General features: G+C 45.1%; 1 protein-coding gene and 1 long non-coding RNA gene across 3 annotated transcripts; one reads left to right on the top strand and one right to left on the bottom strand.

Annotated features, from left to right (window-relative positions):
• Nucleotides 1-42,881: 42,881 nt before the first annotated feature.
• Nucleotides 42,882-106,504, bottom strand: slc25a48 (solute carrier family 25 member 48). Of its 2 annotated transcripts, XM_070878234.1 has the most exons (9): nt 106,371-106,499; nt 103,549-103,833; nt 93,522-93,914; nt 93,132-93,175; nt 92,846-92,917; nt 92,498-92,753; nt 74,972-75,241; nt 48,412-48,545; nt 42,882-47,325 (listed from the first exon to the last, which is right to left on the bottom strand). In XM_070878234.1, exons 3-9 carry the CDS (start codon nt 93,565-93,567, stop codon nt 47,221-47,223), a joined length of 927 nt encoding a protein of 308 aa, XP_070734335.1. In that variant the 5' UTR covers nt 93,568-93,914; nt 103,549-103,833; nt 106,371-106,499; the 3' UTR covers nt 42,882-47,220. The 2 variants fall into 2 exon arrangements, with proteins under 2 accessions (XP_070734335.1, XP_070734336.1); XM_070878235.1 differs by lacking the exon at nt 74,972-75,241 and having other exon boundaries at nt 106,371-106,504.
• An 18,368-nt stretch (nt 106,505-124,872) lies between these two features.
• Nucleotides 124,873-143,166, top strand: LOC139262063 (uncharacterized). The gene is made up of 3 exons (XR_011592875.1): nt 124,873-124,936; nt 139,425-139,544; nt 141,422-143,166. It is a non-coding gene; the product is annotated as an uncharacterized lncRNA (long non-coding RNA).
• Nucleotides 143,167-144,179: the final 1,013 nt, after the last annotated feature.

The following is a 144,179-nucleotide window of genomic DNA, read 5'->3' as shown; positions in this document are numbered from 1 at the left end:
TGGTATTGGGGGTGGATAGAGAACTGGTTGGTAGACAGGAAGCAGTGAGTCGGGATAAACGGGTCCTTTTCAGTATGGCAGACAGTGACAAGTGGAGTGCCGCAGGGCTAAGTGCTGGGACCATAGCTATTTACAATATGCATCAATGAAGGAATTGAGTGTAATATCTCCATGTTTGCAGATGACACTAAACTGGGTGACGGTGTGAGCTGTGAGGCGGATGCTAAGAGGCTGCAGGGTGACTTGGACAGGTTAGGTGAGTGGACAAATGCATGGCAGATGCAGTATAATGTGGATAAATGTTAGGTTATCCACTTTGGGGGCAAAAACAGGAAGGCAGAATATTATCTGAATGGTGGCAGATTAGGAAAAAGGGAGGTGCAATGAAACCTGGGTGTCATGGTACATCAGTCATTGAAAGTTGGCATGCAGGTACAGCAGGCGTTGAAGAAGGCAAATGGTATGTTGGCCTTCATAGCCAGGGGATTTGAGTATAGGAGCAGGGAGGTCTTATTGCAGTTGTACAGGGCCTTGGTGAGGCCTCACCTGGAATATTGTGTTCAGTTTTGGTCTAATCTGAGGAAGGACATTCTTGCTATTGAGGGAGTGCAGCGAAGGTTCACCAGACTGATTCCCGGGATGGCAGGACTGACATATGAGGAGAGACTGGATCGACTGGGCCTCTATTCAATGGAGTTTAGAAGGATGAGAGGGGATCTCATAGAAACATATAAAATTCTGATGGGACTGGACAAGTTAGATGCAGGAAGAATGTTCCCGATGTTGGGGAAGTCCAGAACCAGAGGACACAGTCTAAGGATAAGGGGTAAGCCATTTAGGACTGAGATAAGGAGAAACTTCTTCACTCAGAGTTGTTACCCTGTGGAATTCTCTACCGCAGAGAATTGTTGATGCCAGTTCATTGGATATATTCAAGAGGGAGTTACAGCTAAAGGGATCAAGGGGTATGGAGAGAAAGCAGGAAAGGGGTACTGAGGTGAATGATCAGCCATGATCTTATTGAATAGTGGTGCAGGCGCGACTTTGAAGATGGGTCCTTAGCACCTCCATCTTCTCCAGAACCCCCAAACATAGCGCTGCCATTCTCATCCCCCCCCTCAGCAGTCACGCTCGAGGTGCTCTGCTGGTGCACAGCGTAATGGTCCCAACGTGTGCTGGGTCAGGGGTATTGATAGCGAAAGGAGGTGGTCAGGGGGGGATTGGGGAAGAAAAGCATTGGAAAAGGTGGCCGCAGGTAGAGTTATGAGAGGGTGCAGGGTCTTTTCAGTGTTGTTTATACTGTTGTTGATGTTGTTGTTGTTGCTGTTTGTTGTTCATGTTTGTTGTTGTCAAATTTGTATTCATAAATGTTTTAATTTTATTACATTGTTAATGTTTAATACAAGCTTTATGTAAAATTTTATTCAACTGAACCCTTAGGGAAGAGTGATCATAATATGGTGGAATTCTGCATTCGGATGGAGAATGAAACAGTTAATTCAGAAACCATGGTCCAGAACTTAAAGAAGGGTAACTTTGAAGGTATGAGGCGTGAATTGGCTAGGATAGATTGGCGAATGATACTTAAGGGGTTGACTGTGGATGGGCAATGGCAGACATTTAGTGACCGCATGGATGAACTACAACAATTGTACATTCCTGTCTGGCGTAAAAATAAAAAAGGGAAGGTGGCTCAACCGTGGCTATCAAGGAAAATCAGGGATAGTATTAAAGCCAAGGAAGTGGCATACAAATTGGCCAGAAATAGCAGCGAAGCCGGGGACTGAGAGAAATTTAGAACTCAGCAGAGGAGGACAAAGGGTTTGAATAGGGCAGGGAAAATGAAGTACGAGAAGAAGCTTGCAGGGAACATTAAGACGGATGGCAAAAGCTTCTATAGATATGTAAAGAGAAAAAGGTTAGTACAGACAACCGTAGGTTCCCTGCAGTCAGAATCAGGGGAAGTCATAACGGGGAACAAAGAAATGGCAGACCAATTGAACAAGTACTTTGGTTCGGTATTCACTAAGAAGGACACAAAATACCTTCCGGATATAAAAGAGGTCGGAGGGTCTAGTAAGGAGGAGGAACTGAGGGAAATCCTTATTAGTCGGAAAATTGTGTTGGGGAAATTGATGGGGTTGAAGGCCGATAAATCCCCAGGGCCTGATGGACTGCATCCCAGAGTACTTGAGGAGGTGGTCTTAGAAATAGTGGATGCATTGACAGTCATTTTCCAACATTTCATTGACTCTGGATCAGTTCCTATCGAGTGGAGGGTAGCCAATGTAACCCCACTTTTTAAAAAAGGAGAGAGAGAGAAAACAGGGAATTATAGACTGGTCAGCCTGACATCAGTAGTGGGTAAAATGATGGAATCAATTATTAAGGATGTCATAGCAGCGCATTTGGAAAGAGGTGACATGATAGGTCCAAGTCAGCATGGATTTGTGAAAGGGAAATCATGCTTAACAAATCTTCTGGAATTTTTTGAGGATGTTTCCAGTAGAGTGGACAAGGGAGAACCAGTTGATGTGGTATATTTGGACTTTCAGAAGGCTTTCGACAAGGTCCCACACAAGAGATTAATGTGCAAAGTTAAAGCACATGGGATTGGGGGTAGTGTGCTGACATGGATTGAGAACTAGTTGTCAGACAGGAAGCAAAGAGTAGGAGTAAATGGGGACTTTTCAGAATGGCAGGCAGTGACTAGTGGGGTACCGCAAGGTTCTGTGCTGGGGCCCCAGCTGTTTACACTGTACATTAATGATTTAGACGAGGGGATTAAATGTAGTATCTCCAAATTTGCGGATGACACTAAGTTGGGTGGCAGTGTGAGCTGCGAGGAGGATGCTATGAGGCTGCAGAGTGACTTGGATAGGTTAGGTGAGTGGGCAAATGCATGGCAGATGAAGTATAATGTGGATAAATGTGAGGTTATCCACTTTGGTGGTAAAAACAGAGAGACAGACTATTATCTGAATGGTGACAGATTCGGAAAAGGGAAGGTGCAACGAGACCTGGGTGTCATGGTACATCAATCATTGAAGATTGGCATGCAGATACAGCAGGCGGTTAAGAAAGAAAATGGCATGTTGGCCTTCATAGCGAGGGGATTTGAGTACAGGGGCAGGGAGGTGTTGCTACAGTTGTAGAGGGCCTTAGTGAGGCCACACCTGGAGTATTGTGTACAGCTTTGGTCTCCTAACTTGAGGAAGGACATTCTTGCTATTGAGGGAGTGCAGTGAAGGTTCACCAGACTGATTCCCGGGATGGTGGGACTGACCTATCAAGAAAGACTGGATCAACTGGGCTTGTATTCACTGGAGTTCAGAAGAATGAGAGGGGACCTCATAGAAACGTTTAAAATTCTGACGGGTTTAGACAGGTTAGATGCAGGAAGAATATTCCCAATGTTGGGTAAGTCCAGAACTAGGGGTCACAGTCTAAGGATAAGGGGTAAGCCATTTAGGACCGAGATAAGGAGAATCTTCTTCACCCAGAGAGTGGTGAACCTGTGGAATTCTCTACCACAGAAAGTAGTTGAGGCCAATTCACTAAATATATTCAAAAGGGAGTTAGATTAAGTCCTTACTACTAGGGGGATCAAGGGATATGGCGAGAAAGCAGGAATGGGGTACTGAAGTTGCATGTTCAGCCATGAACTCATTGAATGGCGGTGCAGGCTAGAAGGGCCGAATGGCCTACTCCTGCACCTATTTTCTATGTTTCTATGTTTCTACGTTTCTATGTTTTATTCTTGTACTGTGTCTCCTGGGAAGTGGAAAATATATTCTATTTGACAACTTTTTGGAAAGACAAATTTAAATGTGTGATTGACGGTGTCCCTGGTAAACTCATACCTCATCTTGGATTACCTAGACCCAACTGACTGGGTTTTTTTTTGAGTCTTATAAACATCACATAACTGGGTAAGCCACTCACAATGCAACAGCTCTACCACCTTTGAACATTCTCACAGGTACATACATTACAGTTGTCATGCTTGCTACTGTTGAATAGCCCCATGACCACACTGTCATGCCACGTGAAGAATGGTTACTTGGATGTACACCTATTGACTGACATCCTTCCCCGCCCCACCCCCCGCCCTCCCATATCTCCTTGTACACCCAGTGACTGACTCCCTTCTCCCTCCTCCCCCCCACCCCCCGCCCACCTCACGTCATTATGTACACAGTGACTTGGATGAGGCCCCATTGCATGGACACAACCCCTCCCCCCTCCGTGTGAGCCAGTGAGCCCCTTTCCCTCTCTAATCCTGTACTGGGAGTTAATCCAGTGTTTGGTCTGTGTGTGAGACAGTGAGCCCCTTTCTCTCTCTAATCCTGTACTGGGAGTTAATTCAGTGCTTGGTCTGTGTGTGAGACAGTGAGCCTCTTTGAATACCCTTTTGAATATGAGAACTTTTTAAATACACAATCCAATAATTTGCAATGCTTTTAGAGGTCACAATCCTTCATAGACTTCCTGATACAATGTTTGCACATTGGTGAAGTGATGTTCTAGTCCACCACAGAATCGAAGTGTCAATTAGCTAACACATAAACCAAATTATAGCAGAAACTCAGCATATATGTCAACCCAAAGCCTACTGAACAAAAGGTTCTCCCAATCACATTCAAAGATACAAAAGTTCATTTTCTGCAGAGAATCACTTAACTACAGTAGTGGTGGTCATCTTGTCGAAACCTCACATATGTTAATATGTACACCACATATAATTGTAGGAAAAAGATGGTAGTCAGGTGCAATGTTGGCCTGAAGTTTTTGATTTTGGCATTTAACGTCAATCATTTATGCATGAAAAACGACGCGCGTCATTAGCCTCACTATTATTTTGACAGCAAAATTTAGCTCAATAAAAAGCGGCAACGGAAAAATCTAAATAGCAGCTTTCAAAGTTAATAAATATTAAATAAATAAAAGCTGACAACAACAATAAAATAATTGGATTTATATAGTGCCTTTCATGACCACCGGATGTCTCAAAGCGCTTTACAGCTCTTTGGCCAGGGCTGGATTTTCGGTTGCCTAACGCTTCTGTTGTGTATGTATAACAAGTATACTCCCTGTACAATAAATGTACAGTTACATAAGACTACTGGATGTACCTTCACACTGTATACACTATGCTTGTACCACCAGAGGGTGCAACTGGTGGAGACCTCCAACCTCCAGCGATCGACGTTCTCAGCGGCCCCGAAGTTGGATCCAGCACAGCACCTGAAGAACCAGACCGCACAACCCAACTGCGAGATGATCCAGCCGTAAAGACCTGACCTCACCTTCCAGGCTCCAGTGGCAGGAAGAAAATCGGCGCAAAAGGCAACTTCCCTGCTTCCACGGAAGAACTTGGGGAGAAAAGGAACACTGCAGCCTACCTTGTGGAGAGAAAGAAGATGGCGCCCGAACCACGAGGTGAAGCGCCTGAAGTAAAGATGGCAGTGGCCAGACCACGAGGGGCAGCTTTGATGGAGCAACACGTGATGCCGAGCAGCGAACCGGATTGGGGTAAAGATTGCAAGGCCCTCTTAAAGGAGACCGGCAATCCATCACAATTAAAGGGACAATTCCACTCTTTATACAGCGATGCCGGTGATACATATGTAAAAGATGTAACTGACAATTTCAAGTTTGTAAGTGTAACTAACCATGATAAGTCAGGCGATTGCGGTCGGAACCAATGCATTGTGAGAGTAAACGAAGTGATGATGTGCGATGCCGGGATTTGCATGCATGCCGACAAAACCAAGGGCAAACTCCCGTCGGAAGCACCCAGGTCCAGCGGGCTACCCGACCATGTAGCCTGCACCTCCGGGACGAATGTGATGCCCCAGTGAACATGGCCACACACAGAGGGAGCATACGAGCTGCAGGGCCAGCGATCAGCGGACAGCAAAGACACCACTAACAGTACCCTGCCCCTGATCGGCTCTACCTCTCTGGCCAGTAGGGCCAGTACCGGGAGCAAAGAGGCTAGCACCCTCCAGCTTTCCCAACGGGACCTGGGTTGACCCGGCTCCCACTATCGCTGAAGGGCAGCAAAAAGACACCGCAGCCCTCAAAAGAGTACAGGGAGGCCACACACTCCTGTGGCTCTGCCCACCACGAGGCAACGGCAAAGGCCCTGGGACTCAGCCAGGTAAGCGATCCGAGCCCACCCAGCTGGCAAGGGGAGCAGCGCCGCCATCAGACAACCCGGACATAGTCCAGTTACTCTGGAACTAGCGTCCTCACCCACCTGCATCTACACAACCCAGGGGCAAGACTGTGATACCACGTATGTACCTTACTTGTAAAATATACTTGTTCCACTATTGCAAAACCCAAACAGTGATGTCATTAATCCTATGTTTTCTTTTTGTTCTTTCTTTCTCTACATGTATGCACATGCAGGTGTTGAGCTACACACATGATCTATGTATCGGGGGGGGGGGGTGGAAATGGATGTATGTAGCCATGGACACACATGATCACACCCAGAAACCACTCAACCCCCACTGCAACCTCAATCCGTCCACTGTTGACCATTTCCCAATGTTGTGACAATAAGGACATGGGGATCTACAGGGAGAGAGCCTAGCCAAAGCATAGATAAGGTGCAAGAGCTTTGGGCACTCAAGTCGAGGGCCAGAGCACACAATGCAAAGACCAGTGGCACAAGACTTAGGGGAGAGTGATGTTGTATATGTATAACATAAGTATACTCTCATTACACTCAATGTACAGTTACATAAAACTACTGGATGTATCTTCACACTGTATACACTGTGCTTGTACCACCAGAGGGTGCAACTGGTGGAGACCTAGGGGTTACCTGTACACGACAGGTAACCAGGTGTAAAAGGGAGCTCATCATACTGTACCCGCATTCAGGAGCTGTAATAAATGGACTAAGGTCACCACAGTTCAAATATAATACCTTGCCTCATGGAGTGCTTATAGACATAATAGCTTCAATTAGCGGTTAATGGAAGCGTAAGAGGTTACTGACCGAGAGTGCAGCATTTAACACCCTGACCAAAAATTCATTAGAGGCTCACCAGGGATGCAAACCAGTAATGCCAGGCTGCTGACGATCACTCCAATCATGATGTATTCCTGGTGCAATGCCCAGGCTTGCACCCCGGTCGGAAAATTAGGTGTGGCTGCCTCATTTAACAGCTGCCAAGAAGAATGTCTGGAAAAACAGTTGGTATAAGCTTTGCAGAGTCGTTAATTGGTGGCTACTTAAAGAGATGAGGAAGTGCTTTGCTCAGAGGTCACAGTCAGTGCAACGTTTACATACAGCAGAGTGGTGAGCCTCCGAGTTTGCAGCGGCAGATAGACATAGCAGTTGAGTTTGAGAGAAACTTATTTCTAAACCTTTAATGGGGCATTATTTGTTTGACAGTGTCGCATTCTACATGCTCTAGCAAGGCGGCGTCATGAAGAGAGAAGGGCTGTTGGCCATGTCAGCGGCCAAAGGAGAAGAGCCCCTAATTGTCGGTGCAGGAAGCTTTACCCCCCCATCCACAGCTTTACTGCCGGCACTGCACATACCTGGCTTTTGACAAGGTCCCACACAAGAGATTAGTGTGCAAAATTAAAGCACATAGTATTGGGGGTAATGTATTGACATGGATAGAGAACTGCTTGGCAGACAGGAAGCAGAGAGTCGGAATAAACAGATCCTTTTCAGAATGGCAGGCAGTGACTAGTGGGGTGCCGCAGGGATCAGTGCTGGGACCCCAGCTCCTTACAATATACATCAATGATTTAGATGAAGGAATTGAGAGTAATATCTCCAAGTTTGCAGATGATACTAAGCTGGGTGGTGGTGTGAGTTGTGAGGAGGATGCTAAGAGGCTGCAGGTTGACTTGGACAGGTTAGGTGAGTGGGCAAATGCATGGCAGATGCAATATAATGTGGATAAATGTTAGGTTATCCACTTTGGGGGCAAAAACATGAAGGCAGAATATTATCTGAATGGCGGCAGATTAGGAAAAGGGGAGGTGCAAATAGACCTGGGTGTCATGGTACATCAGTCATTGAAGGTTGGCATGCAGGTGCAGCAGGCGGTGAAGAAGGCAAATGGCATGTTGGCCTTCATAGCTAGGGGATTTGAGTATAGGAGCAGAGCGGTCTTACTGCAGTTGTACAGGGCCTTGGTGAGGCCGGACCTGGATTACTGTGTTCAGTTTTTGCTCTCATAATCTGAGGAAGGACGTTCTTGCTAATGAGGGAGTGCAGCGACGGTTCACCAGACTGATTGCCGGGATGGCAGTACTGACATATGAGGAGAGACTGTATCGACTGGGCCTGTATTCACTGGAGTTTAGAAGGATGAGAGGAGATCTCACAGAAACATATAAAATTCTGACGAGACTGGACAGTTTAGATGCAGGAATAAGGTTCCCGATGTTGGGGAAGTCCAGAACCAGCGGACACAGTCTAAGGATAAGGGGTAAGCCATTTACGACCGAGATGAGGAGAAACTTCTTCACTCAGAGAGTTGTTAACCTGTGGAATTCTCTGCCGCAGAGAGTTGCTGATGCCAGTTCATTGGATATATTCAAGAGGGAGTTAGATATGGCCCTTACGGCTAAAGGGATCAAGGGGTATGGAGAGAAAGCAAGAAAGGGGTACTGAGGTGAGTGATCAGCCATGATCTTATTGAATGGTGGTGCAGGCTTAAAGAGCCGAATGGCCTACTCCTGCACCTATTTTCTATGTTTCTGTGGTCCTGACCAAGGAGCAGTGTGTCAGAAGGCTATGCCATCTCCCACAGGAAGACCTGGAGCATCACATCAGCACCAGGACTGCTCTGCCCATCGCAGTGAAGGTCACAGTGGAACTCACCTTCTATGCCTTCGGCTCCTTTCAGGATGCATCAGGGGACATATGCAGCGTCTCACAATTCGCTGCATATTGCTGCATCTGCGACGTCACACTGGATCTCTAAACCCGTCAAATGGACTACATTACCTTCTCGATGAGCAGGGAGAAACAGGATGAGCACGCATTTGGGTTTGCCAGGATAACGGCCTTCCCGAGGGTGCAAGGAGCAATTGACTGCACGCACTTGACCTTGCGAGCACCATTCCAGAAAGCAGAGGCATTCAGAAACAAAGGGATACAACTCCTTAAATGTGCAACTGGTGCGCGACCACACGCAGCACATTGTCGCAGTCAATGCTCACTATCCTGGAAGCGCACATGATGCCTTTATCCTGCGGGAAAGCACCGTGCCTCACTGTTTCAGCCACCATGGGAAGGCCGAGGCTGGCTGCTCGGCAACAGGGGCTATGGCCTGGCCACTTGGCTAATGATCCCCCTCCACAACCCCACCACAGAGCTGGAGGAACACTACAATGAGAGCCATGTCGCCACCCACAACATCATAGAGCAGACAATAAGGCTGCTGAAGCAGCAATTCCGATGCCTGGACTGCTCTGGAAGCAGTCTTCAATACTCTCCTCAACATGTCTCACTATTCATTTTGGTGAGCTACATGCTGCACAACTTGGCCATCATGAGGGCCCAGGCCTTGCCAGTAGGGATTGCAGGCCCACCTCAAGAGGACGAGGAGGAACAGGAACTTGCCGATGCCCCGAATGTCCAGCAGCACAACGATGACCAGCAGCAGCCACAGTGGACGCAGCATCCCAATATTGTCGGCAGCATGGTTATTCGGCGTCGGCTCATAATGGAGCGCTTCACTTAAATGGAGCGTGCTAAGGGATGAAGCTAATAATGAGACACGATAATGCCACCTCTCCGTTACAAGTCAACAGTCAAATACCAGAGGCTGAAGGAAATGTTCAACGTTAAATTGTATTGCAAACACAGCCCTTAAAAAAAAACATCCCCCCAAAGAAAACAAAATGGGGCACCCGCCCCTTCAAATAATACAACATATGAATAACCTTTGCAACATATGTACACAGACACCACCCCAGCAAACAAATCAAAATGGGGCTCCCACCCCTTCAAATAATACAACTTATGAATAAGATTTATACCTTTTCAACATCGGCTCCCTTGCCACACCTTTGATAATTCTCACCTCTATGCCTCACCCTTCTCCCTTGCCAATGCACCTCCTCAAGGGTCCTCAGTGCCTGCAGCAAAATCACTTGAGGCCTGCTGTGTGTGTGAGGGAAACAGAACAGATGGCGTAGCATGATGCCCTGGACGAGCTCTGGGCCTGGAAGGCTCGGCTGCTGACAGCACCACCTGAGAATGGGCGGCCGCAGTCTGGGTTGGCTATGGTGCAAAGGCAGAATGGCAGTGTTGGGAGGCTGAATTATGTCCTCCTGAGAGATGGCTAGCCGACTTCAGCACGATTCCCTTCCACTTGGACTGATGGCCCCCAGACACAATGGCAGCAGTAAGTGCTTATGTGTCATCAATTTGAACCAACATCAGAGAAGACAGCGCATTGATGCTAGCACGCGCTGACGACATGACAGAATGCAGGTGTTGCGTGGTCTCGGCCTGCTGCTCAATGGCTACTGCCACATCAGCCATTGCCCGCGCCATCATGGACCCCATGGTCACTTGGGCATCGAGCATCCATTGCAATCAACCAAGGATGGGTTCGATGAGCTCCCGACCCGCAAATGCCAAGATTGAGGCGGCCTCCGCCGCATTCTTCATAAGTGATTTTAACCTCCATATTGATTGGACAAATCAAATCGATCAGGGTAGCCTTGAGGAAGAGTTCATAGCGTGCATAAGGGATGGAGTCCTTGAGCAGTGTTTAAAGGAACCAACCAGGGTGCAGGCTATCTTAGCTCTGGTCCTGTGTAATGAGACAGGATTAATAAACACTCTCCTAGTAAAGGATCCCCTTGGAATGAGTGATCATAGCATGATTGAATTTCAAACTCAGATGGAGGGTGAGAAAATTGGATCTCTAATCAGCGTACTAAGCTTAAATAAAGGAGACTATGAAGGTATGAAGGCAGAGTTGGCTAAAGTGGACTGGGAAAATAGATTAAAGTGTAGGACGGTTGATGAACAGTGGTGTACATTTAAGGAGATATTTCACAACTCTTAAGAAAAATAAATTCCAGTGAGGAGGAAAGGGTGTAAGAGAAAAGATAGCCATCCGTGGCTAACTAAAGAAATAAAGGACGGTATCTGATTCAAAACAAGGGCATACAAAGTGGCCACAACTAGTGGGAGGACAGAAGATTGGGAAGCTTTTAAAAGCCAGCAAAGAATGACTTAAAATAGGGAAGATAGACTATGAAAGTAAACTAGCATGAAATATAGCAAGAGTTTCTATAGGTATATAAAAAGAGAAAGAGTGGCTAAAGTAAATAAGTAAATGTTGGTCCCTTAGAGGACGAGAGCGGGAAATTAGTAATGGGGAACATGGAGATGCCAGAAACTCTGAACAAATATTTTGTATCAGTCTTTACAGTAGAGGACACTAACAATATTCCAACAGTGGATAGTCAAGGGGTTTTAGGGGTGGAGGAACTTAACACAATCACAATCACTAAGGAGGTAGTACTCAGTAAGATAATAGGACTAAAGGCAGATAAATCCCCTGGACCTAATGGCTTACATCCTTGGGTCTTAAGAGAAGTAGCGGCAGGGATTGTGGATGCATTGGTTGTAATTTACCAAAATTCCCTGGATTCTGGGGAGGTCCCAGCTTATGGGAAAACTGCAAATGTAACGCCCCTACTTAAAAAAGGAGGCAGACAAAAAACAGGAAACGAGAGACCAATTACCCTAACATCTGTGGTTGGGAAAATGTTGGAGTCCATTATTAAAGAAGCAATAGCAGAACATTTGCAAAAGCAAAATTCGGTCAGAGTCAGCATAGATTTATGAAGGGGAAGTCATGTTTGACAAATTTGCTGGAATTCTTTGAGGATGTAACGAACAAGATGGATAAAGGAGAACCAGTGGATGTGGTGTATTTGGACTTCCAGAAGGCATTTGACAAAATGCCACATAAAAGGTTACTGCACAAGATAAAAGTTCACTGGGTTGGGGGTAATATATTAGCATAGATAGAAGATTAGCTAACTAACAGAAAACAGAGAATCTGGATAAATAGTTCATTCTCTGATTGGCAATCAGTAACTAGTGGGGTGCCGCAGGGATCAGTGCTGGGACTCCAACTATTTACAATCTATATTAACGACTTGGAAGAAGGGACTGAGTGTAACGTAGCCAAGTTTGCTGATGATACATAGATGGGAGGAAAAGCAATGTGTGAGGAGCACACACAAAATCTGAAAAAGGACATAGACAAGCTAATTGAGTGGGCAAAAATTTGGCAGATGGAGTGAAATGTTGGAAAGTGTGAGGTCATGCACTTTGGTAGAAAAAATTAAAGAGCAAGTTATTATTTAAATGGAGAAATATTGCAAAGTGCTGCAGTACAGCGGGACCTGGGGGTACTTGTGCATGAAACACAAAAACTTACTATGCAGGTACAGCCAGTGATCAGGAGGCCAACGGAATCTTGGCCTTTATTGCAAAGGGGATGGAGTATAAAAGGAGGGAAGTCTTGCTACAGTTATACAGGGTATTGGTGAGGCCACACATGGAATACTGCGAGCAATTTTGGTTTCCATATTTATGAAAGAATATACTTGCTTTGGAGGCAGTTCAGAGAAGGTTCACTAGATTGATTCTGGAGATGAGGGGGTTGACTTATGAGGAAAGTTTGAGTAGGTTGGGCCTCTACTCATTGGAATTCAGAAGAATGAGAGGTGATCTTATCGAAACGTATAAGATTATGAGGGGGCTTGACAAGTTGGATACAGAGAGGATGTAGCCACTGATAGGGGTGACTAGAAGTAGAGGGCATAATCTTAGAATAAGGGGCCGCCCATTTAAAACTGAGTTGAGGAGAAATTTCTTCTCAGAGGGTTGTTAATCTGTGGAAATTTCTGCCTCAGAGAGCTGTGGAAGCTGGGACATTGAATAAATTTAAGACAGAAATAGACAGTTTCTTAAACGATAAGGGGATAAGGGGTTATGGGGAGCGGACAGGGAAGTGGAGCTGAATCCATGATCGGATCAGCCATGATCTTATTAAATGGCGGAGCAGGCTCGAAGGGCCGTATGGCCTACTCCTGCTCCTATTTCTTATGTTCTAATGTTCTTAAGTGCATCTATGCTCGGTGGTATCCTCGCCAATGCATCGATGAGCTCGTGGTACCTCTGCATTGACTTCCTGGATTAAGTCTCCAAATCCAGGTCCTCATCTGCCCGTACGTGAGCAGGACACATGGGCTGATTTTCCCTCCTGAGAGCTGGCCCCCGAGCTTCCCCTCGCGCTCGTCATTGCTGCAGGCCACTCGGGCCAGGAACCTCAGCTTCAGCCAACCCTGGGAAGACTGCCTCTTCGACCGATTTGCTCTCCCCACTCGATCCAAATGTGGACATCTCGCCCTGTCCCGGCACACTGCTCTCCACCTCATCCTCATCTGCTCCATCGTCTAAAGACGTAGGCTGACGGGCAGGCTGGCGCTCTTCTGGCTCATCATCTGTAAGCACAAAGCCACACAAGTGCAGTTATCAGCTAGGGGTGGGGGCGTTCAGGAACGTAAGAAGGAGGCGGGCATTATTATTTTGGTTGCTACATCTTGCAAGGCATGTGGCCTCAAGGTTAAGGGGACTCACACAAAATGCCCATCTTATTCAAATACCGTCATTGTCGAGCGGGGGCTCGGCCTCCCTGCCCTCCACTGCCATGACTGCAGCGCCCACTCGCTCCTCCTGGTCGGCCAGGTCCAGCAGGTAGGGCTCACCCTCTCCCCGATGATCCAACTCACGGAGATTGTGCGCAGTTTGTCCTGCAATGACAAAGCATAAAATTTGTGTATGCAGTCGGGTACTCACAAGTAGAATGGCGAAGTGTGCATATCGGCAGTTCCTGCTGCGTGGCATTGCACAGTGGATGTGTGAATGGTGGGTCTGAGGCACAAGCAACTAACGGTATGTATGAGGCTCAGGACTGGGACCGCATATCAAGAGGTGAAAGGTGCTTGTAGGTGCACTCAGGCTTAGTAAGGAGGTAGAAGTGAGAGACACTTGGATGGGCAGGGTATGTCTGGTGAGGAGATGGAGAGGTCTCAGGTTGGTCTGTTACACATAGAGAAGGGGTAGTCAGTGCAAAGTGTTTACATTGTGTGTGGCACTGAGATTCACATGAAACATTAGAAGGTGAATGGAAACAGTACTCACCCTGACAACCGTAGTAAGGCCGCTGAATCTATTACAACATTGGGTCGCTGTTGTTGTCACCGTGTTCCAGGCTGTAGCTTGCTCAGCGACCTCCCTCTGGAGCCTTCTGCAATCCCGAGGCACTGGCATTCGTCCCCCTCCAGGCTGGAGAGCACGCCAGCAACTCTCTATTGCATCCAGCAAAGCATCAAGGGTGGTGATGGAGAAGAGGGTAGAAAACTGGTGTACTCCTTGCTCCTCCATTTTCACACGCTGAGGATCCTGTGGATTTTCAATTGCACATGCACGGACTTCAGTTGCCGCGCGTCTTTAAGACTCCGGAGTCTGACTCGGAGTTCCACGCACGTGCAATGGGTCCGCAAATTTTACCAACCAAACTTTCGTCATGGCCCTCCGCTCCCCCCCCCCCCAAAAACGCTGGTGTGTAACAGCTGATTTAGCGTCCCTGTCAGCTCATCGCCCAATTTTGACGAATTTCTGGGCGGAGGGCGCAAATTTTTTCAAGACGATGAAAATCACCGCTCCGCCTGGGTTATCCCCGCAAATGAGACGCGACCGAATTTCAACCCCGTGGAGTTTAGTCACTGTTGTAATGTGGAAGCCAATTTGCGCACGAGCCAGCTCCCACAAACAGCAATGTGATAATGACCAGATAATCTGTTTTTTTGTTATGTTGATTGAGGGATAAATATTAGCCAGGACACAGGAGATAACTCCTCTGCTTTTCTTTGAAATAGTGCCATGGGATCTTTATGTCCACTTGAGAGCGCAGACGGGGCTAAATAAACAAAACTGAGCAATAAAATTAACTAAAATAAATCGACCTAATTCCATTTCATAATCACAATTAAGTATTAAAGGTTAATCGGTTATCAGTAGAAAAAGAGAAATAAGTAATTACTGTACAATAAATAAATGAATACTGAATAGATAATGGTAGCATAGAGTGTGTTGAGCCTGCAGAATTATGGGAATTTATGGACATTGTGACGAATGTTCTGCGTGGCCTGTTTCTTTTAATGTGCAGTCCCTTTAAAGTTCTGCGCATGCACAGTATTTACAATGTAAAAACCGGTGAGTGGCCCTTTGCAGAACCTTTCAGACTAATGCACAGCTGCGAACACACAACAAGCTTAGCGGGATCATTGATTGAGACTGTCCCAGATAACCAGTTGTCATGATCTCTGTTGGAATTGTGTACAGTTTTGGTCTCCGTACCTAAGAAAAGATGTTCTTGTCTTAGAGGGGTGCAACAAATGTTCATTGGATTGATTCCTGGGATAAGAGGGCTATCTTATGAGGAGAGATTTAGTAGAATGGGCCTATATTCACTGGAGTTTAGAAAAATGAGAGGTGATCTCAATGAAATGTATAAAATTCTTAGAAAGCTTGCTTGGCTGGAGAGTCTAGAACTAGAGTTCATAGTTTCAGGATAAGGGGGTCAGCCATTTAGGATTGAGATGAGGAGAAAGTTCTTCACTCAGATAGTTATGAATCTTTGGAATTCTCTACCCCAGAAGGCTGTTTTCATTGCATATATTCAAGACTAAGATTGATAGATTCTTTGGCACTAAGGGAAACGACGAACCTAGGGATCGGGCGGTTAAGTGGAATTTGAACTGGAAGTTCAACGATGAGCTTATTGAATAATGAAGCTGGTTTGAGAGGCCGTATGGCCTGCTCCTGCTCCTATTACTAATGTTCTTGTGTAACCAATGACATAAGAAAGGACATGAAGGAAGTCCTGCTACGGCAGCATCTGGAGCTTGGAGCTAAATTTAAAAAGTGGACCTTGAGATTTCTGGATTACTACCCAAGCCATATGTTAATTGGCATAAGAAGAAACAGATCAGGAAAGTAAATACATGGCTGAACGAGTAATGTGGGAAGGAGGGGTTTCACTTCATGGGATATTGGCACCAGTACTGCGACAGGAAGGAGCTGCATCACTGGGATGGGCTACACCTGGACTGGGCTGGGTTCAAGGTCCTAATGGAAAGAATCATATAGAAAGGACTTTAAACCAATAAAGGGGCAGAGAGTTCAGGTAGAAATAATAGTAGAAATAATAGTAACTGAAAGATAAGAAAAATAAGTGTTAAGAGAAAAGGTCAGAGTACAAAAATGATAAAGATAACAAATACTCAAGGAACAGAAAAGTGTTTAGCAAGTAATAAAATAACTCTTAAAAATAAAACAAGAGTGATGAAAAATAAAAAGATATTAATTAAATTGCTGAAAAGCAATTTGCAACAGCAACAAAAAGTAGTAAGTCAAAAAGTGTGAGGAAAAACAACCAGGAGGACATATGACAAGCTAGGTTATCTAAGTAAGCATTCTGTACACAAATACATAAAAGAAAGAACTTACATTTTATAGTGCTCTTCACAACCCCATGATGTCCCAAAATGAAGTCGTTTTTGAAGTGTAGTCGTTGTGCAATGTAGGAAATGCAGCAGCCAATTTATGCACAGCAAGGTCGACAATGAGTCATAGATTCATAGAAACGTACAGCACAGAAGGAGGCCATTCAGCCCATCGTGGCCGTGCTAGCTGTCAAAGAGCTATCCAGCCTAATCCCACTTACCAGCTCTTGGTCCGTAGCTTTGAAGGTTACAGCACTTCAAGTGCACATTCAAGTACTTTTTAAATGTGATGAGGGTTTCTGCCTCTACCACCCTTTCAGGCAGTGAGTTTCAGACCCCCATCATCATCATCATAGGCAGTCCCTCGGAATCGAGGAAGACTTACTTCCACTCCTGAAGTGAGTTCTTTGGTGGCTGAACAGTCTAATACGAGAGCCACAGACTCTGGCACAGGTGGGACAGATAGTCGTTGAGGGAAGGGGTGGGCGGGATTGGTCTGTCGCATGCTCTTTCCGCTGTCTGCACTTGATTTCTGCATGCTCTCAGTGTTGAGACTCGAGGTGCTTACCGCCCTCTCGGATGTACTTACTCCATTTAGGGCGGCCTTGGGCCAGGGACTCTCAGGTGTAAGTGGGGATGTCGTACTTTATCAGGGAGGCTTTGAGGGTGTCCTTTCTCGTGTTTCCGCTGCCCACCTTTGGCTCGTTTGCCTTGAGGGAGCTCCGAGTAGAGCGCTTGCTTTGGGAGTCTCGTGTATGGCATGCGGACTATGTAGCCTGCCCAGCCCCCCACCACCCTCTGGATGAAAACATTTCCCCTCAAATCCTCTCTAAACCTCCTACCAATTATTTTAAATCTATGACCCCTGGCTGTTGAACCCTCTGCTAAGGGAAATTAGTCCTTCCTATCCATTCTATTTAGGCCTCTCATAATTCTATACACCTCACTAAGGTCTCCCTTCAGCCTCCTCTGTTCCAAAGAAAACAACCACAGCCTATCCAATCTTTGCTCATAGCTAAAATTCTCCAGTCCAGGCAACATCCTCGTAAATCTCCTTTGTACCCTCTCTAGTGCAATCACATCTTTCCTGTAATGTGGTGACCAGAACTGCACACAGCACTCTAGCTGTGGCCTTACTAATGTTTAATACAGTTGAAGCATAACCTCCCTGCTCTTGTATTCTATGTCTCAGCTCATAAAGGCAAGTATTCCGTATGCCTTCTTAACCACGTTATCTACCTGTCCTGCTACTTTCAGGGATCTGTGGACATGCACTCCGAGGTCCCTTTTTTCCTCTACACTTTTCAATGTCCTACCAATCATTGTGTAGTCCCTTGCCTTGTTAGCCCTCCCCAAATGTATTCCTCACACTTCTTTGGATTGAATTCAATTTGCCACTGTTCTGTTCACCTGACCACTTCATTGATATCTTCCTGCAGTCTACAGCTTTCTTCTTCATTATCAACTGCACATCCAATTTTTGTATCATCTGCAAACTTCTTAATCATACCCGCTACATTCAAGTCTAAATCATTGATATATATCGCAAAAAGCAAGGGACCTAGTAATGAGACCTGCAGAACCCCACTGGAAGCAGCCTTCCAGACACAAAAACACCCATCGGCCATTACACTTTGCTTCCTGCCTCTGAGCCAATTTTGGATCCAACTTGCCATTTCGCCTTGGATCGCATGGGCTTTTACTTTTGTGACCAGTCTGCCATGTAGAACCTTATCAAAAGCCTTGCTAAAATCCATATACCCTACATCAAACGCACTACCCTCATCGACCCTCCTTGTTACCTCCTCAAAAAATTCAATCAAGTTAGTCAGGCACGACCTTCCCGTAACAAATCCATGCTGACTGTCTTTGTTTAATCCGTGCCTTTCTAAATGAAGAATTATCCTGTCCCTCAGAATTTGTTCCAATAATTTTCCCACCACCGAGGTTAGGCTGACTGATCTGTAATTACTCAGTCTATCCCTTTCTCCTTTTTTAAACAACGGTACAACGTTAGCAGTCCTCCAGTCCTCCAGCACCACACCTATAGCCAGAGAAGATTGGAAAATGATGGTAAGAGCCTCTTCTATTTCCTCGCTTGCTTCTCTTAACAGTCTGGGATACATTTCATCCGGGCCTGGGGATTTATCCACTTTCAAGATGCTAAACTCCTTTTTATGGATGAATAAAGAGTCTGACTGGATAGTGTGAGCTCAAAGTAAAGTGTGACCTTCATCTTTTATTGCAGGTCTCCAGAGTGCCTCTCCAGCCTGTGAGGCCTCCTTAAGTACAGGTGCTCCCAAAGGATTGTCGAGGAGGCGGGAGCTCGGAGCAGCGTGAGTCCGGGGTCGGCGAGAGGCCTATAAAGGCCAGCGGGAGTCGAGCAGTTCGAGCAGCCAGTCGAGGAGGCGGGAGCTCGGAGCAGCGCGAGTCCGGGGTCGGCGAGAGGCCTATAAAGGCCAGCGGGAGTCGAGCAGTTCGAGCAGCCAGTCGAGGAGGCGGGAGCTCAGAGCAGCGCGAGTCCGGGGTCGGCGAGAGGCCTATAAAGGCCAGCGGGAGTCGAGCAGTTCGAGCAGTCAGTCGAGGAGGCGGGAGCTCGGAGCAGCGCGAGTCCGGGGTCGGCGAGAGGCCTATAAAGGCCAGCGGGAGTCGAGCAGTCAGTCGAGGAGGCGGGAGCTCGGAGCAGCGCGAGTCCGGGGTCGGCGAGAGGCCTATAAAGGCCAGCGGGAGTCGAGCAGTCAGTCGAGGAGGCGGGAGCTCGGAGCAGCGCGAGTCCGGGGTCGGCGAGAGGCGTACCAGTGCAGCGACAGGGAGAAGGCAAAGAAAGAAACAAAGGTGACGTCACAGCCTAGGGGGTAAGTGATTGGCTGGTGATTGGTGAGTAGTTTTTCTTTTTCTTCTTATATCAGTCAGTAACTTTTAACATTGTTGTTGCCAATTTAAGTGTATCTAAGGGTTAAGTCATGGCAGGAGAGCTCGGTCAGGTGTTATGCTCCTCCTGTACCATGTGGGAACTCAGGGACACTTCCGGTGTCCCTGATGACTATATCTGCAGGAAGTGTATCCACCTCCAGCTCCTGACGGTCCGCGTTACGGAATTGGAGCTGAGGGTGGATTCACTCTGGAGCATCCACGATGCTGAGAATGATGTGAGTATCACGTGTAGTGAGTTGGTCTTACCGCAGGGAAAGGGTCCACAGCCAGCTAGGGAATGGAAGACCAGCAGGAAGAGCAGTGCAACGAAGGTAGTGCAGGAGTCCCCTGTGGTCATCCCCCTGCAAAACAGATACACTGTTTTGAGTACTGTTGAGGGGGATGACTCATCAGGGGAGGGCAGCAGCAGCCAAGTTCATGGCACCGTGGCTGGCTCTGCTGCACAGGAGGGCAAGAAAAAGAGTGGGACAGCAATAGTGATAGGGGATTCAATGGTGAGGGGAATAGATAGACGTTTCTGCGGACGCGACCGAGACTCCAGGATGGTATGTTGCCTCCCTGGTGCAAGGGTCAAGGATGTCTCGGAGCGGGTGCAGGACATTCTGAAATAGGAGGGAGAACAGCCAGTTGTCGTGGTGCACATTGGTACCAACGACATAGGTAAAAAAAGAGATGAGGTCCTACGAAACGAATTTAAGGAGCTAGGAGCTAAATTAAAAAGTAGGACCTCAAAAGAAGTAATCTCGGGATTGCTACCTGTGCCACGTGATAGTCAGAGTAGGAATCGCAGGATGGCGCAGATGAATACGTGGCTTGAGCAGTGGTGCAGCAGGGAGGGATTCAAATTCCTGGGGCATTGGGACCGGTTCTGGGGGAGGTGGGACCAGTACAAACCGGACGGTCTGCACCTGGGCAGGACCGGAACCAATGTCCTAGGGGGAGTGTTTGCTAGTGCTGTTGGGGAGGATTTAAACTAATATGGCAGGGGGATGGGAACCAATGCAGGGAGACAGAGGGAAACAAAAAGGAGGCAAAAGCAAAAGACAGAAAGGAGATGAGGAAAAGTGGAGGGCGGAGAAACCCAAGGCAAAGAACAAAAAGGGCCACTGAATAGCAAAATTCTAAAAGGACAAAGGGTGTTAAAAAAACAAGCCTGAAGGCTTTGTGTCTTAATGCAAGGAGTATCCGCAATAAGGTGGATGAATTAATTGTGCAAATAGATGTTAATAAATATGATGTGATTGGGATTACGGAGACGTGGCTCCAGGATGATCAGGGCTGGGAACTCAACATTCAGGGGTATTCAACATTCAGGAAGGATAGAATAAAAGGAAAAGGAGGTGGGGTAGCATTGTTGGTTAAAGAGGAGATCAATGCAATAGTTAGGAAAGACATTAGGTTGGATGATGTGGAATCTATATGGGTAGAGCTGCAGAACACCAAAGGGCAAAAAACGTTAGTAGGAGTTGTGTACAGACCTCCAAACAGTAATAGGGATGTTGGGGAGGGCATCAAACAGGAAATTAGGGGTGCATGCAATAAAGGTGTAGCAGTTATAATGGGTGACTTTAATATGCACATAGATTGGGCTAGCCAAACTGGAAGCAATACGGTGGAGGAGGATTTCCTGGAGTGCATAAGGGATGGTTTTCTAGACCAATATGTTGAGGAACCAACTAGGGGGGAGGCCATCTTAGACTGGGTGTTGTGTAATGAGAGAGGATTAATTAGCAATCTCATTGTGCGAGGCCCCTTGGGGAAGAGTGACCATAATATGGTGGAATTCTGCATTAGGATGGAGAATGAAACAGTAAATTCAGAGACCATGGTCCAGAACTTAAAGAAGGGTAACTTTGAAGGTATGAGGCGTGAATTGGCTAGGATAGATTGGCGAATGATACTTAGGGGGTTGACTGTGGATGGGCAATGGCAGACATTTAGAGACCGCATGGATGAATTACAACAATTGTACATTCCTGTCTGGCGTAAAAATAAAAAAGGGAAGGTGGCTCAACCGTGGCTATATAAGGAAATCAGGGATAGTATTAAAGCCAAGGAAGTGGCATACAAATTGGCCAGAAATAGCAGCGAACCTGGGGACTGGGAGAAATTTAGAACTCAGCAGAGGAGGACAAAGGGTTTGATTAAGGAGGTGGCCTTGGAAATAGCGGATGCATTGACAGTCATTTTCCAACATTCCATTGACTCTGGATCAGTTCCTATGGAGTGGAGGGTAGCCAATGTAACCCCACTTTTTAAAAAAGGAGGGAGAAAGAAAACAGGGAATTATAGACCGGTCAGCCTGACCTCAGTAGTGGGTAAAATGATGGAATCAATTATTAAGAATGTCATAGCAGTGCATCTGGAAAATGGTGACATGATAGGTCCAAGTCAGCATGGATTTGTGAAAGGGAAATCATGCTTGACAAATCTTCTGGAATTTTTTGAGGATGTTTCCAGTAAACTGGACAAAGGAGAACCAGTTGATGTGGTATATTTGGACTTTCAGAAGGCTTTCGACAAGGTCCCACACAAGAGATTAATGTGCAAAGTTAAAGCACATGGGATTGGGGGTAGTGTGCTGACGTGGATTGAGAACTGGTTGTCAGACAGGAAGCAAAGAGTAGGAGTAAATGGGGACTTTTCAGAATGGCAGGCAGTGACTAGTGGGGTACCGCAAGGTTCTGTGCTGGGGCCCCAGCTGTTTACATTGTACATTAATGATTTAGACGAGGGGATTAAATGCAGCATCTCCAAATTTGCGGATGACACTAAGTTGGGTGGCAGTGTGAGCTGCGAGGAGGATGCTATTAGGCTGCAGAGTGACTTGGATAGGTTAGGTGAGTGGGCAAATGCATGGCAGATGAAGTATAATGTGGATAAATGTGAGGTTATCCACTTTGGTGGTAAAAACAGAGAGACAGACTATTATCTGAATGGTGACAGATTAGGAAAAGGGAAGGTGCAACGAGACCTGGGTGTCATGGTACATCAGTCATTGAAGGTTGGCATGCAGGTACAGCAGGCGGTTAAGAAAGCAAATGGCATTTTCGCCTTCATAGCGAGGGGATTTGAGTACAGGGGCAGGGAGGTGTTGCTACAGTTGTACAGGGCCTTGGTGAGGCCACACCTGGAGTATTGTGTACAGTTTTGGTCTCCTAACTTGAGGAAGGACATTCTTGCTATTGAGGGAGTGCAGCGAAGATTCACCAGACTGATTCCCGGGATGGCGGGACTGACTTATCAAGAAAGACTGGATCAACTGGGCTTGTATTCAGTGGAGTTCAGAAGAATGAGAGGGGACCTCATAGAAACGTTTAAAATTCTGACGGGTTTAGACAGTTAGATGCAGGAAGAATGTTCCCAATGTTGGGGAAGTCCAGAACCAGGGGTCACAGTCTGAGGATAAGGGGTAAGCCATTTAGGACCGAGATGAGGAGAAACTTCTTCACCCAGAGAGTGGTGAACCTGTGGAATTCTCTACCACAGAAAGTAGTTGAGGCCAATTCACTAAATATATTCAAAAGGGAGTTAGATGAAGTCCTTACTACTCGGGGGATCAAGGGTTATGGCGAGAAAGCAGGAAGGGGGTACTGAAGTTTCATGTTCATCCATGAACTCATTGAATGGCGGTGCAGGCTAGAAGGGCTGAATGGCCTGCTCCTGCACCTATTTTCTATGTTTCTATGTTTCTATGTTTCTATGACTCCAGGGGATGAGCCCTCTGATTGCTGTACAAGGTATATACAAATTTACATATATAACACTCCCCCCCCCCCTAAAGTCAACAGTGTAACTATTTACAAAGTGAGTCGATCTGGGGCCCTCCTTTTCCTGGTTGATCGTCTCGGTGCAAGTGCTGGTATTCGTAAATCGTCTGTTGGGCCCTTGCTGGGCTGCTGTGCATCTGGCCTTTTTGGTCTGCCTGGTGTGGTGGGTCCTGCTGGGCCGCTGCAGATGATGGGTTCTGCTTTGTGGCCAACCGTGGTGTTGGTTGCCACAGGTGTGTGTGTTGGGGGGTCAAAGAAGGTAGGGTCCTCAGTGGGTTGCTCAGGATAGTCCATGAAACTGAGTTTGATTTGGTCCAAGTGTTTCCGGTGAATGAGTCAATTTGAAAGTTTGACCCGAAACACCCTGCTCCCCTCTTTGGCCATAACAGTGCTGGGAAGCCACTTGGGACCTTGTCCATAATTCAATACAAATACAGGATCATTGATTTCAATCTCGCGTGACACATTTGCGCTATCATGATATGTACTTTGTTGAAGCTGCCTGCTCTCTACCTGTTCATGTAGATCAGGGTGAACTAACAAGAGCCTTGTCTTAAGTGCCCTTTTCATGAGCAGTTCAGCAGGTGGAATCCCAGTGAGCGAGTGGGGTCTCATGCGGTAGCTAAGCAGGACTCGGGATAGGCGAGTCTGCAGTGAGCCTTCAGTTACCCTCTTCAAGCCCTGCTTGATAGTTTGCACTGCTCTCTCTGCCTGACCATTGGATGCTGGCTTGAACGGGGCAGATGTAACATGTTTGATCCCGTTCCGGGTCATGAATTCTTTGAACTCGGCACTGGTAAAACATGGCCCGCTGTCGCTCACAAGGACATCAGGTAGTCCGTGCGTGGCAAAAATGGCCCGCAGACTTTCAGTGATGGCAGCGGATGTGCTTGCCGACATTATCTCACATGCAGTCCATTTGGAGTACGCATCTACAACCACAAGGAACATTTTACCCAAGAATGGGCCTGCATAGTCGACATGGACCCTAGACCACCGTTTGGAGGGCCAAGACCATAAACTTAGTGGCGCCTCCCTGGGTGCATTGCTTAACTGTGAGCATGTGTTACATCTGTGCACGCAGGACTCTAAGTCCGCATCGATACCAGGCCACCACACATGGGATCTGGCTATCGCTTTCATCATTACGATGTCTGGGTGGGTACTGTGGATGTCACTGATGAAGGTGTCTCTGCCCTTCTTGGGGACCACTACCCGATTGCCCCACAGAAGGCAGTCTGCCTGTATAGACATTTCATCTTTGCACCGTTGGAACGGCTTTATCTCTTCATGCATTTCCACGGGACACTGGACCAGCTCCTGTGAAGCACACAGTTTTAAAATAGGGACAATATGGTTTCTGGCTCATCCAGGTTTTAATCTGTCAGGCTGTGACAGGTGATTGCTCACTCTCAAATGCTTCTATAACCATGACTAAATCTGCGGGCTGCGCCGTTTCCACCCCCGTGGTGGGCAATGGCAGCCTACTGAGAGCATCGGCACAGTTTTCTCTGCCTGGCATGTGGCGGATGGTGTAGTTGTATGCGGACAACGTGAGCACCCATCTCGGGATGTGGGCCGATGCATTAGTACTTATCCCTTTACTCTCGGAAAACAGGGATATTAGTGGCTTATGGTCAGTTTCCAATTCAAATTTTAGCCCAAATAGATATTGATGCATTTTCTTTACCCCATAGACACACGCTAACACTCCTTTTTCAATCATGCCGTAGGCTCTCTCAGCCTTAGACAGACTTCTGGATGCATAAGCAACCGGTTGCAATTTCCCCAAAACATTAGCTTGTTGCAATACACACCCGACGCCGTACGATGACGCATCACATACTAGTACCAAATGCTTACATGGATCATACAATACAAGCAATTTGTTTGAGCATAACAATTTTCTAGCTTTTACAAAGGCATTTTCTTGGCTTTTGCCCCATACCCATTCGTCTCCTTTACATAGTAAGGCGTGCAGTGGTTCTAACAAAGTATTTCAGGAGTCCTAGCAACAACCGCAGCTCCATCACGTTCTGTGGCCTCGGTGCATTCTCGATTGCCTCTGTTTTCGAATCGGTGGGCCTGATGCCGTCCGCCGCAATTCTCCACCCCAGGAATTCCACTTCAGGCATCAGGAAAACGCACTTCGAGCATTTTAATCTGAGCCCCACATGGTTGAGTCGATTAAGAACATCCTCCAGGTTCTGCAGATGCTCGACTGTGTCCCAACCTGTAACCAAAATGTTGTCCTGGAAGACCACCGTGCACGGGATCGACTTCAGTAAGCTTTCCATGTTTCTCTGGCATATCGCCGCCGCTGATCGAATTCCAAACGGGCATCTGTTATAAATGAAAAGACCTTTGTGCGTGTTGATGCAGGTGAGGCCCTTCAATGATTACTCCAGCTCCTGCATCATTTAGGCTGAGGTCAAGTCCAACTTCGTGAACGTCCTTCCTCCCGCCAGCGTAGCAAAAAGGTCGGCGGCCTTTCGTAGTGTGTATTGGTCCTGCAGGGAGAAACGATTGATAGTTACTTTGTAATCACACAGATTCTGACAGTGCCATCTCCCTTGAGGACTGGGATGATCAGACTGGCCCACTTGTTGAATTTGATCGGTGAAATGATGCCCTCTCTTTGCAGCTGGTCTAGCTCGATCTCTACCCTTTCTCTCATCATGTACAGTACTGCTCTCGCCTTGTGATGGATGGGTCGCACCCCCAGAATTAGGATCTGCACTTTTGCTCCTTAGAACTTCCCAATGCCTGGCTCGAACAATGAAGGGAACTTGTTTAGGACCTGGGCAAGTGTCGTCAGTGGGAAAGAGCGCTCAGACGTCGTCTCAGTTCCAGCGTATGTTTCCCAGCCAGCTCCTGCCGAGCAGTGTGGGACTATCGCCCGGTACCACCCAGAGTGGTAGCTTGTGCAACGCTCCATCGTAGGAGACTTTTACAGGAGCACTGCCGATTATGGGAATCAGTTCCTTTGTGTAAGTTCTCAGTTTCGTGTGAATTGGATTTAAGACTGGCCTTGAGGCCTTGCTGCACCACAATTTTTCGAAAGTCTTTTTGCTCATAATGGACTAGCTCGCGCCCGTGTCCAGCTCCATTGACACCGGGAGTCCATTTAGTTCAACTTTCAGCATTATTGGGGGACACTTTGTGGTAAATGTGTGCACCCCATATACCTCTGCCTCCTCGGTCTGAGGCTCTGGTTCATCATGATTCTCCGTGGTTCTGTTCTCCTCTGCAGCATGGTGGTTTGCAAGATTAACAGGATTTGTAGTTCGCCTGTACATGCATTGGAGGTGTCCCATTATTCCACAGCCCTTGCAAATGTACCCTTTGAAGCGGCATGAATGGAAACGATGATCACCCCAGCATCACCAACAAGGTGTTAATTGCCTTGCATTCATCACCATTGATGGTGAACTCTGAGACATCTGCGGATGTGCAGCTGCAGGCATGTGGGGCCTGCCCTGTATGTTGCGATTTGAAAACAACATCACTTTGTTCACAGTACTTGTAGCAGCACCCATGTGCTGAGAGATTTGCTTAGTATTGTCACTGGTGGCAATGAACGCCTGGGCTATCTCTATGGCCTTACTCAAGGTTGGGGACTCTACAGTCAAAAGTTTGCGAAGTATCATTTCATGGCCAATGCCAAGTACGAAAACGTCTCTGAGCATGTGCTCCAAATGTCCTTCAAATTCACAATGTCCTGCAAGGCATCTTAGCTCGGCGACATAACTCGCCACTTCCTGGACTTCAGACCTTTTGTAGGTGTAGAACCGGTACCTCGCCGTCAGAACGCTTTCCATTAGGTTCAGATGCTCTCGGACCAGTGTGCACAAATCATCGTATGATTTCTCTGTGGGTTTCGCTGGAGCAAGCAGATTTTTCATGAGGCCATACGTTGGTGCCTCACAGACGGTGAGGAGACTCGCTCTTCATTGTCAGTGTTCGCTTCTCCTTCTAGCTTGTTGGCCACGAAATATTGGTTAAGTTGCTCCACGAAGTTTTCCCAATCATCTCCCTCCGAGAATTTCTCCAGGATGCCCATTGTTCTCTGCATCGTTGGGTTTGTCATCTGTATCTCATCGCCAGTTGTTATGTATGAATAAAGAGTCTGACTGGATACTGTGAGCTCAAAGTAAAGTGTGACCTTAGTCCTTTATTGCAGGTCTCCAGAGTGCCACTCCAGCCTGTGAGGCCTCCTTAAGTACCTGTACTCCCAAGGGTTTGTGGGATCCCTTGGGACTCCAGGGGATGAGCCCTCTGGTAGCTGTACAAGGTATATATACAAGTTTACATATATAACACCCTTAATACTTCCTCTCTCACTATGTAATCAAATAAATGAACCGATTATCTGTTTTGGGTGTTGGTTGAGAGATAAATATCGGCCACAACATCGGAAGAAGTACCCTGCTCTTCTTTGAATTGTATCACCTGCGAGGGCCTCAGTTTAACGTTTCATCTGAAAGATGGAACATCCAACAGGGCAGCACTCCCTCAGTATGGCAATGAAATTTGAGTTTTGATTTTGTGTTAAAATCTCCAGAGTGGGTCTTGAACTGGTGACCTTCTGACTCAGAGGCAAGAGATTTACCGCTCTCAAATGAATAAGAAACACAAATTTAGCTTAAAATGTATGATGTAGTAGCCATTACGGAGACCTGGGTACAAGCTGGGCATAACTGGGAGCTAAATATTCCAGGCATTAGCATATTTAGAGAGGACAGGGAAATTGGGATAGAGAGATTCCCATTCATACTTATTGTGAGTACCTTTTCTACAGAGTTGCCATAAGTATGAACGGGAATACCCCAAAAAGCATGCAAACACATTAACTAAATTAAAAAACATATTACATATTTAAAATTAATTAAAATACAATTTAATTAAATATGTTACACATAAAATAATTTAAAAAACATTTTTAAAAATCTTTTAACAGGGATAAAAAAAACTTACCTTAATGGGCAGGGTTTTTAATATTTAAATATGTTATAACATTTTAATTTTCTATTTTTTAAAACTCTTATGCTGGTAAAAGTAGGCCCTACACATGTTTTTACCAGGCGTAAGAATTTCAAGGTCAAATATCCCAATATCCCAACCCTCTGCCCACAGAGACCCTTTACTTTCAGATGTGATGACTCGTCAAGTGGATTCTTGACAGATTGCAAGTTCCGGGTTTAGGCGCATGCGCTTCGCATACCTGAACCCGGAATTTGCGGGGCCCTCAAGGGTGCGTGCACACCTCATATGCGTCCGTAGGAGCCGTGAATTCTACCCCAATATGTTTCAGAACCAATAGGGAACAGACTATATCAGATTTAGTGATGGGTAACGAACCAGAATTTCATTGATCTACATCGAATTTACAGCACAGAAACAGGCCATTTGGCCCAACTGTCTATGATAATGTTTCTGCTCTACATGAGCCTTCTGTCATCTAACCTTATCAACAAAAGCAGCCTCAAACAGGCAATAGGCCCCTTATTTACACACTCAAAGAGCCTAACACCTATTTCAGGCGTACGCCAATGGAGAGCCTTTACCAATATGGTGGGCATGAAATGCGCAGACGCAAGCCGCTTGTCATATTCGACCCATTAGGTGCCCATTTTACACCTGTAAAATGGACACCACACAATTTAATTTCTAGACATTGGACTTTGATCAGGCAGACTCTGCACTGTGAAACTTATGTTGCATACAACACACTCCAATTTCCACATGGCAAGACTGAAATAATATGACAGGTCAAAGATGAAAAGAATTTCCCAACCTACAGACAATAGTAACATCAATAAACATTTCTTGAAAAGGTTAATGAACCCTTGACTCATTATACTATTGTGGTATATTATATATAAATAATTGCATTTGCATAGCTGCTATGACATCCCTCAAAAAAAGGTCAAAGCATTCACATACAAGGAATCATTTTTGAAATGTAATGAAATTAGCAGCAAAAATGAAACAACTGTCCACTTTGTTCATGACCTTAAATAGTTAACAATCTGATGATAAGGGACATAGAAACATAGAAACATAGAAAATAGGTACAGGAGTAGGCCATTCGGCCCTTCGAACCTGCACCACCATTCAATAAGCTCATGGATGATCAACATCTTGTGAATAGTAACCATTATATGAGTGAATTTGATTATTTGGTTTGAGCGGTAGTAGGGAGAATCACAAACGGACCTTTTAAATTTAAGTAGTATGAATTTCAAAGGATGAGAAATAAATTGACCTTTTAAACTAGCCTGAACTTTTAATGAATAAACTACAGACATACAGTGGAAAATATTCAAAAAAGTATTTGGTATGAGAGAAAACCCGTACACAATAAGTAAAAGCTCCATTGATGCAGTTAAGCAACCATGGTCATCAAATGAGGTAACAGACAGTATCACTGTGAAGTGGGGTCAGGTTGGTGGAGGATCTTTGTCTTACGGATGTTTAATGTAAGGCCCCATCATCTAAATCCATGGCGCGGCCTTGGACAACGTGGACTATTTTCCATACCTCGGGAGCCTACTATCAGCAAGGGCAGACATCGACACCGCCTCCAGTGCGCCAGCGCAGAGAATGTTTGAAGACGAGGACCTCAAATCTGGCACCAAGCTTACAGGGCAGTAGTGATACCCGCCCTCCTGAATGGCTCAGAGACATGGACCATATAGAGTAGACACCTCAAAACGCTGGAGAAGTACCACCAGCGCTGCTTCCGCAAGATTCTGCAAATCCACTGAGGGGATAGACGCACCAACATCAGTGTTCTCGATCTGGAAATCATCCCCAGCATCGAAGCATTGACCACACTCGACCAGCTCCGTTGGGTGGGCCACATCGTCCGTGTTATGTATTTAACCCCTTGTAACCTTGTAACCTGCATCACACTTGTCCACCAGAGGGCCTACCTGTTGGAGTCCCAAGGGATTCCGGCATCCCTTGGGAGCACAGTATACAAGCAGGCCATCCAAGAGGTACCTGCACTCTGTAACTACAATAAAGGAGCTAAGGTCACACTTGCTCATTACACGCAGCACTCAGTCTGACCATTTATTGTGAATATAACAATTGGCAACGAGGTAATGAACCACGTGAAAATGCAAAGAACAGTCGGCATCCTGGAGAAGTTCTCAGAGGGGACGATTGGGAGGCCTTCGTGGAGAGACTCGACCAATACTTCGTAGCCAACGAGAACGCAACCAAACGAAGGGCGATCCTCCTAACTGTCTGTGGAGCAACAACCTATGGCCTCATGAGGAATCTCCTGGCCCCGGCTAAACCAACAGAGAATTCTATTAAGAACTGTGTACGCTGGTCCGGGAGCACCTAAATCCTAAGGAAAGTGTTTTAATGACAAGATATCGGTTCTACACGTGTCAACGATCGGAGGGCCAGGAAGTGGCGAGCTACATTTCCAAACTAAGGCACCTTGCAGGACATTGTGAGTTTGAGGGATTCCTAGAACAAATGCTCAGAGACTTTTTTGTGCTGGGCATTGGACATGAGACAATCCTTCGCAAACTGTTGACTGTAAAAACTCCGAATCTGAGTAAAGCCATAACGATAGCCCAGGCATTTATGTCCAACAGTGACAACACCAAGCCGATTTTGCAGAAGTTTCGGCCAGTACTGTGCATAAAGTAACGTCGGTTTTGAGCAGAAATGTACAGAGCAGATTTACACGTCGGCTGCTGTTGCCCGACCTCAATTGACCCAGAGTCCGCCATCATCTGTTAATGCGAGGCAGTTAACACCTTGTTGGCACTGCAGCAGTGAACATCGGCCCCATCAATGCCGCTTTAAGCACTATGCGTGCAATGGCTGCAGAACAATGGGACACCTCCAACGAATGTGCAGGTGAGCTGCAAACCCTGCAAACCACCACGTTACAGAGGAAGATCGGTCCACAGTGGATCAGAAGGAATTAGAAACTCGTACGGAGGAGGTGAAGGTGTATGGGGTACACACATTCATGACGAAATGCCCACCAATAATGTTGAAAGTTGAACTGAACGGTATTCCAGTGTCTATGGAGCTGGACACGGGGGCAAGTCAGTCCATAATGAGTAAATCGGCCTTCGATAGGCTGTAGGGGAAGAATTCATACAGGTCCAAGCTCAGCCCCATTCACACTAAACTGAGGCCTTATACAAAGGAACTAATCCCTGTAATTGGCAGTGCTGAAGTCAAAGTCTCCTATGATGGAGCAGTACACGAACTCCCGCTGTGGATTGTGCCAGGGAATGGCCCCATGTTGTTTGGCAGAAGCTGGCTGGGGAAAATCCGTTGGAACTGGGATGACATCCGAGTGCTCTCGTCAGTTGACGATACCGCATGCACCCAGGTTCTAAGCAAATTCCCTTCGTTATTTGAGCCAGGCATTGGAAGTTTCTCGGGGGCGAAAGTGCAGATTCATTTGGTTCCCGGTACACGACCCATCCACCACAAGGCTCGGGTGGTACCGTACAGATGTGTGAAAAAGTGGAAATTGAGCTGGACAGGCTGCAACGTGAAGGCATCATCACGCCAGTGGAGTTCAACGACTGGGCCAGTCCGATTGTTCTGGTACTCAAAGAGGATGGTACAGTTAGAATCTGCGGTGACTATAAAGTAACGATTAACCATTTTTCGCTGCAGGACCAGTACCCGCTACCCAAGGCAGATGACTTATTTGTGACCCTGGCTGGAGGGAAACCATTCACCAAGCTGGACCTGACTGCGGCCTACATGACGCAGGAGCTGGAGGAGTCTTCGAAAGGCCTCACCTGCATCAACACGCACAAAGGTCTGTTTATTTACAACCAGTGCCCGTTCGGGATTCGGTCGACTGCAGCGAACTTCCAGCGGAACATGGAAAGCCTGCTAAAGTCGGTTCCTTGTACAGTGGTCTTCCAGGACGACATATTGCTTACAGGTCGGGACACCATGGAGCACTTGAAGAACCTGGAGGAGGTTCTTAGTCGGTTGGATCGCGTGGGGCTCAGGTTGAAATGCTCAAAGTGTGTTTTCCTGGCAGAGGACATCGAATTCTTAGGAAGGAGGATCACAGCAGACGGTATCAGATCCACCGCCGTCAAGACGGAGGCCATCAAGAACGCGCCGCGACCACGGAACGTGACAGAACTGCGGTCGTTCCTGGGACTCCTTAACTACTTCAGAATTTCCTACCTGGGTGAAGCACCCTGCTGGAACCCCTGCATGCGCTACTGTGCAAGGGAGATGACTGGGTATGGGGGAATTCACAAGAGACTGCCTTTAAGAAAGCCAGCAATTTACTGTGTTCTAACAAACTGCTTGATCTGTATAACCCATGTAAACGACTAGTGTTAGCTTGCAATGCGTCGTCATACGGGGTCGGGTGTGTGCAACAACAGGCTAATGAATCCATCCAGAAGTTTGTCCAAAGCCGAAAAGGCCTACAGCATGGTTGAAAAAGAGGCTCTGGCATGCGTTTACGGGGTAAAAAAATGCACCAGTACTTGTTTGGCCTCAAATTCGAGCTTGAAACTGACCACAAGCCGCTCATATCGCGATTATAAAGGGATCAATACCAATGCCTCTGCCCGCATTCAAAGATGGGCGCTCACGTTGTCAGCATACAACTATGTAATTCGCCACTGACCGGGCGCAGAGAACTGCGCAGATGCTCTCAGTCGGCTACCATTGCCCACCACTGGGGTGGAAATGGCACAGCCAGCGGACTTGCTTATGGTCATGGAGACATTTGAGAACGAGAAATCCCCCGTTACGCCCCGCCAGATCAGGACCAGGACCAGCCAGCCAGGATCCTTTACTGTTCCTGGTAAAAAAAAACTGTGTCCTCCATGGGAGCTGGTACAGTGTCCCAGTGGAGATGCAGGAAGCGATTAAGCCATTCCACAGACACAAAGATGAGCTGTCCCTGCAGGTGGACTGTCTCTTGTGGGGCAATCGTTCCCAAGAAAGGCAGAGACACATTTATTTGGGAACTGCACAGCACCCACCCAGGCATCGTGATGATGAAAGCCATAGCCAGATCCCACGTGTTGTGGCCAGGCATTGACTCAGATTTAGAGTCATGTGTACGCCAGTGCAACACCTGCTCTCAGTTGAGCAATACACCCAGAGAGACACCACTAAGTTTATGGTCCTGGCCATCCAAACCGTGGTCGAGGATCCATGTAGACTATGCAGGCCCATTCCTAGGCAAAATGGTTTTGGTTGTCGTGGATGCTTACTCAAAGTGGATTGAATGTGCAATAAGGTCTGTAAGCATGTCCACGGCGACCATTGAAAGTCTAAGAGCTATGTCTGCCACGCACGGCCTGCCCGATGTCCTAGTCAGTGACAATGGACCGTGCTTCACCAGTGCCGAATTCAAAGAGTTCATGATCCGCAACGGGATCAAACATGTCACATCTGCGCCGTTCAAACCCGCATCCAACGGCCAGGCAGAACGGGCAGTTCAGACCTTCAAGCAAAGCTTGAAACGTGTGTCGGAAGGCTCCCTGCAGACCCGGTTGTCCTGAGTACTGCTCAGCTACTGCACCAGACCCACTCACTCACAGGGATTCCCCCAGCCGAGCTGCTCATGAAAAGGGCGCTTAAAACAAAGCTCTCTCTGGTCCACCCTGATCTACATGATCATGTGGAGGACAAGCGGCATCAACAGAGTGCGCACCATGACCGCGCAAACTTGTCACGCGATATTGAGTCAATGATCCTGTGCTTGTGCTCAATTATGGACATGATCCCAAATGACTCACTGGTACGGTCACAGCCAAAGAGGGGAGTAGGGTGTTTCAGGTAAAACTGACCAATGGACAAACGCACAGAAAACACTTGGACCAAATTAAACTGCGGTTCACCAACAGCTACGTACAACCTGAAGAGGACACCACCAATTTTGACCTTCCAATACACACACAAGTGGCAACTGACATCACAGTTGACCCCAAAACACAACTCATCATCCCCAGTAGCCTGGCAAGGCCAGCTGTCCAACAGCCCAATGAAGAACTGACCAACCCAGCCACACCAACATTTGTGCCGAGACGATCAACAAGGGAGCGCAAAGCCCCAGATCGTCTCACCTTGTAAATAAGAGTATTGTTGACTTCACGGGGGAGTGGTGTTATGTATTAACCCCTTGTAACCTTGTAACCTGCATCACACCTGTCCACCAGAGGGCCTACCGGTTGGAGTCCAAGGGATCCCAGCATCCCTTGGGAACACAGTATATAAGCAGGCCACCCACGAGATACCTGCACTCTGGAATGACAATAAAGGAGCAAAGGTCACACTTGCTCATTACACACAGTACTCGGTCTGACCATTTATTGTGAGCATATCAGTCCACATGCCTGACACGAGAATCCCTAAGCAAGCGCTCTACTGTGAACTCCTACACGGCAAGTGAGCCCCAGGTGGGCAGAGGAAACATTTCAAGGACACCCTCAAAGCCTCTTTGATAAAGTGCAACATTCCCACCGGCCCCTGGGAGTCCCTGGCCAAGACCGGCGTAAGTGGAGGATGAGCATCCAGGAGGGCGCTGAGCACCTCGAGTCTCGTCGCCGAGAGCATGCAGAAACCTAACGCAGACAGCGGAAGGAGTGTGCGGCAAACCAGATTCCCCACCCACCCTTTCCTTCAACCACTATCTGTCCCACCTGTGACAGAGACTGTAATTCCCGTATTGGACTGGTAAGTCACCGCAGAACTCACTTTTAGAGTGGAAGCAAGAAGTCTTCCTCGATTTCAAGGAGTTGCCTATGATGATGATGATGAAAAGGTTTACAAAAATGGTGACCCCCAGGATGTTGATGGTGGGGGTTTCGGCGATGGTAATGCTGTTGAATGTCATGGGGCAGCAATTAGACTCTCGCTTGTTGGAGATAGCCATTGCCTGGCACTTGTGTGGCACAAATGTTACTTGCCACTTATCAGCCCAAGCTTGAATGTCATCCACGTCTTGCTGCATGTGGGCATGGACTGCTCCATTATCTGAGGAGTTGCGAATGGCACTGAACACTGTGCAGTCATCAGTGAGCATCCCCACTTCTTATAATGCAGGGAAGGTCATTAATAAAGCAGCTGAAGATGATTGGGCCTCGGACACTACCCTGAAGAACTCCTGCAGCGATGTTCTGGGGCTGTGATAGACTTCCAACCACGACAACCATCTTCCTTTGTGCTAGGCATGGCTCCAGCCAGTGGAGAGTTATCCCCTGATTCCCGTTGACTTCAGTTTTACTAGGGCTTCTTGATGCCACACTTGGTCTAATGCTGCCACGATGTCAAGGACAGTCACTCTTAACTCACCTCTGAAATTCAGCTCTTTTATTCATGTTTGGACCAAGGCTGTAATGAGGTCTGGAGCCAAGTGGTCCTGGCAGAACCCAAACTGGGCATCGGTGAGCAGGTTATTGGTGAGTAAGTGCCACTTGATCGCACTGTCGATGACACCTTCCATCACTTTGCTGATGATTGAGAGTACACTGATGGGGCCAGATTGGAGTTGTCCTGCTTTTTGTGGATAAGACATACCTGGGCAGTTTTCCACATTGTTGGATAGATGCCAGTGTTGTAGCTGTATTGGAACAGCTTGGCTAGAGACGCAACTAGTTCTGGAGCACAACTCTTCAGCATGGCAGTCAGGATGTTGTCAGGGCCCATAGCCATTGCTGTGTCCAGTGCACTCAGCCTTTTCTTGATATCATGTGGAGTGAATCGAATTGACTGAAGACTGGCTTCTGTGATGGCGGGGACCTCAGGAGGAAGCCAATATGGATCATCTACTTGGCACTTCTGGCTGAAGATGGTTGCAAATGCTTCAGTCTTGTCTTTTGCACTCATGTGCTGGGCTCCGCCATCATTGAGGATGGGGATGGTAATGGAGCCTTCTCCTCCCATTCGTTGTTTAATGGTCCACCATCATTCACGACTGAATGTGGCAGGACTGCAGACTTTTGATCTGATCCATTGATTGTGTGATGACTTAGCCCTGTCTATGACATGTTGCTTCCACTGTTTAGCATGCATGTAGTCCTGTGTTGGAGCTTCACCAGTTTGGCAACTCATATTTAGTTCTGTCTGGTGCTGCTCCTGGCATGCTCTCCTGCACTCATTGAACCAGGGTTGGTCCCCTGGCTTGATGGTAATGGTAGGGTGAGGGATATGCTGAGCCATCAGGTTGCAGAGTTTTGTGGAATACAATTCTGCTGCTGCTGACGGCCCACAGTGCCTCAAACATGCCAAGTTTTGAGCTGCTAGATCTGTTATGAATTTGTCCCATTTAGTACAGTGGTGCCACACAACACAATGGAGGCTGTCCTCAGTGTGAAGATGGGACTTCGTCTCCACAAGGACTGTGCGGTGGTCACTGCTACCAATGCTGTCATGGACAGATGCATCTGCAACAGGTAGATTGGTGAGGATGAGCTCAAGTATGTTTTTCCCTTGTGTTGCTTCTCTCACCATCTACTGCATGCGCACTCTGGCAGCTATGACTTTCATTCCTTGACCAGCTTGGTTATTAGTGATGCTACCGAACCACTCTTGGTGATGGACATTAAAATCCCCCACCCACAGTACATTCTGTGTCCTTGCTACCCTCCGTGCTTCTTCCAAGTGGTGGTCAACATGGAGGAGTACTGATTCATCAGCTGAGGGTGGTAGGTGGTAATCAACAGGAGGTTTCTTTGCCCATGCTTGAACTGAAGCTATGAGACTTCATGTGGTCCAGAGTCAATGTTGAGGACTCACAGGACCACTACGACTATGCTGCCACACCTGATGGGCCTGTCCTGCTGGTGCAACAGGACATACCCAGGGATGGTGATGGAGGAGTCTGCGACATTGGTGGAAATGTATGATTCAGTGAGTGTGACTATGTCAGGATGTTGCTTGACTAGTCCGTGGGACAGCTCTCCCAATTTTGGCACAAGTTCCCGATGTTGATGACGAGGACTTTGCAGGGTTGACTGGGCTATGTGTGCCATTGTCGTGTCCACAGTCGGTGCCCAGGTTGAAGCCTGGTGGTCTGTCCAGTTTTACTCTTTTTATTGTTTCTCGTACTGAGTGGCTTGCTCGGCCATTTCATAATTCAGTCAGGCATGGATTTATGAAGGGGAAGTAATGTTTGACAAATTTGTTGCAATTATTTGAGGATGTAACGAACAGGGTGGATAAAGGAGAACCAGTGGATGTGGTGTATTTCGACTTCCAGAAGTCATTTGACAAGGTGCCACATAAAAGGTTACTGCACAAGATAAAAGTTCACGGGGTTGGGGGTAATATATTAGCATAGATAGAGGATTGGCTAACTAACAGAAAACAGAGAGTCGCGATAAATGGTTCATTCTCTGGTTGGCAACCAGTAACTAGTGGGATGCCACAGGGATCAGTGCTGGGACCCCAACTATTCACAATCTATATTAACGACTTGGAAGAAGGGACTGAGTGTAACATAGCCATGTTTGCTGACGATACAAAGATGGGAGGAAAAGCAATGTGTGAGGAGGACACAAAAAATCTGCAAAAGGACAGGCTAAGTGAGTGTGCAAAAATTTGGCAGATGGAGTATAATGTTGGAAAGTGTGAGGTCATGCACTTTGGCAGAAAAAAATCAAAGAGCAAGTTATTATTTAAATGGAGAAAGATTGCAAAGTGCTGCAGTACAGCGGGACCTAGGGGCAATTGTGCATGAAACACAAAAGGATAGTATGCAGGTTCAGCAAGTGATCAGGAAGGCCAATGGAATCTTGGCCTTTATTGCAAAGGAGATGGAGTATAAAATCAGGGCAGTCTTGCTGCAGCTATACAGTGTATTGGTGAGGCCACAACTAGAATACTGCATGCAGTTTTGGTTTCCATATTTACAAAAGGATATACTTGCTTTGGAGGCAGTTCAGAGAAGGTCCACGAGGTTGATTCCGGAGATGAGGAGGTTGACTTATGAGGAAAGGTTGAGTAGGTTGGGACTCTACTCATTGGAATTCAGAAGAATTATCGAAATGTATAAGATTATGAGGGGGCATGACAAGGTGGATGCAGAAAGCATGTTTCCACTGATAGTGGAGACTAGAACTAGAGGGCATCATCTTAGAATAAGGGGCCACCCATTTAAAACTGAGATGAGGAGAAATTTCTTCTCTCAGAGAGTTGTTAATCTGTGGAATTCGCTGCCTCAGAGAGCTGTGGAAGCCGGGACATTGAATAAATTTAAGACAGAAATAGACAGTTTTTTAAATGATAAGGGGATAAGGGGTTATGGGGAGCGGGCAGAGAAGTGGAGCTGAATCCATGATCAGATCAGCCATGATAGTCACATAGAAACATAGAAAATAGGTGCAGGTGTAGGCCATTCGGTCCTTCGAGCCTGCACCACCCATACAATAAAATCATGGCTGATCATTCCCTCAGTGCCCCTTTCCTGCTTTCTCTCCATACCCCTTGATCCCCTTAGCCGTAAGGGCCATATCTAACTCCCTCTTGAATATATCCAATGAACTGGCATCAACAACTCTCTGAGGTAGGGAATTCCACAGGTTAACAACTCTCTGAGTGAATAGGTTTCTCCTCATCTCAGTCCTAAATGGCCGACCCGTTATCCTAAGACTGTGTCCCCTGGTTCTGGACTTCCCCAACATCGGGAACAATCTACCTGCATCTAACCTGTCCCGTCCCGTCAGAATCTTGTATGTTTCTATGAGATCCCCTCTCATCCTTCTAAACTCCAATGTATAAAGGCCCACTTGATCCAGTCTCTCCTCATATGTCAGTCCAGCCATTCCTGGAATCAGTCTGGTGAACCTTCGCTGCACTCCCTCAATAGCAAGAACGTCCTTCCTCAGATTAGGAGACCAAAACTGAACACAATATCCCAGGTGAGGCCTCACCAAGGCCCTGTACCACTGCAGTAAGACCTCCCTGCTCCTATACTCAAATCCCCTAGCTATGAAGGCCAACATACCATTTGCCTTCTTTACCGCCTGCTGTACCTGTATGCCAACTTTCAATGACTGATGAATCATGACACCCAGGTCTCGTTGCACCTCCTTTTCCTAATCTGCCACCATTCAGATAATATTCTGTCTCCCCGTTTTTGCCCCCAATGTGGATAACCTCACATTTATCCACATTATACTGCATCTGCCATGCATTTGCCCACTCACCTAGCCTGTCCAAGTCACCCTGCAGCCTTTTAATGTCCCCCTCACAGCTCACACCGCCACCCAGGTTAGTGTCATCTGCAAACTTGGAGATATTACACTCAATTCCTTCATCCAAATCATTGGAGTATATTGTAAAGAACTGGGGTCCCAGCACTGAGCCCTGCGGCACTCCACTAGTTACTGCCTGCCATTCTGAAAAGGACGCGTGTATCCCGACTTTCTGCTTCCTGTCTGCCAACCAGTTCTCTATCCACGTCAGTACATTACCCCCAATACCATGTGCTTTGATTTTGCACACCAATCTCTTGTGTGGGACCTTGTCAAAAGCCTTTTGAAAGTCCAAATACACCACATCCACTGGTTCTTCCTTGTCCACTCCACTAGTTACATCCTCAAAAACTTTCAGAAGATTTGTCAAGCATGATTTGCCCTTCATAAATCCATGCTGACTTGGACCGATCCTGTCACTGCTTTCCAAATGTGTTGCTATTTCATCCTTAATAATTGATTCCAACATTTTCCTCACCACTGATGTCAGGCTAACTGGTCTATAATTAACCGCTTTCTCTCTGCCTCCCTTTTTAAAAAGTGGTGTTACATTAGCTACCCTCCAGTAAATAGGAACTGATCCAGAGTTGATAGACTGTTGGAAAATGATCACCAATGCATCCACTATTTCTAGGGCCACTTCCTTAAGTACTCTGGAATACAGACTTTCCAGCCCCGGGGATTTATCGGCCTTCAATCCCATCAATTTCCCTAACACAATTTCCTGCCTAATAAGAATATCCTTCAGTTTCTCCTTCTCACTAGACTCTCGGTTCCCTAGTACTTCCGAAAGGTTATTTGCGTCTTCCTTCGTGAAGACAGAACCAAAGTATGTGTTCAACTTTCCTGCAATTTCTTTGTTCCCCATTATAAATTCACCTGAATCTGACTGCAAGGGACCTATGTTTGTCTTCACTAATCTTTTTCTCTTCACATATCTATAGAAGCTTTTGCAGTCAGTTTTAATGTTCCCGGCAAGCTTCTTCTCGTACTCTATTTTCCCCATCTTAATTAAACACTTTGTCCTCCTCTGCTGAATTCTAAATTTCTCCCAGTCCTCAGGTTTGCTGCTTTTTCTGGCCAATTTGTATGCCTCTTCCTTGTATTTAACACGATCCTTAATTTCCCTTGTTAGCCACGGTTGAGCAACCTTCCCCGTTTTATTTTTACTCCAGACAGAGATATACAATTGCTGAAGTTCATCCATGTGATCTTTAAATGTTTGCCATTGCCTATCCACTGTCAACCCTTTAAGAATCATTTGCCAGTCTATTCTAGCAAATTCATGCCTCAAACCATCGCAGTTACCTTTCCTTAAGTTCAGGACCCTAGTTTCTGAATTAACTGTGCCACTCTCCATCCAAATAAAGAATTCTACCATGTTATGGTCACTCTTCCCCAAGGGGTCTCGCACAACAAGATTGCTAATTAGTCCTTTCTCATTACACATCACCCAGTCTAGGATGGCCAGCTCCCTGGTTGGTTCCTCGACATATTGTTCTAGAAAACCATCCCTTATACACTCCAGGAAATCCTCCTCCACTGCATTGCTAACAGTTTGGTTAGCCCAATCAATATGTAGATTAAAGTTACCCATGACAACTGCTGTATCTTTATTGCATGCGTCCCCAATTTTTTGTTTGATGCTGTCCCCAACCTTACTACTACTGTTTGGTGGTCTGTGGACAGCTCCTACTAGCATTTTCTGCCCCTTGGTATTCCGTATGTCCACCCATACCGATTCCACATCATCCAAGATAATGTCCTTTCTTACTATTTCATTAATTTCCTCTTTAACCAGCAATACCATCTTGTCTCCTTTTCCTTTCTGACTATCCTTCCTAAATGTTGAATACCCCTGGATGTTGAGTTCCCAGCCTTGGTCACCCTGGAGCCATATTTCCTTGATGCCAATTACATCATACCCGTTAACTGCTATCTGCGCAGTTAATTCGTCCACCTTATTCCGAATACTCCTTGCATTGAGGCACAGAGCCTTCAGGCTTGTCTTTCTAACACACTTCGAATCTTATTGAATGGCGGAGCAGGCTCGAGGGTCCGTATGGCCTACTCCTGTTCCTATTTCTTATGTTCTTATAAAGCAGTTAAGATTCATTGCTCTGGGTCTGGAGTTACATATAGGTAAGGTCGGCAGATTTCCTTCCTTAAAGGACATTAGTGAACCAGATGGGGTTTTACAACAATCCTATAGTTTCGTGGTCACGATTACTAACACTAGCTTTTTATTCTAGATTTATTTAATTAACTGAATTTAAATTCCCCAGCTGCCATGATAGGATTTGACCTCACGTCTCTGGATCATTCGATCAGACTTATGGATTACTAGTCCATTAATATTACCACTATGGTACTGTTCCCTTCCACAAATGATTACAGCATATAAAGAGGCCATTTAGCTCATTGTTTTTGTGCACTTTGCTAGAGCAATCCAAGCTGATCTCATTGCAGTGCTGGCTTCTCACAGTTATGTGACTCTTATTCTGTTTCATATATTTCACTATTTAAAAAAATTTTCACCCCTGTTTTACATTATTTTTTTCTTCTCATCACCCTATTCACCTGATTCCATGAATAATCTTGTTACCAGTGTAGAACTGGCTGGTGTGGGCATATGACTGACATTTTAAATTTCCCTCCCTGCTTGGGAAGGTTCCATTATGATGAAGAATTCGCCACTTAGATAGGTGGGGTTGTGCGCTCTCGTGCTCTGTGATGCCACGCTGAAATGTGTTAGTACTTGGACTTAAGGAATCACTCCACCATGACTGTAAAAAGAGCAAATTGAATCTTACAATACTTCTTGGGAAGTGCAAAAACAGCTGGAATTAAACATGCCAAAGCCAGCAGCTAAAAATGTTCTTCTTTATCAGAATTTATATGAAATTTTGCAAATATTCTGGGATATGAGGTTTCCCTTCACTGATTCCATAGATGGTCTATTCAATAACATGCACACTGTACAGCCTCAGCATTTCACAACATTTTATACATTCTTGTATATAACATTTCAAATGTGCAATCACGGTGAATGATAGCCATATCATCAAGGGGGGCAGTGAACTTCTGGCCAAATTATTCTTTATTATTGTTCAATTCTCTAAATTCCCTACACATAGCACAGATATATCAATGTTATTTTTCTCTACCAGTGTCCCTGATCTCACCAGATACATATCCCACAGTCAAAACAGCAGACAACCAACCCGCTTCCAGGACATTGCCAATACACTAGAAGCAAAGTAACAGCAGTGCAGATGTGGCTTTCTTTACAGGGACAGAAATGGCCTCTGACTAATGCCTCCCCATAGATGAGAACAGGGACGCAGCAGAATGGTGGATCAAATGTTTATTCCTCAAGGCCATGCTGCAATGCACAAATTGGTGCACCACCTACAGATAGCAAAATTAAATTGGATTTCAATGTACAAACAGCAAAATAATAAATGTTAGGACTAAACAATACTTTCGACACAGGTTCACTGCACCCTCTTCTGTATAACAAACAGTATTTACATCAGTAATCTACAATATAGATACATGGTATCTAATTTACAATGAAATAAAGTAATATATTCTGTGATAGATGCATTTTATCAGCTGATTTAGAATACATGGCCACCATTTAAAACAATAATATAAATGCTCTTGCAGAAAGCAAATTAAAACATTGAACTGCAGGTTAGGAATTTACAAAACTGTATCAATCTTATTCTCCTTGTGTCCGGGCAGATTTGTTTGATTTGCACTCTGTAGTGCAGACATATTTCACCATGAGGCACATACATAGTATTATTCTGCTTTTGCATAGTGTGTTACAGTGAGCTGTGAAGGAAACACAGAAACCAAAATAATCACAGTGCCATTTGAATTCAGTACACCACAGATGAAAAGGATAAAATAACTTATACGTGACTAAAAATGCCTTTGTGACTTGCCCAGTTCTAAAATGGCAGTCCAATCTCCGAGTACCCACCTATACATCTTAGCATGTTTCAACTATGATAATTAGCCAATTAATATTTACTTAGCAGTAGAAAGTGGATTGTTATGCTATAGAATAGGATTGTGCCTTGAAGTGCAGCACATTTACACCCATTTAAAAGCACACGAACAAAATAGAATTTATCTTGCTTTGTGACTTAGCAAAGAGTCTGTGAGCTCCAAGATCAAGGCTTTCAACATGTCATCAGCTGTAAGTATTTAGTGAATCAGATCAACATAATATGCACACGAGTGGTGGGCAGTCTGGCTCCCCCAAAGGAAAAAGCAGGGCGCCAAAAATACAGCCATTTCCATATCGCCAGTCCGTCCCTGTATGCACAGAATATTTGAATACATTTATTCAACAAATAGAGGTTTCATTAATCCTCTATGGAGGCTTCACAGTTAATAAGCATACATCTGGAAATAGATGTAAGATGTTTACAAAAACATGAAAATGAAAAGAAAAAAATTGCAGGATATGGGGAAAGAGCAGGGGGAGTGGGATTACTTGGTTAGCTCTTTGAAAGAGCAGGCACAGGCACGATGGGCCGAATGACCTCCTTCTGTGCTGTATGATTCTATGAAAATCCTCTCTGGTTACTTTTCTGTGCTCCACATAAATATTGAAGCAATTAACCTGCTGTATATTGATGACCCCGATGCTAAGTTCACTATCTCTACCAACCCAATGCCCTTGATAATTCAACATGCTTCTGCTCAGGCTCTAAATTCTGTTCCTATTTAACACTTAATAGAAATTAATATTTTATTTAAGGAGTATATCTGAGTTGTATCTGCCGGCACAATGCTGAGTTGCTCCTACTAGTCATTTTTATATGCTTGTAAAATTCACAGGCTGCCGATATGGCCTCAATCCTCTCTTACATGATGCAAGCGCCTTGGGATTTTAAAAAAATGTTCTCTTTACATTAAAGGCACTATATAAATACAAGTTGTTGTTACCTAAAAATGGAGGATATCTTTGCTTTAACTACTTAGTCTGTGCATTCAACAATTTTTCAAGATCTGATCCACCTATCATTTTCCCTCTCTTGCCCTCTTTCACAAACTGATGAAATTGCAACACTAACATCATGAAGATAACTAAAAACCTTTTGGGCTTCAAAATAAAAAAATGTAGGAAGATCATTACTGACTCCAGGCACATTGATGTAAAAAGGATGAATTGTGTGTGTGTATATGTGTGCCTGTCTTTCCTTCTTAGCCACAGAATCACTTTTCTATTCAACTGTTTCTTTATTTCTCCCATATTTCTCTTCCTCTATCTTACCCCTCCATATTTGTTGGTGCATTTTCTCTTTCTGTTTCTTATTTCCATTTTGTATTGCTGTATACTCTCTCTTATACATTTTGTATTAGTTCACTGTCTTTTACACACACATCATATATTAGTCCTATACTCTTATGTGCACACATACCTACACTCTCTTACACAGCCTATATAAAGCCGCCTTCTTGGTCACACAGCCCACAGACCTACTCTCTTCTACAGAACCAAGATTATTCCCATTCTCACTCTCTCACATAGCTTCTCTCGCCCTCTCTCTCTGTCACACAGCTCTATGTGGTCACACTTAGCCTGAATTAGTATTTCTGTGCAATGAACATAACCGGTTTCATTGTTCCTGTTTGTGTGCCTAAGATGTTGCATTCCCTCAAACTAACCAAGCAAATAGACATCATCATCATCATCACAGGCAGTCCCTCGGAATCGAGGAAGACTTGCTTCCACTCCCAAAGTGAGTTCTTTGATGGCTGAACAGTACGATACAAGAGCCACAGACCCTGTTACAGATGGGACAGACATTCGTCGAGGGAAGGGATCGGTGGGGCTGGTTTGCCGCGCACTCCTTCTGCTGCCTGCGAATGGCCTCTTCATGCTCTTTGCGTTGAGTCTCGAAGAGCTCAACGCCCTCCCGGATGCACTTTCTCCACCTCGGGTGGTCTTCGGCCAGGGTCTCCCAGGTGTCAGTGGGAATGTCGCACTTTACCAGGGAGGCTTTGAGGGTGTCCTTATAACGTTTCCGCTGTCCTCCTTTGGCTCATTTACCATGAAGGAGCTCCGCATAAAGCATTTGCTTAGGGAGTATCGTATCTGGCATGTGAACTATGTGGCCTGCCCAGCGAAGCTGATCGAGTGTGGTCAGTGCTTCAATACTGAGGATGTTAGCCTGGTCGAGAACACTGATGTTCTCCCAGGGGATTTGCAGGATCTTGCAGAGACATCATTGGTGAAATATCTCCAACGACTTGAGGTGCCTTCTATACATATCCATGCCTCAGATCCATAGAGGAGGGCAGGTATTACTACAGCCCTGTAGACCATGAGCTTGGTGGTAGATTTGAGGGCCTGGTCTTCAAACAATCTTTTCCTCAGACGGCCGAAGGCTGCACTGGCACATTGGAGGCGATTTTGAATCACCGCATCAATATCTGCCTTTGTTGATAAGATGCTCCCGAGATATGGGAAATAGTCCATGTTGTTGAGGGCCGCGCCGTGAATCTTAATGATTGGAGGGCAGTTCTGAGCGGCGGTGACGGGCTGGTGGAGGACCTTTGTCTTACGGATGTTAAGCGTAAGGTCCATACTTTCATATGTCTCAGTATGCGGACGACGCCTGCGTCTGTGCACATTCAGAGGCTGAACTCAAGGATACAGTCAAATAGGCATCAGACATCACTATAAATAGCAGCACCTAAGTTACTCTTATGTTGTTTAATCTAAAAATAATTATTCTTGTTATTCAATATAAAATTATTCCTCATAAATGTTTTATAAACTAAGGCTAAAATTTTTTTAATGTGTGACTACTGAAGATGAAATGTGTAGGTTTTTTTTGCTACTATGGATATTTTGCAATGACTTCCTGATACAAATCAATCTGATAGCAGTACTGATAGCACCTCAGTACATTTACTACATTAAAAACATTTGGATATAGGATAGCCAATCCTCCAGGATTATTCTGTAGTTTCCAGGAATTAACAATGAATCTCTAGGACACTGCTGCCAGCAACCCAGGAGAAACATCATAGAGGCATTAAAAAAAATTGTGTTTTTTTGTTGCATTTTCTTATAATATTTGTTATTAGTTATTAAAAAGTATTGCAGATGGGAAAAAAAGCCTGTTGGGGGTTGTAGTTGGAAAGATGTGGTCATGTGATGAAACCTCCAGGAATACATCCAACCTAAGTTGACAACCTTACATGGATATTGTTTGTGAGTCACTGTACTATGTTCATTTCCCATTAATTCTACAAATTAACCGCCCCGCCCAAACACACACACACAACTCTAAAAACAGAAACAGTAAAAGCCGGATATACTCAGCAGGTCAGGCAGCCTTTGTGGAGAAACAGAAGTCAGTCGATGTTTCAGATCTAAAGATCCTTCCTCTCAGGGTTGTTCCTCAGTGCTTGCTGATCTCCTTTATATCTATTGTTTTCCCAGGAAACACTGCACATAACTTTTGAAATAGGCCATCATCCTGAGTAATCTCTGTGGTGTCCGCTGCTTTTTCTGTCAATGAGCTTTGACAGGTTGATGTCAGAAGCCACGGAAGCAGAAGTCATTTTTTATGAATCTGATCAGCTGTTGGTCGGGGCAAAGAACTATGAAACTGGCTAGGTTTGACAAATGTCAAAAGTCAAATGTCAGGTTCTGCTTATTGACCTCGCAATGCTTTCAGTGCGAGTTCGTATCCTAGAAACATGGCTGCACTCATAGGGAATCCACGAATAGCATTCACGGCTGTTCCTTTAAAAAATACCTAGCAAATAAAACAAACATTTTTAATATCTTCCCCACACAGTAATTGCTAAATCTACATATTTTTGTTGATTTCGTTATTTTCTCTTGTGATTGCAATATACCCAGCCTAAAGAATTGCCGAACAAACTGCTCTGTATTGAAGCATGAAAAGTGACAGGGAGAGGTGCCCCGCCCCGATACCTCTCTGCCAGTAGAGACACACCTGGCCAACAAACAGTATTTGCTCAGACTGATTTCTCAGCAATTGGGAACTCATCATGCAGGGGACTCCAGCCATGTTTTTGAGCCACAAAATGTTACATTTGGTGCTCGAGCCTAAAACACGCACCTTGATTTTGATTGGATGGTTTTGTCTTCAATTTATACAATTTTTAAATCCTACTCTCTGGGAGGAATCTTTAATTAAAGCACTGTACTTCCCTACCGCCTCTCCCAAGAAACCTGACATTGCAGGTCTGGTGGAAATATAATCACGTGATATCAGCCATCCGATCCATCAGAAAGTACCTGCATTCACATAAAAGGGATTGACATTATTTATTTTTCCTGGTTGCTGACAAGGAGTTGCCAGTCATTTTCTATTCTGGAACTGGGCACACACACAGCCTTTGCTGGCTTAACTCAGATTTGGCTCAATTAATTTTTTTACATTAATCATTCACCTCCCCTTTTCCCAAACAATAACAAAATGAGAGCGGCCATTTGTCATTAAAGTTTGGTTTGAGAGAATGGCTGAGGATCATAAGCTAAGTTGTGCCTTTTTACCTGCACATCAGTTGTTCTTTGCATATTGTCAGTTCTTACCAAGATGAGGGATCGCAACATTCAACATTCAGATTGAGTGCATCATGGGCTAGATGCAGTGCATGGGGAGTTTTACTCTGCGTGCTGAGCTTGATATGGGACTTTTTAACAGCAGTGTATAACCCATTTAATCCTAAATTCAGCTTGTGCTGTACCTGACCTGCCCTGAGTGCAGTTTAAAAATAACCCCTGATTATGCCAGGGTTTAACTTGTTTCACTCCAAAATGATTGAAAGCAAAATATTTCTATGTTCTGTATCTCCATTGGTTATTCACTTACATTCAGTCCTTCCTTTTGGTAACTTTGCTGAATACAATGTACTATCCCCTTGTATCTTGTCTCGCTGACTCCATCAGCTTGAAGACGACTTTTGACAACATCCATGGGAGTTGCAGTACCCCATGAAATCGTTCCTACAAATACAAATTTAAACAGTGAATACTCAGAACTAACAAATCCTGCACCAAAATTCAGTAATTCTGTATTACAGAAGTGACAGTGTATTCTATGGAGTATCAGCACAGTCACATGGTTAGCAGCTGGTGACCCTAAACAGAAGATGTAACGATGATCTCAGGGAATTGCAGTTTCATAAATAAGTCAACCAGCTCAACTAAGGACGTATCATATTTTTACTACCTTTCCTTGCTGGTGTCACCCTCTAGCTAGCGCAACATAATATCTTGACCACCTATTGAATGGCTTCCATCTGTGCTGCTATTACTGGCTGTCAGGAAAATGAAAGCAACAGAAAACAACTTGCAGTAGTTTTCGTGGACCTATCCAAGGCTTTCGATTCAGTAGGCCACAGATTGATAACCAAAGGCTTGACAAGGATTGGTCTGAATAAAAAGTTCATTAAACTGATGGGTAACATGTACACTAATAACACAACCATAACTAAAGGAGATGGGAATGAAAGAAAAATGAGGTGATTCTCCCTTTGATCTTTCTTACCTCCTTACATGGGAGGGTGCGCTCACCACTTGCCACCTACTCACAACAGCACGAACTCCTACTTTTTTCAGCCTTGGGTGGTCTGCATTCTAGGCCTTGACTATTCACCTAATTTTTTTTTTAAATGGCAATCAGAATGGTCCTGCTTCATTTTATGGTTTAATTTTTAAAAAAATATACAATAAAAGGCATTTTTAACACGTCAGATTATATATAACATCAACAACTTATATTTATATAGCGCCTTTAATGCAGTAAAACATCCCAAGGCGCTTCTCAGGAGTGTTATCAGACAAAAATTAAATAGATTTTACACTGACTCACATAAGAAGAAATGACGGCAGATGACCAAAAGCTTGGTCAAAAAGGTAGATTTTAAGGAACATTCTTAAAGGAGGAAAGAGAAGTAGGGAGGCATATAGATTTAGGGAGGGAGTGCCAGAACTTAGGGCGCAGGCATCTGAAGGCATGGCCGCCGATGGTTGAGCAGTTATAATCAGGAATGCTCAAGAGGGTAGAATTTGAGCAGCACAGATATCTCAGGGGTGGGCGGGTGGGGGGTAGTGGTGTGGCTGAAGGAGATTACAGAGATAGGGAGGGGCAAGGCCATGGAGGGATTGTAAACAAGAATGGGAATTTTGAAATCGAAGCGTTGCTTAACTGGGTGCCATTTAAGGTCAGCGAGCACAGGGGTGATGGGTGAGCGGCACTTGGTGTGAGTTAGGACACGGGCAGCTGAGTTTTGGATGACCTCAAGTTAGGGTAGGATAGAATGTGGGAGATCAGCCAGGAGTGCATTGGAGTAGTCTAGCCTAGAGGTAACAAAGGCATGGATGAGGGTTTCTGCAGCGGATGAGCTGCAGAACTGGAGATGGGCAATGTTACAGAGGTGGAAATAGGCATTTTTAGTTATGCTGCGGATATGTGGCCAGAAGCTCAGTTCAGGGTCAAATATGGCACCTAGGTTGCGAACAGACTGGTTCAGCCTCAGACAGATGCTAGGGAAAGGGATGGAGTCAGTGGTTAGGGAACACAGTTTGTGGCGAGGACCAAAGACAATGGCTTCGATCTTCCCAATATTTAATTGGAGAAAATTTCTGTTCATCCAGTACTGGATGTCAGACAAGCAGTCTGACAATTTAGAGATCGTGGAGGGGTCGAGAGAAGTGGTAGTGAGGTAGAGCTGGGTGTCATCAGCGTACATGTGGAAACTGACACTGTTTTCAGATGATATCGCCGAGGGACAGCATATAGATGAGAAATAGGATGGCTCCAAGGATAAATCCTTGGGGGACACCAGAGGTAACAATGCGGGAGTGGGAAGAGAAGCCATTGCAGGAGATTTTCTTGCTACAATTCGATAGATAAGAATGGAACCAGGCAAGTGCAGTCCCACCCAGCTAGACGATGGTGGAGAGGCGTTGGAGGAGGATGGAGTGGTGAACCATGTCAAAGCCTGCAGACAGGTTGAGAAGGACGAGGAGGGATAGTTTACCCGTTGTCACAATCACAAAGGATGTCATTTATGACTTTGATGAGAGCCGTTTCGGTACTGTGGCAGGGGTGGAAACCACATTGGAAGGATTCAAACATGGAGTTCTGGAAAAGATGGGCATGGATTTGGGAGGCAACAACACATTCAAAGTCTTTGGAGACGAAAGGGTGGTTGGAGATGGAGCGGTAGCTTGCAAGCACAGTGGGATCAAGGGTTGTTTTTTTGAGGAGATGGCAGATTTGAAGGAGAAGTGGACAGTACCTGAGGAGAGAGAACCGTTAACAATGTCAGCTAACATGGGAGCCAGAAAAGGAAGTTGGGTGGTCAGCAGTTTAGTGGGAATAGGGTCTAGGGAGCAGGAAGTGGATCTCATGGATAAGATGCACATGGAGAGGTCAAGAGGGAAGATCAGAGAGAAACTGGAAAATGATGTGAGTTCAGGGCTTGGGCAGAGGGGAACCTCAGAGGAAGTTTGGTCTGGTGGGCTAGGGGAAGGAAGGGAAATGGCAGAGGTAGTTGATGGGATGGTCTCAATCTTTGAGACAAAGAAGTCCATGAGCTCCTCGCATTTGTTATTGTATAATATCAATTGATCAGAGTAATAGCATCTTCTGAACTCTTTGGATTTTGTGTCATCTGTGCGATTTACTAATCAGAAACAATATTACCTCTGAAACCAGTGTGGAATGTTTTGTAATTCTTTCATGCATATGGATAGTATGTAGGCCAAATATTCAAGATATACAACTCACAGGCATGCTTACATTTTTACTTTTATATTTTTGCTGTGCAAATACCTGCACAACTCTACCTATGTCAACACAGACATCCGGGCCTAGATTTTCTTCACAGTGGGCAGATCTAGGACAGAAATATCACCAAGGAGCTGTGCTGCCAGCTCTCCTTCAGTCACCAACACTTCTGTGATTTTCTCCAGAAGTCAGTACAGTCTGGAAGTTCTGAACTCCACAAATGCTTTTAAGACATGGCTGTCCACTTTGGCTTCTCCAGAAACAGCAGGTCCTTGACCCTGCCATGTAGCACCCTCCTTCCCCACTGCACTCTCCCCCTCCCCCCCGCCATGACAACCTGCCTGGTACAGACGGGAATACTGGCAGGAGCCCACTATAAATATTAGCATGAGGTTAACCATGGAAATCTGCTGGAGTCGGCGCAAGCCAAAACGGCTGGAGGAAATGTCACCATGCCAAACTTGTGACAGGATTCCCACTGAAGAGGAAAATCTAAGCCTCTCACTTCTGAGAACTTGCCTTACACAAATGTGTTTGTTAAGAAACATCCAAAGACATTAGCTTCCCCCAGTACCTCATCCAAACTGTCATTCTTCATGTGAAAGAGAATGTTAGCATGCAGCACGTCTCCACATGATGTCCACTTTCCATCAGCATTCACTGGATCGTGATTAAAAGCAAAGATTCTTGCACTGAGCCCAGACCTGGGATCAACTCTGATGTGTATGGCTCAGCATGACACTAATGGTACACTGATCCAGAGCCATCAGATTAACTTCAGCTACCCTTAGCTGTCATTACCATTGTTTACCATTACCAAGATTATTGATGGTGAAGGTCAATTGCTGAGATTAAAATTTAAGAACTTAAATGAGTGACATCCATCCCTTAAGCTTCATTTTCATGACTTAACATCACTTATTTTTCATAAAATTATAGGCTGCTTCGCCCACCCCATAAAAGATGCAGGCAAGTCATCAATTGCATGTGGAGGCACTAACTGGAGCACTGCAGGTCTTGGAGAACCATTTGGAGAGGTCTATGTTAAATGGATTATCCACCCCTAAGAAGAGGTCTTCCTTCATCCCAAGGGCTTCATTGTAGTTTGGAGCAGCCTTCTACAGCCCAGAGCCCCAGGCATCTGGTGGCACTTCAAAATGTTATATTAGAGCAGATAAAAGGTTGCGCTTTTACAAGGAGTGTGCATGGTGAAAAAGGACCAGGTGGGAAACAGGTGGGTTTTAGTCAGACATCCATTTTACTATACATGGACAGTAAAATTGAGCAGGGTGCAAAGCAGATGTCCAAAGTGAATCTGTCCAATTCCTGCCTGGTGAGTTAGGTTAAAATGACTCCATAAGTAATATTTTAGTAAATAATTGTAATAAATCGCTGGAATTATTGATGCAATGGCTGCTTGGTTATCGTGTAGGACGATGGAGAATGGCTACCAAGCTGATATTGAAGGTCAGGATTATGATGTGATCGCTAGCGGTAAAGATTTTACTTAGAACATAGCCAGATTGGTGAGAGCTCAGAAAAATATTGGTCTCAGTACAGTCGCCATCACTTACACCATCCCTGCTTATCCCAGTCATCCGTGTATATTGGGCAAATGGTGCTAACCGTTTGCCATTATCATAGGTGTCAACTACAAAGGCGTCGCTTAAGCCATATGAAGCACAACGACTATTTTGGGCAGTTCAAGCAGCTGTTCACACCTTGTTAAAATGCGACTACCTGTCATTAAGTCCTCTCAGGCAGCCCCACGCTTTCAGTCACACACCGCCCCCCCACCCCCTCTCTCCCCCCGCGGTTCTCTGGATCTCCTGCGATTGCAATCAATTCAATGCGATCAATTCAATCCTAAACCAGAGGTGAAACTGACCAGATGGCTGTGGACTTCAGCCACGTTCAGCTCTCCATAGCTGAAGAATGTTTGCTCTTGCGTATTAACGCTTACTCCAGCTCTGTCTCTCACTTGCAGGCAGGTTATCAGTCATTTTCCGGTTGGTTTATTACTTGTGTGAGTAACGGCCCTTTGGCATTTTGACAGAGCAAGAAGCAGAGAGATGGAGGATAAAGATTCCCTCCGTGCTTTTGAAAAATGAGTTAGGTAACACCGCGTATAGCAGGAAAATGGTGTTGACACCAACAGGCGGCATGGTCTGTATCTGTGAAGATGTCCCAAATGAATTTGGCTCAGTTGTTTAGCAACACTAGCTACTGCATCTGCTTCATGTTTTTCATGGTCTTCAACTTCAACAGTGGCATCCAACACATCTACCATCAGTACTTCCTGAATTACAAAACTATGAAAGACACAACATGCTACAACAATTCTTGGCACATAATGCAGAGCATCCCCAAATCTTTCCAGACACCAAAGCATCCTAACAATTTGTTCAATGCTAATTATTGTTTTATCGTATGCTTCATTATAGCGCTCCTTTGCACTACTTGTACTCCGACAAAGTGCCATCAGTAATGGAAGTAGAAGGTGTCCCTTGTCACCTAGCAGCCACCCTGACCCTTACCCCTGCTGTTGAAATGGAGCTAAGGCACAGGACTGTTGAATTATAAAAGCATCATGACAGCTCCCAGTATTTTGTGAATTCACATGCAGGATCTCATGCTAATCGTGCAGAAATATAAATTACTTGTACATTTAGGAATGAAAGCCTTTGCAATTCATGCAAATATGGGAGTTTACATTTGGAGCACTTATTGCCACCTGGGTTCAATCAACAGCCCCCAACAACCCTGGGTATTCCAGCAATACTGGAAAAAAAATGATTAGCCTCTCAGTCATCTGTCTGGGACCATTGTCAAAATGTATAAACTGAGCTTCCCTTCCAAAGAGGATGTTGGTGATTTGCATTATACAGTTACATGAATGCACATCGAATTGGCTGAACTGGCCGTGTCAATTCGTCTGCCACAGTCTGAGCTGTCTGTGTTGTGGATTTAGTTTGCAACAAGTGCGTTAAAAAGGTAAGCCTGAAGGCCCTGTGCCTCAATGCGAGGAGTATTCGGAATAAGGTGGACGGATTAACTGTGCAGATAGCAGTTAACGGATACGATGTGGTTGGCATCACGGAGACATGGCTCCAGAGTGACCAAGGCTGGGAACTAAACATCCAAGGGTATTCAACATTTAGGAAGGATAGACAGAAAGGAAAAGGAGGCGGGGTGGCGTTGCTGGTTAAAGAGGAAATTAATGCAATTGTAAGGAAAGACATTAGCTTGGATGATGTGGAATCGGTATGGGTGGAGCTACGGAATATCAAGGGGCAGAAAACGCTAGTGGGAGTTGTGTACAGACTTCCAAACAGTAGTAGTGATGTTGGGGAGGGCATCAAACAGGAAATTAGGTGTGCATGCAATAAAGGTGCAGCAATTATCATGGATGACTTTAATATGCATATAGATTGGACTAACCAAACTGGAAACAATACGGTGGAGGAGGATTTCCTGGAGTGCATAAGGGATGGTTTTCTAGACCAATATGTCGAGGAAGCAAAGAGGGGGGAGGCCATCTCAGACTGGGTGTTGTGTAATGAGAGAGGATTAATTAGCAATCTCATTGTGCAAGGCCCCTTGGGGAAGAGTGACCATAATATGGTGGAATTCTACATTAAGATGGAGAATGAAACAGTTAATTCAGAGACCATGGTGCAGAACTTAAAGAAGGGTAACTTTGAAGGTATGAGGCGTGAATTGGCTAGGATAGATTGGCGAATGATACTTAAGGGGTTGACAGTGGATGGGCAATGGCAGACATTTAGAGACCGCATGGATGAACTACAACAATTGTACATCCCTGTCTGGCGTAAAAATAAAAAAGGGAAGGTGGCTCAACCGTGGCTATCAAGGGAAATCAGGGATAGTATTAAAGCCAATGAAGAGGCATACAAATTGGCCAGAAATAGCAGCTAACCCGGGAACTGGGAGAAATTTAGAACTCAGCAGAGGAGGACAAAGAGTTTGATTAGGGCAGGGAAAATAGAGTACGAGAGGAAGCTTGCAGGGAACATTAAGACGGACTGCAAAAGCATCTATAGATATGTAAAGAGAAAAAGGTTAGTAAAGACAAACGTAGGTCCCCTGCAGTCAGAATCAGGGGAAGTCATAACTGGGAACAAAAAAATGGCAAACCAATTGAACAATTACTTTGGTTCGGTATTCACTAAGGAGGACACAAATAACCTTCCGGATATAAAATGGGTCAGAGGGTCTAGTAAGAAGGAGGAACTGAGGGAAATCCTTATTAGTCGGGAAATTGTGTTGGAGAAATTGATGGGATTGAAAGCCGATAAATCCCCAGAGCCTGATGGACTGCATCCCAGAGTACTTAAGGAGGTGGCCTTGGAAATAGCGGATGCATTGACAAGTCATTTTCCAACATTCCACAGAGAGAAAACAGGGAATTATAGACTGGTCAGCCTGACATCGGTAGTAGGTAAAATGATGGAATCAATAATTAAGGATGCCATAGCAGCGCATTTGGAAAGAGGTGACATGATAGGTCCAAGTCAGCATGGATTTGTGAAAGGGAAATCATACTTGACAAATCTTCTGGAATTTTTTGAAGATGTTTCCACTAGAGTGGACAAGGGGGAACCAGTTGATGTGGTGTATTTGGACTTTCAGAAGGCTTTCGATAAGGTCCCACACAAGAGATTAATGTGCAAAGTTAAAGCACATGAGATTGGGGGTAGTGTGCTGATGTGGATTGAGAACTGGTTGTCAGACAGGAAGCAAAGAGTAGGAGTAAATGGGTACTTTTCAGAATGGCAGGCAGTGACTAGTGGGGTACTGCAAGGATCTGTGCTGGGGCCCCAGCTGTTTACATTGTACATTAATGATTTGGACGAGGAGATTAAATGTAGTATCTCCAAATTTGCGGATTACACTAAGTTGGGTGGCAGTGTGAGCTGCGAGGAGGATGCTATGAGGCTGCAGAGTGACTTGGATAGGTTAGGTGAGTGGGCAAATGCATGGCAGATGAGTATAATGTGTATAATGAAGTATAAGGTTATCCACTTTGGTGGTAAAAACAGAGAGACAGACTATTATCTGAATGGTGACAGATTAGGTAACGGGAAGGTGCAACGAGACCTGGGTGTCATGGTACATCAGTCATTGAAGATTGGCATGCAGGTACAGCAGGTGGTTAAGAAAGCAAATGGCATGTTGGCCTTCATAGCGAGGGGATTTGAGTACAGGGGCAGGGAGGTGTTATTACAGTTGTACAGGGCCTTGGTGAGGCCACACCTGGAGTATTGTGTACAGTTTTGGTCATCTAACTTAAGGAAGGACATTCTTGCTATTGAGGGAGTGCAGCGAAGGTTCACCAGATTGATTCCCGGGATGGCGGGACTGACATGTCAAGAAAGACTGGATCAACTGGGCTTGTATTCACTGGAGTTCAGAAGAATGAGAGGGGATCTCATCGAAACATTTAAAATTCTGATGGGTTTAGACAGGTTAGATGCAGGAAGAATGTTCCCAATGTTGGGGAAGTCCAGAACCAGGGGTCACAGTCTAAGGATAAGGGGTAAGCCATTTAGGACCGAGATGAGGAGAAACTTCTTCACCCAGAGAGTGGTGAACCTGTGGAATTCTCTACCACAGAAAGTTGTTGAGGACAATTCACTAAATATATTCAAAAAGGAGTTAATGTAGTCCTTACTACTAGGGGGATCAAGGACTATGGCGAGAAAGCAGGAATGGGGTACTGAGGTTGCATGTTCAGCCATGAACTCATTGAATGGCGGTGCAGGCTCGAAGTGCCGAATGGCCTACTCCTGCACCTATTTTCTATGTTTCTATGTTTATGTTGCTATAAACAGCACTTCGAAGGTTTCATTTTGGCAATGGAGCTTCCTGAAACAGAACTCATGAAAAAGATCAGGAAAGTTTACCTGGGTTGATGCATCCTGCTGGATTGATACCACCGGGATGGTTTGGCTCTCCTCTTTTACTGCCTGATAAATCTGTCTTCCCTTCCAGCCTCCTGTTGCACCTTTTCCTTCAATATATATGTCACATAAAGTTGAATTTCCATTGGGAAGCCCATTTCGAATGGGAAGCCCATTTTGCAGTCTTCACATACTTGTACCCTAATTCGCTTTATGTAGAAGCCTTTCTGCAGGTAATGGATAATTTGGGTGAAGATTTCCAAGTGAAAGCAGCGCAACAATTTTTCCAATACCTACAGTCAAATCCAAGAAATTTCCAAAAGTCTGCAATCTCATCATCCACAGCTTCCCTTTAAGCAATGAGTTCTGCCTTGATGAACAGATCCTGGCAACTGTGCCTGCTATATGGCGTACAATTAGAAGAGCACATGGGAAGGCACAGAACCTTTAGGCTGATGACATCCCCGTTCTAAGAACGTAATAACGTATTGTATAAATGCACAAGGCTCATGCAGTGGAGCCTGGTCTCCAGTCGTCTTGGATCCCCTTGCCATTGGACCAAGACCTCGCTCTGTCAAGCCCATGTGGTAGCTGGTGTGCAACGGCCACCCCATGTTAAAAAAATTCACGCACAGGCATCTTTCACCATTTAAAATTAAGTTCGGGACCAGGACCCTCCTGGACAACCCCAACCGCAACAGATCAGAACGTCGCACTGCTATTGTTGCCCAGGAATTCAGACGTTTCGAAATAGACGTCGCCGCTTAAGCGAGACCCGGCAGGCAGGAGAAGCCCCGCTGAACGAACAAGGTGGTGGTTACACCTTCTGGAAAGGTAAACCAGAAGAAGAATGCCGCCTCCATGGGGAAGGCTTCGCCATAAAATATGAGCTGGTTGGCCATCTCAGAGACTCCCCTTGCGGGATAAACAAATGCCTCATGAATCTACGGCTCACCCTAGCCCAGAACCAGTGCGCTACAGTCGTCAGTGTGTACGCCCCAACATTGGAAGCTACAGACGAGACCAAAGAGGAATTCTACTCCAGCCTTGAACAATCCCTGCTCCGAATCCCAACGGACAACAAACTGATCCTCCTTGGTGATTTAACGCCAGGGTTGGAAAGGATACAGACCACTGGGGAGGTGTGATCGGCAGAGAGGAGGTAGGGAAAACCAACTCCAACGGTACGCTCCTCTGGACGGAATACTTCGAACATGGCCTTGTCATAACCAACACCCTGTTCCGTCAGAAAGACAAGTCCAAGGCTTCATGTCAACACCCCCACTCCAAGCACTGGCATCTGCTAGACTACGTCATCGTCCGAGTGAGGGACCGCAAGGACGTGCGCATCACCCGCGCCATGACAGGAGCTGACGACTGCTTGCTGGGCCACCGCCGAATCCACCCTGTCATTTCCACCAACGTAGCCCCAAAACAGTGACGGCAACAGAAACAATGCTGCAGGAAAATCAACGCTGGAGCACTCAAAGACCCTGCTAAGAAAGCCCTATTCAGCCAGCGCCTCGCTACCAACCTGACGACTCCCAGTGACCCAGAGACGCAGAGTGTCCACAGTGCCTGGTCTGCCCTCAAGGCCTCCATAATTAGCACCTGTGAAGAGACGCTCGATCACTCGACCAGGAAACACCAAGACTGGTTTGACACAAATGGCCAGGAGATCCAGGAGCTAATAAGCTGCAAGCGCAAGGCATTCTTGAACTAGAAACAGCAACACAACTCGAGAGCAAGAAAGCAGCTCTACAGACATCTGAAGGCTGAGGTCCGACAAAAAACTTGCGACCTAAAAAACAGATGGTGGGTGGAGAAAGCGCAGGAGATCCAGCCGAGAACCATGACGTGCGAGGATTCTTTAGCACAGTCAAGACCACCTACGGCCCAAGCACCCAAGGTCCTACCCGACTGTTGGCCAAAAACGGAGAGGTACTCATCAAAGACAGAGAGGCAGTCAGTGCCTGCTGGAAGGAGCACTTCGAAGATCTCCTTAATCGAGACTCTGTTTTCGACGTGAATGTCCTCGACTCCATCACACAGCATGCCAGCCGCCACCATCTCAGCACAACCCCAGCCCGGCAATGGTTAGAAAAGGCCACCTGACAACTGAAGAACAACAAAGCATCATGAGCAGATAGAATCCCTGTCGAAGCACTAAAACATGGCGGAGAAGCACTATTGGCACGAATATATGATCTCATTTCCCTTATCTGGAAGGAGGAGAGCATGCCAGGGGATCACAGAGATGCCGTAATAGTGATCATCTTCAAGAAAGGTGACAAGTCTGATTGCGATAATTACAGAGGAGTTTCCTTGCTGTCGGCCACAGGGAAAGTCATTGCAAGAATCCTCCTCAATCGTCTTCTCCCTGTGGCTGAAGAACTCCCAGAGTTGCAATGAGGATTCTGCCCACTAAGTGTTACAATGGACATGATCTTCACCCCGTGGCATATCCAAGAGAAATGCAGGGAACTGTACCAATCCTTGTACATGGCCTTCTTTGACCTCAGAAAGGTCTTCGACACTGTCAACTGTGAGGGTTTATGGAAAGTTCTCCTCAAATTCGGCTGCCCTCAAATGTTTGTCACCATCCTCCGCCTGTTTCACAATGACATGCAAGCCGTGATCCTGACCAACGGATCCACCACAGACTCAATTCACGTTCGGACCGGGGTCAAGCAAGGCTGTGTCATCGTAGCAACGCTCTTCTCGATCTTCCTTGCCGCAATGCTCCATTTCACCCTCAGCAAGCTCCCCGCTAGAGTGGAGCTAATCCACAGAACAAACGGGAAACTGTTCAACCTCCGTCACCTCTAGTCCAGATCCAAGGTCGTCCCATCCTCTGTCATTGAATTGCAGTATGCAGACGATGTTTGCGTCTGCGCACACTTGGAGGCTGAACTCCAAGCCATCGTCAACACCTTCACTGAAACATATGAGAGCTTGGGCCTTACACTAAACCTCGGGATCCTACTGTCAACAAGGGCAGACGTCGATGACAAAGTCCAACACTGCCTTCAATATGCCAGTGCAGCCTTTGGTCGTGTGCGGAAGAGAATGTTTGAAGACCAGGACCTCAAACCAGGCACCAAGCTCATGGTCTACAGAGCAGTAGTGATACCTGCCCTCCTATATGCCTCAGAGACATGGACTATGTACAGCAGATACCTCAAAGCACTGGAGAAGTACCACCAATGCTGCTTCTGCAAGATCCTGCAAATCCATTGACAGCATAGGCACACCATTGTCAGTGTTCTTGCTCAGGCCAACATCGCCAGCATCGAAGCATTGACCACACTCGCTCAGCTCCGATGGACAGGCCACATCGTCCGTATGCCCGATACGAGACTCCCAAAACAAGCGCTCTACTCGGAACTCCAACATAGCAAGCGGCTCCCAGGTGGGCAGAGGAAACGCTTCAGGGTCACCCTCAAAGCCTCCTTCAAAAAGTGTAACATCCCCACCGACACCTGGGAATCCCTGGCCTAAGACCGTTCAATGTGGAGGAGAAACATCCGGGAAGGCGCCGGACACCTCTAGTCTCTTCACAGGGAGCAAGCTGAAGTGAAGCTGAAACGGCGGAAGGCGCGCACGACAACCCAAGCACCCCACCCAGCCATTCCTACAACCACCATCTGCCCCACCTATGACAGAGACTGTAGATCCCGTATTGGACTCATCAGTCACCTGAGAACTCATTTTTAGTGTGGAAGCAAATCATCCTCGACTCCGAGGTACTGCCCAAGAGAGAAATGCACGTTATTTCTTCTTTTTATGTCCACAAAATTGTTATGAAATGTTAACATGCATTTGATAAACACCTCATCCATCTGAAGCTGGCCAGATTACATGTCAATGTGAGAATATTTTGTGTACTGTGGGTACCAAGTTGTATGCTGCACTGTAAGTTATATTTAGATCATATTTCTTGCTTTCCAGACACAACAGCACAGCTTAAACATAACAGCACAGAAACATTTTTACCAGAAACTCTTTTCTAACATGGCTATTAGTAATAGCATGAGCAGGAAGAAAGTTTTAAAAGATTATTAATAATCCTTGTTTACAGTTCTAGTTAACTTGGAATTTGAATATAAGTGCAAATATTCCAAATTCCAGATTTCGAAAAGAGGTCATGGCTCAATATATGTAAATAAATATTGTGTTTTTCTGTACCTTTTGCCAATACAGTTCACTGGAGATCAAGCACCCCTCCCCCACAGAATACAATATGCATGCACAGATTCACAGCATGTATATATGTATATTATAAACTGAAAGATACTCACCAATTCAATATTGCTTGACATGTTTTACCAAAGGTAGTACTGTACAGATTTATTACAAAAAGAATTGGAGAATAAATGTGTGCATGTTCTAAGGTAACTGAGAGCTTGTTTTGAGTACTACTGAAGCCTTCTGACAGGCCCCAAAGCCTTAGAAGGGGAAGGTAATTCATTATCTCTTGGAAGTAGCAAAATGGCTGCATTCTAGAGTCAAAGATTACTGGGACTCTTCATCCCCAAGCACTAGGGCTTCTCAGATAGAGTTCTCTAGGTTGCTTCACCTTTCAAAATCAGATCAGGGCAGGCTTCCATGAAGTACATTTGCAGGCACTGGCAGCCTGCTCGACTATGCAGATGACCCCGTCCCTGCAGTTTGGGACCGAGTCATCATCATTATGCCCTTTGGTGGTGTTCTACTTCACTTCTGCTGGTGGAGCAGGGCCATTGGAATTTCAGCCGCATTGTCTGCTAGCAAAGTTGCATAAGTGATAGAGAATAAATTCTATTGTTGGATCACGTTGAATTTCAGAACAATAAATTACTCTGTTCTCGAAGGGCTCACAATCATTGATTGACAATTCATTGTGTAAATAATTTTGTTAAATAGAAAAAACACAATGAACTGCACAGTTGAAAAGAATAAAGCAGATGACAAAATGATATCGTGATTTGGTGGTACAGTACTAAATTTATATTTCAAAAAGCCTGAATATTGCTTTATTGGAAGTGGGAAAGGCTGAGGGAAGCAAGGAGTTCCATAATTCTGAGGTCCTGGGAAAGAAAATGTTGAATTTGGTCACAACACAGTGAGGGTGGGGAGGATGGCATATGTGGAGTAGATGACAGTCATTGACATTTGTAAGAGAAATATATGGGGGCCAAATTAACATGGCCATTTCGCGCAGATTCTGATGGGGTGGGAAAGGGAAGGAGGAGTAGGGAAGAGGAGTGAGATGGGGGAGCAAGAGAGGAAGAGGATTATTGTAGTAAATTTTAATATGTAAGAGATAAAATAACAAAATCAGCCCCAGTTAGATCTGAAAGAATAGCAGTGAACTTTGTAAATCTACCATCATCATCATAGGGAGTCCCTCGGAATCGAGGAGGACTTGTTTCCACTCCCAAAGTGAGTTCTTTGATGGCTGAACAGTCCGATAAGAGAGCCACAGACCCTGTTACAGTGGGACAGACATTCGTCAAGGGAAGGAGTCAGTGGGGCTGGTTTGCCGCGCACTCCTTCCACTGCCTGCGCTTGGCCTCTTCACGCTCTTTGCGTTGAGCCTCGAAGAGCTCAACGCCCTCTCGGATGTACTTTCTCCACCTCGGGCGGTCTTCGGCCAGGGTCTCCCAGGTGTCAGTGGTGATGTCTCACTTTACCAGGGAGGCTTTGAGGGTGTACTTATAACGTTTCTGCTGTCCTCCTTTGGCTCGTTTACCATGAAGGAGCTCCGCATAAAGCATTTGGCATGTGAACTATGTGGCCTGCCCAGCGAAGCTGATCGAGTGTGGTCAGTGCTTTAAATCTGGGGATGTTACCCTGGTCGAGGACACTGATGTTGGTGTGCCTGTCCTCCCAGGGGATTTGCAGGATCTTGCGGAAACATCGTTGGTGATATATCTCCAGCGACTTGAGGTGCCTTCTATACATTATCCATGCCTCAGATCCATACAGAAGGGCAGGTATTACTACAGCCCTGTAGACCATGAGCTTGGTGGTAGATTTGAGGGCCTGGTCTTCAAACACTCTTTTCTTCAGATGGCCGAAGGCTGCACTAGCGCACTGGAGGCGATGCTGAATCTCCGCATCAATGTCTGCCTTTGTTGGTAAGAGGCTCCTGAGATATGGGAAATGGTCCACGTTGTCCAGGGCCGCGCCGTGGATCTTGATAATTGGAGGGCAGTGCTGTGCGGCGATGACAGGCTGGTGGAGGACATTTGTCTTACGGATGTTAAGCATAAGGCCCATGCTTTCATATGCCTCAGTGAATACATTGACTATATCCTGGATTTCAGCCTCTGAATGTGCATAGACGCAGGCGTCATCCGCACACTGCACTCAACGACAGAGGTTGGGGTGATCTTAGACCTGACCTGGAGGCGGCGTAGGTTAAACAACTTCCCACTGGTTCTGTAGTTTAGTTCCACTCCTGCGGGGAGCATGTTAATTGTGAGGTGGAGCATGGCGGCGAGGAAAATTGAGAAGAGGATTGGAGTGACGCAGTCCTGTTTGACCCTGGTCCGGATGTGGATGTGGATTGGGTCTATAATGGATTCACTGGTAAGGATCATGGCCTGCATGTCATCGTGAAGCAGGCGAAGGATGTTGACAAACTTTTGGGGGCATCCGAAACGGAGGAGGACGCTCAATAGACCCTCAAGGTTGACAGTGTCAAAGGCCTTAATAAGATCGAAAAAGGCCATGTATAAGGGCTGGTGCTGCTCCCTGCATTTTTCCTGCAACTGTCGCGCTGCAAAGATCATGTCTGTTGTGCCTCGTAGGGGAAGAAATCCGCATTGTGATTCCGGGAGGAGCTCCTCGGTCACAGGGAGAAGACGATTGATGAGAACTCGAGCGACAACTTTCCCAGTGGCTGATAGCAGGGAGATTCCCCTGGAGTTGCCGCAGTCGGACTTGTCCCCCTTTTAAAAAATGGTCACAATCACTGCATCTCTGAGATCTCCTGGCATGCTCTCCTCCCTCCAGATGAGAGAGATGAGGTCATGTATCCGCGCCAACAGCGCCTCTCCGCCATACTTTAGCGCCTCAGCAGGGATTCCATCCGCACCCGTAGCCTTGTTATTCTTGAGCTGTTTTATCGCTTTGCCTAGCTTGTTCAACGTTGGGCTTTTACTGAGTTGGTGGCGGGTCGCATGCTGTGGGATGGAGTCGAGAAAACTTGAGTCAAAGGCAGAGTCTTGATTGAGGAGATCGTCAAAGTGCTCCTTCCATCGGGCTCTGACAGCCTCAGTGTTATTGATGAATGTTTCCCTGTTCTTGGCCAGCCGTAGGGTGGGGCCTTGGGAGTTTCGACCGTAGGTGGCCTTGACTGCAGAGAAGAATCCTCGCTGCCGGCCAGTTGTTGTATCTCCTGTGCTTTCTCCATCCACCATCTGTTCTTTGGGTCATGGGTTTTTTGTTGGACCTGAGCCTTGAGCCATTATTAACGTTGTTTTGCAGCTCCAGAGTTGGGTTGTTGCTTGAGGCTCAGAAATGCTTTGCGCTTGCGATTTATTAGTTCTTCGATCTCCTGATCATTTTCATCAAACCAGTCCTGATGTTTTCTGGTTGAGTGACCAAGTGTCTCTTCACACTGGTTATAGAGGCCTGGAGGGCAGACCAAGCGCTATAGGCATTCAGCATCTCAGGGTCATCAAGGCATGCCAGATTGGCTGTGAGGCGCTGGCTGTATAGGGCTCTCTTAGCTGGGTCTCTAAGTGCCCCGGCATTAACTTTTTTGTGGAACTGCTTCTGCTGTCCCCTCTGCTTTGGGGCAATGTTAATGTTGATGATGGATCGGATTAAGCAGTGGTCCGGCCAGCAGTCATCAACTCCTGTCATGGCGTGGGTGACGCGCACATCCTTGCGATCCCTGGCTCGGACGATGACATAGTCAAGCAGGTGCCATTGTTTAGAGCGAGGGTGTTGTCACAATGCCTTGTATTTGTCCCTCTGGTGAAACAGGGTGTTGGTGATGAGGAGTTCATGTTCTCGACATTTAGTCAGGAGTAAGGTACCGCTGGAGTTGGCTTTCCCTATCCCCTCTCTGCCAATCACGCCTCCCCAGAGGGCTGTGTCTTTGCCGACCCTGGCATTAAAATCACCCAGGAGGATCAATTTGTCACGCATGGGGATGCGGGACAAGGATGTCTCGAGGTTGGAATAAAAACTCTCTTTAGCCTCATCCGTTGCATCGAGTGTAGGGGCGTACACCCTGATGACTGTGGCGCATTGGTTCCAAGATAGGGTAATATGAAGAGTCATGAGGCATTCGTTAACCCCTCAGGGGGAGTCTTTGAGGTGGTCGACCAGCTCATTCTTGACGGCAAAGCCGACTCCATGAAGGCGGCGTTCTGCCTCTGGTTTCCCTTTCCAGAGGAAGGTGTAACCTCCACCATGTTCCTTCAACTGGCCTTCCCCTGCCCGCCGATTCTCGCTTAGGGCGGCAATGTCAATGTCAAAACGTCTGAATTCCCGGGCAACTATGGTGGTGCGGCATTCCAGCCTGTTGCTGTTGGGATTATCCATGAGGGTCCTGACGTTCCAGGTCCCGAACTTCATACTGACCAAGTGGAAGATCCTTGTACATGAGTTCTTTTAACGTGGGGTGGCCGCTGCATACTGGCAACCACATAGGCTTAGCTGAACAAGGTCTTGGTCCAGTGGCAAGGGGGGTCCAAGACAACTGGAGACCAGGCACAGCTCTATAAGCCTAATTGCCTACGGCGTAGTGTTGGCCACAAGCTCAGCGCCGGGTAGCGCCATTGATGGTAGATGGCCCAAGGCTTTGTTGCGGGGCAGGCATTAGGTTATTTTAAAAGTTAAAAGTTGATTCAGAATTTATTTATTTCAAAAGTTTCTAAGAGTTGTTAAAAAGTCTAAGGTGTAAATCAATAATAAGTTATAAAAGTTTCCCCAGTTTAAAAAGTTTCTAAAGGTTGTTAAAAAGTCAAGGATGTAGATCAATAATAGATGTTTAAAAGTATTTCGATTAAAAGTCTAAAATGTAAGTTTTAAAAGTTCTCCCAAATTGTTTAAAAAGTTTAAAAGTTGATTAAAAGTTTAAAAATTAATTAAAAGTTGGTTAGGTGTTTAAGACGTTGGGTTGAATGCCACCACCACGGTCCCTTTGGCCGGTTCAGCGCTGGCCTGGATTCCCTTCGGCTGGTTCCACGTTCCCACAATCTGACAGCACAGTGAACACCTGGTGTGCGACCACAGGGACAGGCGTGGGCAGGTGTGGAGTCCTTTCGGCCAGGATGGCCCAGGACGGTGTGGAGTCCTTTTGGCCGGCGCGGGATCCCATCGGCCCGGGACAGAAGCGGCCGACGCGGAATCTACCAGATTCTGAGCACCATGCAAATATTCAGTTCAGTGGATTTGTCCAATTAGCTGTCTCTGTGAGAATGTTCCTACATAAACTCATGGTTTGGAATTATTGCCACTGCTTTTGTTCAATTGCGTCCTTTATGGTGGGCTTTCTTCCACTAAATATGTCAGGCCAATAAGCTTAAAATTCCCAAGATCACAAATGTGAGCTTTTTAAAAATTGGGGAAAAATTTTGCTATTGTCTGGACTCCTGGGACTAGCCTGTGTTTTCACTGTGAAAAATTTCAGCCACAGCTCCACCTACTTCTACCATTCCCTTAAGTATTCTTGGCTGCTTTCCATCAAGCATCATAATTTATCAATAAACATTTCAATACAAAGTTAAACTTTTTTCATGAACTCAATGCACCCCCTTCTCCTCTGGTTACTAGAAAAGAAAAACTATTTTCTACAATGCAAATGTTGAAAAAGAATTATTTGAAGTTTCTACCATATTCTTTTCTACTCCCAGTATCTCACTTACCATATCTTTATAAGACCATACCTGTTCTTTAACACATTGCCTACTAATAAGACCCAAAAGACCTCTATAATTGATAAAAGCTCTTAAATTACAACATCCCTTACAATTTCTTTTTCATTTAGGATTATTTGTTAAGCAGTTTTAACTTGAGTTTTATTGTTTTCAAATCGCCCTTGAATATTGTAAAACATCTGTATTTTAATTTAATTTTTCCCTTGCCTTTCTTCCTTTACTGAAGGCGTTGACTCCCATTAGGGTATGATTGCATTAATGCTGGCTGCCTTCCAATGCTTTGGCCATGCGGCCACCCTTTATGCTTGGGAGTTCAGGTTAACCTTTGTCCATATCATTTATCTGAATGTAGACAACTAGTTCTTTTCCAGCTTTCTTCAATATACGATCCCCTCTCTCTAACACAATGTACTATAGTCTCTGCTAAACTCAAAAACACACAATTTTCCCTATCTCCTCGGCTTACCTCTTTTTACCCATCCAATCATTATTCTTCTTGAAACCCCTTTTCTTTTTTCTGTATCCTTCTATCTTTCTTTCGTAAGAATGAGAAAGCTCTCCTGAAGGAACAGAAACACATTTCTCTACAAACAGAGACACCCCCCCCGCCACCCCCCTCCCCACTACAAATAGGCAAAGATATTCCACAGACAAACCGATACAGAGGCTCACTGCAACAGAGAAGATCACCTTGGGCGGTTTTAGCCCATTTTATAATGGTCGTGAGCCCACAGCTCAAATTTGCTCATAATTCTGCATTAATTAAGGTAGATTTTGACTTTGTGGGACAGTGTAAAATGGATGATAGCAAGTTGGCAGCCAATTTTACATTTCTTCTGATTTTTATTTCCACTGAAGTCAATGATGTTGAAGTGAACGAAGTCAACAGAGAGAAGTTTTTTTCCCGCTTTCACTTGAATGTGCTGACCCAAGCTGAGGTATGAATCTAAAGGCATCGGCAATTCTCCAGTACTTTTCCCAAGGGTCTGAGCCTAGATAACGAGTGTCAGCAGGCTATTTGACCATGTGGGGCTTATAGCCAAGCCTGAGCCTGCCCTCATATAAAAACAGAACAGACTGAAAATGCACAGCAGATCAGTCAGCAGCTAAAGTAGAGGTAGGCTTATTGTTTGAAATGGGCTTCAATGGGCTCAACCCAAACGTTAACCTAGCTTTCTCTTTTAGGTGCTGACTTATCTGTTGTGTACTTCTACCATTTTCTATTTTTATTTTAGATTTATACCACTTGCAGTTTCTCTTTGTGGCTCCGATCCTGTCCTCATCTACACACAAACACATTCCCCAGTTGAGGTCACTTTATGATGATCAATGGTGAGAATCCTGGCCAACTTTTCCCTTCCCTGTTCTAGGGAATGATTAGTGCAATTGCTACCACATTATTTCAGACCGAGCTTAGATAAGCTACCTTTGTGTTCTGTGCTGGAAGACCACGAACCAAATCTGACACTTTCCTTGTCTGTAAGGCTCAGGGGAACTTGTGATAAAAATAGTTTATTTGTTTCCAACAAAAACAAAGTCATCTGCTAAAAGAACATGATAGACTCTTCTAGAAACCTTAAGAATTGAGAAGGCAAGATACTGTAGGTATACAGGGCCCAAATTTCCCCAACCCCTTTTTCTGGCGCACTCACCCGAGATGCGCCGCTTTTGTCCGCCTCCAAGTGTGTCAAAAATCTTCCTCACGATTCTGACCACTCCCCAGCCTCTCCTCAGTGATGATGTAGTGTGGCCCAGTGGATTGGGGGCGGAGCCAGGTCCCGGCGCTGAAAACAGTACCGGGACCTCTGCACATGCGCGCTAGAGTCTGCGCGCATGTGCAGTAGCTCCTGGTAGGCCAAATCCGTAAGTGAGCGCGCGCTGCAGGCTGTATGGGAGGGGCCCGAAGCACTCCGTCCCTAGCCTTGGCCGAATGGGCTCCCTCATCGGCAGCCTGCTGCGTTCCCTAAGGTAGGACTTCTATTTTTTATTTGTTATTTACTGATTGATTAACTGCTTATTAATTTGGTCTGGGTGCTTTAGGTGCAGGGATCCTTCTATTTTTTATTTGTTAATTAATTGTTTATTATTTTTTATGCTTTGTTTAGTGCTTGGTGCAAATGTACTGCTTTGTTTAGTGCTTGGTGCTTTAAATGTATTTATGCTTCTTTAATGTTGTTGTGAAGGTGTTTAGTGCTTTGCAAGGTCCCCTTCCGCGCTCCACCCCCCACCCTATCTCTGGCTGTCTGCGCTGATTTCATAAGTCACCACAAGGTTTTTCTAAACGAGAGTGCCCACTTACACTGGCCTAAGTTAGTTTGGAGTAACTTTTAGCTGGCTAAACTTGCTTAAATGGCCAAAACAGGTGTAAGTGGCTGGTAACGCCCCCTTTTGAAAAAAAAACTAAACTAAAAAAAACTTAACTAAAAACTTAACTAACTCACTTACACTCGTGCAAATTAAATGGCCAGAATTTCAACTAAAAAGGTCATCCAGAAAAATCAAGTTGCTCCAAAAAAAATGGAGCAATTCCTGGGGAAATTTGGGCCCATTGTCCATATATGAAATAGAAATGGAGAACTGACACAAAGGAGTTAAGACACAGGACAAAATCATAAAAGCAAATTATATTGTCAAATAACTATCAAATTTTACAGTTGAATATAAAGTTTTCTTATAGTTATCACTGCATTGGTGAATCGAATATAAATATAAACATTAACAAATAAAGTATTTGTAGTGTACAAAATTTAAAGAGTACTGTTCAGTACTTTAAATACAAATGCACAATGAACTAATAAATAAACAAATGCTTCTTAAATATATAATATATATATCAATATTTCCATTATTTTATTCTAAATCTGTGTAATTTGTTTAATTTACATATTTTACAAAGGACTGGCTGCTGAGCTTTGGAAGGACCCATCACCCAAAGTACCTCCATAGGATCACACTCAGCTATTGAAGAACTGGACAGTAAAGCAGCTACTACAGATTGACCCTCAAAGGACTGAAAGGAGCTCAGAATGGGAAAATCCCAGAGAAAAGGGAGCAGGAGGAGGATTGTTTATTTCTCAACCAGTGCTAAACAAATGAACGTAGAGCCAATCTGCTACAAGCAACCTTCTGTGTCATGAAACACAGTCATAGAATGATACAGCACAGAAGGGGGCCATTCGACCCATCGTGCCTATGCAAGCTCTTTGAAAGAGCTATCCAATTAGTCCCACTCTCCTGCTCTTTTGTTGTCATTGTGCATTCGGGTGTTACCAGACTGCTCAGTGTCATGGACATTTTAAATGACCTTATAAAGAAGGAAAATGTCCTTCTCTAGTGAGCTCTCAGTATGTGGTAGAAGTAGTGGCTGAGTACTCCTTGAATTCTATTGACAGAATTGCTGGCGCATATAGAATTAGCAAGAGATGTCCCTGTGGAGGATCCTGCCACAGATGTGAAGTCCTATACAAGCTCAACAGCACAATGCAAGAACTGGACTCCCAGATCCCTTGTCCCTTCTGGAGCTATGATGTGCTCACTCCTCACCAGGCACCTTATCATCATCCTCCCTTTCCTTCTCTGAGGCAGTGATGGGTTTTGGGTGCGAGTCTGAGGAACTGGATATGGAAGAATCATCTGTAGTAACATAAAAGAGTATTTTCACTAACTGGCCATCCAGGAACTCCAGATTTTTAAAAAAAATATGGTTGTTTCAGAAGACAGAGAATCAAAAAAATTATGTATTTTCTTCAAGCACAGCAAATGAGTATAGACACACACAGGACATTATACCTGAGTGATTGCAAGACATTCTGGAATATTAAAGAAGGTGTACTGGACTTCATTGTGATATTATTCTTTGTCATTTATGAGTAAGAATGTATATAAAATTCTCATCGAGGATATGCTGGCTCTCTCACCCAGAAGATTGAAGTGTTTAGCTAGCATTTTGATGGTTACTATTTTGGGGAACCATATTACTATCCTGCCCCTCCTTCCAAGATCAATGCTTTTAAAAGTTGTGTGCTATTTTAAATGTAGACACACGTTATCATTAATACATTTCTTACGAGTCCTGCATAATTCTCAGTACCTTAGAAATGTTGCGTGTTTCAGATAGTATAGTCAAGGCCTTATAATCGGCCTCTGCTGTGGGCAGTGCTGCTTTGATGCCAACAAAAGGACGTTTGATATTTATGTACTAATTGAAGACCCAGTGGTATTTCACTAGCCACGATCTATTTGTGTTGTTTTTCTTTTATTGTTATTCTTTTTCCTTTACCATTAGAAATCTATGACCTATGGTTATTTCCACTAGTTACAATGATAAATTTAAATATGTATAGTTAACAGGCTGGATTTTGGGCTTTTTGGATTTAATCGCGGCGGGACGTTAAAGTTAGCACCTGAAAATAGTTTGCGACTTCAACTGCAAGTTTCGGTGAAAATGTAAGTTGGAGGAGCGTTGGCGTTAAGTCAGGCATTACACAACGGACTTTGTGCGCCCGAGCTGAAACTTGCAGTGGTAAAGAAGTTTCATTGTTGATTAGTGCCCTGCAACATAACATTGTGGGGTAGAAATTCAGGTCCGCCCGAAACGGGTCGCACCTACCGTTGTTGATGCGTTTTCTCTGCCGCGGTGGATGAAATGGCCTCTTGTGCCAAATTCAGCTCTTTGTCATTTTTTTTCAAGCGGACCGGAAGTCGGTCATAATGGGGGCGGCAGTGCGGCAGTGAGCACACTAGAGGGGCGGAAGTGGAGGTAGGACAGAGTCTCCATCGCTGTCAGTCATCAGCGTAGCACTGATAACATCATGATGCTAGTGCGTCACCATGTCTCCCCCCTTACTTAAAGGGGAGAGCCACTGCGAACTCTGCAATTCATTAGTTCGGTCCACTAGGCCACCAGGGAGGGTTTCGGCTGGGCCAGCGGCCTGGCACCCAAGAGGCGGTGCCAAGCTGCCTGTTAGCGGCCCGTCCAAACACGGGGGCTTAATTGTCGGGCCGACCTGGCAGTCGACGGCAAAAAAAAATGGCGGCCGCGGCAGTACGCGCTCCCCTTGAATGGCCATCGCGCAGCCATGTCGTGCACACGGTAAACACAATGCACCGACAAAAAAACTGTTGGGGGCACGGCTCGGCAGCCCGAAGATTTTTTACAGTGAATTTCGATTGAGGTGCAGGAGATTGGCGGCGCGCGCTTTGATGACGCACTTAGAAGGGGTCGGCAGCATCGGGGCAGAAGTGGGGACCACCGGAATTTCGCTAGCGGTGGCCATTCAACTCCAAATCGGCGGCCATTCAACTCCGCTGGCGTGGCTGCTGCTTTCCGGCGGTAAGAGGCATTTTCAGGAGGCTGAATTTTGGCCCCTGTATATTGTCTGGTTTTATTTTGGTGGGAGGTGTTTTTGTGACTTTGTTGCAGTAAAATTTACGACTCATCATTTGCCATTGGTGTCTTGTGCATCATTCCAATGTTCAGCGGAGATGTACCTTTATGGGGGCACATAGTGTGTCCAGTATTAGCTCCATCCCTCAGTTTCCTCCATTTAGGAGTGCCGGTCCATTATGAGCTGGTTACGTGTGAGTGTTGGTCTGGCAGCATCTCCACGCTGCCTCCCCCGTGGATGGGGTGGCTATCCAATAGCAGTCTTGCTAGGCTCCTCTTCATCGTCTTCCTCCTCCTGAGGTGGACATGCAATCCCCACTGGCAATGTATGGCCCCTCATGATGGCCAAGCTGTGCAACATGCAGCACACCACAATGAATTAGGTAACCTGTTGAGAGGAGTATTGAAGGATGACTCCAGAGCAGTGCAGGCATCGGTCTGCCTGTAGGAGATGGCATATCTTTGTCAGCACTTCCTTTCAGAGGCACCAGCCTTTTCACACACTGCTCCTCAGAGAGCTGGAGGTCTGAGCGTTGGTGTCTTAAACCCGTGGGGGGTAAGCCCTCCTCCCGGACGTCTTCGGCCTCTCATCATTCGTGGGTCAACATGGCCAAAGTCCTTCCTCTAGCTTGACACTGCCTGGCAATAGCATGGAGCATGAAACGCTGGCGAACTAGTAATGCCCCCCATTAAATTTTCTCACTGAAGTTCTAAGGGCACTGTAATGGCAGATAAAAGTGAAGTTTGCAAGTTGGAGCTTCACACAGCATTATGTGTGGACCCGTTGTAGTCAATTTGACCTGTGATGTAGGATCTTCATCCCTCCATTTAAAAATGCTGCCAATACTGCCTGCCGCACCCTGGGACCGCCTGTTTTTTTCACGCGTTTCCTAGGATGGCCGTTAAATGAGGCGTTAAGGCTGAATGTTCCATCCAGGGCGCTAGCACAGCATTGCACAACGATTGACGTCATCATCACGCTAAAAACGGAGGGCAGGCGGTATGTTTTTGCGCCGGTGCAAACCAATAGCTGAATCTTCCAGCCGAGCGGTAAATCCTGGACACCCGGCATAATGCCCAAAAACAGCATTTGACGCCCCACCAGGGCACTAACCGAGATGCAAATGAGCCGAAAATCCAGCCCAATATCTATCTGGATGTTTCAACTCACCACTGCTGGTAAGCTAAAATGGCTTGCATTGGAAATTCAACGTGAATAGCTCAGCAGCGAATGTACTTAGTTACTGCTCAAAAAAATGCCTTTATGTCTATGATGCTCTGAGGGACTGCTTCTTCAAAAAAAATCTCCAATTCTTTTCAGACTGCCACTCCCTAGCTGAGAGGATGCACTAGCAACCTGTTTATAGGGCTCTATTGATAGTGCTCCTGAGCTGGCTGCTAAGAGGTGTGCAGGAGGGACCAATAGCTCTACTCTCCCACAGAATAGTACACCACACCCACCCAAATCCTGTCTATTTTAAAACAAATTGATAATCACAAATTCAATCTCCAACCACTGACATGCTATTTGATTTCACATTGTATAATCTACAATGGAAAAGTATATATAAATAAATGAATACCAACAATTTTGCAGCATAGAGTAACCAGAAACAATCAAATATTGAGTGGGGAACTTGAATTTATGAAATGTGAGATCAGCTAATGTGTGTCAACTGCACATGTTAATCTTGTCATTAACACCTGAGTACTGTCTGATCTGTATCTATGAATACCTGAAAAACAGCGAAGACTGATTGCTTTTGGTGAAAACACTAGACAGCGCTCAAAACTGGACGATTTATAGGCCTCTTTTCACTCCTCCTTAATAAATAAATGAATAAAGATGGATTAATTCAATTAGAACAATAAAAACAGGCTAGAATAGCACAGTGTCCTTTCAACGTTAATCTACAAGTCCAAAAATAACCCGGACTGACAGGAATGAAGGTAGAATTTCCACAGGGCCATGATCAGCGCCGTAACTTTGGCGAAAACACCAAAGAATTGCAATAAACATTGTTTTCACCATTTCTCCACCGCTTCCGTGGATTTTCTGCTGAAGTTCTGGTGGATGATCTGGAGAACCCCTGTGGAAATTAATGGCAAACATCTTTGTCTCATGGAGGCAGCAGAAGTAAAATGAGTTTGGGTCGTCTCAATTCATTTCCTAGCAGGTGTGAATTCATAGTACAAAACTCCCTGTTCTTTAGCACTAACCTGGAAATTTCACTGAAAGAGGCCATAAGAATGGCAGGTGCTGCAAATGGAAACTGGCATTGTAGGAGAATCCTGTTTTGAGATTGGTACGACACCAAGTCGCCTATTCTGCAATTAGCTAGCAAGGGAGCCAGTTCCTGCATTTTCAAATTTGTTCTCAAAAATGTCACCGTCACTAAAAAGAAAGCATTATGTACATTTTCTTAAATTCAAAGAACTCTTACCTGCCACACCACCAGCCAGCCATACACAACACAGACTGGGTGTTGTGCTCCCCTCAGGCATCATCCAGTCACACAGCAACATGTAAGGAATAAAGTACAAACAATATCCTGGAATGTCTCTGAGGTACATGGCTCCGACCCCTCGGTACAGTCCAGCAATCCCTTCCTTCCGCAGTATTCTGCTAATGCAGTGCATGGGCCCCCTGTACAGAGGCTGATCGTTCAGTGCAATCGAGTGAATGGAACTAGCTCCAACCAAATTTAATTTAGCTGTAGAAGTGTATAAAAAAGATTTAGCAATTCTTGAATGTAATTAACATTCCAAAAAAAAATCAATCTTTTTACCACAAGTGAAAAGCTGCATGACATTCCAGAATAACAAGCATGACAAAAGAAAATCAAAATGTAGAAACGTTAGTGCCCATGGCAGCATGCATACATCTCTACTTATTACTAGAATTTGATTGAAAATATTTCACATAAGGGCAGCCTATTAATGGGTTGCTTATTTCCGAATCTAGTGGATAGCCTGCCAATACCCAGCGATGCCTCAGCAGAAAGCCTTGCCACGCAGACTGGAAAACTTTCATCCATTGGTGGCAACATAATTCTTACTGCTCCTGGGTGCTAGACTTCAAAGGCTGCCATGCGGACTTTCTAAGGGTTTATGTGGCAGATATTATAGGTTATTACCTGTTTTTCGCAGGTAAATTAATTGGGAACATCTGACGGCATCCATCTTTCCGAAGGATTCAAGCGTGCTTAAAACTTTAATCCACCTGTGACGTGAATCTCGATCTGTACAAGTTTGTGTCTGACCTCCTTGGGCCCATGCTTTTGCATGATTTTAACTTCTTCATTTTGAAAACGTGCATGTTTTTATTTTTCTATACACTTCTAAAGTAAATGAGCTTCATTATGTGATAGTTGATGCACCTTATTGTGTTTGGCATTCATATAGGTCACAGAGCAATTGTAGTTGTAGATGATTCTTTGCTCATGAAGGTGGATATCCATAGGGAAAATACTTACAGGATGGTGAGCTGTCTACCTAGAGCTGCATCGATACATATTGAGGAAAGGATAGAAGGGATAGTGAAGGGCTCATGTGAGGATCCAGTGGTGGTACTCTGCATGGGGGTAAATGAAATAAAATAGGGCCCTGAAAAGACACATGAATGAGGATTGACTCAAAACTCAAAGAAAAGGATCTCTGGTATACTTCTAGTGTTTGCGAAAGGGTGGGAGTTCATTATACATAATTAAGGAAGTAAATAAGTGGCTGACGGCACTGGCAACTGGGAATCTCTCCAGAATAAAAAGGACTAATACAGACTGGAAAGACAGGCTACACTTAAACCAAGTAAAGATAAACAGACATGTGAAAAAAAGAGACAGCAATAGAAAATCATTTACATATGATTACATAGTGTATATAGCACAGAAACAAGCTGTTCCGCCCAACCAGTCTATGCCGGCGTTTATGTTTCACTCGAGCTTCCTCCCGTCTTTCCTCATCTAACCTTATTAACATAACCCTCTATTCCCTTCTCCTTCATATGCTTATCTAACTGCCCCTTAAATGCATCTAAACTATTCACTTCAACCACTCCCTGTGATAGCATTTAAACGAAACAAGTGGGGGGCAGAGGGAGGTCAGGGAGAAAACAAGATCCCAGGTAATACAGATCATAGGGTGGAAGGCAGTGAACAGGTAAACACGAACACAGATAATCAGAGAGTCACATATAAACTGCAGACCAGAAATAGGCAGACACTGGGAGATGTGACAGGGGGCAAATTTATAATAAGATGTATGTACAAGAATGCTAGACGCACTAGAAATAAGATGCCAGAATTGAATGCTGTTGCAGCAGTAGGGAATTCCGATGTGGTATCAGGAACATGTCTAATTTCAGAGGATGGAAGTTAATATAACATTACGTGGTGCAGCATGTTTAGAAAAGACAGAGCAGACAAAAAAAGGAGATGGTGTAACCCTCCAAAAATGTCAGGGACACCTGGGAGGCAAAAGAAGTTGATTCTGTGAGAGGTGGAAAGCTACAAATTATTCTGCTTAGGCATCTCTAGTTCAGAAAAATCCAAGCTAACACTAGGGATATTCTGTACACCACCTGGTCTGCATAAAAATTAGGATAATTTGATCTATGAAGAGATAGGAAGGGTACGTGAGAACAGGAGAGTTATTTTAAATGGAGACTTCAGTAAACCTCTATAAACGGGAAACCCAAGTCGTTTATAATCAAAGTCAGTAAATGTAATGCATGACAGATTCTTGACCTAGTACATCAAAGAACGCCACAGAGACCATGCTCATCTTGATCTGGTATTTATAAAAGACCGATAAAACAGAAGTCATAATATTTCTGGGAGACAGCAACCCAGAATGTTAACAGTTAACGTGATCTGAGAGTCAGAAATATCTAAGACCAGGAGCCAGGTGCAGAATTAAATGAAAGTACAACTAAACCAAATAGATTTAGGTAGGTTGTTCAAGAACTCTTCTGTAGAAGTAGGTGGAACACCTTTACAGCTGGTATAATGCAGATTGTGCATAGAAAATGCATTCCCAAAATTTACAAACTCAGATGAAACAAATGTGACCATCAAATGGATTAACAAACAAATTAAAAGTGGGATATAGAGGAAAAATTGGCTGCACAAATCCTGCACAGAGAAGAGAGAAAGAGCTTATTGTTAAAAGATGAATCAGTTCAGCAAAGAGAGACCAGGAAAAACATATAGCAGTAGAGGCTAGGCACAACAGCAAAACAATTATTTCAGTATTGCAACACCAAGAGAGCAGTCAGTGATGAGGTGAAAACCACAAAAGATGCAAACAAGCTTGAAATTGAGAATGAGCACAAATTAATATTCTGAATGACTATTTCTTCCAGATTACAAGAAAAGACGTGAGCATGATCCCAAGTAAAATCAATGACTGTGTTATAAATAAGATGGAAATCCCAGTCAAGGTAAATGGGCTCAAAACAAATAAATCCCCAGGGATAGATGATACTTATCCCAGATTGCTGAGAGAGATTAGGGAGATTTATGAGGCACTCACATTCATTATGAAGGAGTTATTGGACACTGGGGAGATACAATGAGATTGGAAACAGGCAAATATGATGTTCCTATTCAAAAAGGAAGCAACTACAGATCTATTAGTCTTACATCCCATGTAAAATGGAATTAATTATTGGGAGTAAACTTGCGGTTCATTTGTGCAACAATAACCGAGTTAATAGGAGTCAGCATGGATTCAAAAGGTGAAGATCCTACATGACCAACCTCCTGGGCTTCTTTGAAAAAGTCACAACAAATGTTCCCTTTAATGTTTTTTGGGGGGGGGGGGTGCCTGGCCCCTTTAAGGGGCTGTGCAGACCATTCAAAATATCGCACATACGTGTGTTTTGTCCTATTTAAAAATCAGTGAGCCGACTGCGCAGCTGTGCAGTATAAGGGGAACATTCGTTACAACCCAAGTGGACTGTGGGAAGCCTTATGGTGTACCGTGACTTCCAAAAATGCTTTTGAACAATGTCCACACAAAAGGTTAGTAATTAAACTCAAAGCTGTGGGAATTCAGAATAAAGCCTGGGAATGGATAAGGATCTGATTGACGGGTAGGAAACAAAGAGTACTCATTAGAGAAGTTATGTCAGAGTGGAGAAAGGGGGAGGACTGAATGGCGTGCTCAGGTTTCAGTGCTGGAACCATTACTGTTTCTAATTTACATGAACATCCTGAATCAGAAACTCAATATAAAGTGGTCAAATCTGCAGCTGATACCAAAGTATTCAGGGTAGTGGAATCAGAAGAGGATGCTCAGAAATTACAGAATGAGTAGGGTGTCTGAGCTCCTCTAATTCTGCCCTCCTGAGCATGCCTGATTGTAATCGCTCAACCATTGGTGGCCGTGCCTTCTGTTGCGTTCTAGGCACCAAGCTCTGGAACTCCCTGCCTAAACCTCCCTGCCTCTCTATCTCTCTTTTCTCCTTCAAGACGCTCCTTACAACATACCACTTTGACTAAGCTCTTGATCATCTGCGCTAATTTCTACTTATATGACTTGGTGTCAAATTTTTATCACATAATACTCCTGCGAAGTGCCTTGGGACGTTTCACTATGGTAAAGGCGCCATGTAAACATAAGTTATTGTTGTTGTTAAGCTATGTAGGTGGGCAGAACAATGGCAGATGAAACTTTATGCAGCCAAGTGTAAAATAGAAACATAGAAAGTAGGTGCAGGAGTAGGCCATTCAGTCCTTCGAGCCTGCAACACCATTCAATATGATCATGGCTGATCATGCAACTTCAGTACCCCACCTCTGCCTTCTCTCCATACCCCTTGATCCCTTTAGCCGTAAGGGCCACAGCTAACTCTCTTGTGTATATATCTATCGAACTGGCCTCAGCAACTTTCTGTGGTAGACAATTCCACAGGTTCAAAACTCTGAGTGTAGACGTTTCTCCTCATCTCGGTCCTAAATGGCTTACCCCTTATCCTTAGACTGTAACCCCCTGGTTCTGGACTTCCCCAACATCGGGAACATTCTTCCTGCATCTAACCTGTCCAATCCCATCAGAATTTTATATGTTTCTATGAGATCCCCTCTCATTCTTCTAAATTCCAGTGAATATAGGCCTAGTTGATTCAGTCTTTCTTCATATGTCAGTCCTGCCATCCCGGAAATCAGTCTGGTGAACCTTCGCTGCACTCCCTCAATAGCAAGAATGTCCTTCCTCAGATTAGCAGATCAAAACAGCACACAATATTCAAGGTGTGGTCTCACCAAGGCCCTGTACAACTGCAGTGAGACCTCCCTGTTCCTAAACTTAAATTCCCTCGCTGTGAAGGCAGTATGCCATTTGCTTTCTGTACTGCCTGCTGTACCTGCATGCCTACCTTCAATGACTGATGTACCATGACATCCAGGTCTCGTTGCACCTCCCCTTTTACTGAGCTGTCACCATTCAGATAATAATCTGCCTTCTTGTTTTTGCCACCAAAATGGATAACCTCACACTTATCCGCTTTATACTGCATCTGCCATGCATTTGCCCACTCACCTAACCTGTCCAAGTCCCCCTGCAGCCTCCTCGCAGCTCGCACTGCCACCCAGCTTAGTGTCATCTGCAAATTTGGAGATATTACACTCAATTCCTTTGTCTAAATCATTAATGTATATTGTAAATAGCTGGGGTCCCACCACTGAACCTTGCGGCACCCCAATAGTCACTGCCTGCCATTTTGAAAAGGACCCATTTATTCCCACTCTTTGCTTCCTGTCTGCCAACCAGTTCTCTATCCACGTCAATACATTACCCCCAATACCATGTGCCTTAATTTTGCACACTAATCTCTTATGTGGGACTTTGTCAAAAGCCTTTTGAAAGTCCAAATACACCACATCAACTGGTTCTCCCTTATCCATTCTACTAGTTACATCCTCAAAAAACTCTAGAAGATTTGTCAAGCATGATTTCCCTTTCATAAATCCATGCTGACTTGGACCGATCCTGTCACTGCTTTCTAAATGCGCTGCTATTACATCTTTAATAATTGATTCCAGCAATTTCCCCACCACCGATGTCAGACTAACCGATCTATAATTCCCTGTTTTCTCTCTCCCTCCTTTTTTAAAATGTGGGGTTACATTAGCTACCCTCCAATCCATAGGAACTGAACCAGAGTCCATGGAATGTTGGAAAATGTCCACCAATGCATCTACTATTTCTAGGGCCACTTCCTTAAGTACTCTGGGATGCAGACTATCAGGCCCTGAGGACTTATCGGCCTTCAGTCCCTTCAATTTCCCTAACACCGTTTCCTGACTAATAAGGATTTCCCTCAGTTCCCCCTTCTCGCTAGACCCTCAGCCCCTAGTATTTTCAGGAGGTTATTCATGTCTTCCTTACTGAAGACAGAACCAAAGTATTTCTTCAATTGGTCTGCAATTTCCTTGATCCCCATTATGAATTCCCCTGATTCTGACTGCAAGGGACCTACATTTGTCTTCACTAATTTTTTTCTCCTCACATATCTGTAGAAGCTTTTGCAGTCAGTTTTTATATTCCCTGCAAGCTTACTCTCATACTCTATTTTCCTCCTCTTAATTAAACCCTTAGTAATCCTCTGCTGAATTCTAAATTTCTCCCAGTCCTCAGAAAGGAAAATGGACAACACAGTACTCTATTAAACGGTACTGAAATAGCTAAGAAGAAGCTGAAAGAAACCTAGGAGCCATGGTAGACTCAATGCTAAACATGTCCCACCAATACAAAGCAGCAATCAGCAAAGCCATAAAATGTTGACTACATAACCCGACAAGTCAGAGAAGGTAATGATCAATCTTTATACTGTTCTCGTACTCTGCTACTATAAATTGCTGCTTCCTTTCATTCCTCACCGTTCCACCCCTTCCCTTTTAGGTACTAATGCAGGCCCATCAAAATTGGCTGCCCTGCCATGTTCCCTACTCCTCGATTGGCAAGCTGCATTTAAGAAGTGCATTTTGTGCTGGCAGCTCACTGGTTTCATTTAAATGAAACCCAACAGGAAAATGGCTCGGTCCCCATGCTGACTCCAACAGGTGGGCAGACCACATGCCTCACTGCCTGATTAATGCTATGTAAGAAAAGGATTAATCAGACTGTCCTGAAGTCTGCTAAAGTTATGCTGTTATTGATTTCTCTCCCTGGCTCAAGACCGCCCAAAGTGGAGGAAGAGCATCCGGGAGGGCACTGAGCACCTCGAGTCTCATCGCCGAGAGCATGCAGAAATCAAGCGCAGACAGTGGAAGGAGCGTGCAGCAAACCAGTCTCCCCACCCACCCTTTCCTTCAACCACTGTCTGTCCCACCTGTGACAGAGACTGTAATTCCCGCACTGGACTGCACAGCCACCTGAGAACTCACTTTTAGATTTTGAGGGACTGCCTATGATGATGAACATATTGTAGTAATAGTAACCTTTAGCCTTTGGCCTATGAAGCAGGGGAATTTAAGTCAATGCAAAGTCATTGGACTATTGATGCAGGACTGACCATAAAGCAATGGCTAATTTGATCACTTCAGTCAAGCTAATTAAAAAACATGCCAGTGCATACTGATTCATATATTTCACAAAACTTTAACCAGCTGATAACAAGTGCTGGAAAAACAGTTAGTTTTGCAAAGGATACCTTCTGGATTGTCTGAGACAAAATTATACTGAATCAAAGACAGACTTCGAACTAAAAGTTTCACTTTGTGGAATTGCAATTATATGTAACAAGAGTGAAACTATTGAAAAGGCAACCAAGTAGGGGAGTTGTACTGGTCTATGGAAAAATAACTCGTTAAAACGAAAGTTATTGAAAAGGGATAAGTCATTTATAATTCTCCTTATATGGAGTTACTTTTTAACTTTTTATAATTATGTACTGTAGAGTGTGTGGATTGCCACGTGGAGGGAGTACGACAAATGTATAAAATTGGCTGTCATAATTAATATTTGGATTCATAAAGGCCTCAAATATTTAGCTCAGAACAGCAACATGTTTGAATCCCCAACCAACCATCATTAGGTCTTTTTGTAAGTAGTACCTTTTAAGTGTATGTTTAAGTACATGTGCTGTATACTTAATAAATCTGTGATACCTGACATTCAATGCATAAGAACTGTATTAATTTGAAGAGTAAATTATGAATAAGAACCTATCCTTTAACAGCTCTATATGAAAACTGATCCACTGACTCGGCAGCCCTGTGGTGCCTCAGGCAAGCGACCATCTTCATATGGACCCAGACAACGTCAACAGACAACAACTGAGTTTGAACCTTGTTGTCACTCAAATTTCCCATAAGTACACTTTTCAGCAGAGGTAACGAAGCAACAATGCTTGTTGAGATTTTTTCTCCCTGGACCAAAATGGTGCTGAAGCCAACTGCAGTACCCCCATCAGATTGAGTTCAACTAAATATCCATTTATCCACTGAACCATCCAGGGAAGTTCTTTACCTTTTTATTATTTGAATACTTTAGTATAATTAATTTTCAATTGGATAAATGAAGAAAAATATTGGGTTGCATCAGTCATGCTATAGTTTTTTTCATTCCTTGAAGGTATGTTAACCTACAAAAACAAAGCTTCCTTCAATTCACACCATTTTTTTCCTTTAACCTGGAATGTATGGAGCTCATTAACATTCACTTTGTATTTGTAGGTTTACATTTAATCTCTTTCGTTGCTGCTTTTCTCAAAAGAACTGAAGTGTGAGAATGTAGAACTCTTAATGGGGCAGTTTCCCGTAATTTCCCCTTGATTTGGATAGCAGGCTATTCATTTGCACTATATCAGTTAACATCACAGCAGGAGGCCATTGTGTGCCTGTGCTGGCTGTTTGCTGGAGCAATCCACACCTAATCCCAATTTCCCATAGTGTATTCAAATAACAGTAAAGATAAATAAATCAATCTTGTCTAACTCATTAACTTGGGTTCCAAAAGGTTCATGGAGATTTCAATAGTTACTTCTCCACATCTGAAATAAAATCGAGTCACTGTTTAACCAGTTTACGATTCTCTTCACTTCTCTGTTGATCATCATCATAATCATAGGCAGTCCCTCGGAATTGAGGAAGACTTGCTTCCACTCTAAAAGTGAGTTCTCAGGTGACTATACAGTCCAATGTGGGAATTACAGTCTCCGTCACAGGTTGGACAGACAGTGGTTGAAGGAAAGAGTGGGTGGGGAGTCTGGTTTGCCACATGCTCCTTCCGCTGTCTGCGCTTGATTTCTGCATGCACTCGGCGATGAGACGTGAGGTGCTCAACGCCCTCGCGAATGCTTTTTCTCCACTCAGGGCGGTCTTTGGCCAGGGACTCCTAATTGCCGGTGGGGATGTTGCACTTTATCAAGGAGGCTTTAAGAGTGTCCTTGAAACATTTCCTCTGCCCATCTGGGGCTTGCTTGCCATGTCGAAGCTCCGAGTGGAGCGCTTGTTCCACGACAACATGCAAGCCGTGATCCTGACCAACGGATCCACCATAGACCAATTCCATGTCCGGACCGGGGTCAAGCAGGGCTGCGTCATCGCGCCAACACGTTTCTCGATCTTCCTTGCTGCAATGCTCCATCTCACTCTCAACAAGCTCCGCGCTGGAGTGGAATTAAACTATAGAACCAATGGGAACCTGTTCAACCTTCGTTGCCTCCAGGCTAGATGCAAGGCCGTCCCATTGGGGTCATCGAACTACAGTATGCAGACAATGCTTGCATCTGTGCACATTCAGAGGCCGAACTCCAAGCCATTGTCAACATCTTCACCAAGGCATACGAAAGCATGGGCCTTACACTAAACATCCATAAGACAAAGGTCCTCCACCAACCTGACTCGACCACACAACACTGCCCCCCAGTCATTAAAATCCACAGCGCAGTCTTGCACAACGTGGACCATTTTCCATACTTTGGGAGCCTACTATCAGCAAGGGCAGACAGTGAAGACTAGGTCTAACACTGCCTTCAGTGTGCTAGCGCAGCCTTCGGTCACCTGAGGAAGAGAATGTTTGAAGACCAGGACCTCAAATCTGGTACCGAGCTTATGGTCTACAGTGCAGTAGTGATACCCACCCTCCTATATGGCTCAGAGACATGGACCATATACAGTTGACACCTCAAAGCACTGGAGAAGTACCACCAGCGCTGCCTCCTCAAGATCCTGCAAATCCACTGGGAGGATAGATGCACCAACGTCAGTGCTCTCACTCAGGCCAATTCATCATCATAGGCAGTCCCTCGGAATCGAGGAAGACATGCTTCCACTCTTGGAATGAGTCCTTAGGAGGCCAATACGAGAGCCACAGTCCCTGCCACAGGTGGGACAGACAGCTGTTGAGGGTAAGGGAGGGTGGGACAGGTTTGCCACACATTCTTTCCGCTGACTGCGCTTGTCTTCTGCATGCAGTCAGCGATGAGACTCGAGGCGCTCAACACCCCCCCGGATGCACTTCCTCCACCTAGGGCGGTCTTTGGCCAGGGACTCCCAGGTGTCGGTAGGGATGTCGGTGGGGCTATCATCCCCAGCATCGAAGCACTGACTACACTCAACCAGCTCCGTTGGGTGGGCCACATCGTCCGCATGCCTGACACAAGACTCTATTGATCAACCTTTTCTATTATTCTCATTTATTTCTCAAATGCCTTATGAAAATCAAGATATATAATTTTTGGATTCACCCTCTCTCCAAATCCCAATCACAGGTTCAAGTTCTCCAATGAAAAATTAGATAAATATGCAAGAGACAAGGGTAAGCCCTGATCTTGGGTGTAAAATTGATGTAACTGCTTGGAAAAATGATTGGAGATTTATTACCCTGGGTTTCTATTTATCCAACTTCCTAGTGTGGCTTTATATTGGTGCCAGAAGCACTTGACAACTTTCAATTAATTGCATTAAAATTAGACTCCAATGTGTCATTTATTTTTCCACACAATTTTCTGGTGGCTTGGACTTTCACCTGTATAGCCAAGATGTGATTTTATTGGAATTGACATTTTAATTTATAACATCAGGGCAATGCCACATTTTGTTTTAATATTAAAGTCAGGAGACATGGAATTAGGGCCATGGCATTGTTGATTTGAAATGTTAATTAGCTGCCCAAAGACAGACCTGCCAACCATGAAATCATTTTATTTTGATGCTTTGAAGCAATGGAAAGACCACAGGGATCAGTTAGTTAAAATGCTTCAATCATTGCGAAGCATCAGGCTACACTGGAGGCAGACCGTGCCCACTTGCCAATTGCCTTCCACCCACATTTAGAGACAATGACACACCTACCAGGAAATGGCCATATAGAATTGACTACATAGGTCTGGCTAGGTTTGGCAGGCAGCCAGAGGCAGAGTTGTAGCACCTGCAGCTAATATGCACCATAGGGCAGGTACTGCCAAAGCTAGTGCATAAAAACATAAGAAATAGGAGCAGGAGTAGGCCATTTGGCCCCTCGAGCCTGCTCCGCCAATCAATAAGATCATGGCTGATCTCATCTTGGCCTCAACTCCACTTTCCTGCCCGCTCCCCATAATCCTTGACTCTCCTGTAGTTCAAAGATTTGTCTATCTCTACCTTAAAAATAATCAGGCAGTGCTCACTCATTTCCTTTATCTCTGTCCAGGTATGCTGAAAGGCTGGCCGAAGGAAAAAGGGGGCCTAAAATGGTAAGTGGGGCTCTATCTTCAGCCTAGAAATTCATCTTGTGGCGCAAAACAGTATTGGATTGAACAAATTTCTAGGTCTTCCATTTCATCAGCCAGCAAACAGGTGGTTGTATTGCTTCATCAATAAGCCAAAGTGTCTATTCCCTGTCACCATGTTTATTGCTCAGCCACTGGGTTTTGCCAGACAATTTTGTTCAATTCCTCTTTCAAGATGCTCCTTAAAACCTACCTCTTTGGCCAAGCTTTTGGTCACCTGCCCTAATTTCTCCTTATACGGCTCGGTGTCAATTTTTTAAATCTCATAATACTCCTGTGAAAGGCCTTGGGACGTTTCACTACGTTAAAGGCACTGTTTAAATACAAGTTGTTGTTGTTGACAATTTTGCTTACCCAAAAAAACTTTGCAAAGGCTGAAATATGTATTAAAAATGAGTCCATCTCCTGTGGCTTTGTACACAGGGAGTCAAAATCAACTATAGTCTTCATGTGAAATGGGGTTAAGAGGATGGGTTATAATTAGACAGCAGCACACAGACATAATTCAGTCATCCATTGCCTCCTTATTTTATATGATAATTTGATTTTTTTTTTAATTATTAGTTAAATATCAAAATATATGATAATTTGGAAAGTAGAGAAGTTGAATTGGTTGGGGCTTAAGAGTTACTTTGCAGTACAAAGGAAGGAGGTGGAAGATGCAAATCTCAGGTGCTGCAGCATGACAAGTTTACAACAACCTGCTTATATAGCGCCTTTAACATGGTGAAATGTCCCACGGCGCTTCACAGGAGCGTTATCAAACAAAATTTGACACTGAGCCATATAAGACGACATTAAGAAAGGTTGGTTAAAGCTTGGTTAAAGAGATAGGTTTTAAGGAGTGTTTTAAAGGTAAAGCGATTTAAGGCGGGAATTCCAGAGTTCAGGGCCTAGGCAGCTGAAGGCATGGCCGCGAATGATGGAGCGATGAAAATCGGTGATGCGCAAGAGGCCAGAATTTCAGGAGCCCAGAGGTCTCAGAGGGTTGTAGGGCTGGAGGAGATTATGAAATAGGGAGGGGTGAGGCCATGGAGGGATTTGAAAACAAGTATGAGAATTTTAAAATTGAGGCGCTGCTGGACCGGGAGCCAAAGTAGGCCAGCGAATTAGACATTTTCCATTATAAACGTGGGCTTGGGGGTTTATAATAGAAAATATTAATAGGAAGCTCACACAGACATAATATTTGTTGACACAGCGGCTGAAATTGATCTTCGAGAAAAGCGTAAAACAGGCAATAGCAAATCGGCAGCCTATTTTACACCACACCCAACTTACTTTTCCATTGAAGTTAAGTGTATGTGATGGCGAGAGGACGTAGTTTTGGAGTTACTGAAGTGGTGGAGAGTTCGAATTGTTAGGGGAGGAAATATGAAGTATCAGTTGGGCTGTGGATATGTTGGTAGTAGTGAATGTAAAAGAGGATGTAATGGTGAGTCGATGGTAAACATTGAGTAACAGGAAGTGCCAAACATTTTTAGAAAAACATTTTAGGGTGTTCCAGACAATTTGGTGGTGATGAGCACAAAGTAGATTAATGGGATGATATCCAAACAAGAGAGTAAGGACAGTTACAATGAAAAGGTTGAGGGAAAAAATAGGGATGAAAGGTAGAAATAATGTTTTGGAAAGGAGAGTTTTAGAAGACTTAACGGTGTGGTGACCGTTTAAAAAAACACAGAAGAGTAGGATTCAAAACAGGAGAACAGTCGCAATCAAAAAAAATCATCAATGGGATTTGAACTGAGATAAAGAAACACTGGCAGTGGGGATAGAATGGTTGCAGTGGTGGGAGCAAGTCCAAAGGAATCAGAATTACTAGGTGTAGGAGTTAAAAGCAAAGGGAAAACCGCTTTAAAAGAGGAATAATGGAATGGCAATTAAAAAAGAGCAATTATCCAATGGTTACGTAAAGTTAATGTGCTGTCAAACTTAAAAATCTTTATTTTCAACACTTGGACAAATTTGTGTACACCTTTGGAAGTGGCTTAGTGAGTTGCAGTGATTGCTGAGACATAACGGTACCTCCAGCAATTGTGGTGAGTGTGAAAGGAATGGCTTGGTCATTGTACAGATGCTTTATGGTGTTGGTGCTGGCACATCGTGTGGCAGCCATATGGCTGTATAGCGTAAAGTTAAGTAAATCTGGCCATCATGATTTGGCCTCCCGGGCAGCAATGTGCTCGGGTGCTGATGCCTTCTCTTCTGTGCAGCATCAGTTAATTGCGGACAAGGTTGCTGGTGTTGTTGGCGCTGCTGGTGTTGGGGCTGATCATGGTCCAATTCTGAGGACCAAGGTGAGAGAGTATAAATTGTACCCATCTAGATGGAATACATGGCAGGTGAAGTAGAGATGACAGAAGCAATCTGGCAATGGTGAGTGAGGTTCTTCCAATGAGGTAATACTGGATGGAGACTTTGCTGGAAAGACTTGCAGAAAGCTCAATCTATGTTGGCATTGCAGTGAACAATAGCTTCTGCCTGAGGAAAGTGGTTAGCTGTCAGGTGGGAGCTTTTATACTGCATTTGATGCTGTCAACTAATCAGCTGAGTCAATGGCCACTCAATTCCCTGGTTGACAGACTTGAGCAACATGAGTCCCGTCGGCATCCAGTGAAATTGGAAAGGTAAGGTTAAAAAGAATCCTAAGAGTCCATTAAATTAGCCGCCGGTCGGGTCACTGCCACAGTGACAGATGTGCCCAAGGGACAAGCACATAGGGGAGGGCTGACAGCGGGTTCCCAACCTGCTGCAAGAAATTTCAACTTTCCCACCCGACCCTCCTCCAGAAGGAATCCTGGAAAATTCCAGCCTGAGAGTGGGAGTAATGCAAAGAGCACAGCAGTAATTAAAAGTAAAGACTGGATGAAGAAATGAAAAAGAAACAGAAGAGCAATGTTTAAAAACAGTAACATTGGGAATAATATTAAAACAAGGATAGAAATAACAGATGATAGAATAAAATACAAAAGAGCAATACAATAGAGGAGCAGGATTTAAAAACAGAAACATCACACCAAAGATTACAAACCATTAACCCCTCTCACCATCCACACAAACATATCTACATCCCAAATAACACAATAAGTATCGCTATGCACACAATACCCGAAACAACACAGTAAAAGCACTGCCCAAAAAATCTCCATCTGTTCTTTGTTGAAATAACAGAGAAGGTTGATGAGGGTACTGCGGTTGATGTTATGTATATGGACGTTCAAAAGGCGTTTGAAAAGTACCACATAATAAACTTGTTAGCAAAATTAAAGCATGGCATTAAAGCGACAGTGGCAATATGGATATGAAATTGGCTAAGGAACAGAAAGCAATGAGAAGTGGTGAACAATCGTTTTTCCGACTGGAGGGAAGTATACAGTGATGTTTCCTAGGGATCGGTACTGGGACCATGCTCTTTTTGATATATATTAATGACTTGGATATACAGGGCATAATTTCAAATCATGCAGATGACAAAAAACTCAGAAATGTAGGAAACAGTAAGAAGGATAGTAACAGACTTCAGGAGGACATAGACAGACTGGTGAAATGGGCAGACACATGGCAGATGACATTTAATGCAGAGAAAAGTGAAGTGATACATTTTGGTAGGAAGAATGAGGAGAGGCAATATAAAGGAGGTACAGGGACAGAGAGATTGGGGGTGTATGCACACAAATATTTGAAGGACAAGTTAAGAAGACTGTTAAAATAAATCATATGGGATCCTTGGCTTTATTATTAGAGTACAAAAGCAAGGAAGTTATGCTAAACCTTTATAAAACACTGGTTAGACCTTAGCTGAAGTCTTGTGCTCAATTCTGGGCCCCACACTTCAGGAAGGATGTCGAGGCCTTAGAGTGGATGCAGAAGAGATTTACTAGAATGGTACCAGGGATGAGAGACTTCAGTTATGTGGAGAGACTGAAGAAGCTAGATTTGTTCTCCTTAGGGCACAGAAGGTTAAGAGGAGATTTGATGGCAGTTTTCAAACTCATGGATGATTTTGATAGAGTAAATAAGAAGAAACAGCTTCCAGTGACACAAGGGTCGGTTACCAGAGGACACAGAAGATGATTAGCAAAAGAACGAGAGATGACATGAGGAAACATTCTTTACACAGCAAGTTGTTGTGATTGGAATCCAATGCCTGAAAGAGTGGTGGAAGAAGATTCAATAGAAACTTTTGAAAGGGAATTGGATAAACACTCAAAGGGGAAAACAGTACAGTGCTATGGGGAAAGAGCAGGGGAGTGAACATAAGAAATCGGAGTACAAGTAGGCCATACGGCCTCTCGAGTCTGCTCCGCCATTCAATAAGATCATGGCTGATCTGATCTTGGCCTCAATTCCACTTTCCTGCCTGTTCTCCCTAACCCTTTACTCTCCTATATTTCAAGAATCTGTCTATCTCCGCCTTGAATATATTCAATGATCCTGCCTCCACAGCTATCTAGGACAGAGAATTCCACAGATACATGACCCTCTGAGAGAAGAAATTTCTCCTCATCATCTTAAATGGGCGACCCTTTATTCTGAAACTATGCCCCCCCCCACCCCCCCAGTTTTAGATTCCCCACAAGGGGAAACATCCTCTCAGCATCCTATATGTTTCAATAAGATTACCTTTCATTCTTCTCAACCACCAATTACAATGTACAGGCCCAATCTGCTCAACCTTTCCTCAAAAGACAGCCCCTTCATCCGATGAATCAACCTAGTGAACCTTCTCTGAACTCATATCATCATCATAGGCAGCCCCTCGGAATCGAGGAAGACTTGGTTCCACTCTTAAAATGAGTCCTTAGGTGGCTGAACATTCCAATACGACTGCCACAGTCCCTGTCACAGGTGCGACAAATAGTCGTTGAGGGAAAGAGTGGGTGGGACAAGTTTGCCACATGCTCTTTCCGCTGCCTGCGTTTGAATTTTCTGCATGCTCTTGGCGATGACACTCGAGGTGCTCAGCGCCCACCCGGATGCATTTCCAATTGACAACTTCCTCCAATGCAAGTTTATCCCTCCTTAAATAAGGAATCCAAATCTGTACAGAATGCTGCAGTGTGGTCTCACCAATGCCCTGTACAAGACTTTGTAGCAAGACTTTCCTACTTGTATACTCCAACCACCTCGCAATAAAGGCCAACATTCCATTTGCCTTCCTATTTACTTGCTGTACCTGCATGCTAACTTTTTGTGTTTTATGTACGAGGACACACAGATCCCTCTGTACCGCAGCATTCTGTAGTCTCTCTCCATTTAAATATTTTGCTTTTCTATTCTTCATACCTAGTGGATAACCTCACATGTTCCCACATTATACTCCATCTGCCAACTTTTTTCCCACTCACTTAACATATCTTTCTCTCTTTGCAGACTCTTTGTGTCCTCCTCACAACTTGCTTTCCTGCCTATCATTGTATTGTCAGTAAATCTGGCTACAATACACTCATCCCTTCATCCAAGTTATTATTAGAATAGTGGGGCTAATTGGATAGCTCTACCAAAGAGCCGATAGGCCAAATGCCTCCTTCTGTGCTGTATCATTCTATGATTCTAAACACAACACCCCAAAATTAAACAGTAACTATCACCACCCACACAAACACTTCTACAGTGGGATCACATCAACCTCCAGGTGAAAAAGTACTGTTAGCAGGAAGCAGGGCAGAATGCCACTGTCCAGGTGAGGAGTCTGAGGGCTTCTGTGCATTGCTGAAGAAAGGGCCTGCCAAAAAGTTGCAATATGTAAAATATCTCTTAAATTAATAGTTAAATTCCTGATCTGACGTCCAATATTAAACTTATAGAATGTCACTAAAAGAACAAGATGGCCAGAGATAAGAAAATTTCTTCACATTTCCTTCACAGTCGAATTACAAATGTGGACACAGGAAAACATGAAAAAGTTGACAACAAAGTACGACAGAAATATGACACATGAAGTAAAGTAGCTCAGACAGAAAATGCGTACAGATATAAGATTTTTTAATATAACAAAGATGCAGATGGATATTAAATCAAAGTATTATATAAAAAAAAGATAGAACTTATGACTTAAAAATAGGACCGGATTATTACTGAGCACCCTGGTCAAATTACACCCAGTAAAAGGTTTGGATAACGTACAGAAAGCTTTTGCAATTACAAATAGAGCATTCGATATGCCATCGAAGTTGATAGGGCCCCCCAACTATAGGGCTCTCAAACTATAAGAATGGGGGAAAGGGCAAATCGTGCAATTGAACCTTACCTGACCTCACAGACTGAGTCTGCATCTGCAGCCTGATCTTGACCAAATCCACCGGGGCACCAATTCCAACCGTGACCAGACCCACCACAGCGCTTGCAGCCGCCACATCAGTCAGAGCAGGAGTTCGGTGGCCGTCATCACCATAGCGATACTGACAAATGTACCTCTGAGCATTCCCGTACACACCAAGCGCCACTGAGTTATACACTGCGACGCTGGCTAAGGGGAAGGATAACCCTTTGAAGAACCCAGCAACCTAGAAATGGAATAAATAATAATCAGCGATATCCGCACCTTCCCAGTATTAAAGAAACATTAACAAACAGCGTCAGCGACAAGTAGACTTACGTGTTCGTTTTTAAAAATTGTCAGCACACACTGGACTGTGTTCTTGTAGCCATGACCGGCTTGCAAGCGAGTCTGAAAAATAATTAACTTTGAAAAGTGATTCAAGGAAGATTCAAAGAAAAACTTGTTTCCAAGTAAAATGCTTTAATATGCAGTCGTTTGGATGCCGATCTTTTAACGACTTAAAGATAATCTTGATGAGATACGATGTTAGCGGGTTTTTACAGTTCAAGAAAGTGTTCCAATGTAACTTTCACCGCGCCTGAAATGGAAGGTGGAAATTTACCTTAACGGTGTCGAGGGGATGGCCCACGATCACACTGGCCGCTCCTACCACGAAAATAAAACATTGAGTTACAATAAAAATGAAACATTCTTTCCAGATTTTCCCTACAGTATAACGGTGATTAGACTTCAAAGGTACTTCAATAGCTGTGAATCACTTTGGGACGTAATGAGGTCGTAAAAGACACTATATAAATACAAACGTTTTAAACATTTGAATTAAATTCTAATTTAAAAAAGTTTATTCGGAATCTGAAAGGTAAAACCAGATAGACGAACGTGGATACTGAAGTGCCCGCAGACTGTTTCAAAGTAAATTAGCTTCAACAAAGGTTAATAAAAGTTCCAACTAATTCCGATTTGCAGTAAATAGATTAAAGTGTGCTGGTACCTCCTATCCATCCGGCGATGAAATCGTCCAGCTGAACGTTACCCATTTAAACCCTCCCGACTGCAGCTCTCCTCGTCACCCTGGCTCAGGGAGCTGGACGGAAGCTAGCGGCTGACTGGCGACACTTTGCACTATCTCCGCGGCTGAAGCCAGTCTCACTTTTAAGGAACATTGGGAGAGCCGCGACCAGGCGATCTGCGCAGATCTGGCCCCGCCTCCACGGACTTGGAACACCATCGCTGCACAACGCTTGGCGACTGGATCGTGCTCTTGTCGCGGGGTTCACCATCCCTTGGGCCTTAAACGGTCCGGTTTCCACGGCTGTGAATGTCCAGCGTGGGCAGGCGAGAGGGGTCGGTGGGGGCGTAGTGGGATGGACACCAATAGGAGCTGCTGTGAAAATAAGAACCGCCCAGCGTCACTGACCGCCGCTTCGGAGATTTTAAAAATGCAAAATGCGTGCTGTTCACGTGAACTGTTTCCAAGGTTGTTCCTTTCAGTTTTGCAAGAGCCTTTTATTGTCCCAACCTCCACAAATAAACACATTCAAATTGCAAATGGATGTTTTGGTAGCGAGAGTTTATAGTAAACAGACCCCTGATAGTCAGCAACTGTCGACTTCAGAGCTCATGAATGATACTGGGGCCCGATTCTATTCGTGGATGTAACCCCCCCCCCCCCGCCAGCCTTTCACAGAGCAAGTGTTGTTTTTATCGGTGGAGGATTTCGCGGATGAAGCAAGTGCTGAAGCTGCAATATTGGCTTTTTATGGAGAACTTGGCAAGGATTAAGTACATTTCCTAAGCTCAAAGTTTCAACTTTATACGTATCCAATGGGTTGATGTAATTCCAGTTAGATATTAAAGGATCAAAAGTGTCCATATTCAACATGTAATAAAATCATAAAAGATTGTTACATTAGTATATTTCCTAAATGTAATTGATAATATTGAAAGAGCGCTAGTAAATCCCTATGGCATTGTATATGGCTAGTTCTCTTTCACCCGTCTTTGTTTTTGTATTGGTTTCTTTCTCTATCTCTCGCTTTTGCTTCTCTCTGACTCTTGTCGTGTTGTTCTCAATAATGTGCAACGACATAGCTCCGTCAAAATAGGAAAAATGTCCCAACGTGGTTCACAGAGACATAATCCAAAAGTGGATACTGACCCAAAGAAAGTACTGACCGAAAACATGGTCAGAGTTGTTACTTTTGACTTGGTCAAATAGATTGCTTTTAAGGAGGTTGTTAATGAAGGAGAAGGAAGTGGAGGAGTTTAGGGAGGAAATTCACGATCATGGAGCCCAGGCAGCTTAAGGCCCAGTCATCTACAATTGGGCAAAAGGATGGGGGACTGCACATGAATGAGTCAGAGGAACAGGGAGTTTGTGGATGGGGAGGACTGTTGTGCTGGAGGAATTTACAGCGATAGGGAGGATGAGGCCATGAAAGGATTTAAACATAAGGATGAGAGTTTTACATTTGAGGCATTGAGGCACTGGGAGCTGATGTAGGTGAATGAGAACATGTTTGATGGATGAGTGGGACTTGGTTCTAGATAGAAGCTGGTCAGCGGAGTTTCGGATGAGCAGAAGCTCATGGAAGGTGAAGGATGGGAAACCAGCTAGGAAAATATTAGAGCTCCGCTGAATCTGGAGGTGACAACTGCTTGGATGAGGGTTGCAGCGGCAGATAGGCTGAGGTAGGGCTGGAGATGAGAGATGTTATGGAGATGGAACGAAGCAGTCTTTGCGATGGAAAGGGTTGAAAGCTCAGCTTGGGGTTGTGTAGGGCAACAACTTTGCAAACAATCTGGTTCAGCCCAAGATAGTGGCCAGAGAGGGGGGTGGAGTTGGTGGTGAGGGTAAGGAGTTTGTGACAGTGACTGAAAATGATGGTTCAGTCTTTCGAATATTTAGGCAAATGAAATTGCAGCTCATCTCAGACTGGATGTCAGCCAAGCATTCCTACAGCACAGAGGCAGTGGAAGAGTCAGAAAGGCAGTGGAGAGAAAGAGGTGAGTGTCATCAACGCACGTGTAAATGCTGACCCCATATCTGGCAATAATGTCACCATTGGGCAACAAGAAGAAGGGGGGAGCAAGGATAGAACTTTGGGGATTCCCAATTAATAATGTGGGGATGGAAAGAGAAACTATTGGTGGAGATTGTCCATCCTCTCCTGCTTCTTTCTGTCTTTTTCTTTCCTTGTAGATGGGAGGTAGTGGGTAGCATAACTGGTATGATGGAGAGCGGAGCCACCAACTACTGCAAGCTGCATTATCTTGTGGCCTTTGCAGGAAAAATGTGGTCCTAAGCGCTTCCCGTCCCATTCTCTGTACTCATCACTTCTGCTTTCTTCCAGCTTTCACTCCCATTATGTCACCTAGCCCTTTACATTCCCACTTTCATTCCTACAACCCCACTCCCATCCATACCCTTATTAGTTCTATCTCCTTTCTGATGCTCTACATCACTACCATCACCTTTAACCCCCCATCCCATTCCCCATTTTCTCCTTCTATTGCAATAACAGCAACAACGTGTTTATAAAGTGCCTTTAACATAGTAAAATATCCCAAGGTGCTTCACAGGAGTATTATAAGACAAAAGAAAATTGACACCGAGCCATGCAAGGAGAAATTAGGACAGGTGACCAAAAGAGGTGGTCAAAGAGGTAGATTTTAAAGAGGGAAAGAGAGGTAGAGAGGTGAAGAGGTTTATGGAGGGAGTTCCAGAGCTTAGGGCCTAGGCAACTGAAGGCATGGCCATCAATGGTTGAACAATTGTAAGGAGGGATGCTCAAAAGGGCAGAATTAGAGGAGTGCAGATATCTCGGGGAGTTGTGGGGCTGGAGGAGATTATAGAGGTGGGGGAGGCCATGTTTGAAAACAAGGATGGGAATTTTGAAATCGAGGTGTTGCTTAACAGGGAGCCAATGTAGGTCACGAGCACAGGAATGATGGGTAAATGGGACGGCGCAAGTTAGGACATGAGCAGCTGAGTTTTGGATGATCTCAAGTTTACGTAGGGTAGAATGTGGGAGGCCAGCCAGGAGTGCATTGGAATAGAGGTTACAAAGGCATGGATGAAGGCTTCAGCAGCAGATGAGCTGGGACAAGGGCGGAGACGGGCGATGTTACGGAGGTGGAAATAGGCGATCATAGTTATGCCACAGACATGTGGTCAGAAGCTCATTTCAAGGTCAAGTATGGCACCAAGTTTGGCGAATGTGTATGTATAACATAAGTATATACCCTGTACACTCAATGTAAAGTTAAATAAGACTACTGGATGTATCTTCACACTGTATACACTGTGCTTGTACCATCAGAGGGTGCAACTGCGGGAAATCTAGGGGTCACCTGTACACGAGAGGTAACCAGGTATAAAAGGGAGCTCACCATGCTGTACCCTCACTCAGGAGCTGTAATAAATGGACTAAGGTCACCACAGTTCAAATACAATACCTTGCCCCGTGGAGTCATTACTTCGAGTGCTTACAGACACAACAACTGGCGATGAGATTACAAATTTCCACGCGAGAAATGGCTAACCTTGGCACCTTTCAACAATTCGCCAATGGGGAAGATTGGGAGGCTTTTGTGGAAAGGCTCGAACACTTTTTCATTGCGAACGACCTGGCAGGAAACGACCCGACCTCGCTGGCTGATAAGCACAGAGCTATCCTGCTCAGCAGTTGTGGGCCCACCATCTATGGCCCCGTCAGGGACTTGCTAGCCCCAGAGAAGACAATGACCAAGACATATGTGGAGCTCGTAACAATGATATAGGAACAACTCAAACCTAAATAGAGCATCCTTACAGCCAGACACCAGTTCTACACCCACCGGCGGCCCAAAGGCCAAGAAATCTCAAAATATGCTGCAGACCTCAGACAATTGGCTGTACCGTGTGATCTTGGCGACCACCTCACCGAAGCACTGATGGACATCTTCGTTATGAGGGCCTCCTCCACAGGTTGTTCTCTGCGGATACCACGGTCACCCTGCAGAAGGCAATTAAAGTGAGCCAGGCGTTCATGATCTCGGCCTGCGATTCTAAGCGGATGACTCACCCCCAGGACTCTAACCCGGCAAGTACTGTGAACCGACTGGCGCCTTTTAGAGGCAAGGCTGCTGCAAGCGGTCTCTCTCGGTAGAGAGAACAGAACCTTGAGTCCCACAACCGGCCAGCCCCAAGCTGGCGCTGTGGAGGAAATCATAGGCCCACCAGTGCCGCTACAATGACTATACTTGCAAAGACTGTAACACGAAGGGCCATCTCCAGCGAATGTGCAAGAGAAATTTTACTTACCAAGTCGATGAAGAGTTGGCCGATCATCCGGACTCCAGCGACGATGAAGAGAGAGTCCATGAGGCGGCTCAGCCCCACGAAGAGGTGTACGGAGTGTTTACCTGCTCCACCGAGAGTTCTCCGTTGAAAATGGAAGTTGAATTCAATGGTATTCCATTCACGAAGGAGGTGGACACAGGGGTGAGCCAATCACTGATGAATCAGACGGCCTTTGAGAAACTTTGGGACAATCCAGTCGAATGACCGAAAATTAGCCCGATCCAAGTGAAGCTGCTCATCTACACAAATGACACCATCCCAGCGTGGATGTCCAGGTGTTCTATGGTGACGCGATGCACAAGTTACCTTTGTGGATCATTGCTGGTGATGGTCCAACGCTGCTAGGAAGAAGATAGATGAAACAAATCCGTTGGAGCTGGGAAAACCTCCAGCCTCTGGCGATCGACAACCTATGTGACCCCGAATTTGGATCCAGCACGACACCTGAGAAACCAGCCGCTCAACTCGACTGCGTGGAGACAACACAGACTGCTCAACCCAAAGGCGAGATGATCCCCCAAACGACCCAATCTCACCTTACGGGCTCCAGTGGCAGGACTCCAGAGGAAGAAAATCAACGCAGAAGACAACTTCCCTGCTTCAGTGGCAGAACCTGGGGAGAAAAGGATCACCGCAGCTTACCTCGTGAAGAGAAAGAAGATGGCGCCCGCACCATGAGGTGAAGTGCCTGAAGTAAAGATGGCGGCAGCCAGACCAAGAGGGGCAGCGTTGAGGGAGCAACACGTGAGGCCGAGCAACGAATCGGATTGGGGTAAAGATTGCAAGGCCCTTTTAAAGGAGACCGGCAACCCATCACAATTAAAGGGACAGTTGCACTCTTTGTACAGTGATGCCGGTAATACACATGTAAAGGATATAATTGACAAATGCAAGTATGTAAATGTAACGAACTGTGTTGAGTTGGGCGATTGCAATCGGAGCCAATCTATTTTGACAGTAAATGAAGTGATGATGTGCGATGCCGGGTTCTACATGTACGCCGACAAAACCAAGGACAACCTCCCGTCGGAAGCACCCAGGTCCAGTGGGCTACCCAATCACGTAGCCTACGCCTCCAGGACCAATGTGATGCCCCAGGGAGCATGGCTACACACAGAGGGAGCATACCAGCTGCAGGGCCAGCGATCAGTGGATGGCAAAGGCACCACTACCGGTACCCTGCTCCAGATCGGTTCTATCTCTCTGGCCACCAGGGCTAGTACTGGGAGACACTGCAGTCCTCAAAGGAGGACAGGGAGATCACACACTCCTGTAGCTCTGCCCACCACTAGGCAACAGCAAAGGCCCTGTGACTCAGCCAGGTGAGCGATCTGAGCCCACCCAGCTGGCAGGGGGCACAGCGCCGCCATCAGACAATCTGTACACAGTCCGGTTACTCTGGAGCTAGCGTCGTCACCCACCTGCCCCTACACCCCAGGGGCAAGACTGTGATACCATGTATGTACCTTACCTGTAAAATGTACTTGTTCCACTACTGCAAAACCTAAACAGTGATGTAATTACTCTGATGTTCTTTTTTATTTTCTTTCTTTCTGTACATGTATGCACATGGAGTTGTTGAGCCACACACGTCTATGTATGGGGGGGGGGGGAAATGGATGTATGTAGCCATGGACACACATGGATCACACCAAGAACCCATTCAACCCCCACTGCAACCTCTAACCAGCCACTGCTGACCATTTCCCAATGTTGTGGCAATAAGGACTTGGGGGTCAACAGGGAGAGAGCCTAGCCAAAACACAGACAAGGTGCAAGGGCTTTGGGCACTCAAGCCTTGGACCAGAGCACACAATGCAAAGGCCAGTGGCACAAGACTTAAGGGAGACTGATGTGTATGTATAACATAAGTATATACCCTGTACACTCAAAGTACAGTTACATAAGACTACTGGATGTACCTTCACACTGTATACACTATGCTTGTACCACCAGAGGGTGCAACTGGTGGAGACCTCGGGGTCACCTGTACATGACAGGTAACCAGGTATAAAAGGGAGCTCACCATGCAGTACCCTCACTCAGGAGCTGTAATAAATGGACTAAAGTCATCACAGTTCAAGTATAATACCTTGCCTCGTGGAATCATTACTAGAGTGCTTACAGACACAACAGCGAACAGTGTGGTTCAGCCTCAGACAAATGTTAGGGAGAGAGATGGAGTCAGTGGCTAGGGGATGGAGTTTGTGGCGGGAACAGAAAACAATTGACTCGGTCTTCCCAATATTTAACTGGAAAAAAAATTCTGCTCATTCAGAACTAGATGTCGGACAAGCAGTCTGACAATTTAGAGAGAATCGAGGGGTTGAGAAAAGTGGTGAGATAGAGTTGGGTGTCATCAGTGTAGATGTGGAAACTGATGCTGTGTTTTTGGATGATATATTGCCAAGGGGTAGCATGTAGATGAGAAATAGGATGGGGCTAAGGATAGAGGTAATGATGTGGTAATGAGGGGACAAGCCCCCCTCAATCTCTTTCCCTACCATCACCACCAATTCCATTTATTTCATTAAAGCTGTGTTTGCTTGCAAATCTAACTTATTTGGTTTAAATAAATCAAATTAGGATGTGAAACAACATACTGCTTCTCCACCATTGTCTCTCACATACAGGTGTCTGCAATTAGAATGTTTAACTGTCAATAAAATACCGGTGAAATAATTAAAGAATTTCTCTTTGCTTTAAAATTAATTTTTTTAAATTAACTAATATTAGGTTGAGGAACAATACCTTTTCTCACTCAGCTTAATATGCTTTCTGAAGTTTACAGAACACAAAACAAAAGCTATAGTTACTCCCCCATGCTTTCTCCCACTCTCTCTCACACACACAGAGCAAAAATACTCATATAAACCAGGATAAAGATTTGAAATTTGTCTTCTAGCTTTTTTAAAATTAAATATTATGAACAGCTCAGCAGAAACTATTTGAAGCTTGAGCAAAATGTTCCATCAGTACAGCTGATTGACTGGTATTGATGCAATCTGGGAAAATCTGGTACACTGCACATGCTTAGACTGCACAATCTACTTTGAAATAATAGAATCACTGCTCTGGATAAAAATATCAACTCCAAGACCAAGCTTTTGGTAAATGCTGAGCTCTTCAAGAAAAAAAACTTTAATTAATATTCTGAAGTTAGTTTTTTTATCAGAGAAAATGGCCATGTAATTCGGGGGTTTAACGCAGGCTGTTAAGATCGATTTTGCCGAAAAAAATGGCGGCTGCCGCGCTTCCACCCACTTCTGGTGGGTGCTGCGGTGGTCGCCATTTTGGGGAGGTCAGTAGCACTGCCTTGCCAGCCTTGCTCCACATAATTAGATGAGGCAGATTGTGAAGTCATTGAGTGTGCAATGCAGATTTGACGCACGATCTGCCATTTTAGATGTTGCCACTCCATTTAACACCTTCTCCTAATCACGACCAGCTGACCAAGCGTTCAGCAGTAGGAAGGAATCCCCACCAGTGCTATTTAAAGGAATCATGAACAACTTGCAGCTGACTTGCTTTTTCAGTTCTACTAGCTCTGTGTAAATTTGTGCACCTGTTTGGAGCTTTCTAATGTTATTTAACGTTCCTGAGGTGACAGGGATTGTTGCTGTAAGTGGAGAATGTCTTGCTTCACATTTAAAGGATTCTGCTCACACCACTTGCTCTCAGACATGGGAGCTCTACTTGCAGTTCCCCTCGTACACAAGTATGACAGGGAGATTGAATGGAGGCAGCGAAGAAGAGTACAAGATTCTTGCACAAGAGGAGGATGAGAGGCTGGAGGGATCTTAGCAGCTCGCCTTACCCACTTAGGGTCTTTCGAAAGCACTTCTATCTCTACCCAAACCAGGATCAATATATTAGGAGGCTCCAAAGAGGTGGTCACAGAACTCTGCCACCTTCTGTAATCAGACCTGCAGCCTCAGAGCAGGGAGATGATGGCTCTTCCAGTGGCCCTCGAGGTCACCGTAGCCTTCAATTCTTTTGCCATTTGATCCTTCCATTCTGCTGCAGGAGACAAAGCCAATATCTCCGCCATCCATTCCTGCATCCGAAAGGTCACAGAGACTCTACTCCAGGAGAAGGGACTTACATAAGAACATAAGAAATAGTAGCATGAGTAGGCCATTCAGCCATTTGGCCCCTCGAACCTGCTCCACCATTTAATAAGATCATGGCTGACTCACAGAGGGTCTATGGAGCACCCTCCTCCCTTTCGGATGCCCGCAAAAGTTCGTCAACATCCTCTGCCTGCTCCACGATGACATGTAGGCCATGATCCTTAGCAACGGATCCATTACAGATCCAATCCACATCCAGACCGGGGTTAAACAGGGTTGCGTCATCGCCCCAACCATCTTCTCAATCTTCCTCGCTGCCATGCTTCACCACACAGTCACCAAGCTCCCCGCTGGAGTGGAACTAAACTACAGAACCATTGGGAACCTGTTCAACTTTCGACATCTCTAGACCATGTCCAAGACCACCCCAACCTCTGTCATTGAGCTACAGTACACGGAAGACGCCTGCATCTGTGCACATACAGAGGCTGAACTCCAAGAAATAGTCGATGTATTTACTGAGGCGTACAAAAGCATGGGCCTTACGCTAAACATCCGTAAGAAAAAGGTCCTCCACCAGCCTGTCCTCGCAGCACAGCACTGCCCCCTGCAGTCATCAAGATCCACGGCACAATCCTGGCTTTCCCATACCTCGGGAGCCTCTTAACAACAAGAGCAGACATTGATGACGAGATCCAACATTGCTTCCAGTGCGCCAGTGCAGCCTTCGGCCACCTGAGGAAAAGAGCGTTCGAAGACCAGGCCCGCAAATCTACCACCAAGCTCATGGTCTACAGGGCTGTGGTAATACCTGCCCTCCTGTATGGCTCAGAGACATAGACCATGTACAGCAAACGCCTCAAGTCGCTGGAGAAATACCACCCACGATGTCTCTGCAAGATCCTACAAATCCCCTGGGAGGACAGACGCACTAACATTAGCGTCCTCGTCCAGGCCAACATCCCCAGCATTGAAGCACTGACCACACTTGATCAGCTCCGCTGGGCAGGCCACATTGTCCGCATGCCAAACATGAGACTCCCAAAGCAAGCACTCTACTTGGAACTCCTTCACGGCAAACGAGCTAAAGATAGGCAGAGGAAACTTTACAAAGACAGCTTCAAAACCTCCCTGATAAAGTGTAACATCCCCAACGACCCTAGCCAAAGACTGCCCTAAGTGGAGGAAGTGCATCCGGGAGGGCGCTGAGCACCTCGAGTCTCATCGCCGAGAGCATGCAGAAATCAAGCGCAGGCAGCTGAAAGAGCGTGCGGCAAACCTGTCCCACCCTCCCTTACCCTCAACGACTATCTGTCCCACCTGTGACAGAGTCTGTGGCTCTCGTATTCGACTGTACAGCCACTTAACAACTCATTTTAAGAGTGGAAGCAAGTCTTGCTCAATTCTGAGGGACTGCCTATGATGATGATAATTACAGTATTTATTCAAATGATTATTTTTACTTTTAATTTGTAGTTTTAATTAGTTAATTTAGTTTAAGTTATTAATTCCATAAAGTTATAAGTAGTGGTTACTACTCTCCCAGTTCTGAATTTAATCTACTTAGCTAACCTAGAGAACAAAGGAGCTGTAATACACACCAACCAATCACTTATCTGTTGTCCTGTGATGTTACTCCTTGATTTTTTTTCTCTCTCCTTGGCTCTTTATTTCTCTGGCTCCACTCTGTGCCAACCAGGTCTGCGATCGCCGCTGCTCTCGGTGAGTTTGGGCGTCTCGCTCTCTCCTCAGCCCTTTATTTTACTGGCTCCGCTCCATCCCTGACCAAGTCCTCTCTCGCCGTTGCTCTCAGTGAGTTTTTTCTCCTCCATCACTCTCCTCCATAACTTCATGGACAGGCTGGCCAGGTTGGAGGTCTTGGCTATCTGAAAGGAGAAAGGCACAAGAGCCAGGTTGTGGTAAGGGGAGTTGCGGGTGTAAGATATCCATGCATAGACCATCAGCAGCTTGTAAGTGAGAAGTGATTCTGGGATGAGGGGGAAGTGGGATGTGAGAACCAGGATTGAAATTGAGCATACCATCATCATCAGTAATGCTCTCCATTTCTCCGCTCGCCCCTCCAATTATTGCCAGAACTCTAATTCTGTGAAGAGCCGTGGAGACTGGGTCATTGAATATATTTAAGGCAGAGATCAAAGGATTTTTGAGTGATAAGGGTATAAAGGGTTATGGGGAGCAGGCAGGGAAGCCGAGCTGAGTCCATGATCAGATCAGCCATGAGCTTATTAAATGGCGGAGCAGGCTCGAGCGGCCAAATGGCCTACTCCTGCTCCCATTTCTTATGTTCTTCCTCAGAGGCAAGAGTGCTACCCACTGAGCCACAGCTATCGTCCTTGAAGGCCTCTTGCCCCCTGAGGGTAGACTATGTTCCAACATCGTTGGACACCAGGACCAAAGCTTCCCATGCCACATCAGAAAATCGTTTAGCCCTATCTTTCAGCTATTGGGCCATGGCTTCCTTTCAACTGACAATGAGGTACTTCTGCAACAAAGCACCTCCCCTTTAAGTAGTGGAGAGAGCCTAGGACAAATTTTATTGACCATTAGACTGCAACCGAAATTGGCCCCCATTGTTTGAGTTAGTATTGCAACAATAAAGTCACAGCTGATATTTAAAAATGTTATTACCTTAGTATTATAATTTGTTTCTGCAATTTTCATTAAAAAAAGATGGCTGCATGGGGGCTGTCATTCCTTTGGACATAATGGCAGGCTAAAGACATTTGGTGGATGAACATTCCAGCACCAACAATTCCTTCATTTTGACTGGTTGAATCCTTTGGATTGGTGAAATATAGGCCCAGGCATAGGTGGGCATCCTTTTATAAATTTACATTTCTTATATTAGTTAAAAATGTGCACTTAGATATTTGAAAAGTGGGTTTAAATGGTGCTGGGCCAATGAGCGGGACTGTGAGATTTCTGGTTTGATCTAAGGTTTAAAAAGTTGGATATTATTTATTTTATTCTGTGCTTCTCTGCCTCTCTATAAACTGCTTGCTGCCACTTCACTGCCCTCCTGTTTGTGAGTGAGTCTATCCAGTGCCAAAGGAGTTGCTTGTTTGATCTTGGCACACACTGCCAGAGAAAAATAATTTAGCACCAGGCACAGAGAAGAATAGCTGCTGCCCCTATTGCTTATATTTTGGCTCTGGACAACAAAGCTAAACACAGGGCCAGAAACACTTGTCACTCCTGAGTCAAGGTGTATTAGAAGCTTTGAAGTTGTGTGCTTGTAACCTTATTTCAAAAGCTTTGAATACTGAAAATTGATTGATCTTTTCACATTTCACACAGTACTCCCTCACCCCAAAATAGTCCAATGAAGGCTCATCATGCTTCCAAAAGCTGAAAGTGGTATTTAGAAATATTGATGATAAATATGAGGATATTTTTCTTGCAGTGATACAATCTAATTTTATCATTTTTTTTTAGAAAACTTTTGTTTTTTTTAAATTTCAGATACAATAGATTTTATTTTTTAATTAGAGTGTTCCGCAAAGGCTTCAATTTTCCTTTATTGTACAGCAGATCTTTCTTTTTGTCTCCCGTGTCATTGATGAACAGGCTGTGATTTGTCTTTTCAGACACAAAGATATTTTTTGGCTCAGGCAGTAAGTATTATTGTAGAGTATTTCAACACTTAATTAGAATATTAAAATGATGCTACTGATGCTCAATATGCTGGCTGATGGTTTTTAAATATATTTGAAAAAATAACTCTGTTATTCTACTTGTTGTAATCTCCAGCTGGCCAGTAGCTCTAACGTTGGCCCTCTGTTACTGTCAGGGCTCTTCGATCTGCTGCCAGAGAACAAGCCTAAGTAATAAGCTCGAAGCACCACTGACTAATCCCAAATTGGCAGCCAACCATAAAAGCTGCTCCATGCTGCTGCCTGCTGTTTTCTGTTGCTGGCAGAAAATCCACTTGAGGATCTCACTCTCCACTAATACTCGGGCATTGTGTTACATGGGAAGATTTTAGTGGGGTGGGGCCAGGGCACATATTTTTTATTCAATGCAATGTATTTATCTTCTCTTAAATAGCCTGTTTTCAGTTTTACTTGGCATAATTTTCTTCCCCCAACCTCTCCCTGCGCCCCCACCCCTATGGGATAGATTTTCACCTTACCAGCTAGGAGATTAGAAGTATGTGGCAGAGCACAATGAGGAAATCTGGTGCAGAAGTTTGGATGCCAGTAGCAGAACCCACTGGATTTTTCTTCCATTGAAATTAATAGAAGGAAAATCCAATGAGTTATGTTAGGGACAAACCTCCATGCCAGATTTTCCTGTCTGCACTCTGCCCAGGCAATGCTTAACACCTAGGTGAGAAAGACAAAGATATATCCCCATATTCATAAACATTCTACCAGCCTGTAGAACTAGCAGCTTAACAAACCTAAACATCAGGCCGGGAGCTTTCCTTTGTGCTTAGAGTTGTTGCAGCAGGTTTCCTGGCCCTCCGGCTCCATCACATTTAAATGCGATAAGGTGGATGTAGCCAACTCAATCTCCTCCAACGTCCACCCCAAATCAGACCTAAGTTAAAGGGAAAAAAAAGACGTGCATTTACATAGCGCAATTCACGACCACCAAACGTCTCAAAGTATTTTTGGAGTGTAGTCACTGTTGTATGTGGGAAACGCGGCAACCAATTTGCACACAGCAACTCCCACAAACAGCAGTGTGATAATGTTGATTGAGGGATAAATATTGGCCAGGCCACCAGGGATAAATCCCCTGCTTTTCTTCGAAATAGTGTCATTGGATCTTTTATGTCTACCCTGGCAGGGCCTCGGTTTAATGTCTCATCTGAAAGACGGCACCTCCAACAATGCAGTACTCCCTCAGCACTGCACTAGAATGTCAGCCTAGATTTATGTGCTCAAGTCCCTGGAGCGGGATTTGAACCCACAACCTTCTGATTCAGAGTTGAGGGTGCTACCCACCGAGCCACAGCTGCTGCTATATAAGTGGTAGTGCGAGCAGTGAAGCAGGATTCCCAAGGTGGACATCACATTGTTTGCTGGAGCTGAGGATTTTTATTACTTTGCTGCTTGATGCTGATGGATGTTCTGTTAACACTTTTTCTGTTATATGTAGAAAGTGCAGATTTTGACTGGGGACATAGCAAATCCCTCTGCCTGTATTCCTGTGTTTTGAAGAGCCCTAGATTGTAGACACTAATAGTGAGGCCTCGCAGTAAATATTTGTGCCGAATTTGTAGATAACCATTCATCAGGATTTACAGACCTAGAAGGGGTTACTTACATTCTCTGCAAGCGAGGGCATTAAAAGGGAGAGAATAAAATGTGAAAGGAATCATCATCATCATAGCAGTCCCTCGGCATCGAGGATGACTTGCTTCCACCCTAAAAGTGAGTTCTCAGGTGACTGAACAGTCCAATGCGGGACCTACAGTATCTGTCACAGGTGGGGCAGACAGTGGTTGAAGGAAAGGGTGGGTGGGGAGCCTTGGTTGACACATGCTCCTTCTGTTGTCTACGCTTGTTGCTCTCGGCAATGAGACTCGAGGTGCCCAGCACCCTGCCTGATGCTCTTCCTCCACTTAGGGCGGTCGTGGAAGAGGGATTCCCAGGTGTCGGTGGGGATGTTGCATTTTATCAAGGAGGCTTTGAGGGTGTCCTTGAAGTGTTTCCTTTGCTCACCTGGGGCTCACTTGCCGTGTCGAAACTCTGAGTAGAGCGCTTGCTTTGGGAGTCTCATGTCGGGCATGTGGACGATGTGGCCTGCCCAATGGAGCTGATCGAATATGGTCAATGTTTCAATGCTGGGGATGTTGGCCTGAGCGACCAGTTCTTTTCCTCTGTATGCATTTCATCATAATGAGATTTGTAGATGCATTGTCCCTTTAAATCAACTATTCTTCAAAAACCCCTATGACATGCAACGTGAGTTCTCAGAGTGGTTGTGAATTAAGATGGTACTTCATTGTTCCTAGAGGTTGCTCTTTGCATATATGTGCTTTCCTGACACTCAGGCCGTGACACAGAAAGAGCATGAGCAATGAGGTGTGTGAAACCACTATCATTGGTACAGGATGTGCCAATGGGAATACTGACTTGACTTATCTTGGCAACCCTTATGAGGTAATTGAACCTTTTCCTTCACTGTGTGGCAGTTGTTGGATGCTCGAGGTTGTGCTGATTGTTTCATCAACCTCCCTCTGTACAGCTTGAACCATCTTCTAATGAGACTTTCTTCCCTCAATCCCCCAAGGTGTATTTTATTTCTGGCTCTTCCTTCAGCCAGTAAAATATTGAAGAGTGTACCTGAGAATCTGAGAGTGGTTGCTACTGACCCTCTGCCCACAACCCCGAAGCTGCTGCTGCTCTCTGTCATTGTAGCCCCTGCTTTGCAAAAAGTCATGTCTCCTTTTAATTAGCACTGTATTTTCCTCTTTCTCAGTGGTGATAATCTCATGCGGAGTGGTGCTACCAGGACCCCGGAGGAAAAAGTTACGGGTTAACGACAGAGTCCCTCCTTGCATTTACCTCTTCCACCAATATCTCCAGGGAGACATCAGAGAACCTGGCAACCCTGCGACTCAATTCTTCCTTACGGCAGTGTCAGAAACAAATCGGACAGAAGTGAATGCAACCTCCATTTAAGAGATACATTTATGCTGTAAATAGGCCTCAGGTAGCCCCAAGTAAATCCCAGCCTTTCTTGAAAATGAGACCTGGGAGTTAAAATCGATCAGGCCTCACACCGATGATGCCGGGTGGGCTTGACTTTTACTCCACCTCCTGCGTGCCCGAAACCCGCTTCCAGATAAAATCCCCCCTACAGTGTCTCTACCTATAATTCCCGTGGCTTGTACCTGGGAAATATGTGTTCCCCAGGCAAACAACAGCAAAATGGACCCCATGAACTTTTCTTCTTCAACTAAATCTTCAACTAAATTTGGAACCCCCAAAGAAATACCCTTCCTCACCACTTGCTGTGGTGTGATCTAAATGCAACAGAATAATCGAGGAAAGTATTGGCGGGAAAAAGCATTAAAAATGTTTTAAAAGGCAATTTATCCGTCAAAACCAGCTCAATCATGGAACAAAATTCAGCAAAAAGTAATTGAAGACAGAAAAGATGACAAACACTTTGTCATTTGAATCTGAAATTGTCACCTTTCTTTAAGAAGCTAATTTGAGCAGGCCAAGTCCTAGGGCACCCCATATGCCCCTTTTATATGGAGGAGGTTGCTAAAGCTTTTCCCAAAGTCGTGTGATTCAGCTTGGCACTAGACTTGAATAATTATGCAATGTTAATGAAGCTCGCATATGCTTGTGGTGTGGTGCTTTCTCCAAAATCGTACATCACAAAATATCACATGTTCCAAATTGGTAACTCAATGTCAGGTCCCTAAATTTACACCCAATGCATATCAGCAACATTCATTAAAGCTCGAGGCCTCTTGTCAGCTTTCTTGAAATCTCCAATAAGTTGTCCCTGTTTCCATGGTGCAACTAAAGGAAGAGGTCAAATTGGTATTAACCTTTCTACTGGCCACTATGCTCCTCATGTATTTTAGAGGATTAAGCACTGACGTCTTACTGTGCTAAAGTCACAATGCTTGTGAAAAAAATTGCTGACTCTCATTGAATTATAATTATTTTGTTGACAAATTCCTGCCCAGTTTATATGGCTTAAACTTCCCCTGATGAACAGAACAAATAGCCTCAATCTTAGCACCCAACATCCAACAAGAACAGGGTGGGAAGGGGTTTACAGTCAGAGCAGTGCCCTTATCTCCATATTTGCACCAGCTGCCATTTTAACACCCCAGTTTCGAAAGACGAGTAAGGATGAGTAGAAATTTTCTCCAATTAAATGTTTGAAAGACCGAAGCCATTGTCTTTAGTCCTGGCCACAAATTCCGTTCACTAGCCACCAACTCCACCCCTCTCCCGAGCATCTGTCTGAAGTTAAACCAGATTGTTCGCAGCCTTGGTGTCATATTTGACCCTGAAATGAACTTCTGACCACATATTCACAACATAACTAAGACTTCCTATTTCCACCGCTATAACATCACCGCCCCTGCCTCAGGTCATCCGCTGCTGAAACCCTCATCGATGCTTTTGTTACCTCTAGACTTGATTATTCCAATGCACTCCGAGCTGGCCTCCCAAATTCTACCCTATGTAAACTAAAGGTAATCCAAAACTCGGCTGTCCATGTCTTAACTCGCACCAAGTCCCGTTCACCCATCATCCCTGTTCTCGCTGATCTACATTGGCTCCCGGTTAAAAAACATCTTGATTTCAAAATTCTCATCCTTGTTTTCAAATCCCTCCATGGCCTCACCCCTCCCTATCTCTGTAATTTCCCCCAGCTCCGCAACCCCCTGAGATATCTGTGCTCATCTAATTCTGCACTCCTGAGCATCCCTGATTATAATCATCAACCATTGATGTCCATGCCTTCTGTTGTCTCGGCCCCAAGCTCTGGAACTCCCTCCCTAAACATCTCCACCTCTCTGCCTCTCTTTCCTCCTTTAAGAAATTCCTTAAAACCTACCTCCTTGACCAAGCTTTTGGTCATCTGCCCTAATTTCTTCTTGGGCGCAATTTGTTTGTAATAGCCAAGTTTAAGGCTATCTCTGGTTACTTTAATAGTCAGGATCGACTTTAAACTAATCTGAGTTTAAGACAAAATATAATATATTAGTTGTACAGCAAAAACATACGACCTTAACAGATAGTTGATATCCATCCCGATTGGACAAATGACTGGCGCACGTGAGCAGTTCTCTGTCTCTTTGTCTGTCTAGTGCTTCCTTCGGTAAAGCATGGGATCACTCGAAGAGTGTTCGACCAACTCAACTTCTGTTTCACTCTCCCCTAACACCATTTCCTCATTCAATCTTGATTAGGCTATTTTTTTTTCTCTTTTTAGGGGTGGGCCTGACATGGGATATTGACAAGACCTTTTGACCTATAGAGTTGACCTATACTGTCCCAGGGTTTTTTCCTGTGGAAATCATTTCATCTCTCTTGTCCCTATTCTCTCTGTTACAATCCTGAAGCCCAAACCAGAAAACTGCTCACTTCAGAGGTAGAGAGAAAACTCTATTTCGATCTCTCACTTTCGGTTTTGCATCCATCATGCCATCTCTAAATTTCGATAAAGGAGAATCATAAATGAAGGTTTCCCTCCTTCTTACAGTCCATCCCTTTGAGGGGGAGGAGCAACCTCTGACCCCTTTCTCAAATTCAATGCAATGTTTCAGTGTTCCAATTCTGCCCGCCTGGGGTATCCTCTGATTCTTGTATATTTACCCCAAATTGGGTCTCCTTTACGTTGCTTCAGATCTTCTCTTTCAGTGTGTTCAATTAATTAAATTAGTGCTGGTTAGTCATAGACATTGACATGCATCAAATGCTTGTGCTACATGGAGTACATATATCAAAAACACTAACATTACAAGTTAGAAAACTACCAGAGGATACACTATCATTGCATGTTGGAAAACTCCGAGAGCATGTGAAATAATTCAAACCTAAGGTTGTGCTAATATATCAAGCCCAACATCCCACCTTTATGACTTTTGAAATAATTGTGCCACATAATTGTGCAGCTTATACTTAAGTATTTCATTTACTGTCGGTTTCACTTGAGCATAGGTTTTGAGACAGCTTCTGTCAAACCCTTAAAACATGGTACAAGAGGCACCATCAAAACCCTCATACTTGATTCATACTGGCTTTTCCCATGCTCTGTGTCATGTATTCAACTGTCATTGTAACCCATGTATAAGCTGACCTAAGTTGTACACCTTGAGAACACTGACCACAAGGGGCGAACTTGTGGGAGACACTCCTAATCTGGACTTTCCGGTATAAAAGGGGAAGCTCCGCCCACCGTCTGCCTCTTTGAGATCTTGGTAATAAAGGTAACTGGTCACAGAGTGACCTTCTCTCAAGTATGGGCCTCGTGTGCATTTATACTGTATAGTAAGGACATATTATTGGCGACGAGAAACTGGGATTTAAACCATGCAAGCAAGGTCACTAGCAGCACAAAAGAGAGGTACTGTGTTGGTGATGATTGGGACGACTTTATTGAGAGACTACAGCAAAGTTTTGTCACTAAGGAATGGTTGGGACAGGATTCGGCCGACAAACGCAGGGCTCATCTCCTGACAGTTTGTGGATCCAGAACATACTCCCTGATGAAGGACCTTCTAGTGCTAGAGAAGCCGGCGGACAAGACGTTCGAAGAGCTCAGTAAGTTGATCGGGGTACATCTTAAACCGGTGAGCAGCATGCACATGGCGAGACACCGGTTTTACACACACCGGCGGCGAGAAGGGCAAAGCGATCCAGACTTCGTGGCAGATCTCCGGCGACTGGCGAGCCTATGTAAGTTCCAGGTTGCATGCAGAGCGGAGATGCTGGAAGACTTTTTTATTGAGGGCATCGGGCACGCTGGGTTTTTAGAAAACTGATTGAGACCAAAGACTTGACCTTGGAAGCGGCGGCTCTGATAGCCCAGACAATTATCCCAGGGGCGGAAGAGATAAGAATGATTTATGGCAAAAATTCTGGCTCAAATGCGGCAAACGACCAGGGAGTCAACATTATTAACGCGGCACACAGTTCTCTTGGCAGACACGGGCAATCGGACATGGCCCAGCATGCAGTCGAACCCAAAGGGGGAATTCAAAAGAGACAATGGCTAGCTGAACGGCGATTCATGCCATCGCAATGGACAATGCGGGCAGGAATGGGGCCATCAACACCTGTTAATGGTGCGCTTAAGGGCAGTTACAGAGACAGAGACGATCGACTGGTAATGGACCTTTTGTTTCCAACAATGGGGCCTTCAGCTCATGCTGGAGGTGTGGAGGCAAACACCCAGCCAGAGCTTGCAGGTATCAGCAATATAGCTGCAGAAACTGCAACGTCAGCGGTCACTTGGTGCGTATGTGCAGGAAGCCTGCAGCCAGGTTGCTGTACGAGGAGGACGGGCCTGATGTAAGCCCTACGAGGCCAAATGAATACTGGAAGCTGAAGTTCAGCGAGTTCATGTGGAGCACATATACAGCTCATATACCAGGACGCCACCGATAATGATGAAAGTGTTCCTCAATGGCATCCCAGTATTAATGGAGCTAGACACGAGGGCCAGCCAGTCCCTGATGAGTATCAAACAGTTTGAAAGATTGTAGGTGTCCAAGGCCAGGAGGCCAAAATTATTGCTGTTTGACGCACTGCTACGGACAGATACAAAGGAGATCATTCCGGTGCTAGGCAGCGCCATGGTAGTCGTGACCTACAAAGATTCGGAGAACAGGTTGCCACTCTGGATTGTCCCGGGGGACGGTCCCGCATTACTGGGGAGGAGTTGGCTTGCTGTCATGAACTGGAATTGGGGCAATGTCAATGCAATTTCTTCTGTGGAGCGAGTATCATGCTCACAGGTCCTTGACAAATTTGACTCATTATTTCAACCCGGCATCGGCACTTTCTTGGGGACCAAGGTAGTGATTCACATAAACCCGGGCACCAGGCCTGTACACCACAAGGCCAGAGCAGTGCCTTACGTGATGCGGGAAAAGATAGAATGCGAATTGGACCGCCTGCTGAGGGAAGGCATCATCTCGCCACTCGAATTCAGTGACTGGGCGAGCCCGATCATGCCGGTGCTCAAGGCGAATGGGTCGGTCAGGATATGTGGCGATTACAAGACCACCATCACTCCAAGACCAGTACCCGCTACTGAGAGCGAAGGACCTCTTTGCGACACTATCCGGTGGCAAACTTTTTCAAAATTGGACCTGACCTCAACTTACATGACCCAGGAGCTAGCGAGTGAGTTGAAGAAGCTGACCACCATCACGACACACAAGGGGTTGTTTGAGTATAACAGATGTCCATTCAGAATTTGTTCGGCCGCCACAATCTTTCAGCGGAATTTGGAAAGCTTCCTCAAGTCGATTCCAAGGACGGTGGTTTTTCAAGACGACATCCTCATCACGGGTCGCGATACTGAAGAACACCTCCACAATCTGGCGGAGGTGCTACGCAGATTGGACCGGGTAGGGCTGCGACTGAAAAAGGCGAAGTGCGTCTTCTTAGCTCCAGACATAGAATTCCTGGGGAGGAGGGTAGCAGCAGACGGGATCAGACCTACTGCATCCAAAATGGAAGCGAGCACCCAGACCACGTAACACGATGGAGCTGCGTTCGTTCCTGGGGCTCCTGAACTATTTTGGTAACTTTCTTCCCAAATTGAGCACGCCGTTAGAGCTGCTACACCTGCTCCTACGCAAAGGGTGCGATTGGGTCTGGGGGGACAGCCAGGAAAGGGCTTTTGATAGAGCATGCAATTTGTTCTGCTCCAACAAACTGTTAATATTATATGACCCGTGTAATAAACTTGTTTTAACGTGCGATGCATCGTCCTATGAGGTCGGGTGTGTGTTGCAGCATGTGAATGCCAATGGTCAGTTTCAGCCGGTAGCTTATGTTTCCAGAAGTCTGTCCCAGGCAGAAAGGGGCTACGGGATGGTAGAAAAGGAAGTGCTAGCATGTGTATATGCAGTAAAAAAAATGCACCAGTACCTTTTTGGCAGGAAATTTGAGCTGGAGACAGGTCACAAACCCCTAACGTCCCTTTTGGCCGACAACAAGGCCATAAATGCGAATGCATCGGCCCGCATACAGAGGTGGGTAATTAAGTTATGCCTATGGCTACACAATTCGGCACAGACCGGGCACTGAAAACTCAGCAGGCTACCACTAGCCATCACTGAGGGGGCAGCTGAGCATGATGCTGAGATGGCTGTTGAAGCTGTCGAAAGCGAAGGATCACCTGTGACAGCCCGTCAGATTAAAGTCGGGATAAATAAAGACCCGCTACTGTCTTTAGTTAAGAAATGTGTCCTGAATGGGGACTGGGCAGCCACGTATGGGGCATGCCCTGAGGAGTTTAAACTGTTTCATCGGCGCAAGGATGAACTCTCGATTCAGGCCGATTGCCTACTGTGGAGAAACCGAGTAGTCATGCCCCAGAAGGGCAGAGAGGTGTTTATCAGAGAACTTCATAATGAGCACCCGGGCATTGTCATGATGAAGGCAATTGCCAGGTCACACGTTTGGTGGCCAGGGATAGATGCAGACCTGGAACTTTGTGTTCGCAGGTACAACACGTGTGCTCAGCTGGGCAATGCACCCAGAGAAGACCCCCTTAGCCCCTGGTCCTGGCCTGCCAAGCCATGGTCACGCACCCATGTGGACTACGCAGGCCCTTTCATGGGAAAAATGTTTTTGGTTGTAGTAGACACCTACTCCAAATGGATTGAGTGTGCCATTTTAAATTCAAGGACATCCTCTGCCATAGTAGAAAGTCTACGGGCAATGTTCTCCACCCATGGCCTGCCGGACGACTTGGTCAGTGACAATAGCCCGTGCTTCACAAGCATTGAATTCCAGGACTTCATGGCAGGCAAAGGAATCAATCACGTCAGAACGGCACCGTTCAAGCCGACCTCAAACGGCCAGGCGGAACAAGCAGTGCAGATAATCAAACAGGGGATGCTCAAAACCCAAGAGGGTTCCCTACAAAGCCGCTTATCATGCCTCCTTTTGGCCAATAGATCCCGACCACACGCGCTCACAGGGATTCCACCCGCAGAGCTGCTAATGAAAAGGATGCTCAAAACCACGTTATCCCTTATACACCCTATTATGAAAGAAATGATTGAGAGCAGGCATCAGTCACAATGTGACTACCATGACAGGAATGCGAGGGCGCGATGTATTGATGTCAATGACCCTGTTTTTGTTCTTAATTATGCTGCAGGACCCAAATGGCTTTCAGGCACTGTGATTGCCAAAGAGGGGAATAGGGTTTTGGTAGTTAAACTTACCAATGGACAAATCGGCCACAAACACGTGGATCAAACTAAAAGGAGGTTCAGCAACCCCATAGAAGAGGCAGAGGAAGAACACAACGTGGAGTTTACTCCACCACGGGTGACCGAACACCGGAACCAAGTGGAGGAGAGCCCAGTCACTGTGAGCAGTCCGGACAGGCCTGAGGCACCGCAAACAGCAGACACTCAAGCCAGCGCCCAACAACCGGAGCCCCAACTCAGGCGCTCTACAAGGGAGCGTAAACCACCAGAGAGACTTAACCTGTGATCCCAATAAGACTTTGGGGGGGGGAGGTGATGTCATGTATTCAACTGTCATTGTAACCCATGTATAAGCTGACCTAAGTTGTACAACTTGAGAACACTGACCACAGGGGGTGAACTTGTGGGAGACACTCCTAACCTGGACTTTCCGGTATAAAAGGGGAAGCTCTGCCCACCGTCTGCCTCTTGAGATCTTGGTAATAAAGGTAACTGGTCACAGAGTGACCTCCTCTCAAGTATGGGCCTCGTGTGCATTTATACTGTATAGTAAAGACATATTATTCTGTTACCTACAAAACACAATTTTGGTTCAAGTTAAAATTCAGTCTTACAATCATTAGCACGTCGACTAAGTATATACACTTCCAGCAAAATAATGCAGACAAAGAAAACAGACATTGTAAAGAAAGCTGAAGTTTCACATCTAATCAACAATCATGGATTTAAAGGATTCTCCAGATTTTTTACTCGTATCCATCATTGTGGATACTTCTTAATAGATTTTATTTCTCCCTAGTCTTCAATTGTCCCAATCTAAATTCTATACAGTTTTTTACTTACATTTTTATCCTTTTTTTTACTTAAACACAACTTCAATCCCTCTGACAAGTACCAGTGTGTTTAACTCGATCCTGATTTTTTTCCCATTAATTTGATAGTTTCTTGATGGAGTATGCATCAATGCTTTAAAAATTTCCTCACTTCTGAGCCACATTAATCATTTCATGTCTTGTTGTCAAGTAACTGAGCATGTCAGAGACCCATTCTTCAGTACAAATTCACCTTCATTTCTGCATGCTAATTGCTTCATACGGAACAAATCACATCTGTACACTTACATCGGTATCTTTATCTGATACAAGCCATCTCGGCCTTTCAGGTAATCTTGACAAAATATTAGTCTGGAGGTCTTTGCTCATCTTCCACTCTATGTCTTGGATTGTGACCAGTTTATCAATACAATTTCTTTAAAAGTTCATAGGCAAGGACACATGTTTCCAAGAGACGGCTATCAATTCATTATTCTTAACTACATTTTCCTTATTTTCACTAGAATATGAGAAAAAATTCCCATTTGGTGGTGTAATTTTCCTGTTTCTATCTTACACTGCAGGGAATTCCATGAATCACGATTCATATTCGTAAGCTTTGGAATAATCTTACTATCCAAAATAATATTCAAGTTTAACATTTCATCATTTCAAACTTATCACAAATCCAAATAGCAGTATTGTCTCACTGATAGGGTTTTTCAAAGTTTAATTTTATTTCCGCACAAACTTTTTCTCTTGATGCACAGCAATTAGTAGGACCACCAAGACTGCTCTCAACCACTTTCTTTTAATAAAAAAAATCCTTTAAAACTTCAGTTAGATTTTCCCTTCTCGAATGCTTGAAACAACAACTCATATCAGTTTATCTTTATTAATTCATCTTATTAATTCCAATTTCAGAAACAAGTTTTTGCCAAACTTGGTAGTTTACATGATGTCTTAACATCAGAGACACAAGTGCTCGCAATTCATTTACAAGGTAACTTCCATATCTTATCTCAACTCCCCACCTCAAGCACTTTTTGTCTCTCATTGGAGTAAATAACATTTTAGATTGTTTCTAAACTTTTACTATTGTTTCTTTTTAAAAGGTTTCCAAACCCAAGATTATCCAGTGCAACCAAAACATTTAACAAGGAAAATCACCTCAAATGTCTCAAAATTCCAATTCAAATACTGCCTATCTTTCTTTTTAAATCAGCAGAATTTCACTGTGGTCAAAATGTAAGTCAGGTTTTTCACAATTTATAATTTCAAGAAAACTTCCAGGAACCAAATTAAGAAAGCAGTGCTTTGTTACAATTCAAATTGATTTAAAACAAAACCACACATTTAATTAACAAACTTAGCAGCACGCAAAGGATAAACAGCTTCAGCACAGAAAAGTGGGTGGAGCAAAAACAAACGTAACAGACACCTTTTTTTTAAAGACAGACTTTCACACAAACTGAAATTCCAGCATTGCCTTTAAGGATCCTTCAACTCAACAAATCTTATGTTTTATTTTTCTCAGCACAAAAGCTGAAACTTCTGTGTCGGTATCATTTTCTTTTTTTTAATTCGCTGTTTTTTTCCTTCCTTTGCTGAGTCCTCAGATGTATTCGCATGCAGTTTGGATCTTTTCTTTTCCTGTTTATCTCCTACTCGCTCTCCTGCTCATTACGCTTCTCCTGTTTGTTTTTCAAGTCGACACACTTCGCACAGAAGTGGGTTGTGTAAGCCAGTTTCTACCCGGCTTCTTTAAGTTTAGTCTTTATGTTCACTTGGGATACTATCGCAACCAAGTGCTTGGAGTAACCACATCCATCCTCATGGACGACCCCAATAACCTCTAAGAGACTGCTCACAATTTTAGCTCTACAATGAGCACCTGCCATTCTGTTTTTGGTTTCAGTGACAAAATACACCCACTTATGAGGTTTCATACCCAGCCGTCCTGTCTGGTGCCTTGTGGTAACATTATAGATCAAATCTATCTCCAACTCATTTACCCACAATAGCACTTTTCACAATCTTGCCTGGCTCGCCAATTTGTGAGGAAATAGTTAAGTTTAAGGCTATCTCTGGTTACTTTAATAATCAGGATCGACTGTAAACCAATCTGTTACATATATTTTGTTTAATCAGAGTTTAAGACGGAATATACTAGTTGTACAGCAAAAACATACGACCATAACAGATAGTTGACATCCATCCCGATCGGTTTGTCTGTCTAGAGCTTCCTTCGGTAAAGCATGGACTCCAACATTTTCCTAACCACATAGAAACATAGAAACTTAGAAAATAGGTGCAGGAGTAGGCAATTTGGCTCTTCGAGCCTGCACCACCATTCAATGAGTTCATGGCTGAACATGCAACTTCAGTACCCCATTCCTGCTTTCTCGCCATACCCCTTGATCCCTCTAGTAGTAAGGACTACATATAACTCCCTTTTGAATATATTTAGTGAATTGGCCTCAACAACTTTTTGTGGTAGAGAATTTCACAGGTTCACCACTCTCTGGGTGAAGAAGTTTCTCCTCATCTCAGTCCTAAATGGCTTACCCCTTATCCTTAGACTGTCACCCCTGGTTCTGGACTTCCCCAACATTGGGAACATTCTTCCTGCATCGAACCTGTCTAAACCCGTCAGAATTTTAAACGTTTCTATGAGATCCCCTCTCATTCTTCTGAACTCCAGTGAATACAAGCCCAGTTGATCCAATCTTTCTTGATATGTCAGTCCCGCCATCCCGGGAATCAGTCTGGTGAACCTTCGCTGCACTCCCTCATTAGCAACAATGTCCTTCCTCAAGTTAGGAGACCAAAACTGTACACAATACTCCAGGTGTGGCCTCACCAAGGCCCTGTACAACTGTAGTAACACCTCCCTGCCCCTGTACTCAAATCCCCTCGCTATGAAGGCCAACATGCTATTTGCTTTCTTAACCGCCTGCTGTACCTGCATGCCAACCTTCAATGACTGATGTACCATGACACCCAGGTCTCATTGCACCTCCCCTTTTCCTAATCTGTCACCATTCAGATAATAGTCTGTCTCTCTGTTTTTACCACCAAAGTGGATAACCTCACATTTATCCACATTATACTTCATCTGCCATGCATTTGCCCACTCACCTAACCTATCCAAATCACTCTGCAGCCTCATAGCATTCTCCTTGCAGCTCACACTGCCACCTAACTTAGTGTCATCCGCAAATTTGGAGATACTACATTTAATCCCCTCGTCTAAATCATTAATGTACAATGTAAACAGCTGGGGCCCTAGCAAAGAACCTTATGGTATCCCACTAGTCACTGCCTGCCATTCTGAAAAGTACCCATTTACTCCTACTCTTTGCTTCCTGTCTGCCAACCAGTTCTCAATCCACATCAGCACACTACCCCCAATCCCATGTGCTTTGACTTTGCACATTAATCTCTTGTGTGGGACTTTGTCGAAAGCCTTCTGAAAGTCCAAATATACCACATCAACTGGTTCTCCCTTGTCCACTCTACTGGAAACATCCTCAAAAAATTCCAGAAGATTTGTCAAGCATGATTTCCCTTTCACAAATCCATGCTGACTTGGACCTATCATGTCACCTCTTTCCAAATGCGCTGCTATGACATCCTTAATAATTGATTCCATCATTTTACCCACTACCGATGTCAGGCTGACCGGTTTATAATTCCCTGTTTTCTCTCCCCCTTCTTTTTTAAAAAGTGGTGTTACATTGGCTACCCTCCACTCCATAGGAACTGATCCAGAGTCTATGGAATGTTGGAAAATGACTGTCAATGCATCCGCTATTTCCAAGGCGACCTCCTGAAGTACTCTGGGATGCAGTCCATCAGACCCTGGGGATTTATCAGCCTTCAATCCCATTAATTTCCCCAACACAATTTCCCCGACTAATAAGGATTTCCCTCAGTTCCTCCTTCTTACTAGTCCCTGTGACCCCTTTTATATCCGGAAGGTTATTTGTGTCCTCCTTAGTGAATACCGAACCAAAGTACTTGTTCAATTGGTCTGCCATTTCTTTGTTCCCATTATCTTATATGTTTCGATAAGATCACCTCTCATTCTTCTGAACTCCAATGAGCATGGGCCCAACCTACTCAACCTATCTTCATGTCAATCCCCTTATCTCCGTAATCAACTAAGTTAACTGTCTCTGAACAGTCTCCAATGCAAGTATATAATTCCTTAAACACGGTGACCAAAACTGTGTGGAGTACTCCACCAAGACCCTGTACAATTGTTGCAGGACTTCTCTGCTTTTATATTCTATCCCCCTTGTAATAAAGGTCAACGTTCCATTTGCCTTCCTGATTATTTGCTGTACCTGCATACTCACTTTTTGTGTATCATGGACAAGGACCCCATGGTCCCTCTGTACAGCGGCACTTTACAATTTTTCTCCATTTAAAATATAATTTACTTTTCTATTTTTTCTGCCAAAGTCGATAACCTCATATTTTCCCACATTATAGACCAAATTTTTGCCCACTCACTTAACCTGTCGATATCCCTTTGCAGATTTTTTGTGTCCTCCTCACAAAATGCTTTCCCACCCATCGTGGTATCATTAGCAAGCTTGGCAACATTACATGCATACCCTTCATCCAAGTCATTAATATAGATTGTAAATAGTTGAGGCCCCAGCACCGATTCTTATGGCACCCCGCTCGTTACTGTTTGTCAATCGGAAAATGACCCATTTATCCCGACTCTGTTAGTTAGCCAATCCTCTATCCATGCTAATATATTACGCCAACCCCTTGAACTTTTATCTCGTGCAGTAACCTTTTATGTGGCACCTTATCGAATGCCTTCTGGAAATCCAAATACACCACATCCACTGGTTCCCCCTTATCCACCCTGCTCGTTACATCCTCAAAGAACTTCAGCAAATTTGTCAAACTTGATTTCCCTTTCATAAAACCATGCTGACTCTGCTTAATTGAATTATGCTTTTCCAAATGTCCCCCTACTGCTTCCTTAATAATGGATTCCAGCATTTTCCCAACAACAGATGTTAGGCTAACTGGTCTATAGTTTCCTGCTTTTTGTCTGTCTCCTTTTTTTAAATAGGGGCGTTACATTTGCAGTTTTCCAATCCGCTGGGACCGCCCCAGATTCCAGGGAACTTTCGTAGATCACAACCAATGCATGCTCTATCTCCGCAGACATTTTTTTTTTAAGACCCTAGGATGTAAGCCATCAGGAACAGGAGACTTGTCCGCCTTGAGTCCCATTATTTTACTGAGTACTACTTCTTTAGTGATAGTGATTGTATTAAGTTCCTCCCTCCCATTCGTCCCTTGATTATCCACTATTGGGATGTTTTTATTGTCTTCTACCGTGAAGACCCATACAAAATATTTGTTCAATGTCTCTGCCTTTTCCCTGTTCTCCATTATTAATTCCCCAGTCTCATCCTCTAGGGGACCAAAATTTACTTTAGCCACTCTTTTCCTTTTTATGTACCTGTAGAAACTCTTACTATCTGTTTTTATATTTCGTGCAAGTTTAGTTTGATAATCTATCTTCCCTCTCTATGGGCCCAAGTTTCCACATGATTTGCGCCTGATTTTTAGGAGCAACTGGTGGAGAACGGACTATCTTAGAAATCGCAATTCTCCACATTTTTTTTTCTGCATGTTCTCGTCAGGTGGAACAGTTCTACTTTGGAACAGAATTTTTTCTTCAAAAGGGGGCGTGTCCGGCCACTGACGCCTGATTTGAACGTTTCCACAGTGAAAACATACTCCAAACTAAAGTAGAATGGAGCAAGTGAAGATTTTTGTAGAACTGAAAAAACCTGTTCTACACATTAAAAAATCAGGCGCAGGTTACAAATTAGACGTCCAGAACGAGATGGGGGAGAGGGGGAAGGGAAGTCATTAAATTCTATAATAAATCCTTATTTATACTTATACAAATATTATACAAATAAATCCAACCTGAATAAACATTTATAAGCAAAGAAAAGATTAAATAAACCATCTTCCTACCTGTGTGAAAGTGCTTCAGGCAGGCCTTTCGGGACCGAAGGCAGAACGGGCCGGCCCGAGACTTCGGGCAGGGCCGTCCCCAGCTCCAGATTTACAGGTAGGTGGCGTTGGGTTGGGTCGGGTCGGGGAGGGGAGGTTTGGGTCGGTGGGGAGAGAGAGAGAGGGAGAGGGGGAGGGAGAGGGGGAGGGGAGGGAGGGGGGCGGAGGGAGAGAGAGAGGGAGGGAGGGAGAGAGGGAGAGAGAGAGGGGGGGAGGTCAGGTCGGATCCAGTCCGGGAGCGGGAGTCGGGTCGGGTCCAGTGGGGGGGGGGGGGGGTCGGGTCGGGGGGCGGGAGCGCGGGTCGGGTCGTGTCCAGTCGGGGAGTCGGGGAGGTGGGGAGCGGGAACAGGAGCACGGGTAGGGTCGCGTCGGATCCAATCGGGGGAGCGGGGAGCGGGAACAGGAGCGCGGGTCGAATCAGGTCAGTTGCGGGGGGGCGCGGGTGTCGGGTCTGGTCCGGAGGCGGGGGGGGCGCGGGTGTCCGGGTCTGGTCCGGAGGCTGGGGGGGGGGGAGCGGGTGTCGGGTCTGGTCCGGAGGCGGGGGGGGAGCGGGTGTTGGGTCTGGTCTGGTCCGGAGGCGGGGGGGGAGCGGGTGTCGGGTCTGGTCCGGAGGCGGGGGGGGAGCGGGTGTTGGGTCTGGTCTGGTCCGGAGGCAGGGGGGGAGCGGGTGTCGGGTCTGGTCTGGTCCGGAGGCGGGGGGGGAGCGGGTGTCGGGTCTGGTCCGGAGGCGGGGGGGGAGCGGGTGTTGGGTCTGGTCTGGTCCGGAGGCGGGGGGGGAGCGGGTGTTGGGTCGGGTCTGGTCCGGAGGCGGGGGGGGAGCGGGTGTCGGGTCTGGTCCGGAGGCATGGGGGGGGAGCGGGTGTCGGGTCGGGTCTGGTCCGGAGGCAGGGGGGGAGCGGGTGTCGGGTCTGGTCCGGAGGCGGGGGGGGAGCGGGTGTTGGGTCTGGTCTGGTCCGGAGGCAGGGGGGGAGCGGGTGTCGGGTCGGGTCTGGTCCGGAGGCAGGGGGGGAGCGGGTGTCGGGTCGGGTCCGGAGGCAGGGGGGAGCGGGTGTCGGGTCGGGTCTGGTCCGGAGGCGGGGGGGGAGCGGGTGTCGGGTCTGGTCCGGAGGCGGGGGGGGAGCGGGTGTCGGGTCTGGTCTGGTCCGGAGGCAGGGGGGGAGCGGGTGTCGGGTCTGGTCTGGTCCGGAGGCAGGGGGGGAGCGGGTGTCGGGTCTGGTCCGGAGGCGCGGGGGGAGCGGGTGTTGGGTCTGGTCTGGTCCGGAGGCAGGGGGGGAGCGGGTGTCGGGTCGGGTCTGGTCCGGAGGCAGGGGGGGAGCGGGTGTCGGGTCTGGTCTGGTCCGGAGGCAGGGGGGGAGCGGGTGTTGGGTCTGGTCTGGTCCGGAGGCAGGGGGGAGCGGGTGTCGGGTCGGGTCTGGTCCGGAGGCAGGGGGGGAGCGGGTGTCGGGTCGGGTCCGGAGGCAGGGGGGGGCGGGTGTCGGGTCGGGTCTGGTCCGGAGGCGGGGGGGGAGCGGGTGTCGGGTCTGGTCCGGAGGCGGGGGGGGAGCGGGTGTCGGGTCTGGTCCGGAGGCAGGGGGGGAGCGGGTGTCGGGTCGGGTCTGGTCCGGAGGCGGGGGGGGAGCGGGTGTCGGGTCTGGTCCGGAGGCTGGGGGGGGGGGAGCGGGTGTCGGGTCTGGTCCGGAGGCGGGGGGGGAGCGGGTGTCGGGTCTGGTCCGGAGGCGGGGGGGGAGCGGGTGTCGGGTCTGGTCTGGTCCGGAGGCGGGGGGGGAGCGGGTGTCGGGTCTGGTCCGGAGGCGGGGGGGGAGCGGGTGTTGGGTCTGGTCTGGTCCGGAGGCGGGGGGGGAGCGGGTGTTGGGTCTGGTCTGGTCCGGAGGCGGGGGGGGAGCGGGTGTCGGGTCTGGTCCGGAGGCAGGGGGGGGCGGGGAGCAAGTGTCGGGTCTAGTCGGGGCGGGGGGTGGTGGTGGGTGAGAGCAGGAGCTGGCCGTGGGAGGAGCCTTATTCACGCAGCCCCAGTGAGGCCATTCGGCCAGGGCTAGGGGCTGCGTGCTTCGGGCCCCTCGCACACAGTTCGGCGCCTGGAGCTACTGCACTTGCGTGCCCACTGTAGCGCGCATGTGCAGAGGTCCCGGCACTGTTTTCAGCGCAGGGACCTGGCTCCGCCCCCCCCACAGCTCGTGCTGACTGCGCCGAGGGCCAGAGGACCTGCAAGTAGGTGGAGAATACCGAGGATTTTTTTAGGCGCACTTTGTGGTGCGAAAAACGGGCGTCCAGGTCGGGACTGCGCCGTTCTAGGCGCGTGTGGAAACTTGGGCCCATTATCCTTTCTTTAGTCGTTCTTTGCTGGCTTTTAAAAGTTTCACAATCCTCTGGCTTCCCACTAGTCTTGGCTACTTTTTATGCCATTGTTTCCAATTTGATATCATCCTTTATTTCTTTAGTTAGCCACAGATGGTTATCCCTTCTCTTACAATCTTTCCTTCTCATTGGATATATTTTTGTAGCGAGTTATGAAATATCTCCTTAAATGTCTGCCACTGCTCATCAACCATCCCATACTTTAATCTATTTTCCCAGTCGACTTTAGCCAACTCTGCTTTCATACCTTTGTAGTCTCCTTTATTTAAACTTAGGACACTGGTTTGACATCCAACTTTCTCACCCTCCAACTGAATTTGAAATTCAACCATGTTATGGTTACTCATTCCGAGAGGATCGTTTACTAGGAGATCATTTATTAATCCTCATTACACAGTACCAGACCTAAGATAGCCTGCTCTCTGATTGGTTCCACAATGTACTGTTCAAGGAAACTATCCCAGATATACTCAATGAACTCTTCCTCAAGGCGAGACTGGCCAATTTGCTTTGTCCAATCAGTATGAAGGTTAAAATCACCCATGATTATTGCCTTTCCTTTTTTACAAGCCTCAATTATTTATTGTTTATACTCCATCCAACAGTGTAACTATTTTGAGGGGGCCGATAGCCTACACCCACCAGTGATTTTTTTTCCCCTTATTATTCCTTATCTCCATCCAAACTGATTCAACATCTTGATCTTCTGAGTCAAGGGATTAAAATTCTTTCTGTGGATTCTATGTTGCCTAAATTTTTAAATGCCATGTAACGTACATCAAATAAATTCTATTGGATTGAGTAAAGTTGAGGGCAAGATTGTACTTTGATGGAAGTTTTATGGCTGGAAATGGCACTGTACATCATACATTATTCAGCAGACTGATCAATATGGTTGTGCATAAATTGGATTTAATAGTTTCAATCATGGCTGTACAGTAATGCAGGGAATTAGATTTTACAGTAAGCAGACCAGCTGCCTCACAATGTGGCTGTTATGCCAAGCACAACTGTCTGCTGCACATTACATAGCTCTGCAGACAATAAACTGTGGTCGTGACATTTCGAATTAAGTGGCGACAGGTGTGTGGTTACATATTACTTATTGCTCTGAGATAATTATAGTAAACCCAAAGTATTTTATGACAAATTATTGGCATGTTACCAAAAGATATTCCATGGGATGCAAATATTATCAGACTTTATGAAAATAAATACTAGATAGTGAATAATCCAAATAGTAGTTAGTGGTGCCTTAAATGCCAATTTCAGAAGCACTATTGAAATGGAGGGAGTTAGTTTTCTTGATTAATTAATTTTTTTATTAATTAGCGGGATGTGGGCGTCGCCTACAAAGCCAGCATTTATTGCCTATCCCTAATTGCCCATGAGATGGTGGAGATGAGCCGCCTTCTGGAACCGCTGCAGTCCCTGTGGTGAAGGTATTCCCACAGTGCTGTTAGGGAGGGAGTTCCAGGATTTTGACGCAGCGATGCTGAAGGATCAGCGATATATTTCCAAGTCAGGATGGTCAGCCATGATCTTATTAAATGGCGGAGCAGCTAGAGAGGCCAAATGGTGTACTCCAGCTCCTAATTCTTATGTTCTTATGTTCTTATGTGTGTGACTTAGAGGGGAACTTGGAGATGATGGTGTTCCCGTTTGCCTGCTGCCTTTGTCCTTCTAGGTGATAGAGGTCGCGGGTTTTGGAGGTGCTGTTGGAGAAGCCTTGGCGAGTTGCTGTAGTGCATCTTGTAGATGCTACATACTGCAGCCATGTTACGCCAGTGGAAGAGGGAATGAATATTTAAGCTGGTGGATGGGGTGTCAATCAAGTGAGCTGCTTTGTTCTGGATGGTGTCGAGCTTCTTGCGTGTTGTTGGAGCTGCACTTATCCAGGTAAGTGGAGAGTATTCCATCACACTTCAGAAGTGGGGAGGGGCACCTGAGAAAATCGCAAATGTAATACCCCTATTTAAGAAAGGAGGCAGACAAAAAGCAGGAAGCTATAGACCAGTTAGCCTAACATCTGTCATTGGGAAAATGCTGGAGTCCATTATTAAGGAAGCAGTAGCGGGATATTTGGAAAAGCATAATTCAATTAAGCAGAGTCAGCATGGTTTTATGAAAGAGAAATCATGTTTGACAATGATCAGATCAGCCATGATCTTATTAAATGGCGGAACAGGCTCGAGGGGCCAGGTGGCCTACTCCTGCTTCTATTTCTTATGTTCTTATGTTTTACCATTGATTCTGCTGCCCTTTCCCCACACTTCAAATTTTGCTCTTTCACATGTGTGTGCAATTGCTTGAATGTCATGCATGCATGCAGGATAATAATAGGCTGATATTGTAATGTATGTACATAAGGTAGTGCCCCCTGGCACTACAGATATAGAATTGGTAGCCCGTTGTGTGTCATTTGATTTTCCTTTCCCATTGGCATCAATGGAAAGGAAACGTGGCATGTAATGGGGCTAATTCAATATCACCCATTTGACACTATCACCCAAAGTTAAAATGACTCCCAAGGAGTGGCAGCAGCCTAGCGCCTGGGTAAAAGCACTGATCTTGGTAACTAAATACTGACAGTGCCGACTGCAAATTCAGATACAGGTCAAAACCTGAACCAGCTATTCCTGCTTGCTTTCAAAATGGGTGTTCTGATGTCCTGAGAACTTTGGTGGCCATAACTGTAGCACCTGAGAGACAATTCAGTGACATCGAGCTGAACATAGTAGGGAAGAAACAAGGAGCTAAAGACAGGAAAATACAAAGACAGATCATGGGAGAACTCATAGATTCATAGAAATTTACAGCACAGAAGGAGGCCATTTCAGCCCAGCGTGTCTGCGCCGGCCAACAAAAAGCTATCCAGTCTCATCCCACTTTCCAGCTCTTGGTCCATAGTCTTGTAGGTTACGGCACTTCAAGTGCATATCCAAGTACTTTTTAAATGTGTTGAGGGTTTCTGCCTCTACCACCGTTTCAGGCAGTAAGTTCCAGACTTTCACCACCCTCTGGATGAAAACATTTCCCCTCAAATCTTCTCTGGTTGTTGACCCTTCTGCTAAGGGAAGTAGGTCCTTCCCATCTAGCCACTCGATCTAGCCCCCTCATAATTCTATACACCTCAATAAGGTCTCCCCTCAGCCTCTTCTGTTCCAAAGAAAACAAACCCAGCCTATCCAATCTTTCCTCATTGCTAAAATTCTACAGTCCAGGCAACATTCTCGTAAATCTCTTCACCCTCACGAGTGCAATCACATTTTTCCTGTAATGTTGTGACTAGTACTGCATGCAGTACTCTCGATGTGGCCGAACTAATGCTTTATACAGGACCTCCCTGCTCTTGTATTCTATGCTTCGGCTAATAAAGGCATATCGTTTCTTAACCACCTTATCTACCTGGTCTGGTACCTTCAGGGATCTGTGGACATGCACTCCAAGGTCCTTTTGTTCCTCTGCACTGCTATGGGCTAGAAATTTGGTGGTTTTGTGAACAGGTTTTTGGTGCTATTTCACCCTTTTTGGCAAAAAACCGGTCGGCGGGAAACTCAAAGTGACCTTAGTGCGACGGCACTTTCCACATACCGCTGGTAGAGGAGCACCGTTGTGCAAAGTCAAAATAGCATTTTCGCCAGAAATTTGGCTCTCTCCACTCCTGTGTTCTGCGCTCAGAATACCAACAGGGAAAATCTGTCGTAGCAGCCCTGCCAGCAGCAGTAAGTATGAAGACCTGCAAAAAGGTAAGTTAACATTTTTATTTTTAAATTCTTTTTCAGTGATTCGATAGATAAGTGTCTTGTAAATGTTTTGTGAATTTTTTTTCCAATTTATTTTTGGTGTATTTCCGCCCTCCCAACGCCTCTCTCGCAGCGGTATCGGCCTTGGATAAAGTTGCCGAAATTCGTGGTTTGCACCGCGAATCCTCGCGCAATGCTGGTTTTTACCGCTGCGCAAATTAAAGGTTGAATTTCCGGCCTGATAGCGATAGCAAAGTGAAAACGATAATTTTGGCGAAAAAATACCGTTTTCACTGAGATCTGGATTTCTAGCCCTCAGTGGCCTACCAGTTGTTAGCCATCCCCAAATGTATTACCTCACACTTCTCGGGATTGAATTCCATTTGCCACTGTTCTGCCCACCTGACCAGTTCATTGATATCTTCCTGCAGTCTACAGCTTTCTTCTTCATTATCAACCACACAGCTGATTTTTGTGTCATCTGCAAACTTTTTAATCATATCCCTGACATTGAAGTCTAAATCATTGCTATATTCCACAAAAAGCAAGGGACCTGGTACTGAGCCCTGTGGAACCCCACTGGAAACAGCCTTCCAGTCCTTGTTACCTTCTCAACAAATTCAGTCAAGGTCAGACACAACCTTCCCTTAAAAAATCCATGCAGACTTGCCTTTTTTAGTCTGTGTCTTTCTAAATGAAGATTTATCCTGTCCCTCAGAATTTTTTCCAATAATTTTCCCATCACTGAGGTTAGGCTGACTGGCCTATAATTACTCAGTCTATTGCCTTCACCCTTTTAAAACAAAGGTACAATGTTAGCAGTCCTCCAATCCTCCGGCACCACATCTGTAGCCAGAGAGGATTGGAAAATGATGGTGAGAGCCTCTGCTATTTCCGCTTTTGCTTCTCTTAACATTTGGGATACATTTAATCCGGGCCTGGGGATTTATGCACTTTCATTGCTGCTAAACCCCTTAATACTTCCTCTCTCACTATGTTTCCTTCATCTAATATTTGACACTCCTCCCCCATCATTGCCCCTCTCCTTTGTGAAAACAGACACAAAGAATACATTAAGAACCATACCCATGTCTTTTGCACTCACACACAGATTACCTTTATGGTCTCTAATAGGCCCTACTCTTTCTTTAGTTATCCTCTTGCTCTTAATGTATTTTAAAACAGCTTTGGGTTTTCCCTGATTGTATTTGCCAACATTTTTTCATGCTCTCTCTTTGCTTTCCTAATTTCCTTTTTAATTTCACCCCTGCATTTTTTATACTCCTCTAGGCACTAGGCACTACTGCACAGATCCTATATGAATACAACAGCTTTCAGTTGTTTTGCATGGTTTGTATTGTGATTTCCTTTTACTTGAAAGAGGGGAATTTGATTAGTGCTTTACTTTACTTAAACAGCATCTATCAAGTTGCCAAGTGTGTGTGTGTGTGTGTGTGTGTATGCATTTCTTTATTTTGATTAGTGCTGTACAGCAGATACCTAGGAGATGTGTACTGACCCTATAGTATCAGGGATTGGGGGATATAGAAATAAAACAGGATTGAGGCAATTGCTACTTATTGAACCTATAATCTTGTGCACAGATCATGTGAAAATCTTCTATCACTCCCCTGTCTACAACCCCATGCCCACATCTCCCATCTACTCACCATGTTACCAGTCTCCACAGCAGACAGGCAGGCTTTGACTATATGATAGTTGTCTGCACCAATTATCTACTTCTCTCTCTACACAAATCCGTTTCCTCTCTCGACTCTGTGCTCTATATCTCCTTTGGTGCAACAATGAGGACTGTGCTCCTTGGATTAGAGAAGGTTAAGAAGTGATTTAAGTTTCAAGATGATTTTTGATGGAGCAGATGGAGTACTCCCAGAGTACTTAAGAAAGCAGCCCTAGAAATAGTGGATGCATTGGTGATCATTTTCCAACAGTCTATCGACTCTGGATCAGTTCCTATGGACTGGAAGGTAGCTAATGTAACACCACTTTTTTAAAAAGGAGGGAGAGAGAAAATGGGTAATTATAGACCAGTTAGCCTGACATCAGTAGTAGGGAAAATGTTAGAATCAATTATTAAAGATGAAATAGCAGCGCATTTGGAAAGCAGTGACTAGGGGATTTGAATATAGGAGCAGGGAGGTCTTACTGCAGTTGTATAGGGCATTGGTGAGGCCTCACCTGGAATATTGTGTTCAGTTTTGGTCTCCTAGTCTGAGGAAGGACGTTCTTGCTATTGAGGGAGTGCAGCGAAGGTTCACCAGACTGATTCCCAGGATGGCTGGACTGACATATGAGGAGAGACAGGATCGACTGGGCCTGTATTCACTGGAGTTTAGAAGGATGAGAGCGGATCTCATAGAAAGATATAAAATTCTGACGCGACTGGACAGGTTAAATGCAGGAAGAATGTTCCTGATGTTGGGGAAGCCCAGAAGCAGAGGACACAGTCTAAGGATAAGGGGTAAGCCATTTAAGACTAAGATGAGGAGAAACTTCTTCACTCAGAAAGTTATTAACCTGTAGAATTCCCTACCGCAGAGAGTCGTTGATGCCAGTTCATTGGATATATTCAAGAGGGAGTTAGATATGGCCCTTATGGCTAAAGGGATCAAGGGGTATGGAGAGAAAGCAGGAAAGGGGTACTGAGGTGAATGATCAGCCATGATCTTATTGAATGGTGGTGCAGGCTCGAAGGGCCGAATGGCCTACTCCTGCACCTATTTTCTATGTTTCTAAAAGCTATTCCCTCAGGCGAATGGGTCAATAACCAGTCATAAATTTAAAATCATTGGAAAAAGTTCTAGAGAGGAAATGAGGAGAAAAGTTTTTCACTCAGAGTTGTCAGGATTTTAAACACTGTACCTGATAATGGTGGTGAAACCTGATTTCATAAATAATTTTAAAAGGGAGTTTGACAGGTAGTTGAGAATGAAGAACTTGCATGGTTATGGATAAAAAGTGGGGGTGTGGGATTAAGCATACCTGCTGTTTCAAAGAGCCAGCACAGGCACGATGAGCTGAATAGCCTGCTTCTGTGCCATAAGTTTATATGATTCTAGGGTTCCTGCAGTATTGAGCCCTCGGTATCTGTCATAAGCTTCCCTTTTTTTCTTTATCCTACCCTCTATGTCCCTTAACATCCAGGGGGTTCTAGATTTGTTAGTCCCACCCTTTTTCTTTAAGGAAACATACTTACTCTGAACCCTCAGGATCTCCACCTTGATTTACCATCAAGTAGCCGTTTCCAGTCCACTTTGGCTAAATCACATCTCAGATTACTAAAATTGCTATTCCCTCAATTGAGAACTTTTATTCCCAGTCTATCATTGTCCTTTTCCATAACTGCCCTAAATCTAACTGAATTATGATCAGTAGCACCAAAATGCTCTCCCACTGATACCCCTTCCACCTGCTCAGCTTTATTCCTTAAAACTAAGTCCAGAACCGCCCCCTCCCTTGTTGGGCTTGCTATATACTAGCTAAAAAAGTTCTCCTGAATACATTTTAAGAATTCTGCACCCTCTATACCTGTCACACTAATTCTATCCCAGTTAATATTAGGGTAGTTGAAATCCCCTATTATTACTGCCCTGTGGGGTTTTTGCACTTCTCAGAAATTTGCCTACATATATGCTCTTCTATCACCCTCTTGACTGTTTGGGGGTCTATAGTATACTCCCAGCAGTGTGCTCACCCCATTTTTGTTCTTCAGTTCAACCCATATGACCTCATTTGTTGATCTTTTTAACATATCATACCTCCTGACAGTTGTAATTGTTTCTTTAAGCAAGACTGCGACCCCCACTACTTTTTTATCCCCCTCTCTATCCTATTGAAAACCCTTTAACCAGGAATGTTGAGCTTCCATACCTGCCCTTCTTTCAGTCGTGTCTCAGTAATAGCTATAATATTATACTCCCAACTGTTTTTCTGTGTTCTCTCATCTATCTTATTCCCTAGGCTCCTTGCATTGCATTATATACCACTTAGCACTGCCAAACACCCTTGTTGTCTATTTTCTAGCCCTTGTTTCCTCTGTCTTCCAAATGCACTTTCTAATTTTCTGACTTCCAATTCTAGCTTTGCTTCTCTCCCTTCTGAATCTACTCTCAGCTTCCCATTCCCCTGCCAAGCTAGTTTAAACACCTCCCCCCCCCCCAACAGCACTAGCATATTGGTCCTGGCTTTGTTGAGGTGCAAACCATTTGGCTTGTACTGGTCCCATCTCCCCAGAAACGGTCCCAATGTCTCCCTGGTGCATTATCTCTGTATTATCTTTGCAGCCACACATTCATCTGCTGTGTCCTCCTATTTCTGTACTCACTAGTATGTGGCACTGGGAGTAATCTGGAGACTACTACCTTTGAGGTCCTGCTTTTTAATTTCTCTCCTAGATCCTTACAATCTGCCTCATCCCTCTTTCTACCAATGTCTCTAGTACCGATATGGATTACGGCCTCTGGCTGTTCACCCTCCCCCCTCAGAATGCCATGCAGTCGCTCAGTGACATCCTTTACCCTGGCTCCAGAGAGGCAACATACCATCCTGGAGTCATGTATGCGGCCGCAGAAACACCTTTCTGCTCCCCTAACTATCAAATCCCCTACCACTATTGCTCTTCCACTCTTCTTCCTCCCACCTTGTACAGCTGAGCCACGTGTGGTGCCTTGGACTTGGCTCTGGCTGCAATCCGCAGAGGAACCATTGCCCCCACCAGTACTCAGAACAGAATACTGATTGGAGAGTGAGATGCACTCAGGGGAATCCTGCCCTACCTGCCTGGTCCCCTTGTCTGGTGGTCACCCATTCCCTCTCTGCCTGCGGGGTGACCACCTCCAGAAACGTGCTAGTCACAAAGTACTCAGCCTCGCAAATGCACTGTAATGACTCCAGCTGCTGCTCAAGCTCCGAAACATGGATCTCGAGCTGCCGTACTTGGTGACACTTCCTGCACATGTTGTCATCCAGGCCACGAGAAGTGTCCAGGACTTCTCACATGGCACAGGATGTGCATTCCATGGGACTGAGCTGCACTGCCTCTATTTAATATCATCATAGGCAGTTCCTCGGAGACGAGGATGACTTGCTTCCACACTAAAAATGAGTTCTCAGGTGACTGAAGAGTCCAATGTGGGACCTACAGTCTCTGTCACAATAAAATAAGAGTTGCTCCCGCTCTGCTCCCGCTCAGGTCTGCCTCTGGTCTCGGGGCTGAACTCCCCGCTCTTTATTTGCTCTGCTCCCACTCAGCCTGCGTTCTGCTTCTGCTCAGATCCACCTCAGATGAAGAAAGAGGGAATGAGAACATGGAGAGAAAATGAGACAAAGGCAGGAAGTAAACAAATAGAGAAAGAAAATGTAAAGTGGATTATACATGTCATAGATTATTTAATTTTCCAGTACACAATACATTTTTCCCTGCATTTTCTTGGGTTTTATGATGATGACAGGGATCAATGAATTTTCTTTTCACACTGGTATTTTATACAGGCATTTAGATGAGGAAAGCCACTGAAGAAGTACTGAGAAAATGTCACTTTTAACAAGAGCAGTTTGATCCTGATTGTAAAGCACAGCTGGATATAGTTGCTGGCGAAAGGAGGAACAACTGATCAAACATTCCTCTGGATAGCTTGTTCTCACTGGGCTGGAATTTGCGGTGGTAATAATGGTAAACTAACAGCGTTCGCTGTTATTCCCCCTTTGAAACTGACCACAACTTCAGGATGTAGTATATGCGCATCTAAACGTGGAAATCCTGCCAGGAATCAGTGTAATCAGTGAAATCGGTGAAACTTGGGCTTTTCTGTGGCACTGTTAAATACCCCATTAAATATGAAGCCTTCTTTCATTAGGTGTAACAGAGGTTTTAATAGCTTATTGACTGCTGAACAAACATTATGGCCCTGAAAAACACATTTTAATTTTGTGTGTCAAAATTTTCCATTATGATAAAAATGACAAATTTAAAAAAAATTTAAAAAAACATATGTAAAATATTTTTTTAAAGTTTGTTCATGATTATTTCAGGTTCTACTGTATCCCTGTGCAAGAGCTTCAATCTTCGTTTTGCTTTCTGTAACATTTTTAAAATGTTGGGATAAAAGCAGGTTCTCATTTCTCATTTTCTGCTTCACTGTCTGTGAGAATTCTGCAATGTGATTGACTGCTTAGAAAGTTTGTTGATGTCACAGCAGTTCTTGACTGGGAATTCCCATGACAGAGCTCTGGAATTAAGTGCACATTGAAAAAGCTCTGGACCCCACACCCCCCACACCGCGTGATCAGCCCCCGGCCCCTCACGATCACTCCCTCCCTCCTTTCTGCAGTCTAGTGCCACAGATCTACCCACCTGCAGCCAGCAGAACCTCTCCGTCTAAACGGCTACTGGTCTGAAGCAGAGGTTTCCAATGCAACTTAGGCCCTGCTGTGAAATTCGGCAGGGACTGCGGGAAAACTGTTCGACTAGATTTCCTGACCGCTTCCAAGCCCTCCAACTCCCAACTCACCAAAGTATTAAAATTCAAGCCAAAATTTCAGTCTTCCTAATGTTTAACGGAAGAAGTTGCATCTTATTCAGAAGTGGATGTTAGATGAGCAGTCTGACACCACAAAGGCCGGGAGAAGTGTTGGTGAGGTAGAGCTAAATGCCGTCAGCGTACATGTGGAACCTGATGTCATATCTTTTAATAATATTACCAACAGGTGGCATGTAGATGACAAATAGGAGTGGGATTCAAGGATAGATCTTTGAGGGACTCCAGAGTTAATGGTGAGAGCAGGGACGCTATTGCAGAAGATTTTGTGGCTATGACTGGATTGGTAAAAGTGAAAGCAGGCAAGGGTAGTTGCATTCAGCTAGACAACAGAGGACATGTGTTGGAGGAGGATGGTGTGATCAACCATGTCAAAGTCTGCAGACAAGTCAAGAAAAGAAAAACTTGCATTTATATAGCATCTTTCATGACCTCAGGAGGTCCCAAAGTGCTTCACAGCCAATGAAGTACTTTCAAAGTGTAGTCACTGTTGTAATGTAGGAAATGTGGCAGCCAATTTGTGCACAGCGAGCTCCCACAACCAGCAATGTGATAATGACCAGATACTCTGTTTTTAGTGATGTTGATTGAGGGATAGATGTTGGTCAGGACACCAGGGATAAGTCTCCTGCTCATCTTTGAAACAGTTCCATGGGATCTTTCACATCCACCTGTGAGGACAAATGGGGCCTTGGTTTTAGTGTCTCATTAAAAAGGCGGCACCTCAGACAATGCAGCACTCCCTCAGTACTCCACTGGAGTGTCAGCCTAGATTTTGGTGCCAAGTTTCTGGAGTGGGATTTGAGGATGAGAAGGGATGGCGCACCACTGTCACAGAGAATGTAATTTGTGATTTTGATGTGTCATTGCTGTGGTAAGGGTGGCAAGGCTGGAAACCTGATTGAAGAGGTTCAAACAGAATTACGGAAAAAGTGGGCACAGATTTGGGAGATGATCGCTGACCTGCATTGGCTCCCGGTTAAGCAATGCCTCGATTTTAAAATTCTCATCCTTGTTTTCAAATCCCTCCATGGCTTCACCCCTCCCCATCTCTGTAATCTTTTCCGGCCCCACAACCCCTCGAGATATCTGCGCTCCTCTAATTCTAGCCTCTTGAGCATCGCTGATTATAATCGCGCAACCATTGGCAGCCTTCAGCTTCCTCGACCCTAAGCTTTGGAATTCCCTTCCTAAACCTCTCCTGCTTTCTACCCCTCTTTCCTCCTTTTAAGACGTTACTTAAAACCTGCCTTTTGAACTAGCTTTTGGTCATCTGCTGTAATTTCTCCTGTGGTTCAGTGTTAAATTGTATTTTATGACACTCCTGTGAAGCGCCTTGGAATGTTTTACTACATTAAAAGGGCTATATAAGTTGCAGTTGATAACACATTTAGCCAGATCTGGCACAGAGGGAGGTTGTGGGCTTATCCAAGAGGGAGTTAAGCCTGGGATGGCAGCAGGAGAGTAGGAAGATAGCGGAATACTGAAGGGTTGATGATACAGAGGAAATTGTTGGTAGAAGACAGACTCAGGTCTGATAGAGAGCTCTCAAAATAGCACTTGGAAGGGAGACTGATGCCAGCCATTCTAGTGAGTTACATGCCACAAATCCAACAGCTCCAGAGTGAACAGCGTTACTCAACTATGTTTCATCAATAATCATCCAGATCAATGTTTTTGTAAGAAAGTTAAAGAACTGCACAGAATCAGCTCATTTAGCTAAGTATTGCCAGAAGCCAGTAAATGCTACTAGATTGGAGACACAGAGAAGACAAGGAGGTCTCAAGTCATATCATAGTGCTGTGAGTAATCAACAGAAGAAAAGACAAAAATTAATTGTTCATTATGTTGATTCCAATGAGGAATCTGAGTAAGAAACCATACCACAAGCTAAGACAAATGAAGAAGAGATGCATTTTCCATAACAGGATAGAGGCAATACAAAAGTGTGGTTCTCGTATGGATAGAAGGTGAATTTGAATTGGGCACTGGGGCTGCAGTAATTATTATTGGTCAAAAGTATATGAGAAAAGGTTTCAAAAAATTATCCGACAAAAGAAGGTTTTACTGAAAAGTTATTCTGGACACCCATTTTCATTCCTTGGGAAAATAAACATCCCAGTACTAAACACAGATCAGATAAAACAGTTGTCTATAATTGTAGTTGAGGGCAAAGGTCCCATTGATGGGCTGAGATTGGTTTTCTGGGCTTGAAGTTAAACTGAGCCAATATTAAGAAGATCACCATTCAAAGACACGTGGTCCATGGAAACGTAATAAATCCTTATTCATTTTGAAACTTGAGACAGCATAGGGTTTCCAGATAGACCTGATGTGAAGTAGGTGGCAAAGCCAACATATTTTAAACCTAATGCGGTATCCTATGCTCTAAAGGAAAATATATCTGTGGAATCAGATTGCATGGAGCATGAGGGCAGCCATGATTATGCCTGTTGTAGAACCTGAGCAGAAAAGTTAGCATGCAGGTACAGTAAGTAATTGGGAAGGCAAATGGAATGTTGGTCTTTATTGCAAGGGGGAATGGGGTATAAAAGTAGGGAAGTCCTGCTACAACTGTACAGGGCATTGGTGAGACCACACTTGGAGTACTGCATACAGTTTTCATCTCCTTATTTAAGGAGGGATATACTTGCATTGGAGGCAGTTCAGAGAAGGTTCACGAGGTTGATTCCTGAGATGAAGGGGTTATCTTATGAAGAAAGGTTGAACAGGTTGGGCCTATACTCATTGGAGTTTAGAAGAATGAGAGGTGATCTTATTGAAACATATAAAATTCTGAGGGGTCTTGACAGGGTAAATGCAGAGATAATGTTTCCCGTCATGGGGGAATCTAGAACTAGGGGACATACTTTCAGAATAAGGGGTTGCCCATTTAAAACTGAGATGAGGAGGAATTTTTTTTCTCAGTGGGTCGTGAATCTTTGGAATTCTCTACTCTAGAAAGCTGTGGAGGCTGGGTCGTTCAATATATTTAAGGTGAAGATAGACAGACTTTTGAGTGATAGGAGAGTCAAGGGTTATGTGGATCAGGCAGGGAAGTGGAGTTGTGGCCAAGATCAGATCAGCCATGATCTTATTGAATGACGGAGCAAGCTCGAGGGGCCAAATGGCATACTCCTGCTCCTATTTCTTATGTTCTTATGGAATGATTCAGAGGCCATTTCTGACAGTGAAAGTACCGAGACCAACATCTAAAAAAGCCCTGATGACAGTCTGGTGTGTGACTTCAAATAAGAGCAGTGGAAATTTAGCAATCCAGAGGACACAAAACGATATGACTGGGAATTTCTTCTTGAATTCCAGTTCATACCGGCCTGTGTCCAGAAACCAAATGGTTTTTCCAGCAATCAGTGATGTTATTCTAGAGAATCTTAACCAGACCAAACGAAGGACAAGAGCTCACAAATTCTGCCCAGTGGCCCAGTCTTCATACCACACTTTGCAGAATAAATGGAACAGAGTTCCTGATCCTGAAATACAAAAAACACAACTATTCTGAAGAGTGAGAAACATTCTGAACAAGTTCCCACCACAGATGTTTTAGCAGTTAATGAAACAAGTTCAGGAGCTGATAAGTGATACTGAGGGAGTAGCTTATTACACGATGAAAATAATCAGAAAGCTTCAGATGTTTTGTCTATTCCCATGGGTAATGGGAATAGACACAACATTGTTCATGCTCTGATTCTGTTGTGAGCTCCAGGACATTCTCTGAAGAAAATTGTGAATCCTGACAGTTGTGAATTGTGAATTGTAAAACCATAACTGAGAAGTTACCAACGACTATTCTAGCTCAACCATTGTCAAGCCGACTTGAAGATATCCACAAAGGGCAAGGAACTCTCTAAATCATTTGAACTTGTAGATAGTTATGAATGTAGTGATTTTCATCAAAGTTTTGGTGATAACATAACCCATCTTTTCTGTGTACTACTGGAAAAGTACCATGGTTATTAATTTTTATCATATTATTGTAAGATGTAGTTCCTGAATTTCTTTTCTTAATGTTTTTTTTAGCTGATAACCAAGGCGCTGTTTATTTTCATCGTGTAATTCTGAGGGGGAGGAGCGGGATGGAAGTGATGTGCATGATACTTGCATATTGTTAACTGAACACTAGATGGCCCCTTGATAAAAGTAAGCACATTGTAGCAATTACACTTCTTTTGCATTACTTTATTATTGTTTGATGGAATATTCTAGAGGTTCTGGAAATAAAAGCAGTTAGTTATTACCCCACTAATTTTAATGTTTATTTAGATATAACTGTTACCAGGTATAGAGTTGGCAATAAAGTGTTTAACAACATATGTAGTTAATTGTTCAGCCACCAAAGGACTCACTTTAGGAGTGGAAGCAAGTCTTCCGCGATTCCAAGGGACTGCCTATGATGATGATGAGTTAATTAGTGGTACCATACTCATTGGGCTCATGTAATCGACTCTCACCTGAAATGAAAAATACAAACTCTTTGTTTTCGACCTGACAGAAATACAACTGACTAACTTTCAGAATTTTCCATCTAGTATTGAGAAAATAAACCACTCACTACTTTGACCTTATTTTAATTAAAATAGTTCCTTCAGCCTTAGCTGCTTACTGTCAGATTCTGGGATTATATATTTCTGAGCCCCCTCAGTTCTGTGAAACAATCACACATGCTGACCACATTTTAAAAACAGACCACAGAGATCACATGCCTGTAACGATTAAAACAACAAAAACTGAAAGAGATTAGGGCATTAGGAACATATTTCAAGCAGCAAGCTGCCCAATTTTCTTCAGTTGAGATTTGAAGAGCTCCTCTTCCACATTACTGTCCATTGAGCCTTTTGTGGGACAGCGAGTGTGTCTGGAATCTGGCCAGAAAAGGAACAAGCTCAACTGTGAGACTTCTGGTACTTAAGTGGTTAACCAGTACTCATTGTGTCAGCTCAGCGAGAAACCAGATAAGGCCATTGCTATCATGTACATGCTATCATGTACCCATACCCAGCAGAAGTCACAGGAGTAGATTTTCAACTGAACATGATGTTATGGGAGAAGCATCATTTTGAGGTGAAGATTCATTTCCAAATTAAAGGGAAACTGTGAGGGCTGCTCGCATTTGTCGTTGGCAGCTCACCTATTGCAGGGTGGCAGGGGTGGGGGCGGGAGGAAATATGAAAGGGCTCCTGCAATTTAAAGGCAGCCCACAATTCTTAAATAGGAGGTGCCTTTGGTGAATGTTGAAACACTAAGTTCCTGCTGCCTGAAACATGTCTGCTGTTACAGCCCCATGTTTCTAAGACATTGCCGTGGTAGTTAGTGGAGGAGGTAGCCAGGAGGAAGGAGGTGTTGTTCCCCGCATACAGGCGCAGATGGCTGAGTACATGAATGGCAGGAGTCTCACACCACAGTAGCAGCAATGTAGGAAGAAATTTAATGACCTGGTCAAAGTCACGAAGACTTCCATTCACAGCCTTGTTACAATATTAACAGCCCTGCTATTACAGCGTCAGCACTAACAAACCATCCCACCTCTGCTACCTATCTCTCTTCTCCAATCACAGCATTTCAAAATCCACTTCCTGATTCCACTTGCACTCTCTGTACCTGCTCCTGCCTACACAACTACTGGGCCCTCTTCCCCACTGTTGTGACTTATTTCTCTCACCATGCACACTATGCTAAGCTGCCACAGACATCTTCACATCCCTTCAGCTGGTCATACACTAACATGCTTCCACTCCTCTTGTAGGACAAGCTCCCACACAATAGATCTAGAAAATTGGAGGACAGCCACTATAATACCAAAGGAGGAGGCAGCCATCAATGTATTAGGCAGAGGGAGAGCACAAAGCGTGATAGATGGTAAAGCTGGAGGAAGTGTCCTTCCTGGTGCATCATCATCGTCCCCTCCTTTTCTCTGGAGAATTAACTCTCACATTCTGCATGGCTGATGGCCCATAGAGCTGCCACTCACCTGTTTCTGCCACGAAATGCTAACTCTTATCTATCTCCCTTATTTCCAGATCCTTCGCATATCCTAGGAATCATTGCAGCAGAGGAAGAGGAGGGCTGCCCTCCTGAAGAAGCACCATCACCTATTCTGACCCTTAAAGCACCAGCTCAGAAATCGTAACCTTGTGTACAGCAGGCAAAGAGTTTCAGGGGCTTGCACTGTGATTGATTGTGCAGGAGCGAGGGCAGGGAGAAAGGATGGCACAGACACAACTCTCTACAGGATGTGCTCACAGAGCCGAGGACTTCCAGGGCCCACCCTTTAAAAGAAGACTGATAGGTGTGCATTAGTGCATTAGACAGCCTGCCAGAGAGTCTCTGTGCCATGTTGGGTTGTATGGAAAAGTCCACTTCCAACTTGAATGGGGTCATCGTGCATAGCATAGAGGTGATGCAATCAATTATGGAGTGTGTGATCAGCTCTATAAATGTTGCAGTGTGGCCCTCAGTATTCGAGCCGGTGGTGACAGCTCTGACAGCTTCAGTGGAAGCTCAGGTTATTGCCATTCAGACTCTGGACTCCAGCATTAGGCTTCCGCAGTTTGTGTAAAAGCTTGTATGGGTTTAACGCTGTCATGGCCTTCTTGCAGTCTGAACTTCCACAGATCAGTGTGAGTGCTGAGGTGCAGCCACATGCAAGTGGCAGTGGTGCCATGGGAGAGGCACATCCTATCCCCACTCAGGACAACAGCATGCCTGCTCCCTAGCCAATCCCTCAACCAATGGCCATGATAGTGCCAGGAAGCCAGCTGGGCCAAACTGACCTGGCAGTACCCGAGATGCTGCAGAGCTTCTTGAGGTCGCTGACTACAGTCATCACATGTGTCCTCAGGAGAGACACTATAGCCTTACACCTCGCAAGCTAAAGGCACCGGGGTCACACCATGCAGGAGCACCAGACTAGGTCAGGGAACACTAAAGTGAGGCACCAGGGCCTTCAACAGGATTTGATTATGTCCATTAACAATAGCACTTATTTTTTTTTTTACTGAATTCTTGGTGTCTTTACTGAATTCTGGGTTTGTTCCTTCCTGAATCCATACTTATTTGAACTTCTCTAATAAACTTCTGTGCAGACAGTTCTCAAATGCTTTTGCAAGTGTAGGGCTTTTACTTTGAACACAGTGAAGCTAGTGAGTAAATTGTTGCTGGAACCATGCCCCTGTCGTAGCATTGTGGAATAACAATTCGTGTACATTCCATATTTATTTTTTCACAGAGCAGGTATTATCAATGAACAAACACTGCCCCTTGAAAGGCAAATTGCTTCACACATACTATGTGCTGCATTGTTATTTTTGCAAATCTGCTTCCAAAATCATAGTCGTGTCCTAAACATATTGGAACAATTCAAAATAAAATTACCTCCAAAAATGGCAGTAGGAGGATTTAGCAGCTGCATGGCAATTAGTACCCAGAATCCAAAAATCACTTTATACTCAATTGTAAAATAATGGCGATCACTGTGGCGAGACCTTTACATTTCTCAATGTGCAATTGATTATAGTGCTGTGTAATGGAATCCCCAGCGAAGAACTGCTGTGGCATCAACAAGCTTTCTAAGCCGCCAATCATATTGAAGAATTCTCACAAACAGCAAACCAGAAAATAAAAAGCAGCTTTAATCCTCACTTTTTAAAAATGTTCTAGAGCAAAATAAAGAGTGAGACTTTCACTTGGGGATAAGGTCGAAGCTGAAATATCATGAAGAAACTTTTTTTAAAAATGAAGCTTTTTAAAAATTGTAATTTTTATCATAAGGGAGAAATTTGACAGTCACAAATACAAAAATTAATTTTTCAGGGCCAGAACATTTGTTTAGCAATCAATAAGCTGTTAAATCCCCAGTTACACCTATTCCAATAAGGAATAAGGCTTAACATTTAATGGCATAGTTAACAGCGATATTGGCGCAGAAAAGCTCACGTTTTCATCAATTCCACTGATTTCACTGATTTCACAGATATCACAGATTGCCAGCAATGGCAGGGTTGGAGGGGGGGGATGATTTCCACAACACAGCCAGTGTCGGAGCAGTGAATGGCTGACCGCATCTTCAGGATTTCTGCGTTTAGATGCGCACGCGCTACATCCTGAAGTTACGGGTCAGTTTCAGAGGGGTAATGGCGGCGAATGCTGACAGTTGGTCATCAGTATACCACATGGTATTACACAGACCATCACGGTCCTCTCTTCAATTGCTGGTCTGCACTGAGTTAATTCATTTCAGTTGGGGAAGCAATGACACCGATGCTTTCCTGCTAAGGAAAGGAAAATAAACGCTGGCCTCCACTTATTATCCAGTGACCTCGCTGGACTGTGGGAAGCTCCACAATATGGCAGAGCTTGTTCATTGATAAAAAAAATCTCCTCTGGAAATCCAAATATGTAATTATACAAGGTTTCTAAATCCACAATATTCTGACAGGGACTCAAACATGTTTATGCAACTGTGCATTTTAAAGGAGCATGTTAGCCTCATTGTATAACCTGACTGTTGTTTATAATCTACCCTGACTTATCTATACTATACCCTGCCTGTATTATTTATAAATTACCTTGATTATTATTTCTTGGTAGCCATCCACTGATTTAATTGAGGTGCATAAAATTATGAGGGGCCTTGATAGAATGGATAGGAAGGACCTATTTCCTTTAGTGGGGGGGAGTGGAGGGGGCGTCAATAATCAGGGGCATAGAGTGCGATAATAGTTGGTAGAAGTATTAGAGAAGAGTTGAAGAAATATTTCTTCATCCAGAGGATGTTGG

The sequence above is a fragment of the Pristiophorus japonicus genome, chromosome 4 (assembly GCF_044704955.1).
Source record: "Pristiophorus japonicus isolate sPriJap1 chromosome 4, sPriJap1.hap1, whole genome shotgun sequence".
NCBI classification, from domain to species: Eukaryota; Metazoa; Chordata; class Chondrichthyes; family Pristiophoridae; genus Pristiophorus; species Pristiophorus japonicus.
Note: the sequence above shows the minus strand (reverse complement) of the source record. Positions and strands in the feature narration are given on the sequence as shown.

What these genes read in the sequence shown, in the direction of transcription:
- slc25a48 (XM_070878234.1), bottom strand. Translation starts at nt 93,567, where the DNA reads ATGGGTAACGTTCAGCTGGACGATTTCATCGCCGGATGGATAGGAG. An exon ending in CATCGCCGGATGGATAGGAG is followed by an intron (nt 93,176 to 93,521) that starts GTACCAGCACAC and finishes TTTTCGTGGTAG; the next exon opens with GAGCGGCCAGTGTGATCGTG. An exon ending in ATCCCCTCGACACCGTTAAG is followed by an intron (nt 92,918 to 93,131) that starts GTAAATTTCCAC and finishes ATTATTTTTCAG; the next exon opens with ACTCGCTTGCAAGCCGGTCA.